Below are 144,179 nucleotides of genomic sequence, written 5' to 3' on the forward strand. Positions count from 1 at the left end.
TTCCTATCTCTTAGCATTGTATCACATCTACTAATCACTTGGTGGTCTAGGTATGACGGCGTTCATGGGTCACGTGGGCATTATTTTTTTTAAATTTATTATTAAATGACCTATGGTGACTGACCACAGTGTGTTATTATTTTTTGAGAACAATGCAACAATAGTAGCAAATTTATCACGGGGTGTAGTACTACCTTAAGGGGTGGGGTATGAGCGTTTGGACAGTATTTATTGTGGGACATTAGAGTACCTCAGACATGTCGAATTGCATTTTGAATACGAAGAATGTTCTTCTGGTATCAAATAATTTTGATTTTTTGAAATTCGATTCGAAATGATTAAAAATTGATATTTTTGATATTTAACAGTACTCGAAGTAAACTTTATAAATCTGATGATATGTACTTAAAGTGTATGTAGGTGGGATGAAAAGCCGGCGATCAATTGAAAATTTTGACCTTTCGTATTGAAGATATGGATTTTTTCCCAAAACACCCAAAAAATAAGGTCTTTTGGGGGAAACAAATCCATATCTTCAATATGAAAGGTCAAAATTTTCAATTGATCGTCGGCTTCTCCTCGATCCCAGCTACATACACTTTAAGAATATATCATTAGATTTATAAAATTTACTTCGAGGATTGTTAAATATCAAATTTAATGATTTGTCATAAAATTTGTATTACATCGTGAATTTCAAAAAATGAAAATTATTTGATATCAGAAAGACATTCTTCGTATTCAGAATGCAATTCGATATATCTGATGTGCTCTCATGTCCCACAAAAAATACTGTCGAAACGCTCAAAACGCTCATTCCAGATCCCTTAAAGCCTTTACAAATCAAATATCGTACTGTAACACTAAAAGACACAATTTCATGCCTAATTTTAACACCAGGATTTTAACAAATGTATATCCAAGGACTATGTTTTAACTGACATTACTGAAGAAAACATTGCTTTATATTTGACCGAAAAAGGTGTTTCTCTGAGTTGTGATGAGTTTAGCAGGTATCGATCGTTTATCCAAGCGACCCGTTGCTATAGATCTTTGCAACTGTTCCGTGTCAGTGCATTTTGCTGTTGTGTCAGTTAAACAACTGCTTTGTTACTGACATGTGTTTAGAGTAGAGCCCCAAAATTTCCAAATGGCTCGCCAAAATCGTTTGCCCCCTCTCGGCCCGACAAAGCCCCCCCCCTCTTGGCCCGCCAAAAATATTTTTCCCTCCCCGGACAAATTTGCAAACCTTAAATGGTCTAAACACATGTTGCGAGCGCACCCAGCATGAACATTTGCATATTTAAGCGTTTGGGTATGGTTTTCCTAAGCCTTTTCAGAGCGTTTAAATATTTAAAAGGCGCCCCAAGAATGTGTGCCAAAAATCCCCCCCCCTCTCGACTTGCCAAAAATTGCTTGCCCCCGCCCCCTTTCGGCTCGCCAAAAGATTCTTGCCCCCCGGCCCCCGATGTTGCCCTCCCCAGGGCTCATAATTATTGCACAGCCCCTTAGCCTACACTGGCTATCAAGGCTTGTGTATTTTCCGGCACTTTTATAGTATGAGCTTTGAACGGTCCATGGATTTCACATGGATTAGCATGTGTCCCTCACGAACCAACCTGGGTAAACAATTAATTCTAACTCCTATCGTGATTTTAGCATTTTTGAAAAATGGCTGAATAAAAACTTTAAAGAAAACCCCATTCATGCATATCAATGAATTATTTTTTAACACTTTATATATTTAATTTTTATATTTTAAATGAAATGAAACACAATTTAATTTACGAAGAATGTAAAGATAATACCAGACTTTTTAACATTATTGCCAACAGCAATTTTGGGCTGCCCCGGGCCCGCAAAGAGATGATTAATTTTATAATGTGATTGATGTGCCAAACGCGCATATCAATTTATAGCGATTATTAGCGGTTAATTTAGACGTAAATGACTTATTTCCATTTTGTATTTATAAAGAAATCGGTATTAAGCATATGACCAAATACGATTATTTTGGTTTGATTTATTATGGATTACAAATATAATATATCACTGTCACTTTTTTCCCGAATAAAGCAACATACTTGAAAATAAATATATTACGCGCTAGATTGACCAGCTTACATGTGTGTTACTTCAATAATTAGTACATAAGTACAAGTACGAAACAAGCGAAGTGGATTCTCTACTAAACTGCAAAAGTAAATTCATAAAATTTTTTGATTGTGTTTGTGTAAAATAAACTCACACTTGATTGTTGTGGAAAGCACATTGTTCTCCAGACAGATTCGGTTGGTGCCTTGATTTGGACGACTCCTTCGGTTTCATCATGTGTTCCCCATAACCGTACCTCACTAATTGACAAATCAATTCGCTGTGAATCTGTTACATAATAATAATAATAATAATAATAAAAATAAAAATAAAAATAAAAATAAAAATAAAAATAAAAATAAAAATAAAAATAAAAATAATAATAATAACGATAACAATAATTTCTTTAGTAATAAATCTGTGTGTAGAACAGTAATAATAAATTACTATATAGTAAATACAGTATACACTGGCTTGTCAGTGCATGTGTGCAAGTGACATGCCTCTCTCTGCTATGTTGTATTGGACAGAAGAGGTAATATGAAGATATTTTGTCTCGGAACGATAGTTAACACAAATAATGACTCCAAATAATGTGAACGTATCATACAGGGTGTGTCAATAAAAATAGGCCCTATGGAAAGTGCTGCATAATTTAAAATATCGGCAGTAAAACACATATTTTCTGAAAGATTCACAAACCATGAAGTGTCTGCTTAAGGGCTGGGGTATGAACGTTTGGACAGTATTTATTTTGGGACATCAGAGCACATCAGACATATCGAATTGCATTCTGAATACGAAGAATGTCATTCTGATATCAAATAATTTTGATTTTTGAAATTCGCAATTTAATACACATTTTATGGCAAATCATTAAAATTGATATTTTTGATATTTAACAGTACTTGAAGTAAACTTTATAAATCTGATGATTTATACTTAAAGTGTATGTAGGTGGGATGAAAAGCCGACGATCAATTGAAAATTTTGACCTTTCGTATTGAAGATATGGATTTTTTCCCAAAACACCAAAAAAATTAGGTCTTTTTGGGAAAAAATCCATATCTTCAATTTGAAAGGTCAAAATTTTCAATTGACCGTCGGCTTTTCCTCCCTGCTACATACACTTTAAGAATATATCATTAGATTTATATAATTTACTTCGAGGACTGTTATATATCAAAATTTGAAAAATATCAAATTTTTATAATTTGTCATAAAATTTGTATTATATTGTGATTTTCAAAAATGAAAATTATTTGATATCAAAAAGACATGCTTCGTATTCAGAATGCAATTCGATAGGTCCGAGGTGCTTTCATGTCCCACAAAAAATACTGTCGAAACGCAATAAACGCTCATTTTAGATCCCTTAACAATGGTGCAAAAATTATCCAAATCGGTTCACGCGTGACTCAGATAATTAAATTTGTACAAATAGACACATTTTTGGACCATTCCAATGGGGTAATACACATTAACAATAATGTGTAGTTTATTATAAAAGAAATAAAAGGAAACGACAAGTGATGCTGAGTAGGAGTTCAAAATCAATCAATCAATCTCCCAAAGAATGTTTTTCACACGTTTCTCTTTGAGTTAAGGGCTCGGATAGCAACGTTCGCACAGTACTTTTTGTGGGACCTGAGTGCACATCAGACATATCGAATTCCATTCTGAATACCATTTAATATGAGGAATGTCCTTCTGATATCAATTTTTTTAATTAGCGATATAACATACATTTTATGCAAATTATTAAACTTTTTTGATATTTAACCATCCTCGAAGTAAACTTCATAAATCTAATGATATGCACTTAGTGTATGTAGCTGGGATGAAAAGCCGACCATCAATGGAAAATGTTAACCTTTCATGTTAAAGATATCGATTTTTTTTCCCAAAAGACCCAATTTTTTGTGTGTTTTGTGTTTAGGGGAAAAAATCTTTATCTTCAATATGAAAGGTCAAAATGTTCATATGATAGACGGCTTTTTGTTCCAGTTACATACACTTTAAGTACGTAAATTATCATTAAATTTATACAATTTACTTCGAGCACTGTTAAATTTCAAAAATATCAATTTTCAATCATTTGCCATAAAATGGCATTATATCGCGAATTCGATATGTCTGATGTGCTTTCAGGTCCCACAAAAAATACGTGAAAATGTCACTGTTCATAAATTTGTCAATCAACAGTCGGGCTAAACTTTATAAGTGGCTGAAAATTGATTCAAAAGAAATTGGTTCCCTCAAAATGAAATTTGCAGGTGATAGTATTGATGTGAAATAAACAAAATTTATAAACAACATCAGTAACAGAAAAGAGGCATAGTTGCTGATCAGGCAAGTTATCTCCTACCAAGCAACACTAGGAGTTAAGGTTTGACACTATTTCAAACTATTGCGATTTGGTAGTTCATATCATATTGCAAATGATAGTGAGCTTTGGCAAACATTGCATTGATATTACAGATATACTTTTGTAGGTCCTGTGGTTCTAGAGTTATGTTGTAACGAGGGATGAAACAACATCCCTTTTGTAAAACGTACATAACTCATTAACAACAATAAATCAAGCAAGTTTTCAAAGTATGAAGTTTTGCAAAACATCAAGGTCAGTGTTATTATTCAATAATATATTGATTTAGATAATGGAAATCGATCTTTTTGGCTGTTTCGACCAAAAATACTTAGTCAACCCTAATGTCTTCAATTCTAAACTACAATGCAGCACATTTATTTGTTAATGTGTATTGTCCCATTGGAAAGGTCCAAAAATGAGTCTATTTTTAGTTTTCCAAAATTATAAGAATTACGGGCCCTTGAAGAAACCTGCCTCCAGTCCAAAATCAAAACCATAAAGGGGTAAATTATAAAAGAAAATATCCAAAATATGTCTCACCTTGTGAAACTAATTTAAACGAATCTTGATAAAAAACAAAAACACTACTTTCTTCAACATGTCTAAGGAAAGTATACGTGTTTCACAAAATATACCACTTATATATTCTGAATTAGAATAGTAGTATAGCTATATATGGTCATGTTGAACACTTTAGTTTGATTCCGTGAAATCAAACCGCACGAATATCCTCTCGGATCTCTCATGCAAGTGTGCATACATTATTATGCAACATAGAATCCGAACTTGGATCCATGTCTCGGTTATCCAAATTAAGAAACCGAATACTACTCATATCTCTCAAAACTTAGTAGTATTACTTCAGACATGCATATAAAATTGTCTTTATTAAAATAAACCATCCAAATATTTAAGGCTCTAAATTAAGCCTATTATGTTTCGAAATCCTTCAAAACTTTCAAATTCTTTCCAAATTTCCAAAATAATCTTCTACTCAACCAATTGAAAACTTCACTGTCTTTTAGTAAAAATGTCTGCGTCAGCAGACTAAAAATTGTACATTAACACTAAAAACAGCAAGGCCGCAGGGCCGGCAGGCCCGAGGCCGGCGAATCCCATACGTCGACTAAACACTCCAAGTGAGTTTGTTTTATATAGGCCCCGCAGGGCTAGAAAGATCGGTAAACCGCTAAAGCCCTAATACAATCCCTTGTCTCTAGAGCTTTTTCAAAGTTCCCACTCATAACGGTAATCAACTTGATTCTATCCAATTTAGGACAGGCTAAAAACCGTTGCTAGAAAGCATACAGCTAGCAAGACATGTTTTGCCAGCTGTATGCAGGCTGTTAAGCAATGAACACGTTTCTGGAATCTTTTCCTTCGTCAGTTGCACTGTATATGTAGGTCTAGATTTTCCTTATGACCCATGCTTAGAATTTAACATCAATAAATTCGACATGTCGAATCTATGTACCTTTTCTGTACATTAATAAAAGACCAAGTATAACAGTACAAATATCCATCTCGGATCTCTCGTACGTGCGAAAGCTATTGTAAGCTCATAATATTTATATACGACTACCATCTCTGGTCTTTCGTACCATATTAATAAAAAGCCTACATGCATAAAACGTGGCCTATAAACACTTTAGTTTGATTCCGTAAAATCAAACCGCACGAATATCCTCTCGGATCTCTCATGCAAGTGTGCATACATTAATATACAACATAGAATCCGAACTTGGATCCATGTCTCGGTTATCTAAATTAAGATAACCGGTGGGCTCTTATTGAGTACAAAAACCATTTCTGGACTTTTGTACGATTTTGATGGATGACAACATCCAATCTTGTTGAATTCATTTTAACTGAAGCTCGAATTAAAGCTTTCTTTATTTCAAAAAATCACATTCCAACTGAAACTAAAATCAAGCCCATGTTCCTTCAATGAAGTCAGAATGTGATGTGCAACTCTCTCATGTGTAGTGCGACCATGGCCTATGTGTAAACACTTCAGCCAATCAAAATATCGACCACACCATGCACGCAAAAGTCACGTGCAAAGCACAATATCCATTACGGATCTCTCATGCTATTCAGACTATTGTATTGTTACTATAACAATAGTATAATAAATGGAAATAAACAACCGCCATCTTAATTAGGCATATTGTTTGGCGTTTTTTATGACTTGATAGAAAGACAGCCACCGCCTTAAATATCGTGGGAATGATAAACTTTTTGAGAAAATTCAAAATTTCATGACTTTCAAGTTCACAAAGTATCTTTTTGTTCTTCGAAACTATGTGTTTGGTTGGTAAAAGATCCGCATTGAATAGACGGCAGAAGATCTAAAGAAACTGCCAATCATGTATTTCAATGTTAAACACCCACGCTATCGTGGTCGGCAGAAATAGTCAATCTCATATCGATTGAACTTATCAATGGCGACTTAATATGCAAATTAGGTACGCCTTCTTACCGAGGATGGTTCATAAAAAGATACAAGGATTCGTTTTTAAGAAATATTTTTGCAAAATTAAAAGTTATTAAATAAAATAATAATTTCAAATACAAATTTATACATGTCTAAAAAGACATATCCAGGTCTCATATGAACCTACAAATCACAAAATATCTAAAATATCTAAACAATACCCTTTATGGAAAATCATTCGAAACTTTCAACGAGGGATAGACTATCCACAGACCTATCAAGGTCCGTGTGCCTATACTAAACGTCCCTCCCGTAGTACCCTCAAGAATGGCTGCATACCACAGAGAGGTGCCGCTACAAACCGGGGTAAAAAACAAACAAAATTATAAGAATTACGGGCCCTGGAAGAAACCTGCCTCCAGTCCAAAATCAAAACCATAAAGGGGTAAATTATAAAAGAAAATATCCAAAATATGTCTCACCTTGTGAAACTAATTTAAACGAATCTTGATAAAAAAACAAAAACACTACTTTCTTCAACATGTCTAAGAAAAGTATACGTGTTTCACAAAATATTCCACTTATATATTCTGAATTAGAATAGTAGTATAGCTATATATGGTCATGTTGGACACTTTAGTTTGATTCCGTGAAATCAAACCGCACGAATATCCTCTCGGATCTCTCATGCAAGTGTGCATACATTATTATGCAACATAGAATCCGAACTTGGATCCATGTCTCGGTTATCCAAATTAAGAAACCGAATACTACTCATATCTCTCAAAACTTAGTAGTATTACTTCAGACATGCATATAAAATTGTCTTTATTAAAATAAACCATCCAAATATTTAAGGTTCTAAATTAAGCCTATTATGTTTCGAAATCCTTCAAAACTTTCAAATTCTTTCCAAATTTCCAAAATAATCTTCTACTCAACCAATTGAACACTTCACTGTCTTTTAGTAAAAATGTCTGCGTCAGCAGACTAAAAATTGTACATTAACACTAAAAACAGCAAGGCCGCAGGGCCGGCAGGCCCGAGGCCGGCGACTCCCATACGTCGACTAAACACTCCAAGTGAGTTTGTTTTATATAGGCCCCGCAGGGCTAGAAAGATCGGTAAACCGCTAAAGCCCTAATACAATCCCTTGTCTCTAGAGCTTTTTCAAAGTTCCCACTCATAACGGTAATCAACTTGATTCTATCCAATTTAGGACAGGCTAAAACCGTTGCTAGAAAGCATACAGCTAGCAAGACGTGTTTTGCCAGCTGTATGCAGGCTGTTAAGCAATGAACACGTTTCTGGAATCTTTTCCTTCGTCAGTTGCACTGTATATGTAGGTCTAGATTTTCCTTATGACCCATGCTTAGAATTTAACATCAATAAATTCGACATGTCGAATCTATGTACCTTTTCTATACATTAATAAAAGACCAAGTATAACAGTACAAATATCCATCTCGGATCTCTCGTACGTGCGAAAGCTATTGTAAGCTCATAATATTTATATACGACTACCATCTCTGGTCTTTCGTACCATATTAATAAAAAGTCTACATGCATAAAACGTGGCCTATAAATACTTTAGTTTGATTCCGTAAAATCAAACCGCACGAATATCCTCTCGGATCTCTCATGCAAGTGTGCATACATTAATATACAACATAGAATCCGAACTTGGATCCATGTTATAAGAGTTACGGGCCCTGGAAGAAACCTGCCTCCAGTCCAAAATCAAAACCATAAAGGGGTAAATTATAAAAGAAAATATCCAAAATATGTCTCACCTTGTGAAACTAATTTAAACGAATCTTGATACAAAACAAAAACACTACTTTCTTCAACATGTCTAAGGAAAGTACACGTGTTTCACAAAATATACCACTTATATATTCTGAATTAGAATAGTAGTATAGCTATATATGGTCATGTTGAACACTTTAGTTTGATTCCGTGAAATCAAATCGCATAAATATCCTCTCGGATCTCTCATGCAAGTGTGCATACATTATTATGCAACATAGAATCCGAACTTGGATCCATGTCTCGGTTTTCCAAATTAAGAAACCGAATACTACTCATATCTCTCAAAACTTAGTAGTATTACTTCAGACATGCATATAAAATTGTCTTTATTAAAATAAACCATCCAAATATTTAAGGCTCTAAATTAAGCCTATTTTAGAGCCGTAACTCTTATAATTTTAAATGAGAGATCCGTAATGGATATTGTGCTTTGCACGTGACTTTTGCGTGCATGGTGTGGTCGATATTTTGATTGGCTGAAGTGTTTACACATAGGCCATGGTCGCACTACACATGAGAGAGTTGCACATCACATTCTGACTTCATTGAAGGAACATGGGCTTGATTTGAGTTGGAATGTGATTTTTTGAAATAAAGAAAGCTTTAATTCGAGCTTCAGTTAAAATGAATTCAACAAGATTGGATGTTGTCATCCATCAAAATCGTACAAAAGTCCAGAAATGGTTTTTGTACTCAATAAGAGCCCACTGGTTATCTTAATTTAGATAACGGAGACATGGATCCAAGTTCGGATTCTATGTTGTATATTAATGTATGCACACTTGCATGAGAGATCCGAGAGGATATTCGTGCGGTTTGATTTTACGGAATCAAACTAAAGTGTTTATAGGCCACGTTTTATGCATGTAGGCTTTTTATTAATATGGTACGAAAGACCAGAGATGGTAGTCGTATATAAATATTATGAGCTTACAATAGCTTTCGCACGTACGAGAGATCCGAGATGGATATTTGTACTGTTATACTTGGTCTTTTATTAATGTACAGAAAAGGTACATAGATTCGACATGTCGAATTTATTGATGTTGAATTCTAAGCATGGGTCATAAGGAAAATCTAGACCTACATATACAGTGCAACTGACGAAGGAAAAGATTCCAGAAACGTGTTCATTGCTTAACAGCCTGCATACAGCTGGCAAAACACGTCTTGCTAGCTGTATGCTTTCTAGCAACGGTTTTAGCCTGTCCTAAATTGGATAGAATCAAGTTGATTACCGTTATGAGTGGGAACTTTGAAAAAGCTCTAGAGACAAGGGATTGTATTAGGGCTTTAGCGGTTTACCGATCTTTCTAGATTTGCGGGGCCTATATAAAACAAACTCACTTGGAGTGTTTAGTCGACGTATGGAGTCGCCGGCCTCAGGCCTGCCGGCCCTGCGGCCTTGCTGTTTTTAGTGTTAATGTACAATTTTTATTTTTCTGACGCAGACATTTTTACTAAAAGACAGTGAAGTGTTCAATTGGTTGAGTAGAAGATTATTTTGGAAATTTGGAAAGAATTTGAAAGTTTTGAAGGATTTCGAAACATAATAGGCTTAATTTAGAGCCTTAAATATTTGGATGGTTTATTTTAATAAAGACAATTTTATATGCATGTCTGAAGTAATACTACTAAGTTTTGAGAGATATGAGTAGTATTCGGTTTCTTAATTTGGATAACCGAGACATGGATCCAAGTTCGGATTCTATGTTGCATAATAATGTATGCACACTTGCATGAGAGATCCGAGAGGATATTCGTGCGGTTTGATTTCACGGAATCAAACTAAAGTGTTCAACATGACCATATATAGCTATACTACTATTCTAATTCAGAATATATAAGTGGTATATTTTTGAAACACGTATACTTTCCTTAGACATGTTGAAGAAAGTAGTGTTTTTGTTTTTTATCAAGATTCGTTTAAATTAGTTTCACAAGGTGAGACATATTTTGATATTTTCTTTTTATAATTTACCCTTTATGGTTTTGATTTTGGACTGGAGGCAGGTTTCTTCCAGGGCCCGTAATTCTTATAATCTCAGTGACGAGTGAACGGATTTTGATGATTTATTCACCAATCTATAGAAGACACTTCATGGATTTTGAATCTGCAAAAAAGTTTTAAGTTTACTGCTAATATTAAGTTATGTCCCCCGATCCACAGGGCCTATTTTTATTGAGACACCCTGTAGACACTGCCTAATGAATATTATGTGCAAGTGGCAAAAATGATGCTGAATTTACGCATACCAATGCATACAAAAAGTCAATGTAGAAATGTGTTTTAGGTGAAAGAGATCTCAAACAATGTAAGTGATGGTCACGTTACCCTTACGAAAAGAAAGAAAGAAAGAAAGAAAGAAAGAAAGAAAGAAAGAAAGAAAGAAAGAAAGAAAGAAAGAAAGAAAGAAAGAAAGAAAGAAAGAAAGAAAGAAAGAAAGAAAGAAAGAGGGTGCGATTTTGAACCACCGACTCATCGGGTGCCTACGTTGCCTCGGGGTCTAGCTTTCCGTGACCCAATGACTGTTCGCATGTGACGAAATCGCGCATCATGCGGGATACCTTCCCGTGTATATGCTCTGTGAGGTTCTTTGATGTTTAGTACGGTTTGGGTTAATGAGATGGGAACACCACATATACACCGGATAATGATGCATGTGTGCAAATGGTGTCACTCCACGGTTATTTGTGACAGACGAGGCAATTTAAAGTCATTTACTGCTCGGAACGGAACTGACCACTTAATGACATTTGACCTCAAATCAGTGCACCCCTGTTTGTCCTATAGTAAAAGTGTGTTTTGTATATAAAATAAATAATAATGATAAAGCTGTTTATTTTTAGCCTAATCTGCATATTGGCAGTTGGAAAAGACTTGTAAACTGGCTATTTTCTAACTAAACAAATTATAAATGAGATGAGGCACATGAACAAATAATGGCTAAATCATCAGCACTTAATAAAAATAAATATATAGTACCCTCAATTTCAACAAAATCAAAAATCGGTGATTTATAAGTTGTTTGGTTATCAAAAACTTCCTAAAATCAAATGAGTATAACTTTAGTTTGCTGTGAGCAATTGCAACAATTCCTATTTTTATTTAGACGTGTAGAATTTGTTCTTTTCAGTGGTATTTTTATTTTTAGCAGATTCCTTGCAGATCTCGAGTTACAGCCCCTCAAACATGAGTTTACTTCTTTTTGACTCAGCCTGTATACATTATTCCTTACCTGAACACACAACTCCTGCCACTCTGTTTAGGACACATGTTTGGTAGCCATCAACCCAGGGGTAGAAAGTACACTGGTTTAAAGAAGTATATTCTTCGTAACCCATACCGCATTTAATATCACCTAAGAAAGCGACATAACCCGGTAGAGCGGTTCTGATTAAGCTAGATTGCGCCGACGAATAACCTAGTTGTCGACACGCTACGTCGGCTGAATTAAAGTCCCAATGGATTCCACAAACGCTGCCCCAATTAGATGTTCCATCAAACACTTCCAAAAGACCTGTGTAGTTGTTTGTGGTTGGTACTAACCGTAGAGTCAGAGTTTGGTTAACTGTCAAGAGACATAGTATTTATTTCATTACTGAACTCACGTATAAATCACATCGAGAAATCAATAGAATGTGGAATGTAGATAATGGCCTTTATAATTGCAGAACATTTCTGTTTTATATATTACCGAATTTATTAATTCGTTTTACACAATTCATTGATGCCAGCACTGGTGGCATCCATTACTGCCTGTAGACAGAATGTCTGGAAAGGTGACCTCAACGCTGTGGGTGGCCTTTCTGTGCTTTTGAATGGGACAGCAGTAACCTTGGTCAATTTTTAGACCAACATTTTGGTTTTTTGAATTTTGTTTTCTAAGTTTGTGAGAGCATAACAAGAGTTTCCGTCGATTGATTGTTATTTCCGTCGGTAAATATTTTCTAAGAGACCCCTGCTGTATAATAAACTACATTGGTAAGTTTTGAGTAACCTTGATGAAAATTATCAAAAAAATGCCTATTCATTTGTTTGTGTATGATCCATCACCTGTCACTTGAAGTCGTGTAAGATGTCTAATGGCGCTACCCATGGCCACTCGATGAATTAATCAATTCGACGGCATATAGGTTATAGACGGCAAGGTTTTATACTGTAATCTAGGCAACTACTGCTAATAATCACATTCATTATATACCGTGATTTGAAAAAGTAGATAATATTAAACCTGAATTCATTCATCATGATTGATAGCATAATTTTGTTTCTCAAAATTCGACCATTATAGTATGATAGTATAGTCTATTTATAAAAAAAAAATCAAAGGAAACGAACTAAATTGCCGCCGGCCTCTGGTAGCCTATACAATACATAAGCCTATGTAATAACGATTATGCTACCAGACTTTTAGTTTCGAAGTTCAAAAGTTTAAGGCATTTCTGTATAAATGCAAACATTTTAACGAGTTAAAGCCTTATTTGAATTAGCAGTACAGAAAATCATAGATTGTTTGAGAATGGTAAACTGAAATTGTTTAAATGTTACTATTTTGGTTTCATGAAAAAAGATATGAAATAATAACAATAATATCGTTATTTTTTGTTGCATCCCGTATATGAGATTTTTGCTCAAATCGAGTACCTCTATGCGTCAGTTTCGTGGTTTAATTAGTCGACCAAAACCAGCATCGATTATGCACCCCCTCCAGGCAGGGCCGGATTGCCATTGGGCCTGATGGACCAGGGACCCCAAAATGCTTGTGCTGTGTAGAGCCATAGAAATGTTTTAATACTTATTATAATAATGAAAATAATGATAATAATAATAATAATAATAATAATAATAATAATAATAATAATAATAATAATAATAATAATAATAATAATTAATAATAATAATAATAATAATAATAATAATAATAATAATAATAATAAGCTCCTGGACCCCACCAATCGGGCCCAGCCTAGACTCCACGCCAAAAGGATCGTGCTGCGTGCTTCACAACTCTTCCTACGGCCTTCAACATTGCCTCACAGTGAGCTTGGGCCGCAATAGTTTGTTCTTGCCCATCTTCCCCCACCCCCCGGGAAATCCGGGTCTGATTTCAAGCGGAAAATCAAAATTTTAGCCCGTTTCGCCTGCATTTTAACATAATTAGTCATTTGAAAGACTGTTTTAAGACCAATGTTAAACTTGATTATAACTAAATTAGTGGAAGGTGTACACATGCCATTTAATTAATCGAGTGCCATGTGCCAATTATTATGCAAAAATTATGTGTATTTTTAAACAGTATTGTTATTATTACCTGGCAAACAATGCAACCCAACGTCATCACGATGGTCATAGTTGTTTCCCCATCCAAAATGCCTACAATCTAACAATGACACTTCACTACCGTGGCAATTATTAACTATAAGGTGAACTGGCCCATCACCAACTCCAAAATGATTGGTCATATCGCTTGACAGCACCGTGGATGAAAATCCCAACGATCTGCAGGCAACCGAAGCATGGCGAGACGAAAAATAGCCTCTAACGGTCCCCCATGTTCCATTGTTGCGTCGTATTTCCAATCTGCCCTGGTATTGCGTACTTCCCCGACCAGTCGCAACTCGTAGGTGTCATTACCATGGACTGTAGTAATATACAAATCATAGGCTAACGTAAACAACAACAATTAGAGCAGCTGTGCTTCGAGATAGAAGCACGAATATCAGGGGGCAGCTTTGTATGATATGTATGATAATGTTTGATGATATTTAATGTAGGCAAGTGCTAGAAATGGCAGGGTGTTTTGACTTTTCCATGCTCCTTTCGTATCAAGGATGATTTGCATCAAGTTGAAACCCATGCAGGACCATTTGACCTTTGACCTTGGTTAACCTCCGGTTGATCTTTTCATGTTCACCTCATATTAAGGATTCTCTGTATCAAGTTTAAGTCCATTTTAACCTTTGATCTCGGGTGACCTGACGTTGACCATTTCATGTTCCCCTCACAACAAGAATGCTTTGCACCAAGTTTAAGCCCAATCAGGCAAATTGTAACGTGAGACCTCTTGAGATATATTTCGTTATTTTTTTCATTTAAACAAGGCTTTGAAACAATCTGATAAACTTTACTCTGCGTATTGAATTTCTTGCTTGCGTCTTGAAAACATTAACTGGCAAAAAAAATTGCTTGAGTTAGAAATGTGAAAACGGTAATGAGCATATGCAGATCGCAGCAGAGCATGCGTGTATATGCGTAGTGGAAAAGAAAAGTGATACAGGTACAGGTGGTGTGCTATACTTTGCCTGGAGTGCTCGGCCTTTTATCTTGAAACTATATATTCAACCACGGCGCAACAAAATCGCCATACCGTGCTGTTGAATAAACTAGTGGTTCGCCCTACTATCTTGACAATTTATGACACGAAGGTATAGGGATGGTGACGCTGTGAGTCGCACAGTGGTTGGACTCTGCTTCCAGAGTAAACCGGATCCGCTTATAGAGTCGCCCATTGAGTCGAACATAATGGTGCAAACAATTCATCACAGTTACACAAATTTAAGTTTATTATTATTAGAATTAGCCTACAGCATGAAAATATGACATCACACTGTCCAAACTCTCATACATGATACACCACGGGGCATACTGCAGTTACTGTCCGTTTTCCTATACACAATACACAGTGCTCTCACCATTGACGCGTGACCTTTACAAATGATCTACGTTGGAAGAATGGGCACTTGCCTAGTTAACATCACTGTGTGAAAAATAACCAGCCAATATGTTAGCTATTCTCCAAACTTCTAGCAAATATATTTCTCTAACATGTCCTAAAATTACAGCTAGGTTAGATGTTCAGAAATAGTCGCACTTTTGTAAAATATGAGTGAGGGCAAGGCATAGCTAGCCAACTCCCCGTGTTAATTGAATGGAGATTTGACCGAAAATATTGGTATCGGACCGCTCACTTCTGAAGGATGCCACAAAAAACGGTACAAGCTACATTTTAACTATTCTCTGGCAATCATCATGATGAGTTTCTTATATAGTATGCCGAAATTGGGTACTGTAGGTGATTGACAAATGGTCGCACTTTTCTGATAAATAAGTGACAGTGAACATGAAATATCAGCGCCCATAAACCCAAGTTAGTAGCTAGTTAGTGGAGGCCGTCACGGGACTGATTATTGATTATTGAAGTGCCTTATTAATAGATACGCACGATTTAGGGCAAGAAAAACAAACCGGGACACTTTTGGACATCATCATCATCATCATCATCATCATCATCATCATCATCATCATCATCATCATCATCATCATCATCATCGACATCATCATCATCATCACTTTCTACATTTTTTCTAAACAACATAGGGCCTACCGTTTTCATAAGATTTTTTTCTTGAAATGCATGTAACTATAATTATTGTTTAGAGCGTGATGAAATAAAACATCACGATTTTCATCACAAAACAAATATAATGCATAAGAAATCGTTTGTTTTAGAGCGTGATGATGAAATAAAACATCACGATTTTCATCCCGAAACAAAGTAATACATAAGAAATCAATTTTTCGTGAGTGATGAAATAAAACATCAAAATTGTCATCACGAAACAAAGTAATACATGAGAAATCGTTTGTTTTAAAGCGTGATGAAATAAAACATCACGATTTTCATCACAAAACAAAGTAATAGGCCTACAAAAGAAATACATTTTTCAAGAGTGATTGAATAAAACATCACGATTTTCATCACGGAACAAAGTAATACATAAGACATCGTTTGTTTGATTGCAATCACACACATAACAATACACTGCGATCAAATAGGTTGATGACAACATTTGATTGAATGGACTGCACTGCGCCATGATTACGTGCACCGGTTCAAATCCTTTCTTTGGAGCCAATCAATAATTTCACGTACAGCCTCTATGCAAATTAGAGTTTATACACGCTGCAGCTGGGGTAATCGACCGAAGCTTGTTGCCGTTAGTGATCGAATGCATGAGCTTATTTGCTTTACTGAATCGATTTACTGGATTAATTTCCTGTTAACTGGGTTTAATGCCACAAAGGTCGAATCGCCTTTGCCATGGACCATGACTGCATCATGGAATGCCCAGCATGGTGAACAGCGGCAAACAGCAGCCAAAATGCGTCGATGACCATGAATGTAGAGTCAATTGACTCCACGGGAAGAGTTAACTGTCTCTCTTGTGACAGTCAGGCGACTCCTTTTGAGAGTCTGTGTTAGTTAACTCCACTTTGTGAGTCACTTGACTCCATTCTGGATATCGGTGCATCGTACAACCATACTAAAATGCAGCCACCATACAATAAATAATAAAAATGAGTAATAATTAAGCTTAAGACCGACATGGATCATTAATGCTCTGCCTGCTAGAAATAAACTTCAACATGAAATGTCCCGGTTTTGAGATATTTTCTCAAAATATCAAGAAGTAACTCAAGAACCACTGTGTCAAAGTATTGGTAAAAATAATACAAATCATATAAATTTGTAAGCGCTCTTTAGCAAAGTCATAGTTCTTTGAATTTACAACCGTATGACAAAACAGGCGAAAATAATAACTTTTTGCACAAGATTTACAATTTAAAGAGCATTGACCATTGCTCATTCTAATGACGCCAGTATATGGACAATATAAGTGTGCTTTTTCATTTAATGACATAAAATTTGAAAAAATATTGTAAGGAACACTTGAGGTTTTGACTTTTAAAACCTACATTTTGATCAAAAAATGTCCTTAGATACACTAGGAGACATTTTTCTGTAAAAATTCCGCCATCAGAAAAATCTGTGAAAAATCTGTGTTGGATCACAAATTTTTCACAGATTTTACATGCGATCACGGATTTTTGTATCCTAGTGATAGGTAGTTCTCAACAGATTTTCCACATTCGCCTTGCTATAACAATGAATTGCGTTATCTGTTGATTTAGTGTCGAAAAGTGTTTTTAAGGTTTTAAAGCTAGTGTTAGCTTTCGTTTGATATTTTAAAAATTCTGATTGGATGAAGGGAACACTTGAGGTTTCGGCAAAAGACAATCAAAGAGGTCCATTTTTCAGCTAGAAGCTCCACAGCTCTTACATTGCTATGTACTCAACAATTCACTGCTTGCTTGAGAGCTCTTGGACGAAAATGTGTGCTCAGGTGTATCGAGGTGGAAACTGTGCGCATGATGGTTTATAAGAGAATCGTTTTTGTATAGAAACCTTTCCATATGGTACTCTATCAACAAGTGCAAGCATTCTACTGAGATATTTTCCTGGAATTACGCAAAAATATAAAAGTGAAAGAATCGTGCATTAAATATGATACTTACAAAATACTCCTTGAGCCTCAGATATCACGACAAAGTGAAGCATGAAAACAATAATATAAACACTCGACGCCATCTGTTTTTCTTTTAACAGATAATGTTAGAAATAGCTTTCTTCTAGACAGATTAATTCATAACGCAATAAGTCCTGCAGCCTAATGCGCTCTAAGTCCCGCAGCCTAATTACGCTGTCTTTTAATATTGGATTAAATTCTCAGAAAAGAGCTTAATTTATTGCTGATTGGTTGTTACGGCTTGGCCGTCACAAATAACTTTCAAACCAGCATATAGCGAAAATAGGATGTGCACGATATAGCTAATTAATTATAGCTAGTTAATACTCGCGTTTCATAATACGATGCGCCTCCAGCGGTCGCTGTGTCGAGGCCAAAATACTCAGTGCATCATGGGAAAATGTCGACATCCAAAGCCCGCGTAATACGAAAACAATATAGGAACATACAGGAACATACATAATTGTGGATTTAAATGTCATTATAATGATGTTACATGCAAATGGCCCTGACTCGGCCATCGTCTCCATCGTCTCCATGAAGTGTTCAGCAACCTCGTCTGAAGTCGCGGTACCCATTTACATCGGAGGCACATGCTTTGATCCGAGGCATCGGCTCACTGGACTGGCAATGAATGGCAGCAGAGATAGCAGTTGTAATTTTCGCCCCTGAAGAGCTATATACCAGACACGTCGAAATCCAGCCCTGGCTCGGATTTGCCACTCCAGGCATGGGTGACACTCAACCACCTGCGAACAAGAGTAGGTCGCTTCAGGGCCAGTACTATGCATAGATGGGGCCTCACCCAAAGCCCACTTTGTGAGTGCGAAAAAGAAGAGCAGACGGCAGACCACATCATCAAAGCTTGTCACCTTCATCGACCCCAAATGGAGCCAAGGGACTCTCTGAAGTTGATGTTTCCACACGAGACTGGCTGCTCAACAGCAATCTTAGGAATTCATACATGACTCACCATATATTATACATGTTGTATTGCATAATTATGGAAACGCGCTATGACTAAAATAGGGTGAATGTGTCAGCATGAGATTTACAGTTTTACTACTTCGGTATAAAAGGGAGAAGCAATAGATTCTCGTGCAGATTTGATCAAGAAAGTTGTTTTAGGCTTTCTAATGTTCTTATAGTATTATGTTCATTCACAGAAATGTACATGTAATGTAAACTAGTAGATTTGCATAGCCAATGATGTGCTGTAAATCCATCAATATAGTGCTCAATACATCAGTCGTCCAAAACATTAAGGGCAACAGAACATTGTAAACAACAAGAAGAAGAAGACTGCCGGATAAATAAATTATAAAATATTCATTGTGATTCATAAAGTGTATGCTTTATATTTATGTGCAGGATTAAATAGTGTGACCGTTGCCATGGAAACGGAATAGAAGGTCGGGTTACAAATTTGACAACATAGCAGAAAAGATTCTCCAGACTCTTCTGAAAATGTTGCTATGTGACTTCCCCATCTGTAAGATCTGTCCTACGAAATCAATAAATAGAGCAAATTTATGGCTTCTCTACTGTCCGAGTCATTTGGCATTTGGGACTTGAGTCGAATCACTAGTCCTAAAATGCCGAGTCAAGACCTAACCAGGTCGAGTCGTTACTAGTCTCATACTTGTTATAACTGGTACAACCTTCCCGCAACAATTTCTTCCTCTCGCTTTACTTTAATATTTGGTGCGTGACAAATTGATGATGGATTATGAATTAAAAATGAGACAAATGAGTCATTTAATTTGTCATGCACTAAATATATTTGTCATAGTACATTTTTGTCATTGATTAATTTGTAATTTTACAAATTATAATTTTATTCGTGTTTATTTATAAGTCGTGAGAATAGTTGTAATGATGAAATTTAATTTGAAATGCTATTGTCTCCTCAACAATTTTTTTTTCTCGAATGATAAATATTTCATTTGTAACGACTAATTCTAATTTGTCAAATATAATTGATTTTGGAATACCAAATTGTATACATGGTAAAATAGCGCGCGCTCTCAAGGGAAGATCCTCATTAAAATGACTTTTTCTTTAATAAAGGTGCTATGATTACCAAATTAGGTCTGCCGGACCTTTGGTTCATTAAAAGGGAAAAAATTGTTTTCACCTAATTTGCATATTTAAGTGGCGGCGATCTTGGATTTGAAGGTGTCAAATTTCAAAATAGTCTATGGACCCAGGGAAATGAGCTAGGAACTTGGTTTTAATTTTAGATGAAAAGAGAAAAAAGTCATTAAAAAAAGTAAGAATATTTTTTAAAACTTTTATTTTGGTCAAAAACATCAACAACAAAAAAACACTAAAAAGCACTTTTTGAACAAAAACAGGCCTAAGATAAAATAATAAATGACCTGACGTACATGCTGTGCAAATTTCATAGAAATCCGTTAAAAAATTAAATTAGGTCCACTGATTTTCTTTTTAGGTTAAAAATCATCATATTGGGAAAAATGCGTTTATATCTAGAAACACCTTTTAAATTTTGTTATGCAAATTAGATGAAAATGTATTACATGTAAAAAAGTAGGCACTTGATTTATTAATATTTGTTGTGAAGATAACATGATAAAAGCTTATTTGCTTTTTGAGATTGTATAAATATTATATATTGCCACTTGAAAAACAATAAAAATACATAATATCACCGCTTGAAAAACAATAAAATACATAAATAATACATTTGATCGCACAAGATGCTTCATTTCAAGTTGCAATTTCTTGGGAACCGTAAGTGCGATTTTTATGGAATAAAAAAGTATGTGAAAGAAAAAAGTCCGGGAATGACAATGAAATATGACTATAAATGGGTGTTTTTGATGAGGGTCTTCCCTTAATTGCACTTAATTGTTCATTAGAGAAGATAGTCAAAACAATATATTAGAATATGAAGATCATTTTAAATAAAATTGCGGATAAAAGGGCTAATCAAAAACATATGAGGTACATTAAAAACAAGACAGGCTAGACAGCCCAATTAGTAATTATTTCTATCGAATTGTTATTAACAAGGTCAAAGTAATCTTAATACCTATTTATCGTTGGTGGGCGGAAAAAAACACGTAAATCCAAGAATCATACGGCATTATCTAACTGCGATTTTTTTATTTCTCGTGGGATGCAAAAAAATCTTCAAAATAACAGGATCTATAATAGAAAATGGTGTTGGTTATTTGGTCTTTTATAGACCCTTACATAGTTTACATTTAAAGCAGAAGTATCAGAAGGGTTTACTTAATTGGAAAATCATTCACAACCTCTATCCATGTTATTATGTTAAATGGGCAAAGAAGACACTATATAATTTGTACAATTCTAGCAATTTTGTTTATCAGGGTTGTTTTTAGGGCCATTGCTCTTTATAATTGTTGTAAATTGTTTACCATCCACTGTAGACTGCAAAATTGTCATATGCGCTGATGACACAACCTTGATTTAGAGCTAAGAATGAAGTAAATCTTCAAGCACAATTGCAATCAAACATGTGTAACGTAGCATACTAAATTAATGATCCTGGGTAACAATCATATCAAGATAAATTTAGTAATGTAATTCTTACATAAAACAATTGTATTATTGAAAAGGTTGATGAGTTCAAATATTTAGGTGTTAAGTTTGATTATAATATGTCATGGTCCTCTCACATTGATTATTTATCTTAAAATGTATCAAAAAGAATTGGTATTATCAGGCGTTGTAGACATTTTCTTCCACATCGCACTCTTGTTATGTTATCAAATGCTCTTGTAACCACTAATTTTGATTATACTAGTTCAGTGTGGTGTAATTGTTATCTTGAATATCAAAGAAGGCTTCAGGTTTTACAAAATGGTTTAGCTAGAACGATTCTATGTGCTGATATTAGGACGCCAGTAATAGACATGTTAAACACACTAGGGTGGATCCAACTAAGTGACAGATGGAAAAATTATATGCTTATTCTTACATTTAAATGTTTAAGAAATCTTAGTCCTTCATCATCTCAGTTTGAATTTGTTCATAATACTCATTCTCATGTAACCAGAAATCATTCGTCTAATACATTGATTGTTCCAAAATACAACACTAATTCTGGATTGCGTACATTTCACGTCAGAGCTGCTCATATTTGGAACAGTTTATCACCAATGATTCGAACTGATATGGAAAATATGTCTTTGAGACAATTCAAAACAAATGTTCTCATTTCATGTTAAAATGTATAGTTCATAAATTCCTAATTGGGATTGCATTTTTTTTTGTATATCTTGTATCACTTTTGTGTAATATTATACTTAATATTATTATTATGTTTTGTGTTGACTTAGGGCCTGCTTGGTCGTGCTAGTCACTGAAGTTGTTACAGTTGTTACCCTCAATAAAGAAAGAATAAACTAAACTAAACAGGCGAATCTGCTTCTTCTTCCATTTCATTCGTCAAACCATCTTTTAAAATGCTACTAGTGCCAGATGCTTGCGCCAATCTCGACCAAACTTGGCTACAAGAAACACTGACCTAAGCTCCTTCTAAGTTATACACAGGGGTGAAAGGTCATGTGGGGTTATTAGAAGTCATTATGTGTAAATCTTTAAAATGCTACTAGCTAGTACCAGGCGCTTGACGGGATTTAAACCATTATTATGTTTTTATGGATCCAAGTGTGTGAAAATATTGGATCCAACACATAATAAGTAGGGCCCGGTATATTTACTGTGACGGTTAATGACGTTGGAGAAACTGCTATCAATCGAAGGAAAATCAAACAAGCAATACTTAGCCCCAGCATCATTTCAATGCTTTATTATTACTGTAAGAACAACGGTATGTTGCCCGAGCCGGCCCAGTGCCATGTTATTCATGAGAAATTTATGAAAACGTCTCCAGTTTCACAAGCTATCTTTTGCGGTGAAACTCTTAAAAGTGTCAAAAAGGGAAAAACAAAAATGGGTATTATTAATTTAAACTTTGCGCCATTTTCAACCAGGTAAAAATGTTCGTTAGCATGTTGGCTATGACTATTGTTTTCTATATATAGTTTTTCTTTTTTGGTGCTAAAAGGAAATTACACTGGAAATCCCTTAGCTTTCCCAAACTAAAACACAATTCAGTCTACCGTATCCAATGTGTTGCTGTGCCGGGTCAGTACTTCTGTTTTTATTGTTCAGTAAAAAATACTACAGTTACAGAAATAACCCCCCCCCCATGCAATATATAATTTAAAAATAGAATGTGCTGGTGACATTTATTTCAGTAAAAGGCAGCTTTATTTTAAATATTCATCAATTAGATGGCACATCTTTAATACATCACAACTAAAGCAATCGCTAAGGATCGTTACCATACAATTGTATTACGTCATGACAATGGGGAGTGTGGATAAAAGATAGAATATCACAATTGCTACAAGTTGGCCCATTTTGCACAACTTAATAACCCTGACCTTGTAAATGTAACAGAACAGTTTAGTTTCAACATTTCCTACTACATATTTGGAGCAGGTTCCTTTAACTCTCTACATCATAAATCTATATTGCGTTTAAGGACTAAGTCAGGATGAAGACCATCCTAGTCTTTGTTTTCATCTCATCACTGGCGATACTGAGTAAACAACAAGACAGCACAGGTAAGCACTATAACAAGGTTTCTCAATCAAGTTAGGTCACTCGGTAAGGCAGAAGACTCTGGTACGAAATGGAACAAGGAACATATACTGCTAATTGTCCGGTCTATCCGTATGAAACTCCTGTACGGAAAAATCTTGGCAGCGAAGGTTTATTGGGGCTGATTAAGGTTCTGTGTCTGTGTAAATAAATGGTTTATAATTTGTGTCCTAGGCCGCATCGTTCAGCAAATTCTTGTAAAGTGTGTTGTAGCTTGTGGGTTAATGTGGGTTAATGCCTCTGCGTAGCGCATTGACAGTGCACGATCTAATGTTACTGTTCCGAACTCAGGCTACTTTTTGTACATTACAATGCATACAGCCCGTTGTATCGCCCTCTATAACAATACGCTTATAATAGGATCCAAAATTTCACTTCCGTGACCATTCTCTGGCTAGTAAGGTGTGACGATCGATTTGACTTCTATGCTCCTTTTAGAAAAAAAATTAGCCCCCATGTCCCTCGCAAAAATCTCGGTATTTTTCGGGTTAGTTGAGCACAAGGAATCCGATTTTGACATTATTTTGACATTACGGCGTTATTTTCACCCAGAAATCTAAGATATCCGCCGGCACCATCTTGAAAAATATAGTTTTGAACCAGAGCACCTAAAATCGTATACAAAGACACTTTTTCGGATAGGTCGACCACAAGGATTTCAAATCTGTACAGTGTTCCAAAGTGTTTCCCTGGTCAGTAAGTTTGTTGTCACGGAAATTGAGCCCCGTACCCCTTACAGATATCCAGACAATTTAATTATAAGATTTGACCCCAGTTAATCGTTGACCTGACCCCTGCATGCAAAGTGTTCCAAAATGTTCCTCTGATCATTAAGTTTGTTGTCACCAAGTTTGAGCCCCGTTCCCCTTACAGTTGTCGAGGAAATGCATTTCTAAAATGTTACCTCTGCAAAGGTATTCGGTTATATACCGGAAATGCCCCCTTAATGACCTTTGACCCCAATTCTGTTTGCACCCTATGGATGCCCTGGATATATCCGACACATAAACGGTTCCAAAAAAGTAAGTCCCCCTAAGACATTTTGGTATAATCCAAAAACGGCTCGATCAATTCTCTTGTTTTAAAGTTTGGAACATATAGACTGAATAGTTATGCATCACGGGTTTTTGTTGCTACTTTTTATCATCTTCATAGCAAAATGCAGCCATTTATGAAATTTTCGGCCAAAAAAAAGTTGCATTTTTCTACATATTTTCCCTTTAAATGAGAAATTTAATCAAAAAGAAGCACATTTAATTAAATTAAATTGAAGCTTTTCCTGATTTAGGTGTCACACATTCAAAAACAGTTTTTATGGTTCAGTGAATAAATTAAAATGAACGCTGCAGCTTATTAATTTTCAATAATGAATTTATAGGTCTTATTCCTTCATGTGAGATGGCTTCAAATCATCATTCTTCTCTGCTGTTGGTCAAGCTGGCTCCCCGTATCTGCAGGATTTGCTGCAAAGTCCTTTAAGGTGATGTTGTCCCTCACTTGTCTGCTTGTAACAAGTTGAGTCTTGATAACGGCCACCCATGTAAATGTTTTTTGAGCCAATCAAGGAATGACCAATGAAACAAGTGTATTGGGATCAGCATAAAAGATTTAACCAAGAATCTGTTGGTCCATTGGTTAAATTAATCAATGAACACAAGATTTATCATTGAAGTTGCAGTTGTTCCTTCCTAATAAATTCTTTTTCATGTATAAAATTTCATAAATGGCTACATGATTGCTCACTGAACCATAAAACATGTTTGAAATATGTAAAAATTAATTCAGGAACATCTTAACTTAAGTTATTTTGATAAAAAGCAAAAAAAAGAAATTTATAGAAACATTCTTTTTCGATTTATTTGCTTTAAGTGAAAGAGGTCTGAAACCAAAAGTGATGCATAAAAAGCCTATGTAGAAAAGTGACACTTTTTTTTGGCCAAAATTTTTATAAGTGGCTGTATTTCTCAGTGAAGATGATAAAAGATAACTAATCAATCTATGTTCCAAACTTTAAAACAAGAGAATTGATCAAGCCGTTTTTGGATTATACCAAAATGTTGTTTGTTGTTTTGTGTTTTTTTTGGGGGGGCTTACTTTTTTTGAACCGTTTATGTGCAAGTTATGTAATTGTAGGGTGTAACATGTATGAGGAGAAGTATTTTAAAGTTTGTTGCCAGAAGAAGAAGAAAGCAGAATTGGATAGAAAAACAGGATCTAGCGTGGGGTGTACCCCCCAGCTAGGTAAGTAAGCCTACAGTTACGATGAAAGCTCAAAGCCAAATTATTATTGAAAGAGGAACTAAAATATAATAAAATCTCGACCCTGCTGAGAATAACAATAGTTTTTTGCAATGGGTTTCATCAAGGTTTTCAAAGGGGAAGTTTAATGTACAGTTACGAAAAAACATTCAATCAGTTTCATCAGGTTTAGAATTGAACTTTACAGACGTAAAATGTGTCAAAGAAAAAATCAAGATATCTTCAAAATAATTTACAACAAAACATTCAACAGGAAGTGTAAATGTTTGTTTGTAAGCTCATAGTTAGTGCTCAGTTCGTTACAAACAAATGATGAAGTTCTGATAAATCCAAAGGAATAAATTGGCAGAAACAAATGCTATCACCTTGCACTTAAATAAAGTGATTGAGACTGATGTACACTGCTTAATTGCTTTATCAACAAAACTTAAGGGCAGTAGAATGTACCCATCCGCCGGTAGATTCCAGAGGGAGGGTTGTCTTTAAACAGAATAGCCACAGGAGAGTATGAACTAAAAGTGAGCGCAAAATAGGCTAATAAATAATCACACATCTTGATTTACAATATAATTTTCCTTTTCGTAATTGAAAAAAGATGAAAATTCATTATTTTCAATAAGCCGCTGGTGGGAATCGAACCCGGAACTCCTGCATCAACATGCAAGCGATCAAACCACTACACTGTACACCGGCACGCTGAATTGACAGCGATTTAATTATACAATAATCTTAGCAAAAGTGATCAATACTGTTGGATCGAAAATCCAGCATTCAACAACTCTTCCTATACCTTTGTACAGGAGCCAACCGTTGTTAAACCGTGATGAACCCACACTTTTACTGTAGCGTATACGCGAACGCGAGCGAGACTACGCGTTACGCGAGAGCGCGTATTGTTGAAGTTGAATTCAGTATTTTTCAGGTAGCGGCTAAACATTGCCGTTTTATTCTGTAGTTTTATTGCTGATATCAAAAGAGAAATCATCGAAGTTTTTGTAAGGCTGAGTGGCAATGATTAACTGACATTCCTCGAAAAATAATCGTGAATTATACGATATTTAGCTTCTTTTCGTTGTTGAAAGGATTCAATCATGTTTCACCGTTGTTCATCACCGTTTAACAACTCGCGTCCGGCGCGTCTGCGTGGTTTACTTCGCTCGGGCAGCTTTTAGCTGCCCTCGCGAAGTAAACCACGCAGACGACGCGGCCGCATCGTTGTTAAACGGTGATGAACAACGGTGAAACATGATTGAATCCCTAAATTTACGATGCCAAATCAAATAGAAGTACCGTATTATATCAGTAAATAATATATTAACTATCTATAAAGTGCATATAGTGTTTCCAAGTATAAAATAAATAAATAAATCCAAGTTTTTCGACGTGACCCCGTGAACTCACTTTGCACTGTACGCTCTATTTTTGGTAACTCGTAATTACACCGTGCAGTCTATGCGGACCTTCGCACCAATGCGCACCTTCGCAATTTCACTCCCATTCAATTACACACTCCTGTGCACTTTTCACCCCTTTTTATATTGCGGGTAGCGGCATGATCGATTGCTTGAAGCCCGGCCCAGGTGTGTACTAATAAACAAGTGGGCAAGTGTCAGACCTATTATAATGCTGATGGTGCTCTCCCGTTTGATTATATGCCCGATAGGCCTACATGTATAATGTGCTCCGGGACGATGTGCTTCGAATGAAGAGAATTGATATTCATAAACATAGTAGGCCCCCGGAGTAGGCCTAATGCACGATGTGCACGGACTAACTGCGGTATGCGGATATAATGACACGATGCACATAACGTCAGTTTATTTAATACACACTCATTGCATAGACCATTGATCACATTGCATTTTCATGAAAAATAATTCATGTCTGAAATTAAAGCATTAGTGATATAATTTCTAATTCTAAATAATAATGTGGAAATTAAATCTGTTTCAGTTCCATAGCATTATAATTATATTTATTTATGTTAAAATCTTTCTGCACTTAATTTCAAATTGCAGGTATGTTTTTATGAATGAAGATTTTAAATTATAAATTAGTGCTGTTTCCCCGGAAATATATTTTAAATTAGTTCAATATAGGTTCCTACTAATTCTACAGTCCCATAGCCTAATATACATATAGCTCCATATAGCGAAATGTGCACTTGAACGAGGTATAGAGTGAAAGTGCAAAATATGCCTACATTACTTTCAACACAATTTTTGTATGGAGCCTATAGTGTTCTACGGGAGACCATCACTGAGCCAACTATGATAATTGTTTTGGGTTATTTTTTGCACGGCTTGGTGCCTTTCAGCTGTGGGGCCTCGGTAGATTATGAGTTCTGAATCTGATTTCTTATTTACAATGTTATTGATAATCCTATAAACATACTTACGAGTATTATATCAGAGAAGATACTCTGTTACAGAAATATTGTCACAAATTTAAATCAATTGTTATCAGGTAGGCATAGGCCTATTTATAGTTCCAACAAAATTCTTTTAACATCCCATCTTTTACCAATATTTTTGTAGGCCTAAAGAAAAAAACAATAATTAGCCAATTTCTTAAAGACAAATGTGCACACCAGCAAAACAAACGTGAGATATTTTTGGCCCCGTGCTGTGCATTCCACTCCCAGCGGTGTTTGCTGCCGTAAAGCGCCGGGTGTGACAGGATGTGTAAATGGTTGGGTGTGAAAGTGGCGGGGTGCAAACTTCTCAGCATTCAGCTGTTATATTTACAAATCATATTCTCGCTGTATTCGGCCCCGAGTGTCATGTCAAAAATGCCCATTTTCACCAAAACTAGGTAAGTCTTCATAAATCTAATGCTATGTACTTAAAGTGTATGAAATATAGACGAAATTGTGACGATTATATGAAAATTTTGACCTTCCGTATTGAAGATATAAATAAAGTTTCCTAAAAGCCATAAAAATTGTAAGCTCCTCGGAAAAAAATATTCATATTTACTGCCGGCAGTAGTGATTTTTAGCAAAAACGGTTGGAAATTTTTCCTAATCATGTGTGTTACCTGTCTGCAAAAGGAGTTTAATTTTCGGACTTCGAGGACTGTGAAATGTTAAAAATACCAATTTTTAATAATTTGCCATAAAATTTGTATTATAGCGACAATTTCATAAAATCAATATTATTTGATATCAGAAGGACATTCTTCATATTAAGAATGCAATTTGATGTGTCTGATGTGCTCTCAGGTCCCAAAATACTGTGTCAACGTTGCTACCCCAGCCCTTAAGGCTACAGGATATGCATGGACTTGGAAAGCTTACTATACACGGGATTTCATTTGGATACACATTTGAATACACATTGGATACACTTCCTCAGTGTTAAAAAATATCTCTATAGAGCCATAATTCATTTGGGCATTTATACTGGCGACCGTCGCCCCAAACTGGTGTTGTGACTGCCCAATCGGGTGGATAAAAGCCGCTTAATATCGATCTTATATTGTGTTGTGTTCAGGATTCTTTTGTCTATATGTAAAACATGAGTGATGGAATGCAGTTTTAAATCCCCTCCAAACCTGCATTTGTTCACATTTCAGTAAAATACCGAGGGTTGACTGTGTTTTGTTATAAAAGTTTGGGGAGCACTGGCCCCCTGCTTCAGCCGAAGTTGGCTCAAATTCATGAGCAATCGGCAATGGGTGGAGTGTAGCAGGACACTATGAAGACTCGTAGTTCCGTACCTGCTAAGTTCAAAAGCATTTTGCACATCCAACATATCCAAAAATCAACATAAATTCAAGCAAAAGTTAAGGAAGAAACATGAAATCTGGTGTCCAGATTTTAAGACAACTCTCTCGATTCTACAAAACAACCTGTGCTTGTGACTTTATAACGTACCAAAGTGTGTGGGTGACATTTGATAATGTGTCCCCCTCACTTTGAAAGGTGTGGGCCGTATCCCCCACCCAATTTACGACCTTGTTCACACCCATAAGGGCATTGTCTTCGACTACTGGAATCAAATTAATGTTTTCTATCGGTACAATGTGTTTCCATGAACCAGATGGTGAGACCAAGATACCGCTGTATATAGGTGGCCTACTTTCATTCAGTGGAGGGTGGGATGCAAGCGGGCTGGTTCCAGGGATAGATTATGCCTTAGAACAGATCAACGCCAGAGAAGATTTGCTTTCTGAATATGACCTCAGGATTGTATGGAATGATACTCAGGTAAGTTCAATATGGGACACAAGATTTAGATTGATCACTTATCATGCTTATATTAATAATAATTAATTACTTAAAGGAAGTGTTCGGCAAACACAATATTATGTCTTATATGTTAGAAAAATAATTATCAAGCATTAATCACATGGTTTTATTTCAAACAAACTCATATTAACCATAAAAACCAATAAAAACAGCCATCTCTCAACACGCGATATTCAAAATTCCCGCGCCGAAATTGTCTAGAGCAATGACGTCCCAATAATTCAATGAAGCCTGACGACAAATGAGCACAAATAACCATGACGTCATTGCTCTAGAAATTTCGGCCCGGGAATTTTGAATATCGCCTGTTGAGAGATTGCTGTTTTTATTCGATTTTATGGTTAATATGAGTTTGTTTAAAATAAAACCATGTGATTCGTGCTTGATAATTATTTTTCTAACATAAAAGACTTAATGTTGTGATTGGCGGACACTTACTTTAAAGCGAGTCGGAGGTAAGCATGACCTGCAGTAGTGTTAGCACCCAAATATTTAAAAATAACAAACGGACACACCCTCACACAAGAGGAATGGTATGGGTCAAATAAAGGAAATCTCATGTGTATGAATTTTCTCAGGAGAGCAAACGCCCAACACTTTTCGTTTTGATATATTATTGGGCGTAATTCAAGAACCACAAGACCTCTTTAAATATAATGCGATTATTGGCTTCCTTGACTCATTTCCCAATGTAGGTTTCTTATTTAAATGGCTAGATCTGGAAATATAACCTGTATCCTGTCAATGGACACATGCATCCATAAGTACTGTAGAGAAAACGTCTGGTGCATCACAAACTCTTGCAAGTGATCCGCATGCGTGTGTAATTAATTCGGAAAATCCTAACTCGTCTCAAAAGTCTCTTGGGCGTGTCGTTTGTAAAATTACAGCGGAAATCTTGACGCGCCTCATAAACATGTACCGTGTGTCGTTTGACCACGAGCGCGTCAATTCATCTCGAGAAATCTCGACGTGCCTCAAGGCGTACGTCTTTTGACTAAAAAACCTTGACCCACGATATTTGATCCTGACGCGACTCAAAACTTCTAAACTTCTAAACATAATTGAGGTTTTGACTTTCCTTTTACCTTCACCTAAATAACTTTTAAAGTTGGATGTGTGTTAGCCCTATAATGCACCCAGGCCTGATATGTTTGCAGGTTTGTGGTTCTGCGTACGTTTCGTGTACACCTGTGTTCATATCTTTTACATTTTTATTGAATTAATTTTTATGGTATCTCAGTGTAGTCCAGGTTTGAGCAGCCGAGTGTTCTTCGATCAGATATACCGTGAACCACAGAAAATAATGATTTTAGGCGGAGCCTGTTCTGTTGGCTCAGAGGCTATCGCTGGTACTGCACACTATTGGAATCTGATATCAGTAAGTTATTAGTCAGAGTAGAATTGGTCAGAGTAGAGAATAAAACACGACACCTTTACCATTGTTTAGTATTAAAAAAAACCCATCAAGGCCGCAGGGCCGGCGACTCTCATACGACAATTAAACATTCCAAGTGGGATCCCAATATAAGGGCCCACTGGGCAAGAATTTTCAAGAAAGCAAGAGTAGCCTTATGTAAAACGGTAACCTTAATGTAATTTGACACCACAAAGTATATATATTCTACTTTTAATATATCGACATCCATTTTTACTAAATCGACTTGGCATGTTAATTTATCTTACAATGTCAACTCCATTTTGCTAAGTTGATTTGGCTTGATAATGAATCTTGATATGTTACCATAATGCTGATAATATTTATAAGTCATCATGGCAAGATAATCATATTAATTGGAAGCTGTATGAATTGCTTTATTTATAATTTATCAAACTTTCCTTCTATCCTCTTTTTACATATTAATACGTTTGGAATAAAAAATATTATGTCAAACTTTCTAGTTATATTATCAAGGTCAAAAATGATACTTTTAGTATAAAAAAAAGAAACATCAAGGCCGCATGGCCGGCTACCCCATATGACGACTAAACATTCCAAGTGGGATCCTAATATGATGGCCCCGCAGGGCAAGAAACCAAGAGTAACCTTAATGTAAAACAGTAACCTTAATGTAATTTGAAACCGCAACATATACATATAATAATCTGCTTTTAATATGTCGACATCCATTTTACTAAGTCGACTTGGCATGTTAATTATCTTCAACATGTCAACATCCATTTTTGTTAAGTTGATTTAACGTGGTATTTATCTTGACATGTTAACATAATGCTGATAATAAGTTATGGCAAGATAATTATCTGACCAAGTTGTAAATAAACATATTTATTGGAACTGTAATTGAATAATTGAAACTTTCCTTCTATCCTTTTTACATATTAGTACTTTTATAATACAAATACTATGTCAAACATAGTTACATTATCAAGGCCAAAAATGCTTGCAGTCAATTATGAGCTATCTTTGTCCAGTGGCGTAGCGTCATAGGGGCACGGGGGGCCAACCCCCAATCGATCTGAAATTTGAAAATCCCATAGGAAAATTGCCAAAAATGGCTTGTGTGCCCGCCCCCCCCCCTACTTGGTATGTGCCCCCCCCCCCCCACCCCCCAAATGTGATGACCCATGCTACGCCACTGGCCTTTGTGGTGAATGTCATTAGTCTAAAAGCTGGTTTGACATAAATTATGACATTGCTGTTAGTGTTTTTTTACCAATTCGCAATTGATGATTTAATCAAACGATAATGCGTTGTTTGCAGGTATCTCCTACATCAAGCTCCCCGGGGCTGTCCAATCGTGTTACGTATCCACTATTCTACAGAACTCGGCCCGCAGAACAGTCTTTCAATCCAGCACGTGTAGCAATTATGAAGAAATTTGGCTGGACAAGGGTAGCCACAATACATGAAAATTACGAATTATTTTCATTAGTAAGTCAATGTATTAATTGCACAATAAATGCGTTATTGCTGTTAACATTGTTCGTTTTATGCAAATCCAAGAAAAATGAAGATGTTAAACTTACATTTTAGTGACGTTTCACCCCTACACTAGTGGTTTCATCAGACTGGCAACTCATCACATCTGACTGCTTCCTTTTATAGGCAACAGGAACTTCTATAGAGGGCATGATGAGTTGGTCAAAGATGTTGTTGAGTGAGTAAGCCCCCTCGTCCTTGTTTAGAGTGTCTTTTCCTTTTCGGTGTATCCAGCCACCTAGTGGTCTTGTCAGCTTCTAGTTCTCTATCGATGACTTTTGAGTCCTCCCAATTGATGGAATGATTAGTAGAGGCAACATGATCAGTGATAGCTGACTTGTGAATGTCTGTGATAGATGACGTGCGGCTGTCTCTTGTGTAGGGAATCGTTTCAAATTTCTCCGAAGGGACGAGGGGGCCTACTCACTCAACAACATCTTTGACCAACTCATCACGCCCTCTGTAGCTGTTCCTGTTGCCTATAAAAAGAAGCAGTCAGATGTGATGAGTTGCCAATCTGATGAAACCACTAGTGTAGTAGTGAAACGTCACTAAAATGTGAGTTTAACATCTTCATTTTTCTTGGATTTGCATAAAACAAACAATGTTAACAGATAAATCTAACAATCCAAATGAACTTGTTCAAAGAAATACGTTATTGGTAACACGGTATGTTTTCAAATCAGTGCATTATATCATCCCATTCTAGAATGTATTAATTGGTACCACACAGGCATGAAAAGAGATCGCATTCGGTATACTTTTGAGAGTTAGAATGGACCAAAATGAAACATTAATCTCTGCATCTTTTCTTACATGAGCCCTTGTGGCCAAATGCAACGATGTACGTGTGACATCGCTATAAGGATAACATTTTTTATTATACTTTTTAACTCTATATTATGCACATGGGTCAACATTATTTCACATTTTGAATGTTGTTAATTTCAGACGGTGGATGATATGGTAAGCAGACTAAAAGAAGCAAATATTACTTTGATTACTTCCGAAAGTTTCGTCGACAATCCCAAAAATCAAGTGGAGAGTCTCAAGGTATGCTTAATTGGGCTATTCCAGTTGAAATCCACACACCCCTTTGGAAGACACGAATCATACTGCAGTTGCTGTTCATTTTCCTATACACAATACACAGTTCTCTCACCATTGAGATGTGACCTCTACAAACAGTGTATGTTAGAGGTATAGGGCATTTCCTAGTTATCGTCACTGTGTGAAAAATAACCGGCCAATATTTATTGTACTCTCTGAAATTCTAGGAAATACAGTTTTGTAACATGTCCTACATTTTTAGCTAATTTAGATATTTGGAAATATGCGCATGTTTTAGTAAGTAGGGCACGGCATGGCCTGCCAAATTCCCTGTGTAAATTGAATGCAACTTTTAGTGACTATCACTCACTTGTAGACCGCTCTCTTCCGAAGGGCATTAAAGCTAAACCACTTGACGGATATTTTTTGTACTTGCTGTCAATCAAGAATAATGTATACATTACATGTAGGCTACCAACTGTGTGAGGCATCTGCAAATGTTCGTACCACCCTAATGTAAATGACAGGTAACAGCAAAAACAGCTCCCATATCTGTCCATAACTTTGGTCATTGCAGCGAGTCAGGGATTTCAAGTGGGTGATTATTGATCAGCAAGTGCCATATTAGTGCAGTCCACCATTCAATGTGGAGGATAGACTAGACTTTATCGATTGATTTTGACGGAATAGTTTTCTGTTAACCAGGTTTAAGTACTGCAAAGGTCGAATCATGTTTGCTGTGCAGTATAACTGCACTATGTGCGTGAATCCATTTGAAATCTACACCACATGTGTGGGAGATTAAGGTCAATTCTTCCACAGGGTGTATGGATTTCATTTTGAATAGCCCAATACATTTTTATCGTTAACATGTTCAACGTAGTTCCATATATACACGTACGTTCCCTTTTTTAGTTTAACACTATACCATATTGGTGAAAATGAATATTTGTTATTTTCATCTCCTTTGTAATTGCAGAAACACGATGCAAAGATAATAGTTGCATTGATGTATACTGACCAGGCTCAGAAAGTCTTCTGTGAGGTGCGTTGATTCTCCCATGAAGGACCTACTTGCAGGGTCCTGTACTTTTGTCTATTCGAATAAGTAATCGCTTCCTAACACGTATAGACGAATCCAACGAGCCAAGTCATGGTCAGGATTTGGCCGGCCATTACTGGGACCCCGCAGCACCAAACTGGTGTTGTGACTGCCCAATTGGGTGCATTAAAGCTGCTTAAAATTCGATGTTAGATTCTTTTGTGTTGTAAACAGTCATCATTCTTTTGTCTACGTGTAACATGGGTGATAGAATGCAGTTTAAAATACCCTCCAAGGCCGCATCATTTCAGATAGAAGTGAATGTTTCTAAAAAAACATAACATTTATGTACAATAGAGTTACAATCCTGTCTGTAGAACGAACTTAGTCCAAGCAAGCGTAAAATAATGTTGGCTGGGATACAGTCTTGCCAATGCATTTTAATATTAAACAGTACATGTCTCAGTTAAAACACGGGTTAAACAATAAAGAAAATAATAAGATATTCTTCCTTTTCAATACCAAAACAAAACTATTGGAATTACAGGGGAATTTAGAGTGATGTCGTATTATTATTTTATCCAATCGTATCCTTGTTTACCAACAACATTTGTTTCGCTTTTTATGTAAAATCGTTCAATTTCTAGGCCTATAAGTTAAATATGACTGGTGATGGTTATGTGTGGATGATTGACGGTTGGTACCAGAACAAATGGTGGGAATTAGACCTTGGACAAGTGGACTGTACACAAGAAGAGCTTACGGCAGCCGTTGGGGGCTCATATTACATCGGGATTCGTAGCCAATCATTGTCAAGTACCAATGACATGACTGTTGGAAATGTGGTAAGTTATGCTTGTGGTTTTATTCCTACAGCTTCAAGCCGGCTTCAAGTGGGTTGCCCTTCTTTAGAATGTGTTAAATGGGTCTCATGTAGCAATTGTATGGGACTGAATTTTGGGCCAATTTTTCGACAAATTTGGTTAGTTTTTCGGAGTCCCAGTCGCCAGGGTCGGATTTACATGGGGGGGCCTGGGCTGGGCCCGGGTTCATCTGGCGCAATGGTATATCCGGCCCTGCCAATCGCACATCCCTACCCAAACCAAAGTTTAGTACAGCCAAACGGGAAATATTAACTTCGGTAGTATCCTAATAAAATGTACACGTGCATCAAGTAAGAAACTATACAAACTAAACTGGGGTTTTTTTCTACAGACTCCCAGCGAATATGACGAGTATGTAAAAGATCAACTGGCTAACAACCCAAATTATAGTCATCTAACGTTCAACGCTGACCACCCGTATGGGTACGACACAGCTTGGGCTATTGCATTGGCACTTAATGCAAGTGTAAACACATTCAAAGCTACCACCTTTCCAGATGGACGTGTCCGCAGATTAGAAGATTTTACTTACGATGATAAGGAGATGACGATGGTATTCCTCGAAAGCTTGGCACAGGTGTTTTTCCTTGGAATGACAGTGAAAAGAATTATTATTAAAATAGCGATATATGTTAAGTATGAAGTAGAGAAAAATTACAATTTTCCTTCCTAAGCAGAATTCAATTGAGTATATTTCCAGTTACTTCTGAACATACCCAGCATATCGTCGGCCTTATCACATACTAACGTATTAATTTTGCAAATACGCATTTCGAGTAAATGGAACTTGAAAATCTAGCGATTTTCATTTGCTGCATAATCTTGATTAAAATATTATTGTCGATTAAAACCAGGTTAACAGTAATGCAAATATACCATATTTTCAATATAATTCACTTATCACTATCAGAGCATAACTTATGCAAAAAATCAATATTAAATAAAATACGTCACTATGTGAAAAGGACTAATGTCAATTTCGCCGTTCAAATGACAATACGTCACACAAATACGTCAGTATGTGAAAAGGACAAAATAGCAATTTTGCCGTGCAATGACAGAGTCGCGCCAATACGTCAGTATGTGAAACGGCAAATTCTTCAAATTGCAGATATGATATACTGGGCTTGGGCAGTATAGGTGATCGGCAAATACGTCGTTATGTGATGCAGACATTTCAAGGTTTTGTAAATACGACATAATTAAATTAATTAATATCTTACTAGTTTTTGGCGAATATATAGAGTAGAACATAACAAACTAGCATACCAATTTTCAAAAAAATGTTTAAAATGTCGAATACGTCAGTATGTGATACGGCCGACGATATATACACATGAGGCCTGAGTATCATTTATATAGCTGCATTAACAAAATCCATACATGTTAAAGCACTACAAGCGAGTTCAAGTATAATGTCCGTTTGTATTTTCTCAACCTTCTTATAAAAATCATATGAATCATTCTGCAACTGGAATTAAAATAATCATATGAAGCATTTTAGTGCAGTGATAGCGCCATCTTTGTTTTTCAGTTTTTTTACGGTTACGCAAGGTTTTTAAATTTAAAAGAAAAAATATTAACGTAACGCAATATTTTGTAAATTAAAAAAACGTTTCCGGGGCTTAAAACATGAAGGCCGCAAGCTTGGCAGGGCTGAGGCCGCAGACTTCTGCGGTAACGACTCTAATATAGTAAATGCCCTGATTACCGATGTTCGGTTGCACGAGAGCAAGGTGACTGAAATGGGCGACTGGCTGTCTCTAGGTAAGGAATGGGTCTAGGGCGCACACCACTAAATAATTGCCCCATTGAAATACGTGTAAAACACCAGTTTTATTTGCTCGTTTTGAGGCCTTTTCGGCGCTTTCTGAGAAATTTAAGGATAACCAGTCGATTGCAAATCGATGAAAGTTTAACATATGTTTCAATGTATGGGTAGTCTTCCGTCTCGTTTTCCCGGTAGGAGCCGCTAAACAGCGCCCTTACTGTTTTTGACATGCTCTCATGACTGTAAACCCGTTTCTGCCCATTTTTTAATACGCGGACCTATTTTCTCGATAATTATAAAAATGCGACTTGTTTAGTGATTCAAATTCATGCACAGGCTTTACACTTTTATTTAAGCTATAATTCGCTACTCTTTCTGATTATTAGTCCAAAGAGCAGCCCATTATACCTCAAAAACTTTCTGTATTTTACCGGAACTCAGTAGGGTTGCACAAATGGCGCATTGATTTAGTGGTGTGCTCCCTTCAAGGGTTTCTGATGTTCATAAAATTTAATTCTTTTATCTTTTTCTTGAAATATAAAATGTTTTGAGTAAAACGCTCGAAACAGAATTGCTCTGTGACATTCACTTTAAGAGAAATTCCCTTTCAAAGTTACATGGTGGATTCCGAAAATAGGCAAATTTTCAACATTTTGACCATTCATGCTTACTCTTCTATATTTGCATTAAATTCCAATTCTCTAGATAGTTTTTGACCTTCCATCTGATGAAATTCGGTTTTAAATGAGAGTAAATCACGTTTCACAATTGCATGGGTCTACTGTTAATGATTTATAACAATCACCCCCCCGCCCATATAAAACCAAGATTTGGCAGCTTTAAAAGGCACGCACCGATTTGTCACCTTAAGCCCAAATTGCGTTAAATCCAAGAAATCTTGTTTTCACACAATTTGTGGCAATTTCTTGAACTTTGAAGGCCTCTGGGGGAATAATCTTAGCGCGACTTGCATCTAAAACGCATTAAATATATTCACTAACATATAAACTATCTATTTAAATCGAAAAAACTGCAATTTAATCAAAAGCCATTTCAATTTTGGCTGAATCTCTGAAAAGCACGGTTTTACTCCTAGGCCCTTCGAAGGGCGCACACCACTAAATAATTGCCCCATTGAAATACGTGTAAAAACACCAGTTTTATTTGCTCGTTTTGAGGCCTTTTCGGCGCTTTCTGAGAAATTTAAGGATAACCAGTCGATTGCAAATCGATGAAAGTTTAACATATGTTTCAATGTATGGGTAGTCTTCCGTCTCGTTTTCCCGGTAGGAGCCGCTAAACAGCGCCCTCACTGTTTTTGACATGCTCTCATGACTGTAAACCCGTTTCTGCCCATTTTTTAATACGTGGACCTATTTTCTCGATAATTATAAAAATGCGACTTTTTTAGTGATTCAAATTCATGCACAGGCTTTACACTTTTATTTAAGCTATAATTCGCTACTCTTTCTGATTATTAGTCCAAAGAGCAGCCCATTATACCTCAAAAACTTTCTGTATTTTACCGGAACTCAGTAGGGTTGCACAAATGGCGCATTGATTTAGTGGTGTGCTCCCTCTATTGGTGGTGTGCCGACGACCGTCACGGGATTTCGTTGCGAACGAGCCCGTCCTACATTTCATACTTAAAGACAGCCCATCGCCCATTTCATTTTTTTTTATAATTTCCCTCATTCTTCAGGCATGGCCCTCTATCGGGGGCTAATTTATAGTTTAAGTTTGATCGTTATTGTTTCTTTGCTGTACAGCAACTTTGATGGCTATTGTTTTTTGTAGCCCTGCCGGACAACCCTAATGGTTATTGACATTTTGTAGTTTGTCGTCTTTTATCAACCTCCCCCTTCTTCACCACACCCCCGGGATACTTTAACTTTACAATTTATTTATTTATTTTGTTTCGTCAAGGGTCCTGTAAAGTTTGAAAAGGGGGACCGTGTTGGAATTTCCATCATACATCAACTTCGTGAAGGTAAGATAACTACTTTAAACATGGTATTATAGCCATGTAATAATGCGCTATCGATCCCCCTTTGATCCATCATGTATGCCGGCTGAATAAATAGCCTGCCATTATCATGAGGCCCAGCTTTACAGAGGATCATAAGTACCACAACAGAAATGCAGTCATTCTTATCAACATGTGTCTCAAACTAAAAATTGAATATGCATATTATCAATCTACCATGTATGACTATAGTATCTCTATTCCCGTTGCCTCGCAATACCCACATAGTTTCTTGTTTTATAATTCAACACACACAATATGCTAGTTTTATCAACATACAAACCTTTAAATAATTAAATGTATAAGTTCAATTCCACTGAATACGGGATTTTTACAATAATTATGGCTTCTTATGACCCTTCAAATGGTATAAATGATTACAGTAAGTTGATTTCGACTTAAATTTGAACTAGAATTACATTACACTAGTAATGACGTCAGTTAAGAGCTTAGGCAGGATAATAGGAAACCACGTGATTAAAACCAAAACAAACCCTGAAACTCAATACTTAAAACGACCGAGTTTTCAATAGATTTGTAGTAGTGCAAAATCCATTAATACAAAACCTTTCACATTTAAGCTTCTTTACACGTGTGACTTTAGGCGAGTGGGAAAGCAAGGGCCATATTTTTCCTGCTTTAGTCATTTAAGGGATCCAAAATGAGCGTTTATTGCGTTTCGACAGTATTTTTTTGTGGGACATGAGAGCACCTCAGACCTATCGAATTGCATTCTGAATACGAAGCATGTCTTTCTGATATCAAATAATTTTCATTTTTAAAAAATCACAATATAATACAAATTTGATGACAAATTATAAAAATTTGATATTTTTCAAATTTTTGATATATAACAGTCCTCGAAGTAAATTATATAAATCTAATGATATATTCTTAAAGTGTATGTAGCAGGGAGGAAAAAGCCGACGGTCAATTGAAAATTTTGACCTTTCATATTGAAGATATGGATTTTTTCCCAAAAAGACCTAATTTTTTTTGGTGTTTTGGGAAAAAATCCATATCTTCAATACGAAAGGTCAAAATTTTCAATTGATCGTCGGCTTTTCATCCCACCTACATACACTTTAAGTATAAATCATCAGATTTATAAAGTTTACTTCAAGTACTGTTAAATATCAAAAATATCAATTTTAATGATTTGCCATAAAATGTGTATTAAATTGCGAATTTCAAAAATCAAAATTATTTGATATCAGAATGACATTTTTCATATTCAGAATGCAATTCGATATGTCTGATGTGCTCTAATGTCCCAAAATAAATACTGTCCAAACGTTCATACCCCAGCCCTTAACTGCAGCGTATGTTTTAATATCAATGCATTGATCTTATACATGTAAGAAATGAGTCAAGGAAGCCAATTATCGCATTTATATTTTAATAGGTCTTTCGGTTCTTGAGTCAAGACCAATAAAATATCAAAACAAACGTTTGGGGCGTTTTCCTTCTACCGAGAACAATCACGCACATTGGGGCGGAAATGACACCCCTATATATCAAACCTTGGTATGTTCCTTATATAACCCATACCATTCCATGTTGGTCAGCTTTATTTGTCTCAATATTTGAGTCCAAAAATCGGTCATGCTCCCCTCCGCCTCGCCTTATTGTTAAGAAATATTCAATGTGATTTCCGTTGATCCTTTCTTAAGATCTTTTAGACCATCAGATTGGTGACTTTAATCCACTGAATATGCAAGATCCGTTGCAATGGACAAGTGACCTAGTGTTTCCAGGTAATGATACCTACATGTAAACAAGCTAACAGGTTTTTATTGACATAAATCTATTCAGATTTATAAGCAGGTAATTCGTCTTTGTTATATTCCAAAGGGGTGGGGTGGTAAAATTACCAAAAAGTATACATTTTGAAAAGAATGAACTCAGATTATGTGCCAAATAAGGCACCCGACAAAGGATATCAAAATTGGCTTTACTAAACCTGCTGATTTTATGTTATAAAGAAGTAAATTTGCAAAAGAAATCCATTTTGTGCGTTGATTTGTGCTTCATTAAGAATATAATTGTCGTGTTGTTTTGATGTTTAGGTGGGCAGGTACCGCTCGATCACACCCCAGAAGTTGAGATTACCATTGTTATTCGCCAGGAAACCGTTGGAGCAGCCATATTCATATCGATGTGCACTTTGGCGTGTCTGGGGATTCTACTGGCTATAGGATTTCTCGTATTTAATATCAAATTCCGAGAGCAACGGTAAGATGAAAGTGTGTGGGTATGTTGCTTCGTTACATTGACAAATGAATAAATATTGTCATCTGAGGTTGCGTTCCATATTTGGAATGGACTGCCAGACTGTGTAGTTGGAGAGATCACTGGTTATGGTGCTCAGTCCTTTAATAGGTTTTTTATCTGTTAATGAGATTTTAAAAAACAGTTTCTTATCTCCCGAGCCAAGGGCTAAGAGTACGATTTTTATATTAATTGTTTTGAGTGGTCCTTTTACTTATTTAGTATTTTAGCCTATGAGTAAAGATTTTACCATGTTTATGGGTGGGTCCCTATCCCAAACACACTTCGTCCACCCTATCCTCCCACTTGCTACGCCCCTGACTACGACGAATCATTGTTATTGAATCAAAAGTTTGTGAATTATTTAGAAATATTGCCTTCCACAGGATCAATGTAGTTCTATATTGAATTTAACCATACAAATATGACATCGCAAATGAAACAATAAACCATTGTAATGGCTATAATTTTTTTAATCATTTTTTAAATGCTTTTAACAGATACGTCAAGCTTTCAAGTCCAAACCTCAACAACTTAATCATTACTGGAGGAATGATTGTATACACAGGTATATTCTTCAGTGGTGTCGATACGCAATCGATCAGTTATAATTCCAAGACGGTTTGTTGTCAGGTAAGAAAATGATGACATGCATATAATTTCACTACAGTTAAATCTTGAAAAGAAGTAATATTACGCATGCAATTTTTCAAACGTTTACTTGAATGTTACATATAAAATTATATCTTCATAATTATTAAACCTACCATATTCCTTTTCTTTTCTAAAAAATCAGCTGAATGTGTGGGCGTTGTCTGTTGGGTTTGTATTGTCTTTTGGTTCCATGTTTAGTAAGACGTGGCGAGTATATCAGATAGCAGCTTTCAAAAGTCCGAAAAGAAAGGTATGCATTTTCATTTTGTTTAATTAATCTTTGGAGGAGCTATATTATGCAACGTTTAAAGTAATACTGATCTGAAATATCCGTGGAATGAGAAATTACCATATCGTAATTTTTGCAGTTTTGAGAAAATGGCAAAATACTGAAAATGACCTGGGCGGGCTACTAGTGGTGGTTCTGATAAATAGCAACATTATTTCTGTGATCGGTTTGTAGCATTATACCAAAAATAAAAGGATAAAGCAATTACTAGGCGTGGTTTTATAGGGGCACACAGTGGAAAAAAGACCATGATACGTGTTTTTGAATCCTTTTTGACGTACTGAAACTAAATTTAAAATAGATATAAAAGGTTTATTTTTTGATGGACCACAAAAAAAAGTATTGTTTACAATTACGTCAGTCATTCATTACACTACAATTTTTACTCCAATATGATCTCTTTCAATACTTTTTTATTATGATAAAGTAAATCTTCCAGACCATCTATACTGTACGCAAAAACAAATAAGTAGCCTTAATGATGCAAGTTGAGGGTTTCGTCGGGTATGCCGTCGGACAAGTATAAAACTGCCAAGTTCTCTCCAGCATTAGCATGATTAGGAAGTGTCAAAAATACTCTGATGGGGTTTGCCAGATATGGGTATGAAGGGAGATCAAGTGAGAGAGTTGGTGCAGCGGTAGTTCCCTCGCCTTGCACCACTGACGTCCCAGGTTCAAGCCCCGACCGTGTCCAATGACTGTATGTGCATTTGATTTATCCCGTTTCCATGCTCGCTCTCGCAGGTTTTCTCCGGGGTCTCCGGTTTCCTCCTGCTTCAAAAAATCAGTAAAAATTTAGACCATAAAAGTGGGATCAAAAAATTTTGATGTCCGAGGTTCCATCTTTTTCAACCCCCTTCACACCTTTACCTCTGACTTCTTCAGGACCAAATGATTTGGAGCTCTGTATGAGCTCTGCCCCAATATTGTTGAAGAAGTCAGAGTTAATCTGACGAAAGCTTGACAATTTTATACACGTCCGACGGCGTACCCGACCATCAGTTCGTATTGTGTGATTGTTCACTCGATACTTTACTACTTTTAAATACTCACCCTTCGGTTTCCGGTAAGATACTACCCATATCATGCAGTACGTCAAGAAAGATAATTTTGCCAAATAATATTGCTCATTTTGTTCTTGAAGAGGGTTAAGGTTGACTTTTAAATGGCCGCTTCATTATGATCATATATTTCTTAATTAGGTGATTACTGATCAACTGTTGTTTAAGATGGTGGCGGTGTTATTGCTAATTGATGTTGTCATCCTCATCGCATGGCAAGTAGTTGATCCAATGAAGATAGCCGTGAGGCAATTGCACACAAGGGTAAGCTAGAATATTTTCTTATGACAAAACATATTAAAACAGTGTGTATCAAAATAAAGCAAACAGTTTGAAAAATGCCATTTGATGAAAAAGCATGAGGTATTTGGTCAAAAGACTCTAGTTAATAGCTGCACAATATGTTGTCCTGACTCCTGCCACAACTGTAAAATCACGGATGTGTTACCATTAATAAGGACAGTTGGCTATATTTAAGAGCCGAGTAAAAATCAAAACAACATGAAAATCACATGTTTAACCATTTTCTTTACAGTAATTATTGACAGAACACCTTGCAGAATTGTTTGGCATTCGTGTGGTTGCTTTCGCCGGGGCTTTCGCCCACCCCCCCCCCCCCCCCCATCCCTACAAATGTGCACTTTGCGAGTGTAGCGATTAAAAAAAAAATTGTGTTTTTATGATTTATCGGGCAACAGAGGCAAAACTTGCCCATTTGACTCATTAGGTGTGACTGCCATCTTAAGGAGAGCAGCGGACATGTGGAAGACTATTGTTAGTATACTGTAAAGGAAGTGGTGAAACACGTGATTTTCATGTTGTTTTGATTTTAATTGACTTTGAGCAACTGCATTTTTACTGAGTCCGTATTAGTAGTAATTAATAGTAATGGTTTCATCAACATCATTTTGTCAGGTACCCGAATGCACAGCTCATAGTGCATGCATCATAGCATTATGAACGTTAATATAATGGGGAGAGATAAATTATTCTATAACTTCAGTAATTATCTGAAATAAGTTCAAGTCAAACGGTGAAAGAAACACAAAGTACTTTTTCAGAGAAATAGTTATTAAGCTATACTTTTCTCTGTTTTATCGTCAGGACGATCCTGCAACTCCGAATCAGCTTATATCCCCATACATTGAACTATGCGAAAGTGACTACATTATTTACTGGTTACTAGCCCTCTATATCTACAAAGGAATTCTTCTGATATTTGGTGCTTTTCTAGCATGGGAAACGCGAAAGGTAGGCATAGTAAAATATTCCATGAATTATGTAGCACTAGTGAGATGCCCGTGCTTCGCGTGTGCCTCCACTAGCTGAGTAGACGGGAGCAAAAAAGGAAGGAATCACAGGTAGTATGTGAAATACAGAATAATTTGAAACGCATGAATTGTTATAATGCTTTGCTGCTGTACACGCGGGTATGGTGCGATCGATAATAACTAGCGGTCATTTCGGGCTATGTCATGTCGCACTCTGCCATTTACCTCTGCGTGCTCCTTTGTAATTTGCAACTTTTATAAATACACCAAATTTAATTTACTGGTAAAAATCTAGAGCTTTTGGTAACAAATGTGATATCAAATTGGATATGCATACAAGAAAAGTATCTGTGCACCTCCGTTGCATTCATATTGTCATAACATGAGCTGATTTAGATTTATGACTGGGTACATAAGTGACTTTCTTTTTGTGTCGTGTTGTTTGAGATTTTTGTTGTTGTTTTTTATCTTAACCATTATACCTTTCAGGTAGCTATTGCCGCCCTCAACGACAGCAAGTTTATAGGCATCAGTGTTTATAATGTGATCATCCTGTGTACAATTGGAGTGACCGTCAGCTTTCTTATTGGTGATGACCCGAAAGCATTGTACCTATTTATCTCTGGAATCATCATCTTCTGTAACACAGTAACACTGCTTGTGATCTTTATTCCGAAGGTGAGAGCTATACTCTTCGATATACGATAAGTGCTTTAAACGATATTGATTGGCCAATTTTGAAGTAAAACCAACTTTGAAAGGACATAATTCCTATTCTTTTGTGTAATAGCCGAAAATGGCTTTTCCTAAATTCAAAACAAAACCATGTCCCCCTCCTATATCACGTATTGTAAAATAACGAAAGCGAGGACGCGAAGGGCGTGGTACATAATGTTAACCCCATCAGCGGCAGGAAATAGCCAATTGTAGGAAAGGTCTGTTATTGATGCAATCATGGTAATTATATGGGACCATATCGTCTTTATATTTCGACTGATTTCTAAGACAAATGAGATGATATATACATGGGCGTAGATCCCGGGGGATGGGGGATAAATCCCCCCCCCCCCCATATATTGCCAGGGGGATGGTCCATACAATCATCACCCCCAATGTTGACGCCTGTATGTGGGTTTCTGACCAAATTGAACTCATATTTGGCCATTTTAGCCCCAAAAGTGCGAATTTTTGCCGGCTTCGCGCGAATTTATTCCACTTTTGCACCATATTTCATTATTTAGCTTCAATATGGCAAATATTTTCACGCGCTTCGCGAACATTTGTACCATTAAAATATGCTGTCGCTAAAAGGTGCTTGATTCACTATACTTCAAGAAATTGTTTCCAACCCCATCCCCCGCCCCCAATGTCAAAAAGAAATCTACGTCACTGGAAATAAACCAATAGCGGATCGCACACGTGGCTCCACTCTCAAATAATACAACTTTCCTGGTGACAATCTCTATCGCGTTATGTTGCAGATTCTGTCTGTATGGAAACATCCTGAAGGTAAAAGCATCTCATCAATGATGACATCAAGACGCCAAAACAAACCTTCTTCTGCACGAAATGAATCAGTGCCCATTCATAACTTAACTGAAGAAAATGATATCTTGAAGGCCAAGGTATCAGAGGTACGTTGTAACATGCAAGAAAATAGTAAACACTATCGATCGATACGTTAAAACAACCAAACACATTTAAAAGAATCTAAATAGTTACAGTTTGTCCACTTTGAAGTACGATGTAAGGTACGCACATTTTGCGTAAGCCTATTGTGCGTCGCGTAATAAGACGCTCATACATTTGTGTGCGCCTAGATATGTGTTAATTCCTTTTGACATTACGGCGCGCTGAAACTGTGTAATACAATGCGTACTTTACTTTGTATATACTTCAATGTGGACAAACTGTAGTCTATTTTGAATGGTCAGTTGCTGTTATACAATTCTTAAACACTTAAAAACGTTCCTGCAATCTTATTGGTTCTTACCCAGCTTTACCCGTGTGATATGACACGATATCACACCGGTCAGCGCGTATGCGTCAACGCGATACGCGTACTCGCTATTTGGACCAATCGGAGGTGCACAGCAACAACAAGACTGATCGATTTTAAGCTCTAGGTAATTCCTTGCAAAATGTAGGTTTAATTTGATTAAAATTTGTATGATATTTTTATTTGAATTGAAGTGTTTAAGAATACGCGTACTCGCTATTTGGACCAATCGGAGGCGCACAGCAACAACGAGACTGATCGATTTGAAGCTCTAGGTAATTCCTTGCAAAATGTAGGTTTAATTTGATTAAAATTTGTATGATATATTTATTTGAATTGAAGTGTTTAAGAATGAGAATAAAGGTATTGTTTTTAGCCGCTGTCGTGCATCTATCGTCTCATATAACACGGACGACATCGTTATTTTTGATGTCGCCCGTGTTATATGAGACGATAGATGCACTCCAGGGGCTAAAAACAATACCTTTACTCTCTAATATTACATGCCTATGAATGTGCTAGTACAAATTTTGACTTCTCTATTTCACGAGGCGTAGCCGAGTGAAATAGATCAGTCAAAATTTGACCAAATGATATATTTTTACTATTACACGAATATTGGCATGTAATATTTGTTTTATATCATGATATCACATGGTTTCTTTTCATGCCATGTGATAGTAAAAACTATCACACGGCTAAAGACACTGTAATCATGATATAATTATTATTATATACCGCATCTAAAGATTCCCGTCATCTGATTGGTTAAAAGAGCGGGCATAGTTTTGACTATGCCCGCAAAAGTAACTATTCCCCGGGCATAGTTCTGCGTGTGCGTTGTTCCCAGCGTAAAATGATATTACGCACGCGTTAATGTTTTCGCGCGCTAAAATTACGCGGATAACGCAGATTGTAATGATCTGTGCCGTTCGCCTTGAAATTATTAATTTCTCTTCCCAAAATCGATGCTTTTAACCAAACAGATGACAAGAATCTTAAGATTTGGTATATAAAACAAATATTGACTGCTTAATATTCGGGGCACAGTTAAAATTATAGGCCCTCGTTGATGTCAAAACCATGACTATGCCCTCAGCTTCGCTTCGGGCATAGTCATGGTTTTGACATCACCTCGGGCCTATAATTTTAACTGTGCCCCTCATAGCAGTCAATATTTGTATACTGTTAGCCATCTATTTATCATAATTGTTTTGTTTCCGTTACAGTTAAACCAAGAGCTCGAAGAGAAAAGACAAGAAAGTTGTTGTGAGATGGGATGTTTGTCTTTAAGATTGGCTTGCTTTACTTCTGCTAAAGATCATGACCACAATAATGACAATGACAACAATAACGAAAGAAATAAGAATACTGACAGTAATATATAAGCATTCATATATAGTTGTTAACTTATAAGTTTCAAAGATTACCATTGGTTTCTTTGATTTGTCGAACCTTTGCACATTAATTATTGCAAATGTTCAGTAGATTCTAAGGTGTAAATTATAGGCAAGGTGACATGTGTTTACATTTTTTGCGCCCTCTGTTGGTCTGACTGAGATAATTACTCCAGGGCAAAAGCCACTATGAAAAAGTTGATTACATGGTTATAGATCAAAAATGGCATGTTAGCTTCGTTCCCGGAACGCGACGTCATACCGTAAAATTCCGTCTACAAGCATATGCCTCTAAACGAGGTTTTTTGACATAAGAGACAAGAGGCAGACACTCTCAACAAAAACGTTATTTGGAGTTTGAACAGCTATATTACTTATAAAGGCGGCTGTACAAACATATATATTTGTAAGACCAATCTATTGCGATGTTTTTGAGAAGGGTATTGGTATTTCATATCTTTCGTTAAAAAAATCCTCTTTTAGAGGCATATATGCTTCTAGACGGAATTCTACGGTATGTGGTTTCAGTGTCATATAATTGGTTTTGCTGATATTTACTGATAATATGTTTGCACTGACCAATTACTGATTTCATTTCGTTCATTGATAATTAAGCAAACAAATGTGCTAATATGAGAAGAGTATAATTGTAATGTCGTCCATAAATAGATTAAAGCTTAATACGTGAAAAATATGTGGAAACAACATCATTTATATAAAGTATAGGCTAAACAGTAGAGGTCCCAATATATAACCTTGGGGGACACCGCATATAATATCGATTCACACAAGTTATAATATACATATTGTTTCCTGTTACTTAGGGGTTACTACACCCATTGCATATTTTTGGTTTTTTTTTGGCATTTGTGAAGCAATGAGAAAACAATTGAACAAAATGCAAAATGCAGGGGCAAATCTTCTCGTTCTATTGGTGGCATCGGTATCAATGTAGCTTACATGCTTTTAGAGGTAGAAGCCAAAAAGTGGTACATCAGGCATGTACCACTTTCTACCTTTAAAAGCATGTAAGCTATATACATTGATACCGATGCCACCAATAGAACGAGAAGATTTGCCCCTTCATTTTGCATACCGCTTTGTCCAATTTTTTTCTCATTTATTCGCAAAATGCAAAAAAAACCCGCAAAAACAATGCAATGGGCGTAGTACCCCCTTAATCTAAGTAATCCCTACACTAGTTCATGCCGCGGAAACTGTAGTGTTCTAATATATGAGTTATGTATATAGCATCAAAAGCTTTTGAAAGTTTTGACAATACTAATACTAGTAGTTTCATCTTGTTCTGTCGCATTGTTAATTTATCCCTAAATGTATAACGTATAATGGCCATAGGTAGAATGATTGCAGCGGAAGCCAAATTGATTATCATTAAAGGAAGGTGACCTGATATATTTGGAAAATCAAATTCTTTAAAACTTACGTATAACATAAAATGTAATCCCTTTCATGCACTCATGCAAAATTAACATGAAAATGTTTTTTGTAAATGTAACTAATTCCTAATGGAATTAGCGACATTTATACAGCGTGATATTGGTAGTCTACAGTGTTTTTATTAATGATAATCATCATGATCATGTAATATATTGATTTCCAGTGAAAGGCCCTATTTTTCTCATAAACATATTGAAATTAGAAGTTCCAACTCAGTGTATTTCCGAAGATATCATCAAAAAAACTGCCTAATTAGTCTTAAATGTGGTATACCATATTTGAGACTAATTCGGCAGTTTTTTGATGATTTCTTCGGAAATATACCGATTTCGAACGCGAAATTTCAATGTTTATGAGAAAAATATGAGCTTTCATCTGATACCAAAATCAGCATTTTGATGAGGTAAAGTGGGGGATGAGATTGTCAATCAGGTTACCCACCTTTAAGTATTTTGTGACTGTCAATATAACCAACACATCTGTTAAAACCAATCTTTCAAGTATCTTCGAAAACCAAAGTAGTATCGACACTGGGCGATAATTTGAAAACACTTCAGCATCTTCTTTTTTCCATATTTTTGTATATTGGTATTATTGTGGGGTTTTTTGTTGCTGTTTGTTTTGTTTTTTTGTTTTTTGAACAATACCTGTTGTGATAGTTATAACCTGTTATTTTGAGTACTTATTGTTATATGCTTTTATTGCTCAATTATAGTTGTTTAAATTTTCTGCTATTTTAAGTGGGGGTTGTAAATGGTTTTTTGATGGTATCTATTTTGTTCCATTGATTATTGATTGCAAATATTGTTAAATATTGTAAAGATTTGATTATGTTCATTTCATGTTTGCTGTAATTATAATGGAATCAAGGAAGAACAACTTTTTTATTGTTGAATGAAATCCGTGATTAAGTAAATATACTATATTTAAGAAATAGAGCTTATATTATGCATTGATTTGAGCTGTTAAATATTCATATACTAACGGCTGGAAAAGAATTTGTTTAGTAGTGTTATATAAAGACTGCACAAAAGGTAACGCAGCTGTTATAAATATGTCTATAGCGTCAGAACTATTTCAACATAGAAAGAAGGATGATTTATTTACGCGTATCTTGGTAGCCCATTTGTCCAATTTCTTTCAATATTAACAACACAGCAGTGTTTTTAAAGACAAATACCCGAATTTAAACGTTGCAGCGATATATTTGTATTGATTTGAAGTCAGCGTGGAGATGAATGGAGGGTTTTACGTGCCACAATGCTTGCGTAATAACCATTGATTGCTGTAAACTGCAACTTTCATATTTTGGTATTTTTTTCTTTAAATGCACTATTGTTACCTTTTGTGCAGACTTTATATAAAACATATATTGCCTGCATATGTGTGTGCATTATTTTGTATACATATATCACTCTGTTAAGTTTGGATTATCCCATTCAGTTGGCTTCGCCTAGTGAAATGGAATAATACAAATATGGCATTATATATACTATACTATACTTATAATATAGTACACTTAAAGGAGGATTTCGTGATCCTATCATCCTCTTTTTGTGACATTTTTCAGTAGATATCCACAAAAAAAGCTTATTCCCAAAATTTGAGTTGATTCCGATTTTGCGTTTGCGAGTTATGCATGATTATGTGTATTACACTGCTCCATAGGCCACTGTCGTAATTTCGTTCTGGTATACCAGAACGAAATTCAAGTGTGACGATATTTTTACTAAACGAATTAATCTGCAAGAATTTTGGTACATAAACATTATGTAGCCAGAGGTTTCCAGTGGTATAAAAATCTCAACTTTTTTTGAAAAAAGTGGGGGGATGAGGCTGTGGATCACGAAATGCCCTTTTAAACTTAATTTAAGAAATATAATACTATACCGTATACTGTGATATGTACTATGTATAATGTACTGCACTATATACCACGTGTAACAATAATTCCTCTATAAATGATAACTTCTACACATGTATGCAGAATTGATAAGGGCGTGCATGTATATTAAAGCCATATTATAACATTTGCTGAGGAGGACGCCCTCGCTGGTTTTTTAAAATTCATTTTTTACATGATTATATTGTACTTTATTAAACCAATATACCCTGCAAAAATCAAGACTCTAGGTGCTGTAGGTTTGTCAAAATTCGAGATTTTGAATAAAACGATGGAATCGTCGTTTTATTATTACGATGGAATTATCAGTCGAACGCATACACGATGTTCATAACACACAGTACGTACACGGCATGCGGGACGGTGATCTACACAACAAAGGGTCGTACTATAACATGACCGAAGGAGTGTACGTATTGGCGATATAATTATGCGCTGGTAGTAAATTCCAATTTTCTTTGCTTTGCCGTAGTTGTTCGGCTCAAAAATAAAAGGGGATATATCTGACAGTAGAAACTAACATTTTATGGCAAAGAAATGCTAATCTATTTTGTATGTAAATGTTATAATATGGCTTTAAATGAGGTGTGTCTGTGCGGCAGCTGCGCCCAATATAATGCTCGCTGACGTCACTGCCACGGTAAAAAATGGTATAATAACTTTTATAATTTGTTAGTAATGTAAAAACCTTTCAAGTTATTATTAAAAGTCAAGGGGAACTCAGAACTTGAGGACCCTTTATACTATAATTGGTTTTGAAATCTCCGGGAGGCGCGAGATGTGATAGTAGAGAGCTTGCGAAATGAAGTTACTTTAACTTTAACTTTAACGTCTAGAGGATTATAGAGGATTATGTATTCAAAACCACCTTGGTTTTGAATACATAATCCTCAATCCTCTAGACGTTAAAGTTAAAGTAACTTCATTTCGCAAGCTCTCTATTGTCGTCACGTACAAACCGTCTACAATTATAACGACACTAAACCCTACAAACAAGTTGGTATAAGATTAAAGAAACTTTGAACATGAACGTTAATGTTCAAATCCTCGATGAATGGCTGCTGATTCCTTATAAACAATAGGTTCGTTGAAATTGTTTCTTCATGATCTCACCCTGGCAAAAGAAAATCGGCAGTGTCAAAACAAGCAATTCTTAGCTTAGCATTATTACTGCAAGAACAACGGTATGTTGCCCGAGCCGGTCCAGTGCCATATGTTCTTCATGAGAATTTTATGAAAACGTGTCCAGTTTCTACAGCTATCTTTTGTGGTGAAACTCTTAAAACTAATATCAAGTGTAAAGAACGAGGAAAAACTTTGCGCCATTTTCAACCAGGTAAAAAAATGTTCGTTAGCATGTTAGTTGGCTATGGCTGTTCTACAATTCGAGGGTTGACAAACAGAAGGCCTTAACTCACTTTTGGCCATTTTGAGATTTGGTACCAAATAATCTGTAATACCACAGCGCCAATAAAAGGATTAGGGATTAATCTAATGGGATAATCACAACCAGGCACATGTAGCTTCCACGAGTGCAGAGACAGAGAGAGAGAGCCCATCCAGGCTCAGTGCACCTTAAGGGCACACAACTATGAATCAACTGGCGTAACTACCTCTTTTCTCTTTTTGTCTTTTAAAGAAAAAAAAGATCACTTTCCTCACAAGGAAGTGAGGATAACACTACTAAACAACTACTACTAACAACTGACTTGCAGAAACCAATCTAACAGCTTATGTGAATGAAGACACTGTTGGTTTAGAACACTCAAAATAGGCAATGTGCCAACAGTCAATAACATCAACAGTTCAAGAGTCTTTTTGTCTGCAATGACAAACTGACATTCAACATGAATGTAAAATGGTTCAAAGTTCAAAGAAATAAACGTCAGTTCCAGAGTTTTCTTTTAGAATTCCAAATGACATACGTAAATCAGTTCAAAGTTCAATGAAGTGACCATATAGGAGGACACCGATGATGGATTAATGTCATAGTACACAGTGACCTGTCCATTTAGTTTAACACAAAGTCTTTCAGGTGCTCAGGAAGTTTGTGAGGGCGCGCGGAACGCCTTTGTGTGAGCAATGGTGGCATGATCTCAGGGCCAACCATACTAGCTTGGGGGATACTTTCACTAACCTCACTGCTGTTACCGGTACATGGATTAGACTGTGCAACCAAACCGGAGGTATTGCTGGAGCTATGACCGCTATCGCGCAAGGGATTGCGAGGATCTGACTCAGAACTGGGGTGCGAGTGATTAGCATTCCTGGGCAGGGGGTCACAAGTAGCAGGTGTGGACAACTCGCCAGGTATGAAAGGAGGCTCTGGAGGAGTACATTCAGGGACCACTTCAACAAACTCGGAATCCTCGGTGGGTGGAGACGACTTGGGAAAGGGACGAGAATCCAGGTCAGGATAATACTGGACCTTAAAGCACTCAGATTTCTTGATACGATAAGAAGTATTCCGAAGCTGAGAACCCACAAATTTGCGGATGTTGCACCATGGGCCTTCGATAGTAGTGACTAAGTAGCGATCTCTAGCATGAGATTTCTTGCGATCTGAGTAGAGGTAGACAAGATCACCAACCTCCAACTCTGCTGCTGGGAAGGCAGAGGCTAATGGGGCCTTTGAATGAGCACTATGTGGGTGGTTGGCTTTTCGCAAGGCATGCTGGGCCTGAATCATTTGACAATCAGTGAAAGGAACCTGCTCATTGGTAAACTGGTCTCGCTGAAACCACATCTCACGGGCTGAAAGACCTCGGGATCTGATGCGAGTATTAAGGGCTGCAGTAGCAATGGCAAGTGATAATGCTGTAGCCGGACCACCTGTAGAATCTTGTCTGAGCAACTCATCTTCAAGCTCAAGAATGGCTTTCTCAGCAACAGGATTCTTGTTATTATTTTTAATACGACCGATCTCAACCGATAGATGGTAACGTGTGAGAAGTTTGTCATTGGTGAGTAGAACAAACCCTGGTGCTGGGTCAGTACGAATGACTGCAGGGGGGCCATCAAGTGGACGAAGTTCAATGCACAATTGAATCAGGGCATCACGCAACGTGCCATGTTGTTCATTCTCGACAATGCAAGAAGCTGTGTAGGACGTTGAGGTTTCGCGCAGCACAAGGACTAGCTGGCGGCTACGCTTCAGGATATCAGCTGCAAAAGAAATGCCAACTGCATCGGGAGGGTCACTTGAGGACTGATCGATCAATGTCTTAGGGGCATTGGACAGAGAAGCACACTGGTGACAAGTTGATGTCACTTGATCAATAGCCTTGTCCATATCAAGAGCATAAAAGTAACGCTGGGTCACCAAATTGAGCTGATGTTTGGAGGGATGGTCAAGTTGGATGTGCAGGGCAGTGAAAAGACCATTTAAGACCTGTCTGGGAACAACAATACAATCGCGAGTTGGGGACAATGGTTGATCACGACGAACAACAAGTAGGCCATCTCTAGCGATAGATGCAACCTGCAAATAGCGCTTCACATCTTTGACAGAAGTAGCTTTCTTTGAAGGGCGAGTGCCCTGAACTAGATGAGCATGTGTTCGTCGCAGATCCGGGCATTCCTGCTGAATAGCATGCCAGGCTGCTTTGCTGGCAAAGGGGAGCTTAGCTTTCCCGGACAGAATGTCATGTGCGGAAACACGAAGGACAGTTGCTTCCTCTTCACGTTTGATAAAGGAGCATATTTGACAAGTGGGCTCAGTGCAGTCAGGGGCATTACGACTAGCAAAGTCTGAGGGGGTGTTAGCTGATCCTGCAAGATGACGAACGGATGCTTGGAAACGACTGACAGTGGAGAGGAATGTGGACACGCGAGGACTGGCTGAAAACTCACCCCGGCAGAGCTTTTCATATGCCTGAACACAAGGTTTGCTGTCAGTGAGGATACATGTCTTGTGTTTGGACTGAATAACATAGGGACTGAAGTGCTTGGTGGAGGCAGAAATAGACAGCGCCTCAATTTCGCAGGGTAACCATGTTGGCTGTCGATCACGCAATTTAGCACTGAAGAACCCGGCGAGGAAGAGTTTGTCATTGCGGGAAATATACAATGTCGACCCAATGCTATGTTTCTTCACGGATCCATCAGTAATGATCCAAAGCTGATCATTGGGATGGGGAAGTGTGACTGCCCTAGCGGAAGACAGTGCTGCTTGAGCCTTGTGAAAAGCAGTATGCAGACTATCAGACCATGTAAGCTCTTCAGTTGATTGGTGCCCTGCAATAGCATCATCTAATGGGGCTACCAGACTGGCACAATTCTGAATGACACGGGCCAGAACCTTGTATGCACCGATGAAGGACCGCATGCCACCAACTTTGCTTGGAGGCGAGCAGCTGGAAAGTGTGGCGATGCTATGGGGGCTAGCACAAAGGGTTCCATTTGACCAAATCCAACCCAGAATTACTGTCTTTTGGGGGCAAATGACTGTTTTGGAAGCAGAAAGACGTAACCCAGACTTAGACAAAGCTTGCAAAACTTGACGCCAATTCTCAACAAGTTCATCCACAGTATTACCACCACAGTACAAGTCATCAGCGAGTTTTGCTACGACACCTTTCTCTAAGAGGTCACCAAGGACACGACACATCAGTTCCTCAAGGGCTGTTTCAGAACCTGGCATACCCATGGCACACCGTGTATACACACGCACCCCACGAAAGGGAGTTGCAACACCACAGTATTTCATGGACTCATGGGATAAAGGGATTTGGTAGAAAGCACTAGTCAAGTCAGTGGCAATCAAATACTTCCATTTGGCAATTGAACGCAATGTTGAGTCCACGTTGGGCATTAGAGAGGGTTGTGGCTTGCTATATCTACCGACATCAGCAAATGCAGTAACCAGACGAAAGCCTCCATTAGGCTTCTTGACAAGAAAGGACGGGTTAAGGTATTCGACACACACACCGACATCTTCAGGTCTAGCAAAGACGCCTGCTTTTTCAAGCTGATCAAACTTTGATTGCAACTCTTGGAGTTTATCCTGTGCATACAATGGGAGACGACCTTTGCGTTGCGGGGGTTGGACCGGTCCCATATTAACCACAGATTTGAAAGGGCCGACAGCACCATTGTAACCTGGGAAACTAGGGTCAAAAACCTCATCGTACTCATCGAGAAGACTGCGGAAGTTGGATTGCTCACAAGTGCCAAGTATACCATCTGGGTCAAGGGCAACAGCAGCTGAGTAGTTAACCGGTGAACTGGGCTTTGGGACATTGACTGATGCTGCTGCAGCAGTGTGTGATGGCTTAGAAGTTAGTGATGGTGAAAAAACAGTGTGTATCTGGCCAAGATGTTCATGCTTTCTGATGACAAGTGGCACACCAGTATTGTTGGGAATGCGAACCCTGCCTGCAATACTTGTGATTACATCAGGCTTGGGCCAGGCTTGTTTGGGCGGTAGGAACCTACCGAGCGGGGTATCAACACGGGGCTCAATGGCAAAAGTAGCATCTGATTCAACGATGTCTGCAGGGAGATTTACCTCAACGTATGAGCCTGGCCATATGGTAGTGTTTTGAGAAGGTCCACGAAGTATATGGGCACGACGAACAGTGTGCTGGGATTTGGGGCTCTTGTTGGCGCCATAAGTGATAATTGTACCATCTGTCAAGATGATTTGGTTCTTAGCAGGGCGAATAGCGACATCATTGCATTTCATGAAGGGAATACCTGCAAGGATTTCTTCGTCAAGGTCTCTAACAACTAGACCTTTAAAGACAAAGGAGTGTCTGTCACGAGTAAAGGTGAGGGTTGTTTCCCCAACTACCTTGAGAGGGGATGACCCATCAGCTTGACGGGCAGACTGCGAACTCTGATGAATGGGGCATCCTAATCGTTGGACAGTGTTTTCGCGAATGAGATTACCAGTGGATCCACTGTCAATGGTGATGCGGACCGCATGGTGCTTGTGGAATGCATCTACATAAGGAGACTGATCAACATGAATTCGCAGCGCTGTCTGAACATTGGGCTGCGCACTAAGGTCAGATTGGTCAACAAAGGCGCATGCTAAATCTGAGTCGCTGTCACAATCATCAAGGATGTTAAGCTGACGAGCGCGGGCCAGGTATTTTCTGTCCTTTTCAGGGAGGTACGAGCACTCGCTTAAGAAATGCGCATGGTCATGCCGACCAGCTTGCTCACACAGAGGGCAGGATTTACCAAATGATTTCTTAGCTTTCAATTTAGGCATCGGTCTACGCTGACTACTAGTGCGCATGCTGCGAGCAGCATCGTTTGAGCTCAGCTCATCCAGGAGCGAATCCAGAGCTTGAGAAATTTCGGCTTTGATAGAAGCCAAGGTGCGGGATCTTAGCTCTGTACCGTACCGCTGCTTTACTAATCGGGGTAGATCAGGGTTTATAAGACGCAACCACGTTAACACTACAAAGTTTTCGAGTGTAGGCGTAATCTCCTCATCTTCATCGATGACTTGGTCGTGGTGACTGATGCCGCCTCCTTCACGCATGAGGTTGTCTTCGGTGAATGCTACTAGACGCTGGTACAAGTCCTCTGGCCGTTCATCAGGGCCAAGGGTAATATTGTTGAACTCTAGGAAGTGGCCACCTGTTGTTTGGAAGCCAAAATGGAGACGGATGGCTTGCCATATCTTTTCAGGCTGGTGCAGTTTTTGAGTATTGTATTTCGTGAGATAATTGGACAATAGTTGGCTATTTGTCCAAGCATAAGCTCCAATGCAGCATTTTTCTGGACTGCTGTTTTCCTTTGGGCTTCCTGTATGTCCTCACCGTCGTTAGTGAGACCTCGAAGAGGGAAGTTTTGACTTTTTGCCCCATACCGCTCCTTCAACCAAGTAGGGAGAAAAGCTTGGGTCTAAATGACAGTGTATACTGGAGGTTATGTTTCCAGCTTTCAAATGAGTTTATTGTTTCGTTCTTTGTTAGAGGCCATTGCTTCGGCGCACGATGTGTTGTGGCCATTGCTGATTGTTTTTACACTCGTGTATGTGAACCAGAATAAAAGCTAATATGCAGCCTTGCAGGCTTAAGCTTACTGTTTTAAGCTTACTGGTCGCTCACAGTCTTGTGAAAGATCACACAATTAGGGTTCAAGATGACCACCAATTTCGTCAGGAAGGTCAGCTGAGAGACTTCAGAGATGACTGGTTTCGAATCCAAGCTGTCACCACGCCAATAAAAGGATTAGGGATTAATCTAATGTGATAATCACAACCAGGCACATGTAGCTTCCACGAGTGCAGAGACAGAGAGAGAGAGAGCCCATCCAGGCTCAGTGCACCTTAAGGGCACACAACTATGAATCAACTGGCGCAGATTCTTAAAATCATAAAGCCTTAACTCAATTCAACTTCCTATTGCATCTATAGGACAATAATACTTGGTCACATCTCAATGCAAAATATTATTTTACTCGTTTTTCTCAAAAAGGCACTTTTTGAGTTAAGGTCTTCTGTTTGTCAACCCTCCAATTGTGATATACGGCACGATTTAGGATTAGAATTTCTTGCTCTGTTTTAAAACAGAGCGAAAAACAGAGCAGAATATAAACCGAGTGAAAACAGAGGAGAATATTCGAGAGCTCACTCGTCTTACTACAATGGCCTGCTGTAGGTGATGATAATCAATTACATCCAACACTCCGAAAATATTGACTGATGTCTGTTATTTTAAGTTTGTTACTAGTAGTTTTACTAACAATTTTATGCCTTAAAATATGTGGCTATATTTTAAATACAGAGCGAAAAACAGAGAAGAATATGAAATATGTGGCTATATTTCAAAAGGGCAGCATCCTCTCTGCTTACCGCTCCGTTTAAAATCAGAGCAGATGGAAATGTATGGATATATTTCAAAAACAAAGCGAAAAACAGAGCAAGATATGAAATATGTGGCTATATTTCAAAAAACAAAGCGAAAAACAGAGCCACTTATGTTCATCCTCCACTTATGTTCATCCTCCGCACCCTGCCTACAACATCATGGACTGTGCGTCAGTGTTTGCGTCACCAGTTCCGTCTTCCATCTGCGCCTGTCGTGTGTTAAACCATGCGCGACTTGAGCGCCGTACGCCTACTACTTGGAATGCCTCTACCATCTGGCAGCTCTGCAGTAAACAACATCATCAACCGCAGAAGTGGCTCGTCTGCTCGGGTTAGATATACACGTTTGTGCTAATGTTTTCTAATCAGAAACGAGTCTCCGAGTATTTCTAATATTTACTGGGGCCCGAGCACTGATGAAGACCTCAGCATCGCTGGATTAAGATGTTTTTGCCGACTTCGAACTTTTGCCATGTTCAAAGACTTTTGTCTGACACGGCGTTTATTTTATAGGCCTATTGGTCTAACTGCTCGCATCCAAACACTTTACTTGGAAAACCACTTTTATAAAATCTGTGGCTATATTTCAATAACAAAGCGAAAAATAGAGTGGGATATAAAATGTGTGGCTATATTTCAAAAAACAAAGCGAAAAATAAAGTGGGATATAAAATCTATGGCTATATTTCAAAAACAAAGCGAAAAACAGAGCGGGATATTAAATCTGTGGCTATATTTCAAAAACAAAGCAAAAACAGAGCGGAATATGAAACCTATGGCTATATTCTGTTTTAAAGCGAAAAACAGAGCGGGATATAAAATCTTTGGCTATATTTCAAAAACAAAGCGAAAAATAGAGCAAGATATTAAATGTGTGGCTATATTTCAATAACAAAGCGAAAAATAGAGCGGAATATGAAATCTATGGCTATATTTCAGGGGCAGCATCCTCTCTGTTTACCGCTCTGTTTAAAAACAGCAGATTTTTCTTATCCTAAATCGTGCCATAGATGCGAATTGTTGTCTATATAAAATTATAGTTGTTCCTTTGTTGTTGCTAAAAGAGAATTTACACTGGGAAACCCCTTAGCTTTTCCAAACTAAAACACAACTTGAATTCAGTCTACCGTATCCAACGTGCTACTGTGCCGGGTCAGTGCTTCTGTTTTGATTGTAGTGTCAAAAATACTACAGTTATTAAAACTACCCCCCTCCCCCGGCCAATCGCCAATGCAATATATTATTAACAGAAATAAGATGTGCTGGTGACACTTATTTCAGTAAAAGGCAGCTTTGTTTTAAATATTCATCAATGAGATGGCACATCTTTAATACATCACAAACTAAGAATTTTTAATACCATACAATTGTATTACGTCATGACACAGGGGAGTGTGGATAAAAGATAGAATATCACAATTAAGTGTACACCACTCTTCGCCATACATACATTCTCCCAGCCACATTTCCCTAACATGTTATGAAATTTAAAAAAAAAAGGAAATTCAGTTCGGCAGAGGTGGGGCTCGAGCCCACGCTGCACTGCGCCACTATCATATACAGTATCGACATATCACCAGCGCCTTAGACCACTCGGCCACAAGGACTTGTTGGTGTCATCGTGAAAACTTCATTACTTCAACATACCACGTGACAAGCAAAGACAGAAAACGTACCATATTTTGGAATTTTATCTGCTTAAAACATTAATGTGTATTATAATAGAGCTTCCATTATTAATATTGTCGAATTCTCAAGCGCATACAGACAAGTAATACGAGGGTCCTATGATATATACACAATACATAAATCGATTTTGATTACGGCCACGTGCTCTGCAGGACATCGCGTTGGTTGCGAGGTATGTAGACCAGTCTGCCTATCATTTTTCTTGTAAGACGGTCTGAATTTTTGCAATTTATAGAAAAATTCCACGTAGGTCCCAAAAGTTTCTTCCAGATTTTAAAAGATTCGATTCCCATAAAGACGAAACAGTAATCGTTAGTCGGGACCTATGTAAAATTTACATGAAATTTTCACCATCAATTGAGTGTTAATTTTGACTAAATTCAGAAAATATTTTGGCGTATATGAAATTGAAATAAATTCTCTGCCGCCTAAACCACATAAATTTTAGCACGATTGGGTATCACGAATCGTAATATATGATGTGCAGTTAATATTCATATATTCTTTTTACATAGGATGCTTCAGTTTTAACACAAAAAATATATTAGCATTAAAAATTTTCTTATTTTAGCAGCATTCTAGAAACTCTGGCGTATGGCGAGGACTGCCGTAAATTAATTGCTACAAGTTGACCTATTTTGCACAGCTTAATAACCCGGACCTTGTAACTGTAACAGAACTGTTCAGTTTTAAAATTTCATATTATAAATACATTTTGAGTAGGTTCCTTTAGCTCTCTACCTCATAAATCTACATTGCGTTTAAAGACTGATTTTCAAGTCAGGATGAAGACCGTCCTAGTCTTTGTTTCCATCTCATCACTGGTGCTACTGAGTAAACAACAAGACAACACAGGTAAGTACTTTGTTTTCTCAATCACGTTAGGTCACACGGTAAGGCGGAAGACTCTGGTATGAAATTGAACGAGGAACATACTGCTAATTGTCCGGTCTACCCATATGAAACTCCTGTACGCAAAAACATCTTGGCTGCGATGGCTGATTAGGGCTGATTAAGGTTCTGCCTCTGTGTATATAAATGGTTTATAATATGTGTCCTGGGCCGCAGTGTTCAACGAATTCCTGTAAAGTGTGTTGTAGCTTGTGGGTTAATGCCTCTGCATAGTGCATTGGCTTATAATTGACTGATCTGTCTAGATGGGTTAAGTAAAAACGTGATGGAAGTATATAAGAGATTGAAATAGACAGTGCACGATCTAAGGTTACTGTTCCGAACCCAGGCTACTTTTTGTAGATTACAATACATACAGCCCGTTGTATGACCATGTATAACAAATCGCTTACAGCACGAAATCAACACGTCCGTCAATAGCTTTAGATTGAGCAATTTAAGGTTTAAAAGCGCAATCAATGGGTGGACCCGGGACCTCCGGTTGCAGGTAATTTACTTCATTAAATTAAATATGATACCTTTTGTGTTAGATCTTTTACTTTCCTATTGTTTACGACAACGTGGTTATATCTTAAATGAATAAATGTTTCTTGTAAATTGGTGTAGGTATATATTATTATAATAATTTGCTCGCTGACCCACGGGACTGGTCACGTGATAGACGGCTAGGCTAGACAATGATGAAGTTGTTATACTGGATCATGAGTAACAATGGCATAGGAGAGGCATTAAAGAAGCCATATGGGAGCGTATTGAGCAACCATCTCTAAACAAGAAAGGGGGACTCCGCTTTAACTTGCCTTGTTTGTGCATGGGACCGGGCCATCAAGACGATTCGCTGTCGTAGTGCACGTTAGTAACCATTGGTTACTGCTCCAAGCCTGGGCTCATACACCTGCTGTTGTGATCATTTCGATCAGTGGTTCGTATCAAAGAAAGCGTGATCCAGTTGACCTAGCAACGGTCATATTTTAACGTGCACTACGACAGCGAATATCTAGCGGTCTATCACGTGATCAGATCAGCGGGTCAGTTGCCTGATGAAGTCTAGTGTTTAGTGTTTCCAGACGCATCATAGCAAAGTTGCATATCATTTCATGTACATATCCTTAAAACTTTTGAATCCATGCTTTCTTCCAATGTTTTCAGCTTTGACAGCCAGTTGCCATGGCAATTGCCATGAGCATGAAAGTTGGTCTTAAACACACAGTGGTCAATCTGTCATCCTAACCAGCTGGACTTCACTTGGGTCACCATACTATATGCCCTCTGGCAATTCCAGCCCTGAAACTCACTCCCCTGTCCAGCTGACCTCCAGAGCACCAGGAATATGTTGACATACAAAAGGTCAAACATCAGCAGGTGTCGAGGTATATGAGATCAAATTATGAAATCCAATATCAGAAAATGAAACCAGTGAAACAAAATTAATTACCCTCGCTTTTCTCTAATCGAGGGTAATTTTGCTAAAGTTCTTTAAGGACTCGTAGACGAAATGTAGTAAAAAAGGGCTCAAACACAGGACCTCCAAATTGGATTATGAGGCCAATCTGTGGCCCGGTTGCTTATCTATATTCGGATAATTACAGAGTGTACCGTTATATATTATATCTAATTCATACAATAAATAATTATTAAGCATCAAACTTGTGTAGAGTGTAAAAATAATTGCACCACTTCAGAATTTTACATCCATCTGGGCGTTGACTCCGGTCGGTGTACCTGACACATGGTGGTAGTGGCTTTTTCTACCACTCCGTGTATACCTGCACCTTACCTATATCTTTTTTTTCTTTCATTAGCTGACCTACTACATAGGCCTATCTATTGTGCACAAATCCATGTACGTAGTCTCCCACGATGTACATGTACCTCGATCTGCATGGTTTGGAAACAAACTGCACAGTTCACAAACAAACAATAATAATCACCTCGCCAAGAGAAAAGCCTCACTTGTTTGAGAGGTCATAAAATTATTTTAGCAAATGAATTTAATAACCAAAAAAAGGTATGATTAATCTTAATGGAGCTTGATGTTCATGGCAAAGGGATCTTGGAACTAAACTAGCCCTACCAGAAAAACAGCACCCGATCTTACCGCACTGTTCTCCAGCAGTTTAAGGACAAAGTCCGGCCGGAACATAACTCACAAGCAGGCTTCCAGATAAGCGGGCGCTCGGGCGCTTTTTACCCCATGGTTCTGATGTTATAGCGCCTGGTTGAGCTATAAAAACAAGCCCCCAGGCGCTGAAGAAATTCAGTATTGAGCGCCTGGTGTGAGTGGAAAACGCAACAAAAATTCCCCACATGTTGTTTTCTAAATCAAGGTTTCATAAAACTAGGCTCAAAACTTGCATTATGCACATCATTTTCGAAGCAACTGAACCCTGAAATACCAAATTATGGCCCAATTTACTTCAATAATTAATAAAGTGCACAGTAATACTGCTTTGAGAGTGAAGTTTTGACAGCAAAACAGCCGTGATATCGAGAAAATTCGGCGAGATCCCTGGCTGCCATATTGTTTGTTTTGGTTGGCAACACCAGACAATAGAGGGCAGTATTTAAAATTATTATTTGCCAGCAGGGGCAGGCGGTAAATATTAGGTAATTATACTACTAATTTGATTGAAATAAAAAAAAAATTGAAAAAATAGAAAAAGAAAGAAAAGAAAGAAAAGAAAGAAAAGAAAAAAAAAAAAAAAAAGAAAAGAAAGAAAAAAGAATGGAAAAACACTGAGTAATTACCATAAATGATATCAGTATCAATGTATCAAGTTTGTACTTTTGTAGTCTAGTAATGTAGTAGTAGTAAGGGACTCAGGGTGGGTGGGATTTGGGGGGGTGTAGCAGTACTTACATTACATGTAACATATTATAGTGTAGTTAACACTTAACAAGTAATAAAGCTGTTTAATATTGAATTTTAAGAGTAGCTCCTGGTTGTGTCAAAGTAGCTCCTGGTTCCTTGATAAAATTGAATGACCAGGAGCTACTTTTTTTATAAAGTAGCTCCTGGTTTGCGCCCGCTTATCTGGAAGCCTGCTCACAAGTGCTCTTGAAAGACCTGGTATTCAACCTAACCTAACAAATGCCATGAACACCAAGATACCCAGCAAACACAAAAACGTTTTAAAAACGTTTTAAATAAGTTATATTTTGACTTTTGGTTTAGGTAAAAACGTTTTAATAACATTAAAATGTCGGGTTATATAAAGGTCATAATAACGTTTTAAAACGTTTTGTATGAAAACACACTACAACAATATTTTTTTAATGTTTTCAAAAAATGTTATTTTAAACTATTTTTGCAAACATTGTTGCCAAATATTTTGTCAATACTTAAATAACATTATGTTAAAATATTTGAAACCAGCAAACACAGAAATGTTCTTAAATTGTTTTTTTCAAAACCTTTTAATAACATTTAAATGTCAGGTTATATAAAGGTCATGAAAACGTTTTTAAAACGTAATTGCAAATATTTTGGGCAAACATTTTTCGCAAAATATTTTTTCAACTCCCAAAATAACATTCTGTTTAGAATGTTTTGTATCAAGTTTTCAAGAATGTTTTTGGAATGTTATTAAAACGTTTTTATACCCTTTATATAACCCGACATTTAAACGTTTTCTGTAAAACATTTTTGTTTGCTGAGCAGTAGATTATCAAAAATGTTTTGTAAGGTTATAAAAACGTTTTATACTCTTAATATACCCTTTATATAACCCGACATTAAAACGTTTTCTGACAACCTTCTATAACCGTTTGCGAATGATGTCGAAAACGTTTTGTGTTTGCTGGGTATGAGTAACTAGAAGGAGAAACAACGGAGCAATATCTCATCATGATTGTGTCGCTGGCTGTACTGTCTACATCGTTACAGTAGCAAAAACAAATGGCCAAGACATTAGAACATACTGGCCGTTGAACCTGATGGTTTCCTCCGCCCAAAAGCTGGCATGTTCAGCAACTGAGCTAGGGAGGCAGAGGCTTGACGTTTGGCTTGTCGTTGAAAAGTGATGATTGTTTTACATGCATGAAAGAAATACAATCGATTTTAACCCCCATTTACTCGAATTTCACTCCTGTTATTGAGCAACAATTAGCATAAACATTACACAATTACAAAGGTTTTATCTGGCGTAATTTTCGAATTTTAAATAGGTCTTCGTGTATTTTGTGACTGCGTGGCTTATTTCTAAATAGGTTTGCAAGGTGTAAAGATAAGGCAATTCACAACACAAGAGATGACTTTTATGGCAGAGGTACGGTATACTTAATTAAGAACAGAAAGCTTTTTGGTAGTGCAGCGTCAATTTCGGATTCGTTTCCAGAACGTAATTAAGATCCCACCGAAACCTACCATAACTCTGATAGATGCAAAGCAGGGAGCGGACGTCCAAGAACTGGTCGTTCAGCTACAAATATTGCAGCGGTTCAAAGGGAACTTGCAGCTAACCCCAGAGTCGGTTGTCGACGCAACAATTTGCCGAACATACCACGCAGGGGCGGACTGGCCACTGTGGCGTTGTGGCGATCGCCACATGGGCCGCTTGGTTCTGGGCCGCTCAGGGCCGGTTGCTCAAAAAGAAGAGAAAAAGGAAGAAAAAGGAAAAGAAAAGGAAAAAAGAGAAAGAGAGAAAAGGAAAAAGAGGAGAAAGAAAGGGAAAATAGAAGAAAAGGGGAGAGAATGGGGAAGGAGTATTTATAGGCCCTAGGGCCTGAGGCATAGGTCCGAGAGCCGAAGGCGTAAGGCCCAAGACATAGGCCCTAGGGCTTAAGGTATAGGCCCTATTACTAAGCTATTATAGGCCGGCCACTACACCGTCGCGGCATCACCTACAAATGGCCTTTTGAATCAATTCTCTAGACCGTAAACACAGCAAAAGGCCAATACTCTAGATGCAATACAGTAAAAAATTTAAATTTTAAGCCAACAGCAAAATATTGGGCTGGCTGTTAATGGAATATTGGTATTTCATTGTGGCTGCGGAATGAGGCTAGGGCCGGTATGGGCATTTGGTATAAAGGCAGACATAGGAGAAAAGAAAGGAAAAGAAGAAAGGAGGGATCATTGAGGAGGATGAGTAATATAAGGGCCTACACAGTGTGCCCGCTGTTTGTCTGCATAGTGATAGGGCCTGAGGCCTGTAGAAATAGGGGCTGATAGGCCTACAGGCACTCGACTTTCGAAGTGACGGGGATGTGCAGACATGGGACACCAGTTTGAAACTATACAATAATGCTATAGGGGTCTTTTGGTGAGAGCTTCGACGCCATATAACCAAGGGGGCATTCAGTAAGGAGGCCTCAAAAGGAGGTTCTTTCAGTGAGACTGGGACAAAACTTGGGTCTAAATATAAAAGTTTACAAATTTTTGATAATTGTTTTTCAAAAGTCATCAAAATATGATTTTTTTTGAGAAACAACGATGAAAGACTACCAGAAATTTGTCAAAAATTCTTTACAAAGGGAGGTCTTATTGTGACAGGAAAAGAAAAAATAGCCTGGGTCATTGAGTGAGGAGTTCAGTAAATCAGTAAGAAAAAAAAAGGTGGTCATTGAGTGACAGGGAGTTGAAAAATGGGGGTTAATGTGGGTTGTGGCCGCACTGCACGCACATCGCTTCACTCATTTTTAGTGAGTGCCCCCCCCCCCCCTCCCGGCCTTTGGCCCTTTGGACCACCATCAGCTGTCAAAACTAGCACGGCTAGACCATCATTCGAAAACCTCTGGGCTGGGGTGCTCCTTGTAATGCAGGGATTACATTACATAATACTTATAGCCACATTACTCAGTTCAATACTCAAACCAATTTCTTTCCCTTTTGATGTTTCAACTCATAGGCGTAGATCCCGGGGATGGGGGATAAATCCCCCCCCCCAATATTTTAAATGGGATGGTCCATACAAGCCCCCCATGGTGACACCTGTAGGTCTATGTGAGTTTCTGACCAAATCAATCTCATATTTGGCCATTTTAGCCTAAAAAGTGTCAATTTTTTCGCGCTTCGCGCGAATTTATTCCACTGCATCATCACCAGTTTAGCTTCAATATGCCAAAAATGTCTGTGCGCTTCGCGCGCATTTGTACAATAAACTTAATGTCGCCAAAGGTGCCATTTCAAGAATATTTTTCCAACCCCAATGTCAAAAATATCACGCTCGCTATGAAATGATCAATGCAATTTTTGCCAAAGCTCACTACCATTCGCTAGATGCTGTGAACTACCAAATCGCAATAGTTTAAAAAGTTGCTATTAACCTTTACCCAGTAGGCCTGAACAATTTTTAGCATTTGTCTTTTAATGATTGAATATATACTCACGATATGATAACACAGTTCTGCAAAGATGTAATTCTATATGTGTGCAAATGAGTCAAAACATACTTATAAATTGAATAACTGTTGGTTTGATCTTGATTATTGCAAGTGAGTGACAATGGATAAAGAATATTTCAAGTCTGTACAAATGGAATTTGGCTTCAGAAATCATTGTCAAATCCGGGCTTCCTGACCCCTAGAATAGCTAAAACCCTTAGTTGTCCGGGGCTTCGCCCTTGGACCCCCACCAGGGCTTTGCCCTGGACCCTAGGGGCCCTTGCGCGGGCCCCTGGACCCCTATCGCTAGTCGCTACGCTCGCTTCGCTCGCTGCGCTCTATTTGAGTAATAGGGCCGGTCTTAATAAATTTGCCACGGCCGCCTAAAACCACCAGTCCGCCCCTGATACCACGAACGCAATAAGTTCAAAAACTTTCTTGTACATTTCGTAATGACAAAAAATCAGGTCTGAGGTTACAATTGCTTTGCGCATATTTGAAGAGAATTGTGTTTATCTTTGCAGCGTGAAAGCTGCATATCATGACAAAATATCATAGCTTGACATTTAAATTGTTCATGTTTGATTTATTTGATTGTGTTATATAAAATTGCTGAACAAATTTGTGCGTATACTGAGTGGTTCTCATTCTTGATCGAACTTGGCATTGCAAGTGATGCGACGCGACAGCTAGTAGGTCTTCGCGTGGACAAAGTTAATTTTGACTCTTTGATTTAAAACTAGCGTAACGTTTTTAATTTTATACATTTTTGGATATTTTTTTTTACCAAATACTCTAAAGAAGATGTTCTTTACGAATGTGTGAAAACAATTTGCAGCAGACTTTTTTAAATTGGGTAAAGTTGTTTTTGGCCCACACTGTATGAATTGTAATATCACAATTTACTAATATATATAAAAGAAGCGGCTGCTTTTATCCATATGTTTAAAAACCATTAAATTTGTAACACTTGATTAGACTTTTTTTCTGAGAACAACAACAGTATACGTTCTGTGCATTGAGAGCGTTTACAGTCCCTTCTCTTAAAGCAGGCACATCTCATTTCATGACGTCAACATTTTTCTAGGTCAAATCTGTCTCGTTCAAAGGAACTCACCGTTTAAGTTGGTTTTTGCGGAATATCAATTTTAAACGTCTTATTTTCTCAAAAAAGGATTCATTTGCATTGTCTTCATAATAAACACAGCCAAAAAAGAAAGACTCCAGTAGTTCCATCCCCATTTAATCAGAGTCTGATGAGTTTATGGCAAAATAATTCATATAATAATTTTCTATACACTTTCCCTCAAACGTTGATACCAAATTTGATATCAAAAGTTTAATCATCATGAGCAAAGGAGCCGTTGTTTGGAAATTCGTGCAATTTTAAAAATGACAAATTACAAATTGACCACGCAAAATCCAATGCATGGTATCAGCTTATTATGTGGCCTGAAGCAACCCGTACAGGAATCATTGCACACTTGCCTGCGCACAATTGAAAGAGCGGGGTATTTGATTTGCATTTTGACATGCATGGGTAAACCTTTAACCTGCCGGCCTATTCAAGCGAAGTAATTCTTTGCACCCACGCTAGCTCTGCTACGTGATACAATTCCTTATGTCATTTTTAAAATTGCGCGAATTTCCAAACAACGGTTTCTATGCTCACGATGATTAAACTTTTGATATCAAATTTGGTATCAACCTTTGAAGGAAAGTGTATAGAAAACTATTATATAAATTATTTTGCCATGAACTTGAAAATCAACAGGGCCCTTTGAGTTCCCTTTGGAGATTGTGTCTTGCGTAAGACTACATTGTTATTTATTTCACAACGCTATTAAAATTATACAATCTATATTGATATAAGCCCGGTACAATCTATATTGATTGTGATATTGTTAAACTTGTAGGTCGATGTATCCAGATATCTGGTTACAAGGAGCTTAAAGGGATGGTATCCATAGTAAAGGGGCGGCAAAGGGGGTCCATTATTTCATAATTGCTAACTTTGGTGTCGACTACTTTAAAGGGGAGGTATTAAAAGGAAAGACCATTAAAATGCAATCGATGAACTTAATTTCCACATCAGCAAACCTTTTAGGTCAGCAATTCAACGGAGATAACGGGGAGTCTAAAAGGGAAGGTTTAAAAATTTTAAAGGGTAATAGGGAAAACTATAATGAAAGACAAAGAAAAAACAATTTATCGCGTCTGACGTCATCTGTCAATCAAATTCGAGCACGGTTTGTTTACAAGTGTCGTGATGATGACTTGCTGAACGCGGATTTATAACCGGGCGCCTTATTGTTAATTTTGCACCTTTCGACATGCAAACCATCTCAAAAGTTGGGTCTTTATAGTAGGAAACTTTCTTTGGCGAAGGCACCATGTCCACAATGCCTAGAAAAGCTGCTTTTTGCCTTGTAAAAGTACGTAATTTTTCGCCATTTGCTGCTATTCCTTTTCTCCGATCAGCACCAGATAGATCGGTCTTCCTTTTACGCACTGATTAACCTGTGTAAACCAATCAAGGATCGTAATTGACAGTGACATCAGACGCGATAAATTGTTTTTATCTTTGTCTTTCATTATACTATGCTGAGATTGAAAATAACGATTTGTCAAGATACGTTTAATGGTGGAGAGCGGAAGTATAAAATAAGCCTACCGTTACAATGAAAGCTTAAAGCCACAATATTATTGAAAGAGGAACTAAAATATAATAAAATTTTGACCCTGCTGAGAATAACAATAGTTTTTGCAATGGGTTTCATCAAGGTTTTAAAATGGGGAAGTTTAATGTACAGTTACGTAAAAGCGATCCATACCAACTTACAGACAGATGACATCTGTCAAAGAAAAAATCACGATATCTTCACAATAATTTACAACAAAACATTCAAAAGGAGGTGTAAATGTTGGTTTTTATTAATACTCATTGGCCATCTAGACTTCAATTAATGTTGAAATGGTTTCAAGCAAATGATGAAGTTATGATAAATCTAAAGGAATAAAATGCAAAAAAAAGCTACCACTTTACACTTAAATAAAGTGATTGAGACTGATGTACCACATAACTTTAAGGCTACAGGATCTTTTGTCAAAATCTGTCCTCAAATTCGATTAATAGCCACCTCCATTTTTTTTTCTCTAATGTGTTTCTTTAAACCAGATGGTGAGACCAAGATACCGTTGTACATAGGTGGTCTACTTTCATTCAGTGGAGGATGGGATGCGAGCGGGTTGGTTCCAGGGATAGATTATGCCTTGGAACAGATCAACGCCAGAGAAGATTTGCTTTCTGAATATGACCTCAGGATTGTATGGAATGATACGCAGGTAAGTTCAATATGGGACACGAGACTTTGATACTTCACTTATTCTAACTCAGGCCTTCTCAACTGGGTGTGAAAATACACCGTCTAAGCCTTTAAATGAATAAATAAATGTAGATATTTATATAGCGCTTTATGCCGTAAACAGCCTCAAAGCGCTTTACATTTATTCCGCCGTTATTAGAATATGTCGGAACCACGTTTGCAGCCTACAATTGGCGCAGGGTTCATCAGTACAACGACTGTGACTACCCCTAACAGCTTCCCATTACACCTGGGTGGGGTGAGGCAAGCGAGGCAAAGCGCCTTGCCCAAGGGCGCAACACGGTGGTGGGAGGGGGATTCGAACCAACGTAGGCCTACGTCGAGCAAGCTCTCAGATTATGAGTCCAAGGCCGTAACCACTGAGCCACCGTGTCCATCAAACAACTACACTGCACACCGCCATGCTGAATGATGAGTGATTTTATTATAATCTTAGCAAAAGTGATCAATACTGTTGGATCGAAAATCCAGCAACGATGCCAAATCAAATAGAAGTACCGTATTATATCAGTAAATAATATATTAACTATCAATAAAGTGCATATAGTGTTTCAAAGTACAAAATAAATTAATAAATCCAAGTTTTTTGATGTGACCCCGTGAACCCGTTGGACTACACGCTCTATTTTAGCTACTAAAAGTAACTCGTAGATTGCACCGTATGTGGACACTTCGCACCTTCGCAATTTCACTCCCTTTCAATTACACACTCCTGTGCACTTTTCACCCCTTTTTATACCGCGGGTAGTGCCCGGGGTAGTGGCATGATCGATTGCTTGAAACCCGTCCCAGGTGTGTACTAATAAACAAGTGGCAGGCCTATTATGCTGATGGTGCTCTCCGGTTATGTCCGGTAGGCCTATAATGTGCTCCGGGAATGTGTTTCGACTGAATTGATATTCATAAACCAAAGGCCTAATGCACGATGTGCACGGACTAACTGCGGTCTGTGGATATAATGATACGATGCACATAGTTCAGTTTATTTAATTCCAGGGGTGTGAGAGGCCACAGACCAAAAACAAAGAAAATCACTAAAAACAGCGTACAATCAGGGTAAAAACGCCAAATATGGGCTGTAAATAAAAGAAAAACACGTAAATTTTGGCAACAAAAAAGAGGAAATCAGCTGAAAAGAGGAACTCTCACATCCCTGTAATACACACGCATTGCATATAGACCATTAATGTCACATTGCATTTTCATGAAACATAATTAATATGTCTGAAATTAAAGCGTTAGTGATATCATTTATAATTCTAAATAATATTAAATGTGGAAATTAAATCTGTTTCAGTTCCGCATATCATTATAATTATATTTATTTATGTTAAAATCTTTCTGCACTTAATTTCAAATTGCAGGTATGTTTTCATGAATAAAGATTTTAAATGATAAATTAGGGCTCTTTCCCCAGAAATATATTTTAAAATAGGCCTAGTTCAATATAGGCCCCTACTAAGTCTAGAGTCCAATAGCCTAATATCCATTTGAATATATAGCGAAATGTGTAGGCCCTACTTGAAAGAGTGTTCACTACCTAGGTAGAGCTAGAGTGAAAATATGCCTACATTAGTTTCAACACAATTTTAGTCTGGGGCCTATGGGTGTTCTACGGGAGAACATCACTGAGCCAACTATAATAATTGTTGTTTCCTTTTTTCACGGCTTGGTGCCTTTCAGCTGTGGCGCCTGGGTCGATCGATTATGAGTTCTGAATCTGATTTCTTATTTACAATGTTATTGATAGTCCTATAAACATAATTACGAGTACGGTATTATATCAGAGAAGATACTCTGTTACAGAAATATTGTCACAAATTTAATTAAATTGTTATCACGTAGGCATAGGCATATTTATCGTTCCAACAAATTTCTTTTAACATCATATCTTTACCAATATTTTGGTAGGCCTAAAGAAAACAAAAACAATAATTAGCCAATTTCTTAATGTAGGCCTACACAGCAAAACAAACGCGAGCAGCAGCTATGATATATTTTTGGCCCAGTGCTGTGCATTCCACCTGGTCCCGGCACCTGGTGCATTCCATTCCCAGCGGCGCGGTGTTTGCTGTCGTAATGAGTTGGGTGTGACCGTGTTACAGGGTGTGTAAAATAAAACAAAGGATGTGTAAATGGTTGGGTGTGAAAGTGACGGGGAACAAACGTCTAGCGTCTCAGCAATCAGCTGTTATATTTACAACTCGTGTACCGGCTCTATTCGTAGCTATTCGTCCCCGAGTGTCATGTCAAAAATGCATATTTTCATCAAAACTAGGTAAGTCTTCATAAATATAATGCTATGTACTTAAAGTGTATGAATCATTGATGAATATGCGACGATTATATGAAAATTTTGACCTGTTGTATTGAAGATATAAATAAAGTTTCCCAAAAGGCATAAAAATTGTAAGCTGCTCGGAAAAAAATATTCATATTTACTGCTGGCAGTGGTGAGTTTTAGCAAACCCGGTTGGAAATTCTTCCTAATCATGTGTGTTACCTGTTTGCAAAAGGATTTTAATTTTCGGACTTCGAGGACTGTGAAATGTTAAAAATATCCATTTTAATAATTTGCCATAAAATTTGTATTATATCGCCAATTTCAAAAAAACAAAATTATTTGATATCAGAAGGACATTCTTCATAATAGAATGCAATTTGATGTGTCTGATGTGCTCCCAGGTCCCACAATAAATACTGTGTTAACGTCGTTACCCCAGCCCTTAAAGCAGACAATATTTGGTCAACACCTGTATTCATAAGCGCTGTAGGGAAATCATCTGGCGCGCGCGTCAATCCTGGCGCATCACGAACTCTTGCGAGTGTCACTTGATTCGCATGCATGTCAAATTAACTCGGAAAATCCCAACTCGCCTCAAAAGCCTCTTGGGCGCGTCGTTTGTAGAATTACATCGGAAAAATTTGACGCGCCTCATAAACCTTATGTCGTTTGATATGACCACGAGCGCATCAAATGATCCCGGAAAATCTCGACGTGCCTCAAGGCGTACGTCTTTTGGCCAAAAAACCTTGACCCACGATATTTGATCTGTTGTTGTTAGAAATCCTGACGTGACTCAAAACTTTAAAAATTGGGGGATATTTTCTTAACATAATTGCGCTTTTCCTTTTCCTTTTACCTTCACCAAAATAACTTTTTAAGTTGGTTGTTTGTTGCAGGTTTGTGGTTCTGGATACGTTTGGTGTACACCTGTGTTAATGACTGTTTACATTTCTATTGCATTCATTTTTATGGTATCCACAGTGTAGCCCAGGTTTGAGCAGCCGAGTGTTCTTCGATCAGATATACCGTGAACCACCGAAGATTATGATTTTAGGCGGAGCCTGCTCTGTTGGTTCAGAGGCTATCGCTGGTACTGCGCACTACTGGAATCTGATATCAGTAAGTTATTGGTCAGAGCGAGAATCTGTGGTCAGAGTAGAATTGGTCCGAGTAGAGAATAAAACACGATACTTTTAGTATCAAAAAAGAAACGTCAAGGCCCCAGGGCCGGCGACTCCCATACGACGACTAAACATTCCAAGTGGGATCCCAATATAAGGGCTCCTTAAGGGATCTGGAATGAGCGTTTTGAGCGTTTCGACAATATTTTTTGTGGGACATGAGAGCACATCAGACATATCGAATTGCATTCTGAATACGAAGAATGTCTTTCTGATATCAAATAATTTTCATTTTTTGAAATTTTTGAGCTTTTTTAAATTTTATGACAAATTATTAAAATTTGATATTTTTCACATTATTGATATATAACAGTCCTCGAAGTAAATTTTATAAATCTAATGATATATCCTTAAAGTGTATGTAGCTGGGAGGAAAAGCCGACGATCAATTGAAAATTTTGACCTTCCATATTGAAGATATCGATTTTTTTCCCCAAAAAGACCTAATTTTTGTTGGTGTTTTGGTATTACATTGCGAATTTCAAAAAATCAAAATAATTTGATATCAGAAGGACATTCTTCGTATTCAGAATGCAATTCGATATGTCTGATGTGCTCTATTGTCCCACAATAAATACTGTCCAAAGGTTCATACCCCACCCCTTAATGTAAAACAGTAACCTTAATGTAATTTGACACCAGAAAATATATATATTCTACTTTTAATATTTCGACATCGATTTTTACTAAGTCGACTTGGCATGTTAACTTATCATACAATGTCAATATCCATTTTTTTGCTAAGTTGATTTGGCGTGATAATTTATCTTGACATGTTAACATAATACTGATAATAAGTCATCATGGCAAATTTTACTAGTTATATTATCAAGACACAAAAATGCTTGCAGTCATTATAAGCTGCCTTTGTGGTGAATGTTATTAGTTTAAAAGGTGGTCTAAAATAATTACATTGCTGTCATTGGTGTTTTTTTTCACCAATTCGCAATGATTTAATAAAACGATAATGTTTTGTTTGTAGGTTTCTCCTACATCGAGCTCCCCGGGGCTGTCCAATCGTGTCAAGTATCCGCTATTCTACAGAACTCGGCCTGCAGAACAGTCTTTCAATCCAGCACGTGTAGCAATAATGAAGAAATTTGGATGGACAAGGGTAGCGACAATACATGAAAACTATGAATTATTTTCATTAGTAAGTCAATGAATTCGTTGGACTTATTGTTATTGTTTGCTTAGTGCATTATTGATAACAAAGGATGTTTTCAAATCAGTGCATAATATCAGACCCGGAAGCACTCCTTCTATTCGCTGTCGTAGTGCAAGGTCAACTGGATCACGCTTTCTTTGTTACGAACCACTGATCGAAATGATCACAACGCAAATCCTATGGCATATCAAAATTCGGAACAGGTGTATGAGCCCAGGCTTGGAGCAGTAACCAATGGTTACTAACGTGCACTGCGACAGCGAATTAACATGATTAAGGATCTTATTTATTTCCTGATAAATGTACCCCACAGGACATGTACTTCGTAAGAGTTGAATGAACCAAAGTGCAACTTTTAACAAAAATGCACCTTTTCTTACATGAGCCATTGTGGTTACATGCAACGATGTGTGACATTGTATAACAAATAGGATTACATTTTTTTTTTTTTTTAAACATTTATACTAAAAGTGCTTGAGGAAAACATAGAACTTGTGGACCCTATATTACCATGATTACGCACATTAGTCAACATTATTTTACATTTTGAATGTTGTTAATTTCAGACGGTGGATGATATGGTGAGCAGGCTGAAAGAAGCAAACATTACTTTGATTACTTCAGAAAGTTTCGTCGACAATCCCAAAAACCAAGTGGAGAGTCTCAAGGTATGCTTAATTGGGATATTCTAGTTGAATTTTATACACTCCCTTTGGAAGACATGAATGCGTGACTCCTTTTGAAATCTACACCACCTGCTCATGGGAGATTAAGGTTATGTCTTCCATAGGGGTGCCGGGTGTAAAGCCTGCAATACATTTTTATCGTTTAAACATGTTCACAATAGTTCCAATTGTATACGCAACTCTCCCTTTTCTTGTATTACAATATATTGGTGAAAATGTATATTAGAGGGCACGGTGGCTCAGTGGTTACGGCCTTGGACTCATAATCTGAGAGCTTGCTCGACGTGCGTGGGTTCGATTCCCCGTCCCACCACCGTGTTGCGCTCTTGGGCAAGGCGCTTTGCCTCGCTTGCCTCACCCCACCAGGTGCAATGGGAATTAAGCTGTTATGGGGTAGTCACAGTCGTTGTACTGATGGACCCTGCGCCACTTGTAGGCTGCAAACGTGGTTCCGACATATTCTAATGACGGCGGAATAAATGTAAAAGGGCTTTGAGGCTGTTTACGGCATAAAGCGCTGTATAAATATCAACATTTTATTTTATTTCTTGTTTCCCTTCTCTTTGTTATTGCAGAAACATGATGCAAAGATAATAGTTGCATTGTAGTTGGGTGATCTAGAGCAATTCCGTGACCGTGGAGAGCGAAGGTTCGTTTCTCAGTGGATTTGTCTTCTATGAAGGTTAATAAAAAAATTTAGCGTGGGTGCCCCTCGCGAAAGTGTGGGCGGAATCCGTGAGAGCCCGAAATCCAAAATGGCCGCCGTCGGCCATTTCAAAATTATTTTTCAATGGTTTGGCCTACAATGCTGTTCAGTATATGTTTTCTGAGTTTTTTTGGGTCGAGGAATTCATATCTGATGTTGATTTTATGATATGACCAACTTTTGACCTTCAAATCCAAGATGGCCGCCGATTTACAGCTAAGAAAGGTTAAATTGTCACATTTGTCCTATAGCCTTCATAATAGGATCTAATTAAAGTTCTCATCGTGCCAACTTGAGTGATTGTCTCTAAAACTACCAGTGATAATGATTTGACCTACTTTTTGACCTTCAAATCCAAGATGGCCGCCGATTTTCAGCTCAGAAAGGTCAAATTTTCACATTGTCGTAGAGCCTTCATAATAGGCTCTAATTCAAGCTCTCAACATGCCGAGTTGAGTGATGGACACTCAAAACTACAAGTAATAATGATTTGACCTGTTTTTTACCTTAAAATCCAAGATGGCCGCCGATTTTCAGCTGAGAAAGGTAAAAATTTCAAATTCGTCGTATAGCCTTCATAATATACTCTAATTAGAGCTCTTAGTAGTCGTAGAGTCTTCATAATAGCCTCTAATGAATATTCCATTCTGGCACACACACACCCCCGCACATACATACATGTATATATTCACATTATTTAAATGAGTTTAGTCTATATTGGTTTCCGGTCTATGTGTGTTTTGCTCTGCACCCTATCAATAATGAATGAATGCAGCATCAAAGATATTTATTAACATTTAGAAAGAAACATATTCCATGGGACTTGTGCATAGATCACCTACAACACTGCTTGCTTGTTACCTACAGCAAAATCATCCCCTAACAATGTCAACTGAAATCTGGCAAGCCGTGTAGGGCCTAAGTCGTCTGATACTATCGTCCAAGGTAAACATGGTAAATGGGAGAGTTTACAAACAAAAACGAAAAACTTGTCAGAACTTGACACATATGGTGATTTTTACAACAGCTCGTCAAGGTAATATGGGTCTAGAAGTCATTACATGCATCACATGTTACATTATATCTCAATATCATCTTCAGACAAGCTTGTAAAGGCTCAGTGTTCAAGTAAACCACCAAGTTCTGAAAGTGATGATGAGACAGGGACCATTGGCCCCGCCATTGGCACCCAAGCGCCCGCATCTGTGCGTGGAACTCTCCACGAAAAAACTAAATGTGTATGGTGCATGCAGGGTGTGGATCTGAAGCACCCGAATAGACCATGGGCAAGCTGTTCATAATCAACACACACACTCAGCATGGCGCTCCTATAAGAGCCACACAGTCCTCGTAAAAGATGGGGAGCTGAGGAATCGTTTCGCAGAGGTAAAGAATTTGTTCTTTCAACACGTGGATTCGATCATCTTCACTGAGCACAGGATCCATTCACTGCAGCCCCTCTTTATACCAGACTACAAACGCATGACTATGCTATGCATAGTGACTATGGCTATGCAGTGGGTGCTGTAAAATCGTCCAATCTCAAGGACCTACTCAATGCTTATTAATGAGTATCAAGAGACAAGAGAAGAACAAGAGTGAGTGGGTCTATGATATTGGGGAAGAGGTGATGACACTGAGGCTGCCATTTCATCACTTGGTATCAGTAATGAGCAGCTGTCACGGCGGCTGTCTCAGAAGATCAAAGACAGATCTACTGTCTTCTGGCCACTTCATATCGATCATCTTGAAGAAGACGAAGAGGTCTGTGAGTTGTGAGTAAAGCTGTCAACTTGGCTAAAACAGCCTAAGAGAAAACTGCCGATCTCAACCATTCCATATTCAGTCGGGCCTCCATGATCACAGCACTGAATAGATCACCACCACTGTTATCAACCTGGGCATCAATGTCACTTGTATGACGAGGAGTAACGATCTGGTGGGACTCTACACAACAGTCGTTTCTGCATCAACTATGCTGACTTCAAGATCACTGGACTCTAATGATCTTTGAAGCATCAGCAACCTGCCCGCAGGAGATTGCAGACAACAAGCCAGCCACTGTTATCGTTACTCTACACTGACGACATCAAGATCGATACTATGACAGGCAATGTAACAGGAGTAACAGAGGGAATAAGAGGGCCTCGTGAACGGATCTCGTGCTCGGTGAAGGATCGAATTCATCCACATATCTAAAGAACAAATTTCTTGGCTCTGCGAGACACACATTCTGAAGATGCATGACACCGTATAATTGTACGGAGTTAACACAAACAAAAACCTAATACTAGTCAGGACTTAACAATGTTGGTTATGTTTACAACACTACTTCATGGAAATGTGAGACTAGAAGTCATTGCATGCTTATCAGACATGTTATATCTTCAGACAAGCTTGAAGAGACCTGACAGTGCACGCAAAATCAAAGAAAGTGATATTGCTCAGTGTCCAAGTCAACCACCAGGGGACAGAGGGACCATTGGCAACCAAGCACCTGCGTTCATCTGTGTGTGGGCCTCTACACGACAAAACGAAATGTGTATGGCACATTCAGGTCATGATGTGGACGCGAAGCAGGCATGGTAGTACATGATATCAAGTTGCGAAAGCATCTGACATGCAGTGCTGACGTGGACTCAACAAGCTGTATGAGACGATCCTTCAGCTCCCCATCTTTTACGAGGACTGTGTGGCTCTTAAAAGAGCGTTATGCTGAGTGTGTGTTGATTATGAACAGCTTACTCCGTGGTCCACACCCTGCATGCGCCATACACATTTAGTTTTTTTTTTGTGGAGAGGTCCACGCACAGATGAACGCGGGCGTTTGGGTGCCAATGGCCCCTCTGTCTCATCATCACTTTCAGACTTGGTGGTTTACTTGAACATTGAGCCTTTTCAAGCTTGTCTGAAGATGAGATTGAGATATAATGTAACATGCGATGCATGTAATGACTTCTAGACCCATATTACCTTGAAGAAATGTTGTAAAAATCACCATATTTATCAAGTCCTGACCAGTTTTTCGTTTTTGTTTGTAAACTTTCCTATTTACCATGTTTACCTTGGACGATAGTATCAGGCGACTTAGGCCCTGTAGATACGGCTTGCCCCACATATCAGTAGACTTTGTTAGGGGATAATTTTGCTGTAAGTAACAAGCAACTAGTGTTATAGGTGATCTATGCACTAGTCTCATAGAATGTTTCTTTCTAATATATATAAATATCTTTGATGCTGTATTCATTCATTCAAACACACGTAGACCTGAAACCAATATAGACTAAACTCATTCAAATGTGAATATATATGTATATGTAGGTGTTCGGGCACCAAGTCATTCAAAGCGAGGACAAGAGTGAGTTTCACACATTCAAAGTGAGGACATTTTGGCATAGCGAGGACAAAATCCCAGTCCTCACTTTGTGAACAGGTGCACAGGATGACACTCTTTCTGTAGGGGGTATAGAGGAGGTATGGGTGAATTCCTCTCTTTGTATGTGCTATTCGGAGATGTCCTCGCTGTGAAAAATGTCCTCACTTTGAATGTGTGAAACTCACTCTTGTCCTCGCTTTGAATGCTGGGACAGACACACTTTTATACCTATACACACGCTTTTACACACACGTCCTCTCTTTGAATGCCCGCGTACGTAGGGGTGGGTTTATGTGTGTGCCAGAATGGGTATTCATTAGAGGCTATTATGAAGACTCTACGACTACTCAGAGCTCTAATTAGAGTATAATTATTATGAAGGCTATACGACGAATTTGAAATTTGTACCTTTCTCAGCTGAAAATCGGCGGCCATCTTGGATTTTAAGGTAAAAAACAGGTCAAATCATTATTACTTGTAGTTTTTAGTGTCCATCACTCAACTCGGCATGTTGAGAGCTTGAATTAGAGCCTATTATGAAAGCTCTACGACAAATGTGAAAATTTGACCTTTCTGAGCTGAAAATCGGCAGCCATCTTGGATTTTAAGGTCAAAAATAGGTCAAATCATTATTACTGAGAGTTTTTAGAGTCAATCACTCAACTTGGCATGATGAGAACTTTAATTAGAGCCTATTATAAAGGCTATACGATAAATGTTACAATTTAACCTTTCTGAACTGTAAATCGGCGGCCATCTTGGATTTGACGATCAAAAGTTCGTCATATCATAAAATCTACATCAGATATGGATTCCTCGACCCAAAAAACCCCAGAAAACATATACTGAACAGCATTTTGGGCCAAACCATTGAAAAAATAATTCTTTAAATGGCTGACGGCGGCCATTTTGGATTTCAGGCTCTCACGGATTCCGCCCACACTTTCGCGAGGGCACCCACGCTAAATTTTTTATTAACCTTCATAGAAGACAAATCCACTGAGAAACGAACCTTCGCTCTCCACGGTCACGGAATTGCTCTAGATCACCCAACTATTGATGTATACTGACCAGGCTCAGAAAGTCTTCTGTGAGGTGCGTTGATTCTCCCATAAAGAACCTACTTACAGGGTGCACGCCACTGATTCAAGGTCCTATTCTTTCATCTATCCGAATGTAGGGAGGCAATTGCTTGTGTTGTTAGATAGCATGACTTTATGAAGTCAAGTAAATAAGCGTTAGTCTATAGGCTTACGTGATATTTTTCAAACTTGTCATTTTTTTGGGTAGATTCTTGGCAACCATGTTTAAACACATCTAGAAACATCACTGATTAAGAAACAAATGGGTGCCAGTTTTTCCATTAACATTTAGAGCATCCATTTTGAATTTCAAAATGGCCGCCAATATTTTTGGACAAATTACCAATTAACCATAACTATTCATCCAAATGTCATTCAATATTTATTATTTTTTACATAAACTCACATAAAGGGGTCAATGATTCATTGAAAACAAACTAAGCACACTAAAAATACTCTAAATAGCAAAAATCCAAGATGGCCGCCATATTTCAAGCTTTTGACGTAAAATGCCATAACTCTTGAACCAATGGACATAGGAAAATACTTTTGATGACTAACCATATGTTTTGGCATATGAGGATTCCAAAAATAACAACGTATTTATGATTGGAACACTTTTAGTATATAGGTTCCAAGTAGAGTTTCTTCAACTGATTCGGAGACGTGCCGCAAAATAAGGCCATGAAATATAATGATAAGGTCTTGAAATATAATGCTGTGTCAGACATAATCCTAGAACATGGCAAAAGTTCATAGTCAGCAAAAACATATGCATCCAGCGATGCTGAGGTATTCATCAGTGCTCGGGCCCCAGTTCTTTAAAGTAGAAATACTCGGAGACTCGTTTCTGACTAGAGCAGACGAGTCACTTCTGCGTTGTGATGTTTACTGCAGAGCTGTCTTCGTGATGATGTACAGGAGAGGTGCGGTGGGTGAACATGAACATAACTGGAGACGGATAATAATGCTGACCAAAGTTCAGTAAAAACCTGGTGAAGCTTGACTGGTAGTACATAGCAAATAATAGCTTAAAAGTAAGGAAAGTAGTGGCGGCTACGTCGGCATGAAAGGTTATATGAGTAAGGTTCCAAGTAGAGTTTCTTCCACTGATATGGAGACATAATCCTTGTCCTTGAACACGGCAAAAGTTCCAAGTCAGCAAAAACATCTTCATCCAGCGATGCTGAAGTCTTCAACAAACACAAATATGATAAAACGATTAGCATCACTAAACTCATTAAGGTCTGAAACTGGGACACGCTTCAAGACAGAAGAACCACAAATAGACTATGTTACTCCACAAAACCATACAGGGCTACCTGGCCCTGCCGGTGGAACACCTACTCAAACCAAGCCTACGTCAATCTCGGCATTCTCACTCTGATTCATACCAGATAATTATATTTCCCCATATACTGGAATCAAATACCCCAATGAATCATTTAAATACAAGACTCAACCAGCTTCAAAGCAGCTGCGCAAGAATACCTAAGCAAAACTGAAGGAAAACAACAAGCATCCTTTCATGCGCATACCCATTCCTGCACGTCTTGTTCCACCTAGAGCGTTGTGTCGAAAAGTACTGGAGCCCAGTTCTTTAAAGCAGAAATACTCGGAGACTCGTTTCTGACTAGAAAACATTTGCGCGAACATGTTTTCTAACACGAGTACTAAGCTTGGCGTCCAATCTCACCATAAAACTTCACAGTGGAATGATCTACCTCTTGCCGTTAGAATGTCCATCCACCCCGCTTCCAATTTTTAACAAGTATGTTAAAACTCATCTCTTTGTTTAATTGTTTGCTTTCCATTATTATCTTGTTCTTTGAATTGTTTTTTCTTTTTCAAGTTTTGTACGCACTTTGAGCGTCCTGGAAAAAGTGTATTCTTTAAATCCTATGTAATGTATGAATCAGGGGCGTCAACGTTACTGATTAATTGTTCCTAATTGTCATTCTAACAATGATATTGTAGATCTTCACCAATCAACTGTGGTGTAATGTTCATACAGCTGTCGCCTTCCCCACCACATTTGCAAAGTTTGACAAACAGTACAGACTATATTGTTTCCTCTGCATGAGCACCTTCTCGAGCACTTCAATTTCTCTTTGTTACACCTGACGAGCTGCAGCACTGAGACCGGAACTGGAGAAACCTGAGAAAGAACCATCAGCAGCTTGTTGTCTAGGTTTCGCCACCCCAAGGTCAGGGTTCAATACCATATCCTGGTGCCAGATATAAGCCTGGACATGGGCACGGCGTATATGTTCAACCCATGCTCCCTGGGTCGGTGGCAATTTGTCAACTCCTTGTTCATCTTTGAGTTGCTCGAACAAAAACAATCTGAGCATCTTTGCCTGCCCAATGTTGGACAGAAAAGAGAGCAAAGAAACTCTTCACATCCGCATAGAACTTTATCGGATGGTTCTTCTCCTTTGCCAAGACCAGCTAGTGCTCTCAGAATTGCGGGGCTGCATGGCCTTCAGGGAAGTTGTAAAGCATCCCTTCCTCCCCTTCTCTTGGATATGTCCTGTCGTATCATAGTTTGTGAGAGCATGCCAGTTGATCAAAGCTGCTGATCTCTCTGGGCCAAGCTTGTCATAACAGGCTGCAGGAAGACTTTGCGTCGTCTTTCGTCTGTTCCCATGATTAGCACCAAATGGTTGCCAAGTAGTGGTGTTCTTCGTAGGGCCAAAAGTAGCACACCGGTGTCTTGTGAATAAATGTGGACATTCATCCCATTGCTTGCAGCTTCTATAGCATAATAAATCGTAAGAGTGTCCGCCTCTTCCTGAGTGCTGACACTGGTCATTGTTTCACATTCATAATTCGTCATGACTCCCTTCCGTGTTGCAGTCATAACCTTGACGTAACTGTAGTGGATGAGCTGACGGGAAAGGTAGAGAGTTAGCGAATCCTTTGTGCTGCTGCTGGCGAGAAACATCTTTTTGTCCACGCCATTCTCCTCTGTTGCTAGGATACTCTGTTGAACTTCGTCAGGGATGATCTCCTTTGACATGAGTTTGAACATGCAGCCTTTATATTCTGAGTTCTCGCTACCAGCCTCCGTTTGGAATAAGTTGCAGGGCACTATCACTGCCTTCAGCTGTGCAATGGAGCGTTCTTGGTGATCAATTTTTGACTGAGAGAGATGCTGCTGCTGTGGTGATGCAGTTATGTTAGTAGTAGCTACAAGTTGGTCTGTCTCATTAGAAAGCCGTGCCAGCTCCGGAGCAGTGAGATAAAACTTCAAGAGCGTTGCTGGAGACGTTGTTATTCCAGAGATCCCTCTTTGGCCTTTTGTTGATTTGTTGAGGTGCTCCATCGCTTGATCAACACCAATTCGTGTGAATGGAATTATGGTTGCTAGTATTTACTGCAAACTCGCCGTCGGTGAAGCTCTGCCATAGTTCTGGATCAGATGTTTTTATGGCAGCCATGCGTGCGATGAACTCTGGAATGCTTTGAGCATAATCTAGCCTAGAATAGGCAAAGAAGTTCTTGCAAAGATGCTCCAGTGATGCCAAGTAGAGGTGCCACTTACCTTCCCGTATAGCCCTTTGGAACTATAACAGTATCATTACCTGTCCTAGCCCATTTATATATTGGGTCTGTCTTACGATTAGCGTCGAACTCTCGTAGCTGTTTTTCAAGATTCAAGGATTCTATCTCCATTAAGAATGCCTGGTGTGCTTCTGCAACGCCTGTCCTATCTCTGCATGCTTCAGTCAGCTGCTTAACGTTGGCTTCCAGGGTGTCACGTACAACGGGGTGATCCTCAAGGAATTCCTCCAACCAGAGATTGAAGAGAACCTGATCGCTCTGTTGTAATGATTGCCATTTAAAATCTGTGATACAGTCACGCTACTGTACAGACCTGCTTCTTGCCATGCATCGTCAAGACCGCTACCTTCAATTGTCCTTCCCAAGCAGCTAAGTGCACAGATCACTATGTGGAATGCTCCTGGGCTGAACACCCACTTGTTCTTGAACTCTGGATATAGATACTTGAGTTTCACAACTCTCTTGTATAAATCCATGTCTAAAGTCACAACGATATTACTGCTTGCTCTAGACACAACTGCGTTCAATTTAGTCAGCTGATCCAAGGCAGCAACTAACGTGGGCCATTCGGTAGTAGTCCACAGTATGCCAGCTACAAGATGGGCGTATGTGATGAGATGAACGATGCTTCACAAGTCAATGACCTTGCTTGGAGGATATCTCGTTACTGTAACAAAGGAAACTCGTCAGCAAACATCAACTTGCCTGGCGTTGAATCTGAAGTTCCAGATTTGTTCGATTCAAGCACAGATGAATTTGCAGAAACCACCCAAGAACCTGAAGGATTGGTAGCCAATCAACGCATTGAAATGCAACAAGTGCATTTGTGGTCAGCTTATAACTCGCTCCTACACACCCCAGATGATGCGGATGCCTTGCCAGTAATCCCCATATGCCAAAACATATGGTTAGTCATTAAAATCATTTTCATATGTCCGTTGGTTCAAAAGTTATGACGTTCTACGTAAAAAAGCCTAAAACATGGCGGCCATCTTGGATTTTTGCTAATGTAGAGTATTTCGAGGGGTCTTGTTTTGTTTCCAATGAACCGTTGACCCATTTATATGAATTTAGATTGAATATAGTCAATATTGTATGACATTTGAATGAATAGTTATGGTTAATTTGTAATTTTTCCAAAAAAATTGGCGGCCATTTTGAAATTCAAAATGGCGGCTCTAAATGTTAATGGAAAAACTGGCACCCACTTTTTTCTTAATCAGTGATGTTTCTAGATGTGTTTAAACATGGTTGCCAAGAATCTACCCAAAAATTTGCTTTCTTTGCACAAGCCAACAGACTAGTAAACGAAATTTTCAAGAAGTGAATGCTCTCGACAGCTCAATATTTTTTACATAATATACGCTCTTACAATAGAGTTATATATACAATTAACTTCGATCGGGTGAGCACTTGTTGGTTCAAGTCGTATTAATTGGTTCATAATCAAATACGCGGTATGCACAGTTTTTGTATTTTGTAAGTATATACAAGGTTATTAACAAAATGTTCATATTTTTTCAACGTCAAGATGCATCTATTGTTTAAAATGAGGACGTTATTACGAATTGCCCTAAAAACGTGGTCTAGTCAAAATCTGGCAAACTTCACTAGCATTTGTGTGTCTGTTGAACACTTCGATGTTTTCATGTAAAAACATATTTTGTTTTGTTTTGTTTTGAAGTCCCAAGGCCTGTCAGGGAGCTCAAATAAGAACACGATATTAATCCTGAGTAAGGAGTTGGACAAAAGCATCTTAAAAATATTGTTTTGGAGAGTATCCAAAGCTACATTATTTCGGCCTCAGTTTTTAACCATTTTCGACGTACTGAAAGCGAATCTGTATTCCCTTTAATTAACATATCTAAACAACCAAAAATCACATTTTCATCAAATAATATTAACTTTGTAGCCAAGATTTATGAGTATATTCATGGGTAATTTTAATGTATGTGTGTATTTGGCATGTAAGACAAGAGAGACGTGATAATGGAGGTAGAACTTTTTGAATGACCCTCGTATTTGATATTATCATTCCATTTCTAGGCCTATAAGTTAAATATGACTGGTGAGGGTTATGTGTGGATGATTGCCGGATGGTACCAGAACAAATGGTGGGAATTAGACCACGGACAATTGGACTGTACAAAAGAAGAGCTTACGGCAGCCGTTGGGGGCTCACATTACATCGGGATTCGTAGCCAGAGATTGTCAAGTACGGATGATATTACTATTGGAAATGTGGTAAGTTTATGTATGTATGTATTCGTACAACTTCAAGTGGGTTGCCCCTTAAATAAGTCTCATAGCAACCTGTTCAGGTTCGTTGCTTTGTTTTAAATGATCTTCCCGTGGGACCTCGAGCTCTAGCCTTTGGTGTAACGAGAAAGGACTAAGTGCCGGGACTAAGTGATTCCGGAACTGATTCCATCTCTAACAATCAATGTCCAATTTTATCAATATACCAATTTTTCAAGAAATTTGAACCCATCAATATACCAAAAAAATCAAAATTTGGGGGAAAATTTCAAAAACATTTGGCTACAGTGAGGAAATTGGGCTATTTTTTTTTAATGCGAAAATTTTGAAAAAATGACTAATCCATAAACCCAAATTGACCTAGAAAAAGAGGTCATTGATATACCAAAAAACTGAAAATGATACCCATGTCGGAATCCCAGCCGCACATCCCTACCCAAACCAAAGTTTATTACAACGGGAAATGTTAACGTTGGTAGTACCCCCCCCCCCAATAAAAAGTACACGTGCATTAAGTTAGAAACTATATACACTGTTTTGGTCATATTACAGACTCCCAGCGAATATGAAGAGTATGTAAAAGATCAACTGGCCAACAACCCAAATTACAGTCATCTAACGTTCAACGCTGACCACCCGTATGGGTACGACACAGCATGGGCTATTGCATTGGCCCTTAATCAAAGTGTAGACGCACTCAAAGCTACAACCTTTCCAGATGGACGCATGCGCAGATTAGAAGATTTTACTTACGATGATAAGGAGATGACAATGGTATTTCTCGAAAGCTTAGCACAAGTGTTTTTCCTTGGAATGACGGTAAAAAGAATTTTGAAAATTTTTGAGTATCATTTATATAGCTGCATTATCAAAATCCATACATGTTAAAGCACTACAAGCGAGTTCAAGTAAAATGTCCGTTTGTACTTTCTCAACCTTCTTATAAGAATCATGTGAATCATTCTACAACTTAAGATTTAGGGATTCAATCATGTTTCACCGTTGTTCATCACCGATTAACAACGATGCATCCGCGTCGTCTGAGTGGTTTACTTCGCGAGGGCAGCTTTAGCTGCCCGAGCGAAGTAAACCACGCAGACGCGCCGGACGCGAGTTGTTAATCGGTGGTGAACAACGTTGAAACATGACTGAATCCCTTTCAACAACGAAACAAGCTTAAGATGTCTAATTCACATGATTCTTTTATTCGGAATGTCCGTTTGCCATTACCACTCAACCTTACAAAAAGATCGCGGTATTTTTCTGTTAATATCAGCAATAAAACTAAAGAATAAAGCGGTAATATTTAGCTGCTACCGTCAACATAAGAAAAGTTCATGTTTAAGCATATGTTCCAGGCATGACGAATTTTACGCGCTTATGCGTAACGCGTACGCGTAACCTTGCGTTCGCGTATACGCTACTGAACTGTGGATTCATCACGGATTAACAACGATTGGCTCCTGTACAAAGGTATAGGAAGAGTTGTTGAATACCATATGAAGCATTTTAGTGCAGTGATAGCGCCATCTGTTGTTTTTCAGTTTAAATTTAAATGAAAAAATATTAAGGTTACGCAAGGTTTTGTAAATTAAAAAAAAAACGTTTCGGGGGCTTAAAAACATGAAGGCCGCAAGCTTGGCAGGGCTGTGACCGCTGACTGCTGCAGTAACGACTCTAGTTAAACCCTGATTACCGATGTTCGGTTGCATGAGAACAAGGTGACTGAAATGAGTGACTGGTTGTCTATAGGTATGGAATGGGTCTTGGTGGTGTGTGCCCGTCACGCACGGCTGTTTGATGTATATAGAATTGGCTTCATTATTAACTAAATGCAGACAATAGATGGCGCTATTTATCCTAAATCATATTTCTTTATTTGCAAGGGTTAGGTGAATAATTCTGCCATTAAAACAGCTGGAATAAGTGAAACAAGCAACAAGAAAATTTTATAAACATATTTTATCAAACAATAAAAGGAATTATTTGTATTAAAAGCTTGAAAGGGTAATGTCCAGTAACTAAATAGCGCCACCAATTTTGGCAGTAATACATACATTTTATATCCAAAAAAGCTTTAAAAAATACTATAAAAGTGAATAATTTTGTAAAAGAGCGGAAATTAAAGTTGAGAACGTCTCAAAAGCATCTGTATACATTAGCACGATATCAATTTTAGCTGTTTAAGCCTAAAATTTGGTTATACATGATGTTTTGTTTGAAAAACTAATAAATGATCCCATCAAACAACCGTGCACGGGATTTCGTTCCCACATTTCATACTTAGAGACAGCCCATCGCCCATTTCGTACTTTTTTACAATTTCCCTCATTCTTCAGGCATTGCAAGTTTGATCGTTATTGTTTCTTTGTAGACCTGCACAGCAACTTTGATGGCTATTGTTTTTGTAGCCCTGCCGGACAACCCTGATGGTTATTGACTTTTTGTAGTTTGCCATATTTTACCAGCCTCCCCTTCACCACACACCGGAATACTTTAACTTAACAATTTATTTATATATTTTATTTTATTCCAATATAATTTTCAAACGTTTTATAAAAAATATAGAATATAAAATAATAACGGATGGCGCTATAACTGCATTAAAATGATTCGTATAATAATTTAAGACCAGCTGTAGAATTCGGATCAATTTACTAGGGAGACTGTGTTGTATTTCCTACTTGATATATACGCAAATATGTATTACGTACCTGTTAGAAGCAGATTGTCCGTTTACGTCGCCGTAGTAGAGAGGTTGCGCTTTCCATACGCTCTGTGATCGTTTTTATTATATGGACAGTTTAATGTTTACAACAAATTTTCTCCATTTAAAGCTTAAACATTTCCCATCGTTGTTCAAATAAACAAAATTCAGATTCCCCTTCAAAACCGTAAAAAGTTTCTGGATTCCCTCCTCAAATCTCGCATTCCCTAGCGTAAATATTGATCTGCTCCTTCTTGTGAGGTTATTCTTTATGTCCCCTTAATTGTTTCTTTTATGTCTTTTGTTTCGACAAGGGCCATGTAAAGTTTGAAAAGGGAGACCGTGTTGGAATTTCTATCATACATCAACTTCGTGAAGGTAAGGTAACCACTTAAAACAAGTACTATTATAGTATTTCTATTCACGTTGCCTCGCAATACCCACGTAGTTTCTTGTTTGAAATTTCAACACATACAATATGCTAATTTTATCAATATACAAACCTTTAAATAATTAAATGTATAAATTCAAGTTCACTGAATATGGGATTTTTACAATAATTCTGGCTTCTTATGAACCTTCAAATGATATAAATTATTACAAAAAGTTGATGTTTGACTTGAATTTGAACTAGAATTACCAAAACTGATTTCTACCAATTTCAAGTTTGTAACAAAGAGTACAGACAAAGGTATTGGTAATGACGTCAGTTAAGAGCTTCTTTACACGTGTGACTTTAGGCGAGTGGAATATCAAGAGCCATATTATTTTAGTCATTTAACTGCAGTATATTTTTTACTATTAATGCATTGATTTTATACATGTATATAAGAAATGAGTCAAGGAAGCCAATTATCGCATTTATTTACATGGTTCTTGAGTCAAAGACAGTGGCGTAGCCAGCTTTTTTCGGGGACACAGACGAATAAAATTACAGTTGCATCATACAATACAATTTGTGTGTTGGTGTCCTTTGGACACAGGGTGTTGTGATGCGTCTAGTGCATTAGCGAGGTAGATTAGTAGTAGCATGTAGTTTAGTGCTTGCAAATTTCTGCTTTCAGCTTCTGCCGCTGGCTAGCCGTAAGGCGAAAAGGGAAGCAAAGTACGTAAGCCTTCTCCTGCCAGTACATAGCCTCTCCTACATCAAGACTCTTACAGTGCCTCCCAGCGACAACACACGGTAACTGGGTACCCCACGGCCCCAGGCGAAACTGTAAGGGATCTCGGAGCAGCTTTGGGCCCCAGAGATGCGGCGTGCAGGCCCACCGGCGTGTGGACATGCCCTGGCGCCCATCAACCAAGCCCCAGCTATGGGTCAAATAGCTGAGGTAGTTCACTACCTCAGGCGGTTTTGAGATGCAATCTCTTGTCTCCGGCAGAAGGGCGTTTCATAATAGTTAATACTCTATGAATACGGTCAGTGAACACAAGCAGGGAGTCCTGAGTCCTGTACAACTTACCACATCTGGTTGGATACGGAAGTGGTAAGAGTGAAGGGCGTTGATAAAATGATTTCTCATTATTATACAGCGGCCACAAGACAACTGTGAGAAGGCAAACTCCTATGTTAAACCATTCTGTAGGAGTTGCGACCGCAGAATTAAGCAGCAAAAGAAAAACTATGACAGCAAACCTAAACTACACTAGGGTTAGAGTCCCTACAAAAACACCATCTCCTGGAGCTGACACGGATTCTGAGAAATCAAATGATGGCTTGTCCTCACAGCCGCAAGGAAGGGACAAGGCTGACATATGTGGAAGCAAAAGGAGTAACCTTATGAACTGCAAGAAAATTGTCACAATCTCCACCATAAATGTGAGGACCATCAGAGAACAAAGATGCAGCGAGGAACTAGTGTGCAGCTTAATGGCATACAACATAGACATCCTGGGGATACAGGAACATCGTATAGTCCACAAGGAACCAGTCAGATATGAGAACATCCTTGGCCAGACGCTAATTACAACTTCAGCTGTCAGAAATAGAGCAGGTGCAGCAACTGGCGGAGTTGGCATCGTTCTCAGTTCTAGTACAAAAAGCTCACTAGCTAGCGTGACACAACACACAGACCGTATCCTGGCTGCCAACTTTCAGGGTAACCCAGCAACAGCAGTAATAGTTACCTATTGTCCAACTAACGTGGACAATGAAGACAACAATGAAGCACACTATGACAACTTAAGAAGAGCCATTGATTCCATCCCAGCTCACAATGTCCTTGTTATAGTAGGAGACTTCAATGGTAGAGTTGGAACTGGAGATGCAAATTATACCTATCATGACACAACCAACAGAAATGGAAAGTATATGGTAGATTTGGCAATTGAGAAAAACCTCATAATTGCTAATACCTACTTCAGAAAGAGGAATGGAAAGCTGTGGACGTACATGAGCCCAACGGGAAGCAAATATCAACTGGACTATGTTCTGATTCGGAAAAAGTGGAAGAACAGCTTGCTGAACGCTGAAGCTTATAGCACCTTTTCCAGCGTAGGATCTGATCATAGGATTGTATCAGCAAGGATCAGACTAAGTCTAAGAAAGAGCAAGGCTTTGTCAAGAAAGAAACACTACGACTGGAAGGTACTGTGTTCAAACAACAAGTTACAGCAGCAATACACAATTGAGGTACGTAACAGATTCCAGCCTCTAGAAGACATCAATGAAAATGCAACCGAGCGATATGAGAGATTCATAAGCGCCACTGCTTATGAGACATATCAAGAATGCACAACCGAAGACAACAGGCTCAGTTATAACCAGGCAAAGTCTGAACTAGCAGGAGCCTATAATCAGGCAATAGAGGATGATCTCAACATCAAGCTGAGAGAAGTTGAAATGGCTCATGACAACTGTAAACACAGTCAGAGTTGGAGACTGATCAATGACATTACAGGAAGAAAATCGTCAATGAGGGGCCAGCTGAAAGGAGACACTCAGATGGAAAGGGTTAACAACTGGTATCATCATATCAAAGACCTACTAGGAAGTTCCCCAGATATAGAGGGAGAAGATGATACGATAGAGCCCATCACAGATGATCTCTCGATTGAGGTTGGTCCTTTTAGCCATGAAGAATACACAAAGGCAAAGACAGCAATAGCAGAGGGAAAGAGTAGTGGAGAAGACGGCATCCCACCAGAAGTCTTAAAGAGATGTGACCTGGATGACCTGGTGCTAGGATTTTGCAACGATGCATTGCTGAAAGAAAGAATGCCTGATCAGTGGTCTATTCTTAACATAATCCCAATACCAAAGTCAGGAGACCTAAGTCAAGGAGGTAATTACCGTGGCATCAGCCTATCCTCAATAGTAGCCAAAACCTTCAATAGGTTGATACTCAACAGGATAAGACCCAAAGTTGATGGACTTCTGAAAAAAAACCCAGAATGGCTTCAGAGTGGGAAGAACTACTGTCAGCCACATACTGGCTCTTAGAAGGATAATAGAAGGAGTGAAGGCGAAAAATCTACCAGCCATTATCACATTCATTGACTTCCGAAAAGCCTTCGACACTATTCACCGAGGCAAGATGCTACAAATCCTCAGAGCCTATGGGATACCAAAACAACTTGTGGATGCCATTGGAAGGACATACAAGAAAACGAAAGCCAAAGTGATCTCCCCTGATGGAGAAACTGAGCTGTTTGACACCGTAGCCGGCGTTCTACAAGGAGATACACTTGCCCCGTATCTGTTTGTGATAGTGCTTGACTATGCCTTGAGAGTGGCTATAGATGGCAAGGAAGGAGCACTAGGATTCCAGCTTGAAAGGAGAAAGAGCAGACGAGTTGGGCCAGAAGTGGTAACCGACCTGGACTTCGCTGATGACATCGCCCTATTGTCAGAAGAAATAAATCAAGCTCAGGAACTGCTGCAAAGGGTAGAAACATCAGTTGGAAGAGTCGGATTAAAGATGAATGCCACCAAGACAAAGTTCATGTCCTTTAACCAAGATCAGCAAGTTAACATCAGCACGAATAGCTAGACGAGGTGAAAGACTTCAAATACCTCGGAGCATGGATGGCTAGCACAGAGCATGATGTCAAAACACGCAAGGCAGCAGCTTGGAGTGCATGCAACAGCCTAAGTAAGATCTGGAAGTCTGCTCTACCAAAGAATTTAAAACAGAGGGTCTTCAGTGCAACAGTGGAGTCTGTGTTAATGTACGGATGTGAAGCCTGGACCATAACTCCCAAACTATCTAAAGAGCTGGACGGCTGTTACACCCGTATGCTTAGGGCAGTGTACAACATCCATTGGAAACAGCACATAAGCAACAAAGAGTTGTATGGAGACCTCCCAAGGCTCTCAGAGAAGATCAGAGAAAGGAGAACACGCTTCGCTGGCCACTGCTTCAGAAGCAAGTGTGAACCTGTCGCCAACCTGATAAACTGGGCACCCAAACATGGAACAAGAAACCCTGGTAGACCACCCCTTACATATGTAGATGTACTCAAGCAAGACACCGGACTGGAAGCATCTGACCTGGGAACGGCGATGCAGGACAGGAGGATATGGAGAGCTGTCGTGGTTCGGGAAAACCACCCGAAATAAGCAGTAAGTAAGCAAGCATACAATACAAAGAGACTGTATGTCTTCGCGCTTCCCAAAAGGCTTTATTGGGACGATGTGCGCGAGTAGCGAGCACAAATTTGATATTTTACACTATTTTGGCCCATGATCGGGTTGAATTTTGGTAAAAAATGTGCTCCTTGCCCCTTTTCTTTTCATTTGCCCTCCTGATTTTCTCTCTCATATTTGTCAGGGTGGGCACTCGTTTTCCTCCTACCTAAAACAATGACATACGTGGGGTGGAAATGACACCCCTTATATCAAACCTTGGTATATTCTTTATATAACTCATACCATTCCATGTTGGTCAGCTTTATTTGTCTCTATATTATTGTCTCAACAAATCGCTCATACTCCCCTCCGACCCGCCGTATTGTTAAGAAATATTCAATGTGATTTCCGTTGATCATTTCTTAAGATCTTATAGACCATCAGATTGGTGACTTTAATCCACTGAATATGCAAGATCCGTTGCAATGGACAAGTGACCTAGTGTTTCCAGGTAAGGATACCTACATGTAGTAGGCTAATGTATACCGTTCAGTACAAAAGCTAACAGGTTTTTATTGACATAAATCAATTCAGATTTATAATCCGGTAATCTACGTCTGTGTTTGATTCCAAAGGGGTGAAAAGTATGTATTTTGAAAAGAATGAACTTAGATCACGTGCCAAATAAGTCACTAGACAAAGGATATCAAAATGGGTTTTACTAAACCTGCTGATTTTATGTTATAAAGAAGTAAATTTGCGAAAGAAATACATTTTGTGCGTCGATTTGTGCTTCATACTAAGAATATTGTCTTGTTGTTTAGGTGGGCAGGTACCGCTCGATCACACCCCAGAAGTTGAGATTACCATTGTTATTCGCCAGGAAACCGTTGGATCAGCCATATTCATATCGATGTGTACTTTGGCGTGTCTGGGGATTCTACTGGCTGTAGGATTTCTCGTTTTTAATATCAAATTCCGAGAGCAACGGTAAGATGAAAATGTGTGGTTTTGTTTCTTCGTTACATTTACAAATGAACTGTCATCCAAGGTTGCGTTCCATATTATTTGGAATGGACTGCCAGACTTTGTAGTTGGAGAGATCACTGGTCATGGTACTCAGTCCTTTAACAGGCTTTGTATCGGTAAATGAGATTTAAAAAATCCAGTTTCTTATCTCTCGACCCAAGGCCTAAGAGCACATTTTATATTGATTATTTTGAGTGGTCTTTTTGCTTCATCACTATTTTAGCCCATTAGTAAAGGTGACATTTTACGTTTAACAGCCAATGTTGAATTTTACCATGCTTATGGGTGCGTCCCTATCCCAAACACACTTTATTTCGCTTTTGCCTTGGGCCACTGAACCCTCGGGCAGATGGACTACGTCCACCCTGTCCACCCACTTGCTACGCACCTGACTACGACGGATCATTGTTATTGAATCACAAGTTTGTGAGTTATTTGGAAATACTGCCTTCCACAGGATCAATGTAGTTCTACATGGTGTCCCTGAAAGAACTGTATCGTCGGAAACTGATTTTTTTTCTCACATACTTTTTGAATGTTGACAATTGACCGCTCCATTTTTGAAATAAAAGAATTTTACGAAACTCCCTCATTTTCAAGCCTTTCCATGGAGTCATTATCTATCAATGACAGCAGACGCATCATGCGCTGATGATGCGCAGTGATTAGGACATCTTAATTTGTAATCTTAATAGTTCCTCTCAAATCCCTTCCCAAGTTAAAAACCTAGTACGGAATGTGGTTTTAGTTAATTAATTTATTTCTATTTTTTACTTTAATTTCGTGTATCTCTGGCACGGTTGTTTGATGTGATCATTTATTAGTTTTTCAAACAAAACATCACGTACAACCTAATTTTAGGCTTAAACAACTTAAAGCGGTATCATGCTAATGTATACAGATGCTTTTGGGTCATTTTCAACTTTAATTTCCCCATATTTACAACGTTATTCACTTCCACAGCATTTTTAAAAGCTTTTTCGGATATAAAATGTACCTATTTATGACAAGTTTGGTGGCGCTATTTAGATACGGGAAATTTGTTTATAAAATTTCTTTGTTGCTTGTTTCACCTATTCCACCTGTTTTAATGGCAGTATTGTGTACCTACCCCTTGCAAATTAAGAAATATGATTTATGATAAAGAGCGCCACCTATATTTTGCAATTACTTTATAATGAAGCCAATTCTATATACATCAAACAACCGTGGTGGCAAGAATAGACCACCTTTTCATCTCTCAGGGAGGTTGCAATATGGTCAAGATAAATTACTTTTTACTGAGATTCACGCTTGGGCTATGTTGACGTCTGACGATGTCAGACGTGAGATATTTGTGTGGTGGATCGGGGAAAAACAGCGGAAAAAACTGAAATAACTCAATTCAGCGGGAATAACGCGAAAAAACGGAAAATTTTACTAATGCGCGCAGGTGCTTTGAGACGCGAATTAAATCAAGATGGCCTTAGCAATCTGACTATACTATATAGATTATCGATTGATATTTGAATCCGTGGAAAGGCCTGAGAATGAGGGAGTTTCGTGAAATTCTTATATTTCAAGAACAGAATGGTCAATTGTCAAAATTCACAAAAGTATGTGATAGCTGATTTTCCCCTACCACGCCAACTCTTTAATTATTTTTAGTTGTGGCGTTAAAATACCCAAACGGTTACGTTTCCGACGATACAGTTCTTTCAGGGACACCCTGTATATTGAATTTAACCATACAAATATGACAGCGCAAATGAAAAAAATAAAATATTGTAATGTTTATATTTTTTGCAATTATTTTTCAATGCTTTAAACAGATACGTCAAGCTTTCAAGTCCAAACCTCAACAACTTAATCATTGCTGGAGGAATGATTGTATATACGGGTATATTCTTTAGTGGTGTCGATACGCAATTGGTCAGTTATAATTCCAAGACGGTTTGTTGTCAGGTAAGAAAATGATGACGCATATTAAAAAAAACATAGATAGGGCTATCTTTTAGAATATTCACTTACAGAGAATTAATATTACGCGTGCCATTTTTCAAACGTTTACTTGAATGTTATATAAAAACCTACCATATTTCTTTTCTTTTCTTAAAAATCAGCTGAATGTTTGGGCGTTGTCTGTTGGGTTTGTATTGTCTTTTGGTTCCATGTTTAGTAAGACATGGCGAGTATATCAGATAGCAGCTTTCAAAAGTCCGAAAAGAAAGGTATGCATTTTCATTTTGTTTAATTAATCTTTGGAAGAGACTATGCAATGATTAAACAAATATAAATCTGAAATATCTGTGGAATAAGAAATTATCAGATCCCAGCAAACACAAAACGTTTTCGACATCATTCGCAAAAGGTTATAAAAGGTTGTCAGAAAACGTTTAAATGTCGGGTTAAATAAAGGGTATAATAGTATAAAACGTTTTCATAACCTTAAAAAACATGTTTTGATAATCTACTGCCCAGCAAACAAAAATGTTTTATAGAAAACGTTTAAATGTCGGGTTATATAAAGGAGTAGTATAGATGACTTAGGGACGTTTATGAATATTCATGAGCTCATGAATATTAATGAGGTAGGTGTGGCTAATTAGCATATATGAATATTAATGAGGTAGGCGTGGCTAATTAGCATATATGAATATTAATGAGGGGAGTGGCTTATCAGCATATATGAATATTAATGAGGCGGGCGTGGCTTATCGTTCAAAAAATTTCCCCAAAAAATTTTCAAAAAAAAAAATTTCAAAAAATTTCAAAAACAATTTCAAAAAAAAAAATTTCATAAAAAAAATCATGAGGACGCGGTTAATTACTACAGATGAATATGAATGAGCGAATGTGAATAAAATACCGCCATTTTGAATCGAGAAGATTTTTTACCATCGTTAATATTTACGGACGTTAATATTTAGGGACGTTAATATTAAATTTAGCGACGGTGAAATGAGCGAATGAGCAGTAAAATGAGCAGTGAAATGAGCGAATGAGTAGTGAAATGAGCAAATGAGCAGTGAATTGAGCGAATGAGCATGGGAATGAGCCGGGAATGAGTCAATGAGCATGTAAAATGAAATAAACAAACGTAAGATTCTATCTTTTTTAAAAACTTTTATTAGCAACTTCCAGAAAAGCGTGGTCGATTAACGGGCTTTAGTCGTCGCTTTCCATCTCGTCATCCTCTTCGTCCTGTTGGAAAAGCCCGGCGAATTGAGATCAGTGTTTAGCCAACGTTATTTTCACCGCTTTGCTTACATCCATGCCTTTATCCGTCTTCTCTTCGAGGTCGCTCACGATATCCTGATGAGTTTCGTCATATTTCAAATGGACGTTACGTGCCAAAAATGTCCCGTAACTGTCGAAAAAAATCGCGTTTAACGGCCCATACGGTCTTCATATTGGCCTTTTCTTCGGCCAGGTCTTCAGCCTTACCTTCGTTGACGTACTTTTCGTATTTTTGGCCCTCATCTCGCGAGTAGCTACTCTGGCCCGTTTAACCGTTTAAGCCATTCTCGATACGTGACATTATCCTCCAACTCCACGTCGCTATCTTCTCCGGATGCCGCGCTTCCCCGCTCGGAATCATCCGTCCCCGAATTTTCGGGTTCAGAACCGTCCGAAGTTGAATGATCGATCAAAATGCTTGTCGCACGCGTTACAATGGAGGTTTTTGAAGGCTGAAATAGAAGCCATGCGTCGACTCCTCGAGAGTTGATCTCCAAATGACAAGAACGGGATGCTCATTTGCTCATTTCGCTGCTCATTTCGATGCTCATTTGCTCATTTCGCTGCTCATTTGCTCATATCACTGCTCATTTACTAATTTTACGTGCTCATTGACTCATTTCCCTGCTCATTTCCCTGCTCATTGACTCATTTCCCTGCTCATTCGCTCATTTCCCTGCTCATTCGCTCATTTCCCTGCTCATTCGCTCATTTCACTGCTCACTTGCTCATCAAAGGTCACGAGGTCTTGTCCGGGTCAACGGTCAACCGGAAATAGCGCCATTTTGAAAAGGTCAACCGGAAATGTCCCCTCATTAATATTCAGATATGCTAATTAACCACATGCATGAGCTCATGCATATGTGAGTATTAATGAGGGGGGGTGGTTAATTAGCATATCTGAATAGCTAGCTCGCGAATATACATGAGCTCATGCATATGTGAGTATTAATGAGGGGGCGTGGGCGTGACTTTTGATGAGCAAGTGAGCAGTGAAATGAGCGAACGAGCAGCGAAATGAGCGAATGAGCAGGGAAATGAGCGAATGAGCAGGGAAATGAGTCAATGAGCAGGCAAATGAGCAGGGAAATGAGTCAATGAGCACGTAAAATGAGTAAATGAGCAGTGAAAGGAGCAAATGAGCAGCGAAATGATCAAATGAGCAGCGAAATGAGCAAATGAGCAGCGAAATGAGCAAATGAGCAGCGAAATGAGCAAATGAGCAGCGAAATGAGCAAATGAGCAGCGAAATGAGCAAATGAGCAGCGAAATGAGCAAATGAGCAGCGAAATGAGCAAATAAGCAGCGAAATGAGCAAATGAGCAGCGAAATGAGTCAATGAGCATCCCGTTCTTGTCAGTTTGTCAGTTTGGGTCACCCTAAAAGAACTACTCTGACGGGGCTTCCTTTTTAATGACCTCCTCTTCCAGAACAAAATGAGCAATATTATTTGGCAAACTTATCTTTCACGACGTACTGCGGTTTGGGTTTGGTTCACCCCAGAAGAACTGCTCTGACGGGGCCTCCTCTTTAAGGTTGACTTTTAAATGGCCGCTTCATTATGATAATATATTTCTTAATTAGGTGATTACTGATCAACTGTTGTTTAACATGGTGGCGGTGTTATTGCTAATTGATGTCGTCATCCTCACTGCATGGCAAGTAGTTGATCCAATGAAGATAGCCGTGAGGCAATTGCACACAAGGGTAAGATATAATATTTTCTATTAACTAATACAGTGTGTATAAAAAAAGCAAACAGTTTGCAAAATGCCATTAGCATGATTAGATGAAAAAGCATGAGGTATTTGGATAAAAGGCTCTAGTTAATAGCTGCACAATATGTTGCCCTGCCAAACTGTAGCATCACTTATGTTTTACCATTACTAAGGACTCTGTTGGCTATATTTGTGAGCCGAGTAAAAATCAAAACAACATGAAAATCACATGTTTAACTACTTTAGTTACCGTAATTGACCAGCGGCGTAGCAACTGGTCGGGGGGGGACCAATTGAGCATCAATTCTGTGCCCCCTCCAAGCGATGAAAGTCAATTTTCGCCGAAATACTCATTCAATACTCATTTCAACAGAAACACTCATTTTAATTACCAATTTAAGACTGAAATTCACTGAACTTTATTATAACCAGAATAACTTAGTGGTATTTGTATAAATTTTCGGTGGGGTGGCATTCCTCTACCCCTCCCCCCCCCCCCTCCCAACCATCACCAAAAAATTCAGTAATTATCTGGAATAGTTAAAGTCAAATGTAGGGAGACACAAAGTACTTTTTCATAAATTGTTATTAAGTTATACTTTTAATATCTCTGTTTTATCGTCAGGACGATCCTACAACTCCGAATCAGCTTATATCACCATACATTGAATTGTGCGAATGTGACTACATTATTTACTGGTTACTCGCCCTCTATATCTACAAAGGAATTCTTCTGATATTTGGTGCTTTTCTAGCATGGGAAACGCGAAAGGTAGGTGTAATATTTTCTCGGAATATTTTCTTTTGCGTTTGTCAGAATGTCGTACACGATTCCCTGAATTATGTTGCACTAGTGGGATGCCCGCGCTCCACTAGACTATGCCATAGTCGATTTTTGATAAATAAAAATGTTATTAATCATGATGAACGCATTCAGTTGAACTCGAAATTATACTGATATTTAGTACATCAAAATACTAGTATAAAATGGTTATGAAAAAGTTTAGGCTATATAATTATATTTGTGACATTCAAAGTAAAGTATAGGCCCTACGTAGGCTTATATTATTGAATGCAACATATCATAATGGCATAATTATAATGACACTTCAATACTGAACAATTCTAATTTTAGAATCTGCCAGTTTGTTATCCGAAAAACCTTGGGAAGCTAACAAACAGAGGGCGTACGGTGACTGAAAAGATCAGTTGTGAAAATCTATCAATTGTGCACTCATTAATTAAATCAGAGTTTTAAGCTTTTAAGCTTAAAACTCTAGTGCAAGTGGACTACGGAGAAGTCTAGCGCTCCACGAGTGCCTCACCTAGCTGAGTAGACGGGCGATTGCTAAAAAGTCTCAGGACTATGGCGATTGACAATCATGACAATACGCGGATTCAGGGTTTCTCTAGCGGAAGTCAATTTGTGCCGAAATTCCTCCCCACAATGCAATAAGGGGCTGTGCAATAATTATAAGCCCCCCCCGGGGTAAAATTTCCAAACGGCCAATTTTACCGTCCCCAGGGCTCATAATTGTTGCACAGCCCCTAAGCGTATTGCATAACATTATTAGATACAGTTCGGAGGTTAATCCATCTCCTTTGTTATCCAATACGCCTATTGAATTGTGGGAAGGAATTTCAGCACAAATTGACTGCCGGTAGAGAAACTCTAAATCCACGTACAGTAAGCCAAACAATTATGGTACCAGTTGTGTTTACCCTGTATATCCTAAATAAAGACAAATATGTCAAAATTAAAACAAGCAGCTAATACCTGAACTCTTTAGCTCCGATTCAAGACCTTATTTGTTGAAATTGGTTGAGAATTAAAGAGACGGTGATCTAAAACCTACTGAAGAGGCGAAATCAAAAGTTGCACTTTTGTGTTCTAATCAATGAAAGCATGACGCTAGTTTTAACGTGCTTATCAACGGAAGCACAGCGCTAGTTCACTTGTTCTCGAACGCTTTGTGTACAAATCAATAGCGCATGCAATGGAAGAAACTGCAACTTTTAAATTGGCACCTTCCTTGGGTTTTTGGATCGTCGTGTCTTTATTTCTTGAACAATTTCAATGAATGTCATTGGCTGCTGGTTCCAATTATGACATATCTGTCTTTGTTTAGGATATACAGGGGGTAAACATAACTGGTACCTTAATTTTTTGGCTAACTGTATTGCGCTTGTACACCAGTGTATAGACCTTTTAGATAGAAGTGTCCAGTCAGTCGGTATTCGGATCTGATTCAAGTCAAAGCGCTGTTTAAGGGGGTACTACACCCCTGCACAATTTTGGGCCTATTTTTGCATTTTTCTCAAAAATTATAGGACATTGGTGACAAATAAGATATGTATATTATAGGGGCAAGTACTACAACTACTGTACTGAAAATTAAGAAACTCAAAGCAAGTAGTTATTGATTTATTGATCAAATGTTGGTTTTCCCTCATTTTTGACTGTAACTCCATAACTGTTGTCCGTGCTGAAATTAAATTTCCAGTGCAGTAGTTGTAGTCCTTGCCCTATATAATACATATCTTACTTTTCCCCAATATGCTATAATATTTAAGAAAAATGCAAAAATAGGTTAATTTGAAACGCATGAAACGTTATAATGCTTTGCGTGCGATCGATATTAACTAGCGATCGTTTTGGATGTCATGGTCACGGTCACACTATGCCATTTATCTTTGCGTGCTCCTTTTTTAATTTGCAACTTTTATAAATGCACTAAATTTAATTTACTGGTAAGAATATCGAGCTTGTGGTAGCAAATGTGATATCAAATTGGATCTAACAAGTTTCTGCACACCTCCGTTGCATTCAGATTATCATAACATGCGCTCATTTAGATTCATGACGGGTTACATAAATTACTTTCTTCTTGTGTTGTGTTGTTTGTGTGTTTTTTGGTTTTTTGGTTTTTTTTTTTTTTAACTAAATCATCATACCTTTCAGGTAACTATTGACGCCCTTAACGACAGCAAGTTTATAGGCATCAGTGTTTATAATGTGATCATCCTGTGTACAATTGGAGTCACTGTTAGCTTCCTTATTGGTGATGACCCGAAAGCATTATACCTTTTTATCTCTGGAATCATCATCTTCTGTAATACAGTAACACTGCTTGTGATCTTTATTCCGAAGGTGAGAGCAATATTCTTTCTCAGATCAAAATTCTGTTGATATTCAATGAGTACTTTAAAATATATCGATTGGCCAATTTTGACGTAAAACCGACTTTGAAATGATATTCAGGGTGTCCCAGATAAAATTACGGGGCGAATGAACTAGGACGTAAGTCGAGAAATAGACATCACAATCCAAATATCTAAAAATCACAGTGTTATTCTGCATCCTATACGCTACATTTACTTGAATCGGTTTACTGATTACGAAGAAATAAGCGATTGCATAACGCATGCCTCAATTCACTTCATTCCAAGTTTGAAAGAAAGATCATTCAACACAATGCGTACTGGTGTTTCTTTTAAAACATCTAATTATGTTTTGTTCAAATTTGAAAACCTGCACGATATTGAACATGAAAGCTTGAATGTAAGATGATGCTCGGTACTTGTAAATATCTTTTTTCGTTAATGTTGATATAAATGTTGCATAAAGAATTATTGCGTAAAGAATTCCAGCTGGTTTAAAAAATTTCTCACACACATTAATGTTTTTGGAATATTTTCAAGAAATTGTAATGCAAAACATTAATTTTGCATGGTGTCAAAAATCACATGTTATACTGTGATCATTGTCATTCTTGGCTCAAATGTTCTTTGTAAAGTTAACATACAGGGTGTCCCAGAAAAAATTACCGAGTGAATAAAATTGAACGTAAGTCGAGAAATAGACATCAGAATCAAAAAATTCAAAATGTAGCGCATAGCTTATTTTGTTGTGCATCACATACGAAACTTTTATTTGATTCGGTTGACTGGTTTCGAAGAAATGAACGATTGCCTAATGCATGCATCAATGCAGTTCATTCCAAGTTTGATCAACAGGCGCTTTTTTCACACTCGCTCACCGCTTCCTAAAGTTTGTGTATCTCATTAAATTTAGTCCACATTATATATTAAAATCCGACGGTGTTATGCCATTCATGCTTTCACTGAAGATGAATAACCGTTTGTCCGAGAAAACGTTGATTTCTACAATTGGAAGCTCTCCAACTTTAATTCTTTAGGCTGTGCAAATATACTTTACAAAGAACATTTGAGCCAAGAATGACAATGATCAAGTGCTTACAGCTTTACGTGTGATTTTTGATAGCACGCAACATTAATGTTGAAGTTTTAAAAGATTTCAACTTTGCAATACAATTTCTTGGAAATATTCCGAAAACATTAATGTGTGTGAGAATTTTTTAAGCCAGCTGGAATTCTTTATGTAGTATTCTTCATACAACATTTATATCAACATTAACGAAAAAAGATATTTACAAATACCGCGCATCATCTCACATGCAAGCTTTCATTTTCAATATCGTGGAGGTTTTCAAATTTGAACAAAACCTAATTAAATGTTTTACAAGAAACAGGTTGTTTAAAAAGAACGAAAAGGATTTCAAATATGAAGCCCATTGACAGTTTAACTACTCGTGCGCATTGTGTTGAATGATCTTTCTTTCAAACTTGGAATGAAGTGAATTGACACATGCGTTATGTAATCGCTCATTTCTTCGCGATCAGTCAACCGATTCCAGTAAAATTAACGTATAAGATGCAGAACAAGATGGGCTACACGCTAATGTTTAGATTTTTGGATTCTGATGTCTATTTTTCGACTTACGTCAAATTTCATTTGCCCGGTAATTTTTTCTGGGACACCCTGTATAACATATTTGCACAACCTAAAGAGTTAAAGTTTGAAAGCTTCCAATTGCAGAATTTCAAAATTTTCTCTGACAAACTGTTATTTATCTTCAGTGAAAGCATGGAAAACATAACACCGTCGGATTATAAAAAAGATAATGTGGACTAAATTTAATGAGATACACAAACTTTAGGAAGCGGTGAGCGAGTATGAAAAAGCGCCTGTTGGTCAAACTTGGAATGAACTTCATTGATGCGCGCATTATGTAATCGTTAATTTCTTCGCAACCAGTCAACCGAATCAAATAATATTTTCGTATGTAATGCATAATGAAATAGGCTATGCGCTACATTTTAATTTCTTTGATTTTGTTGTTTATTTCTCGACTTACGTTCAATTTTGTTCACTCGGTATTTTTTTCTGGGACACCCTGTATTCCTATTCTTTTGTGTAATAGCCGAAAATGGCTTTTCCTAAATTCAAAACAAAACCATGCCCCCTCCCATATCACGTACTATAAAATAACGAAAGCGAGGATACGAAGGGCGTGGTATCGATGTTTACCCCATCAGCGGCAGGAAATGGCCAATTGTAGGAAAGGTCTGTTATTGACGCAATCATGGTAATTATATAGGACCATATTGTCCAATAGTGGATCGCACACGTAGCTCCACTCTCCAATAATGCAACTTTGGCAACTTTCCTGGTGACAATCTCTATCGTGTTATATCGGTATATTACAGATTATTTCCGTTTGGAAATGTCCTGAAGGTGAGAGCATCTCATCAATGAACACATCAAGACGCCACAGCATTCCTTCTTCTGCACGAAATGAATCAGTGCCCATTGATAACTTAGCCGACGAAAATGACACCTTGAAGGCCAAGGTATCAGAGGTACGTTGAAACTTTGTGTAACATGCAAGAAATAAACAAACACATCAGCAGAGACATCGATCGATACACTATTTATTTATTTATTTATTTATTTATTTATTTATTTATTTATTTATTTATTTATTTATTTATTTATTTATTTATTTATTTATTTATTTATTAAGGTATAAAACAATCCAGAAAACAGGTCACAGACCTGATACGCCTGGGTAACAATTAAAAACATGTATAAAAACAACATACAAAGCAACAACAAAATGCATACAATAGCATAACATTCAAAGGCAAAAATCACTGATTATTAAGACGCTGAACAATTTGAGGAATGGTAGATTGCAAGTACATGGTACACTGGTACAGCGAGTACAGCGAGGAGGATCAATCTGCTGGGCATACCTAAGATTCCTACCGTACCGATCACCTTTGGATTTAGGCAGCATTTGAGAATGCTTAGCAGACGCTTGCAAACCTTGGCCAAATCGCACCAACAGCTGATCTCTCCTCTCACATAAGGAAACCAAACCTAGTTTCTCCAAAGCAGCCCGATAAGATATGTAACTCTGGCCCAGGATGATACGACACGCCCGCTTCTGGACGAGCTCCATCTGCTCAGACTGTGCTCTGGAGATACTAGTATGCCATAAAGGGCTGGCATATTCCATGATAGGCCGAATGTACATTTGATAAACGGAAGATAAGTCATCCCACGAAGCATTGAAGCGTCTCAAAACATAAAGCATATACATTCGTCTAGAGGCGCGAGATATCATTGAATTGACTTGAGTAGTCCAACTAAGATCACTTTCTAAGGTGATACCAAGAAGTTTCATATTCTGAGTGACATCTAAAACAGATCCATTGAGAGTCAATGGATTGAAGGAATGCTCCCTTTTCAAAAAAAATTATGTGCATAATATGACATTTGGAAGGTTTTGGTAGCATGTCATTTTTGTTGCACCACTCACCTAAACCATCAAGATCTTTTTGCAGTTGTGAACAACCACCTGTCTTAGCATTTACAACTTCACCAAACGTCAGGTCATCAACATATTTCCATTTCAGGGGGACTTCGGACGCAGCATCATTAGCTATGGCGGAAAAAATAATCGGACCAAATTTAGTGCCCTGAGGCACCCCCCCCCCCTCGAAATATATAGATTGACATGCTGATGACCTGCCTTTGATTCTGACAGATTGGGTGCGATTACACAAAAAGCTACTAATGACTGGAATAATACTTGGGCGAATACCTACATCAATTAACTTCTGAACAGCAATATTGTGATTAATCCTGTCTTAGTAAAGTCAACAGCACATAAGGTTGCATAATGGCCAGCCTCATCAATACCTTTAAGGACAGTGTCTACAACATCCACTACATAGTGAGAAGTAGAGCTGTCCTTCACATTACCGTACTGCTGTTTATCAATGTAAGGGTAAAAGTCGACCATAGTCCACTCAGCCAGAAAGCTCTCAAAGATCTTACCGTTGAGGCGGGTAAGGCTGATAGGCCTTAGTTGATCAAGGCTTTTAGCATTAGGTGTTTTAGGTATCGGAGTTATTGATGACGTTTTCCATACTGCTGGGAACACACCTTGGTTTAAACAACAATTAAATATGTGAGTTAATGGCTCAGTTAGTTCAAAAGCAAACTCCTTTGTGACTCGCGGTGGAATGTCAGCCGGATGCGTGGACTTGTTAGACTTAATGTTACGTAATTTTTTGTTAACTTCACCAGGTGATATGCGCGGCGGAGGTAGAGTAGGGCAATAAGCGGACAGGTTCCTAAGATCAAGCGGGGTTAACTGGTTACAAATATCAGCAAAATGATTGTTGATTGCTTCAGCGAGAGTAGGAGGATCCTTTGAGATTCCATCGATCTCTATGGTCTTTGCAGTGGATTTTCCTCCAGCTATGTTTTTAACATATTTGTGCCATTTACCTGGTTGGTTACAACGCAACCCATCGATGTTCTTATTGTAAAAGCTGGTTTTTGCGTTGACTATCTCGCGTTGCACTTTATTACGTAACTGTTTACAGGTGTCCATATTCCCACACATATAGGCTTTCTGACGCTGGTTTATTAACCGCTTTATGGATTCAGTCAGCCAGGGTTTGTCATCCTCCCTGTGTTTGACACATTTCTCAGGAAAATGAGTATGGAATTTTTCCAACAAGAGTTCTTCCAAAACAGATGCTTTCTCATCAGCGCTTTCAACAGCGTAAATCGCTTCCCATTTTTCAAGAGTTATTAAAACAACCAAACACATTTAAACCAAACACATTTAAAAGAATGTAAATAGCTAGTCTGAATGGTCAGTTGCTGCTTATGAGCCATCTATATATTTATTATAATTGTTTTGTTTCTGTTACAGTTAAACCAAGAACTCGAAGCGAAAAGACAAGAAAGTTGTTGTGAGATGGGATGTCTGTCTTTAAGATTGGCTTGCTTTACTTCTGCTAAGGATCATGACGGCAGTAACGACAATGACAACAATAACGACAAAGACGACAATAACGACAATGACGACAATAACGACAATGATGACAATAACGACAATGACGACAATAACGACAATGACGACAATGACGAAAGAAATAAGAATACTGACAGTAATATATAAGCATTCATATTTGCTAAAGATTACCATTGGTTTCTTTGATTTCTCGAACCTTGAAAACTAATTATTGCAAAATAATGACATGAGCGCAAGAAGACCGTAAGTCCACTTGGCCCCTCAACATGTATACACTAAAGTTGCGTCTAGTTCCAAAAAAATCTTTCACAACCTTTCATAATGTTTTCACCCTGGAACATGTATTAAATATTATAAAACCCTAAGAAAATAATACGTAACTTTAGTGTATACATGTTGAGGGGCCAAGTGGACGTACGGTCTTCTTGCGCTCATGTCTTCAAATGTTCTCTAGATTCTAACGTGTACATTATAGACAAGGTGTCATGTGTTTACAATAGTTACACTCTCTGTTGATGTGACTGTGGTAATAACGCCAGTGCAAAAGACCCTATGAAAAACTTGATTGATTACATTGTTTTAGATAAAAAATGTCATGTTAGATTTGTTCCAATTCTTTCACGTCATTATGTGTTGTTCCCAGTGTCATGTAATTGGTTGAGGCAGTTTTGTTCCAATTCTTTGACGTCATTATGTGTTGTTCCCAGTGTCATGTATGGTTGAGGCAGTTTTTTTCTAATTCTTGGACGTCATAATGTGGTGTCAGTGTCATATAATTGGTTTTACTGATATTTACTGATAATATGGTTGCGCTGACCAATTACTTATTTCTTTTAGTTCATTGTTATTTAAACAAAAAAAATCTAATATCTTTATATAAGTAGAATATGATTGTACTAGCCCATGCCACTAGTATTCTAATTTATGAAAAAATAAATTACGGTATATAGTATAAATAGCCTTTGTAAGGTTTGAAAATACTAATAGCAGTTTCGTAATTTCTACTATATTGTTAATTTCATCCACAAAATGTGTACCGTATAATGTTTTCAATATAAGTAATACATCTGTTAAACCTAATTTTTCAAAAGTTTCCTCGAAAATCAAGGTGGTATCGATACTGGGGATGATTTGAAAACACTTATGCCATCTTAATTAAATCCTGTGTCTCAAAGCTTGTAAGAAATTGAAAACCTAATGCGGAATGCGGTTTTTTTATTGTATTTTATTTTTATGTATATTTTTTATTTGTCAGTTCAGGATTTCGGATAAGAATTTTGGGCAAAAATTATCCAATGTTGCAAATGTTGGAATAGTAGATAAATAAAGTCACTGCTACAAACTATTATTCTTCCCTTTTATTGTTTTCGTGTCCAAAATTTTGGGGTGGTTTTTTTTGCCTTTTTGTTATAAATAAATAAAAAGACATAAAAAATGAATTTCTTGGTTTTCAAAGAGGACTACACGCACGATTTTACTAACGCCCGCGGCAGCTTTGAGACACAGGATTTAATTATGATGGCCTTTAAGGCATCTATTTTTTTCCATATTTTTGTATATTGGTATTATTGGTATTTTTCATTTTTATTGAACAATACCGGATGTGAAAGTTATGACCTGTTATTTTGAGAACTTATTGTTATGCTTTTATTGTACAATTGTAGTTTTAATTGTCTGCTATTTTAAACGGGGATTTTAAATATTTTTTATTTGTTTGTTTTTGGGGTGTTTATTTCTTTTGTTGTTGTTGGTTGTTGTTATTTTTAAATTATTTATTTATTTATTTATTTATTTATTTATCTAATTTTTGATGATATCTTTAAAATTTTGTTCCAAAATTGATTGTTGATTGTAAATATTGTTAAATATCGTAAAGATTGTAAATATTTTCATGTCTACTGTTATTATCATGGACTCATGGAAGGACAACTCTTTTTATTGTTGAATGAGTTTCCATGATTAAGTAAAGATACTATATTTAAGAAAATAAAGGGTATTATATTATGCAAGGGGGAAAGCGCAGTGATTTATGGTTGGCTACACACAGGTACAACGCCTAGACATTGATCCACAAGCCTAATGTGATTGCCGGAGACATCATTTAAACAACAACACGAGTACTTGCAGCTAAGAAGCGCATACCCTAGACATTCCACAATAGACCTTCGCAGCCAGGATCAGCTAACTGAGTTTCGTATGGGTGACAACGAGACAATTAGCAGTAAGTTCTTTGTCCAGGGGAAGTTAACTCAATCTTTGACACGAGAGCGTACTAACCACCGCCGGGGTTCGAACCCGCAACCTCTCGCACTTTAGTCGAACGCCTTTCCATGTTATCGATTGAACTAACTTGTCTGCATCTCTAACTTGACTGCATTGAGCCGTTGAATATTCGTATGCTTTTCAACGGCTGGAATAGAATATGTTTCGTATAATTACATAAAACAAATATTGCCTACATATGTTTGAACAATACCACTCTGTTAAATTTGGACTATTTCATTTGCAAAATCAAAATTTGACATCGTGCTTTATTTGTGACCCGCACACTCATACTATACAATACTTATACTATAATACTAAATTTAAGAGTTTTTAAAATATACTTTACTATATATTATGTACTGTAGGCCTACGTACGACGTGTAACAATAATTCCTCTATAAACTTTTGCACATGTATGCAGATAATTGTCTATAATACATGTATTATGTGATGTGCCACAGTTGTTTCTAGCGCGCATTTATGCGTCAGCTGCGCCCAATGAAATGCGCACTGACGTCACTGCCACATCAGGGTGAAAAAATGGTATAATAATTGTATAATTTATTAATAATGTAAAAACTCTAAAGTTATTTTTAATTAAGGGGAACTCAAAACTTGTGACCCTTTATAATATAAAGGTTTTGAAAGCATCTCCGGGAGGCTCGGGATGTGATAGTGACGTCATACACAAAACTGTCCACAGTTATAACGATACTGTACTCGATATCTGCAAACAAGTTGGATAAAGATTAAAGAAACTTTGAACATGAATGTTAATGTTCGAGTCCGCGATGAATGGCTGCTGATTCCTTATAAAATAAAATAAAAAGTTCGTTCATGTGACATCACTTCTCACGTCTCCCGATGATTTGCGCTACCTCTTAATTAGCTCGGTTGACTTAATTATCGTGCTATCAAATTCCACAACCATATGTTATGTACACAGATCATCTTTGTCAATATGCAAATACCAACATTGTTGTAATGGAGACTTTGTTTGCGGCAGAGAATATGCTTTGAGCAGAGACATCGCTCTATAATCTGAAACATTACAATCTCTGTGACACAGTTCCTTAACCCCAATATGGTTGTACACTCAGAGAATGAACTTTGGGATGTATTGGGTATAAAAACTCAAGTTCCACAAAATGAGGTCAAAACTTGAGTTTCGCTTGTTTAATGGGAGTCATGAACTATGTCATCGGGAATGAGTTCATTATACATACTGCATGTATAAATTTAGATGATTTCAAGAAAACTACTTCCTTCTAAAACAGCTTTATGTGAACAGATGGAGCAAAATGAGAAAATCGTGAAAGGTAAATTTTCAGATGTTTGCATCATAGAACTCGTAACCCTAAGCCAGATTTAATTTGATATCAAAAATATCTGCCACATGCGTTCGTTTTGCGCCGCGCTTTATTGTCTCGGTGAATTTTTTTCTTAAAAATTATCGGTCAAAATATGCGATAAAAAGTATTGAAAGAAATGTGTGATTAAATCAGTGAAAATATTTTATCATGTCTATAAGGCACCATTAATCTAAGTATTTATTTCAAGGCCCCTCTGTGTTCACATTCTAGTGCGGAATGCATTTTTGTTTAAATATTTGTTATTTAATTTCATTTTCGGATAGCGACGTTTTCACGTATTTTTGTGGGACCTGAGAGCACATCAGAAATATCGAATTGCATTTTTAAAACGAGGAATGTCCTTTTGATGTCAAATAATTTTGACTTTTTGAAATTCGCGATAAATAAACATTTTATGATAATGATTAAAAGATGATTAAACAACTTTATAAATCTAACTTGATATGTACTTTAAGTGTATAGCTGGGATGAAAAGCCGACGATCAATTGTAAATTATTTTGACCTTTCAAATTGAAGATATAGATTTGGTTCCCAAAAACCGGATAAAATTTAGTTCTCTTTATGTGCTCTCGGTCACGTGCCAAGAAGCTGGTAACCAACGTAGACAAGGTAAGAACAAGTGTCTTGTAATAAACATCTTCACCCCTCATTAACCTCAAAATACATGGAATTGTTGTAATGGACCCTATACAAGTATCAAGTTTGGACTTTGATATCTTGCGGCAGTGTTAATTAGCATGATTAATTATCTTTAATGCTCTGCATGCTAGCCATGCGCTTCAACGGAAAAAGTCCAAGTTTTGAAATATTTTCTCAAAATATCAAGAGCTATCTTAAGAACCACTGAACCAATACTAGGCTTGTTTGTACTCATTTTAATGCATTTTTCATGCTGATTCCAAATATGGTCATGAAAATTTACATTTATGAAATTTTTGAGTTTTTAAAAAAATTTTGAAACATGTCGTCTGCAGTCGACGCCCGCGTGAAGAGAGTTAACAAGAGAAACATTGTTGGAAGAGCACTTGAGTTTTCAATCGTCATTGTTTTAATCTTATAGTTAGTGAGTTGTACCTACTTTGATGAATGGAATTTGGTCCCGGGAATTTGGTACTGACATTTTGTTGTCATTATTTCATTTTTTGCAACATATCAGATGTTAAAAACTGACATTTTTTCAAGAATAACTACGACACGATGCTGATATGAGTGGCAGCTTATACAAAAGTTCGAAAGATATTTGAACCTTTCTGCATGCCTTTGACAAAGTTTTTAGTTGGGCATACTTACCATGCATACTGTGAAAACTATTGCTACACAATAGTGGGAACTTGAGGAGAAAGCATATTCACTGCTTCAAAGAAACGTTTTTACTTCGGGTAAGTTTTTGGGGTGTTTGCGCATGGGGGGGACGTGTGCGTTGAAATTATGTGGAGGTGTGAGTGTACGCGGGGTGGGTACGGGTAGGGCGTAGTGATGTTGAGATGTGTAAATGAATGTCAAGATTGCGCTTTGCCATAGGGGGTGCGTTTGCATGCGTACTATTACATGGGGGGGGCGGTACTCAAGTATATAAAGTATACGGGGAAAAGAAAACATGGGTCCCGATTTGAAAAAAAAAATGGTCAAAAACTGTCAAGTCAGCCTTTTTTAGGTTAAAAGATCCTAAACATGGGTGCCGAACTGCCAATCCCGGGGGGGCACTCCAATTTGAAATGGAAATAGGGTTAAGGCTGGAACTTTCGCACTAAGGGTCATTCGGTGAGAGCAAAATGTAAAAAATAAGGGGTCAATGGGTGAGAGCATGATTTTTGGCATTCGGTGAGAGCATAATGTAAAACATATGGGGTCATTGGGTGAGAACATGACCTTTTTTAAATGAATATTTTGGGTGAGATCCGAAACAGCGCCACAGAAACCTCGAAAATCGAATTTCTAGTCCTAAATGGCTTCAAAACTCTTTATTTCTTAAAAATAAGTAACAAAATCAGTGATAAATGAAAGTTGCTGTTCAAATTGAACTTGTAAGGGTCTTTGGGTGACAGATCAAATGGAAAAATATGGGGTCTTCGGGTGACAGAGCATGTGTTCGTAAAAAATATGGGGTCTTTGGGTGACAGCAATGCTGAAAAAGGGGGTCTTAACAGCTCTACATACGCGTCACCTGCAAAGTCGCATTGCCCCTCCCCCCCCGGGTGCCGATATGAAAACAATCGTCAAAAATTGTTAAGTTTGCCGTTTTTAGATAAAAAATGCTGACTGACTTCAAAAGTCCACCCTTCCCATATAGAACAGTTTTTTTTACATCGCCTAACTGTAAAATTTACAGTTTCTTGTCAAGAAAATACAGTTGAAACCTGTAAAATTCATCATTTTTACAGGATACTGTAAATTTTACAGGTTTTGGTTGGCAGATTGGCTGCACAAACTTTTACTGTAAAATTTAGTCACGTGATATTTAGTACTTAATCGTATAAGTGACCATTCTTACAGTGTAGTGATGATATTGATATTGCTTAAACGTTGAATTATAACTCCAATTTTAATTTCAGCTTTGATAGGCCTAGATAATTTAAACTAAAAAATACAGTATTTGCCTGTTTTTATCAATTACAGCCAAATACTGCCAGCCAAATAATTAGCCTTTTTACAGCATTTTACTGTAAATTTCACTGTTATTTTTTACAGTGTAGGATTTTCAGAGTTCCAAATGTAATTGAGTACACCCCCCACAATCATGCTTTTACATGGTCAAGATACAGAATGTTCAACAAAAAAGTGATATATCGAATGAAAACGTTTTTGAGAATAGCTTGGACGGACGTAAAGAATAAGTCGAAATAAATGCCACCGTGTACTTTTTCATGTGAAATGAAAAATTGGTAATAACATGAAGAAGGAAGAAAACAGCAGTACTTTACCTTAATTTCCGGATAATTTTTCAATAATATTTTAGAATGACCTTTTTGCCCTGCTATTACAACTATATTCACATAAAATACGGACATCTTAAAAAACACTTCTTGTTAATATTACTTGCCTTGTCAAGTAATAAACACTTAAATATGAAAATAGGTCATGAAACTGTTAAACCCACCCAACAAAGATAACGTTTTCTGTTGACTCGGCCTGACACGATTATAGTCAAATAAATTCCTTCTTTTTTCTTTTGTTGAAATACTTAGATCCTAAGGCAGTTGTTGCAAACAAATGCGCTTAACCTCTTTTGAATTTCAAAAGTTGACCACTGCCCCACAAAATGTGTATTAATAATTTGTATTTTCGTAATCAGCACAAAACCTTCATATAGACCTACAGGCTGTATAAAAATGGTTGGAACCCGTGCAGTTTCCAGTGATTATGGACAAGACAACATCTAAATGCAACATAGGAGCTACCTTATAGATAAATGTTATAAAAGACGTATAAGAACTACAAATCATGGTCATCCCGTATGGTCCACGTTGAAGACGCAGGCTTGTCAATTAATACCAAAAATTGATGGGTACCAATCATTTTGATACGCCTTGTAAGAACTTCTCAGTTTTGTGTGAACTTATAGACTATATTTATCTATGAGTGATTAGAATGATTTCGATCTTTCACTTGTTGGGTATGTGTAAATTCCCTAAGCTTATAAAGATTAAGAAATAAAATTATGTGAAATCTTTATGTCATTTTATTTCCAGACGAAACAAGTTCACAGGAAAACTGGGAATGGAAGAAGAGATAATTACAATTGTGGTAACTGAATACGAGACAACTGAATTACAAACAGAACCAAATGAGACGACAACAATCCAACCTGATGACTCCATATTCAGTAAGTAATGTTGATGATGATGATTACGGTGGTGACGGTGATGGTGATGATGATGTGGATGATGGTAATGATGATGATGATGATGATAATGATGATGACGATGATTAATCGCCTGGTTAATAATTACATTGTACAGCAAAATCACTAAAATCAATACCCGGGATCGATACACGTGAATGTGCTATGCACGATTTGATATTCAGACGATAAATCTTTGGATACCGGGGTAGAAAATGATGAATATCTCCCGTATTTTTTTTATTCTAAAGAAGCCATATTTTGTTTGCTTGCACTTGAATATATGTGTTGAAAGGATATGATAGTCGTTAGCTTGCGTATTGAGAAAGAACCGTGCGTATCAGTATTGAGCTCAAAAACTGACAACAATTTTGATTTTATATGTGCCGAACTATAGCGCAGCGTAGGCCACTCGTGGAGGTAGTCTAAAAGCAGATGACCTCATGGCGTATACCATGCTCACTCACACATACAGAGGTCAGTCACCAGCCTTAGTCGGATGTCCCTCGGTCCATTACGCGTCTCAAAACTATTAAACAGTTCGGAACAAAATGACCATGCGTGGCTGTGGATTCAACCTACCATGGCGATTTCTGCCATGAAGATATCGGTGCGATGACACTGTGTGACGACGACGATGATGATGATCATGATCACGATGATAATGATAATGGTGTTCATGACGTTGTTTATGATGATGATGATCATGATGATAACAATTATCTTGATCGTGATCAATAATGATCATGACGACAACGACGGCGATGCTGATCATGATCACCATGATGGTCATGATTACGATCATAATAAAGATAATTTTAATACAAATGCTGATAATACAGTTGGTGATCATGATGATATCGGTGACGAGGATGATGATGATGACGATAATAATTATTATAGTGAATACACATTTCGAAATAATTGGCTTTGCTTTCACTTTTTTTTCTAAATAATATTTTTCCATGACTTTAGCTCCTCGAGTTATTATGGGCATTGCCATTGCTTCTGCCGCGGGACTCATCCTACTCATAGCTATTCTTATATTCATCATGTCGATTCGAAAAAGAAAAAAGGCAAAATCAAACAGAGACGATGGGCCCGTCAATCTAAGCACTAATGATGAAATGTCAGAGTATAATGGTGCGCCCAAGCCTGAAGAGCATGCCTGGGCATATTCGAACAATGCGATGGACGCTATGGGAGACGAAGGCATAGAAGCTGATTTAGATCCGAGGACGGAGAACCGTATGAAACATCTTGCAGCGACGTTCGAAGTTGGACCATCATTGGGACCTTATAAAGTAAGGATGTACATTTAACGACTTTGCTACACTGTAAAAACAGTATTTAAATTCTAAGGGAGGGAAGCATGACATATATAACAGTGTTTACACTCAAATATTGAGACAAAACAGAGGAATGGTATGAATTCTATAAAAGAGACCCCAAAGCATGATAGACTTATAGAGATGTCATTTCCGCCCCATTTACATGGTTTGTTTATTTTGCTTTTTTTTTGAGAGGAACGCCCAAAACGTTTGTTTTGATATATTATTGGTCTTAACTCAAGAACCGCAAGACCAATGGAAATATGATTATAAATCGCGGCGATTATTTGCATCCTTAACTTATGTCCCATAACATGCATAAGGTCGATGCATTTATAATAAGAAGCAAAATAGAGGTTTTTAGTTAAATAACTGAAACTGGAGAGATTATATGGCTTAAGCTTAATTCATATTTGCATCAACTCTTTTGCATGATACACTAGAATATGTGTGATTTTGCGTATTTATCATCCTTTGTCGAAATATTCGCGCGTTCCATGGCAGGTAAGGGTAAAAAACCCATAAGTTCGATGAAGCCCTATAAACGAAAGTCATTTCGTTAGAAGGCTAACCCCCTCCCTCTTCCCTTCTAACGTAAGTGTCAAATATCGAAAATTCCAACCAGGGCCGTGGCTATGGTGGATGGGGTTGTGGAGAAGGTGCGACAATAGGATATTGATCACGTTTATGGAAGAAACAGATATTCTTATTTATTATAAAATACTTTCCTTTATACCTTTTTTGGCACGAAAAAAAATCGGACTTGCTGGATTTTTTAATAAAAAAAGAATCAAGAGTGCGGTACAGCTGCTTTAAAAATGAACTTATAAGTTGTAGGTTGCGAGTACTGCACTCTATATTGATTTGAAGCAACGACTGTAAAATGTCAATATCGTACTTCGGAAAATATTAAAATTTTAAATTATATATTAAATCTTTAAAACAGATCAACTATATAGACTATGACCGATGTTTTAACTACTTTTTTACAAACATAATCATAATTTTTGACCCCCCCCCTCCCTACCCAACGAAAGGACTTTCGTTTATAGGGCTTCAACGAACTTTTGGGTTGTTCCCTAAGTGCAACCGAAGGATGACATCAGGACAACCTTCACCATGATGCCTACTTGAACTGGCATTTCAGTGTCCTGAAGATGTCGGGGTCCTCATGCAACTTTCTCTTCACCCGGTTCACCTTCGCTTCTTTTAATTGCTTACTTATATTTTGATGGCGACTCTCGTAGTCTGACTCCCGAATGACTCTCTAAACTGCTTTATCCGGCACACAATAACTCTGAACCTATTATCCTAACCTTAATCCTAAATCCTAACCGTAATCAAAACTAAATAGTAAAATTCCTCCAAATATATATGCCTTGCGGAATAATTAATTACTTTCTTTTACAATTTTCTCTTTATTTCTCCAGCCCGGAGAGAAACGCGCCAATTTTGATCGCCAAAGTTTCTATTCTGAGAAGGAGACGGATAGTAATGACACACCCATATATGGTAATATCAACGTGGGACCTTCTGATGAGGTAGGTAAAATGGGTTGTAACCCGACTATGATGTATGTTCGTTATGTCGAATCTATGTCAAAAATAAGGTTTGCTATGCGGCTCTTTTAGATGGAAAAACGACCAAAAACTTTTTGAGATTAATCCACATTTTGGGTAATTCGGGGCACTCTTTGTATTGGTAGTATTCTCAAATCTTCGCCGTGCTTTGTTTTTAAGATCAATAATTGTTTTAAACAAACGATTACATTTCAGCACATCACATCAAAGCTCCCATTGGGGGCCCGTTCCCTTTTAAAAGGAATTTTTATTTTAGATAGCAGAAGCTATCTTGTCAAGGTCCATCTCTGAAATAGAGCACTGCCGGCTGACGTGTTTTGAGGTAAAATGTTGGACTGTTTAACCAATATCTGTGGTTTAGCTTGTAACTTTTATCAGGTAAAACGGTGATCTTCAGTTAGACTTTTACAGAATAACAATCTTATAGATCATTAATATCAAAAACAATAATTGCATAATTCTTTCACCGAAAAAGAACCTTAAAACAATCTTTAAAAGATCTTTTTATAGACAAATCTTCACAGACAGTCTTTCACCGAAAAACAATCAATCTTATATATAGATCATAAGCACCAAAATTAGTCTTGCTATGATTATTTTTGTTATGAAGTGAAACAAGATATCTTACAAAACAGGCTTGTTATTTCAAAATTACCCAAATCACCAATACTGTCAAATAATAAGATGTTTAAAATGTTCCAAGATATTAAAGGTGTTTAAGCATTCATTTGAATTGATTAAAACAGGAGAACGGCCATTGTTCAAACTTTAAAACTCTTTTTCTCGAAACAGCGGTTTTTTAGTTAGATCATTTTATCATAAGGGCCGCATGTAGAATATAAAAAGAGGTTCGCTATTATCGACTAACCCTGACCCATTACATGGCGCTATTCCTTGCCCTATATATCATGTATACTGCGCCAAATAAGTATCCTTACACTTGGAAAAATTTCAAAATTGAACAATATTGGGGAAAAATTGTTTTTTTAATAGATCCGCAAAATGTTGACACCCCATTCAATCCAATGTGAACTCAAGAAGTAAAGTTGCAAGCCATTGAATAGACAAAGGTCCAGTTTTAAAAGTGACAAACTGTCCTATGCAAAATTCCAACAAGCGCAACAAAGAGATAACACAGTTTCTTCAATGAAGCGTTATTTAAAGCAGTTTTTATTTCAGTTTTTACTTCTCTGTACTTTTCATAACTTTCATTTTATTTGTCAGCTCTTTTGTCTCAGTTTTCTTTTGTTACTTTTGTTTTAAATGAAAGGCATACACAAATTAGCCATTCACAACTCTCAAACCAGATGTCTATAGTCCGTGGAGTTTTGAAACCGGACCTTCGTCTAATCAAATGCTGGTAACTTTGCTTCTTGAAGTCGCACTGGATTCAATGGGGTGTCATAATGTTCCGGATTAGATAGTGCATCTATTAAAAAACAAATTGACCCCAATATGGTTCAGTTTTGAAATTGTGATTATTTTTTCAATTGTAAGGATACTTTTCTAGCGCAGTATTTATTTATTTATTTATTTATTTATTTATTTATTTATTTATTTATTTATTTATTTATTTATTTATTTATTTATTTATTTATTTATTTATTTATTTATTTATTTATTTATTTATTTATTTATTTATTTATTTATTATTTAACCTGGGGTGACCAATCGATGCACTGGCACTGTTCTCCCTTGGTTCCCAGGTACATATCATGTACATGTATATTGAACTTTATTTCATAATCAACACATCGAACCTTATTTCACATTCCACACAGCGAACCTTCGACAAAACGGACATGCACTTATGAACGTTTGTTTGTTTGTCCAACAAAATGTCCTGTAAAATTCGCGCGCTTTTTTCTTGTCACTGATTTGTCGCAAATAAGTTTTATTTTTGTACATTTTTACCTCCAACTTCATCAGCTGTGATTTCAAACATAATCTCTCACCGAAACACGCCGTTTTTTATCTCAAATTTTCAAAATGCCAGTATAGTTCTTTTTTTTTTCAAAAATGTCAAGTTTAATGACATTTTAAAATTCTTGTTGTTGGTAGTGATGATGTTATTTTGATAACAACAAATTTTTCTTTCTTTTTTTTTCAGAGGCGACCCAGTACTTACACGTTTTTCAGTGGAGATCTACCTACCACACCACTATAACGATAAATGGATAACGTCAGATCTACCAATTATGAACTGTTTGTTTTTGTCAACTCTTATGATGTGAATACATTAACTGTTAAATTTGGTGATACGGCCAATTTTTAGAACACGATATCTGAATCCAGAGATTTACTAATGTTTGGGATTGATTGATTGATTGATTGATTGATTGATTGATTGATTGATTGATTGATTGATTGATTGATTGAAAAGAAAACATTGTGTTGTTTGACTTAATCGTATCAGGGATATGATCGTATCAAGTCGAGCCAACAAAGAACGGGCAATGCGGAAGTGCCTGTGAACCTTTTGTATAGAGCGAATTAGTGAACATGGTGAACAGGTGAATGGAGTTCAAGTTCAAGTGAATCAGAAGTATATCGAGGTTTGAGAGCCAGAAAGCCTTACTTTGTGAGTTTTAACTCACAAAGTAAGGCTTTCTGGCTCTCAAAGTCTTAAAAGGCTTTCTGGCTCTCAAAGTCTTAAAAGACTTTGTGGTTCTCAACCCTCGATATATGGCAACACGTACAGTTGCGTTTACAAAATTAATCTTATACTTTGGCATGCTTTGACCTATTTTGACCATACTTGTTAACAACAATGACTAACCATGACCACACACGACACGTGACCCTCATTTGGTTAGGTGTCACGTACCTCAAAAAGTAACATAGCACAGTAACGCTACTTGCACATAAGCATTTACAATAGACCTTAAATAAAACATAATGGAACCTGTTTCTCTCTTCCACAGATTTTCTCAGTTTTGGCAAAATATTTGATTGAAAAAAAAACCGGATTTATAGATTTGTCTAAGATGCCAGCGCTCACAACTTTCAGAATTTGAAATTTGTTTGAAGATTGTGTGTTTAATATATATTTATTTCTATTCTAACCTCTCGTCCTATACGAAGTAAAAAAAACGCGTGTTTACGTCCAAACGACTTAAGCTAATCGTAGATCCATCCTTTGCGCTCATTTTAGTGATAGGACCGACCATCATAAGTAACCATAGACGGGGTGGATTGGCGATCGAGACCCACCAATGGTTTAAACAATAAAACCCATGCTTTTTATTTTAGAAAAACCGGTGAAAATTGCATGTTCATACAAATTACAATTTTTCCCCTACTTATGTACACAGAACGAATTTCAAAATTTTATGAGGTTGCGTTCATATTATGACGTCATAGCGATATTGTGTGGGGAATGTTTGTACTTATTTTAGTGTCATTGGATAGAAGACCAAATATAACAGTATGACGTATATACGAGGGTAGCATTTTTGCCCCCTTTTTTGACCGCTTTGCAATGTTCAGACAATGGTTCAAAAGCGATCAAAAAAGGGGCCGGACAAACTAAAAATGATTCCTTTGCGAGTTAAGGCTTTAAATGAAATAAAAAGCACATTTCGCAATTTTAACAAGAAAAACCCGCATATACCACTTTTCTGTTTTTCAATTTTATTCGGAGACAATATTTACTTAGCCGAAATGAAATGTTCTCATTTTCAAAATATTAACAAATTAAGGGTGTCTCAAATAATAAGTGCCCATTGATTACTGACCATCAACGTGTATACCTTACCTTGCACTTCGCAACATCCTAATAAGGGTAAAGTTTAAGGATCGCCACACCTCCTCCACAGATACCTTTCCAGCATTTAAGAATGCCAGTACCCAATTATACTCCTGAGTGGAGAGGAGAAATCGAGATAAACAGCCTTATAGAACAAGATGGCGTCGTCGGAGCTCGAACCCACAACCTTCCGATTTTGAGTCGGATCCCGTCTGCTCGCCCTCCATGCTCCAGTGAGTCTCGTCTACCTTCTAAATACAAGGTAATCAGGTAAAGGTGTGCTGTTTTTCAAGTTTTTGCTTAATGTCCGAACAGCTGTCAACAAGTTCAACATTGTACTGAAAACTTTTAGGCCTATATCTTTGAAGATATGTTGGTGTTAATAAGTTTGCAGTATATAGCTGAAGTGTATCTGCACTTGGATAAAAATAACATTTTGATCAAAGTTATGTACTTTGAAAAAGTTAAATCGATTATTTTAGAACGTGTATTTTATTTAGCGATGTAAAAACTTATGTATATACGTGTATTTTACGTTTATTTCAATGGGTTTTTTTTATATAGAGTGCCCTTCAACAATCAGAGCTCTGAATCAGAGCTCAAACATTGACCTCAACTTGTCAGGAATTGGAGGTTCTTTTACTCAACTTAATTTTATTAAAAAGGTTAAAGAACTATAGCGTAACCCTGACAGTATGATGAGTATATTAAGTATAACATGTAATGTATACCTCGCTAGCTCACTCAGTATAAAAACCTTCAATTACTTATCCAAGGGCAATTGGTTTTAAGTGGTCATTTTATTTGTAGAATTCAAAGAATTTAACATTTACCCAAATAAATAAATCTAATTTGAATTAGAATTTTAGTTCAGTTATTTTAAGTCTATAGCTGCCATGTGAAGGATTTCAAGTAATCAGTTTATGAAAATATCTTAAACTGTGCTATAAGAATGAAGGTTAAAAATCACTATGGACCACAATAGCCTCATCCCAATGCCACAGTTCAATAACCTCAATTAAACAATCATAGAGCAAAATTTGACCTCGAGTTGTGGGAGTATGAGTTTGTGTACCCAAATTTGCAAAGGTCATTCAATGAATGTGCAACTGTATGGGGGTTAAAGAAATGTGCCCTGATAGATGAGCATGTTGTGGATCCAAGTGAATCAAGTTAAAAAGTTAACTCTCTACGCGGGTGACATCTGCAGACGACAAGTTACATTTCTTTTTAATTCAAAAATTTCAGATTTGCGTGATTCTGTCTGGAATCAGCATGTTCGACGTCAATTATCTCAACATGCTCAATATCTTATAAACTAATTTCAACATGAAATCGCAAGTCAATGTTTCAAGTTGTTTTTATTTTATACAAAAGTTTAATTTTGACGAAACAAATATTGGCCATGATATTTGCTGTATAAATTCGTCGAGAACATGAACATGATCAAGACTTTTAAAACATTGAATAGCAAATATTTGTTAAAAGTATTCATTCTCGAATATAATTTTAAAACCAAGTCTAAACCGTTACACCGATCTTATGGCTATGCCTATGGAAAATTACCATTCCCCGCCCCCCCAATAATTTTGGCCAGGCACCATTGCCCCCCCCCCAATATTTAACATCTTCCGGAGCCTCTGATATGGGGGGTGTCTGTGTAGCATTTTGTTGCATGCATGCATTCATTGCAAAAACGGATGACAATAATTTTAGGCTTGTTTCCAATGCACCTCTATCGTTAACATTTTGTTTTTATGATGGAATTTATGGAAATAATATAAACGTGTGGAAATCTGTATGGATTTTAGCTTTGGGGTTTTAACTCATGAAACATGAACCTCCTGAAATCGAGATGATACGGACTGGGATTGCAATACGTGTATTTAAACTCCTTAGCGACTTGTCTGTAAGATAGCCCAACGACATAATGCTTAATGTTCTGCTGACGATAGCATTCTATGTATTTCACACCATCAGCTCGCGTGCGCAAAAACAATCCCCATAAATCGGACCGACCATATAAATAGCTCAAGCGAAATAATTGATGGTCAGGTGAGCTGCAACGACTGCATGCTGCACGTAAAAGATTGTCCAATACAGATTGTGCACAATACCGTAGAATTCCGTCCAGAAGCATATATGCCTCTAAACGAGGGGGTTTTTTTTAACGAGAGATATGAAAGGCCAATACCCTTCTCAAAAACATTGCAATAGATTGGTCTTACAAATATACATGTTTGTACAGCCGCCTTTATCAGTAATATAGTTGTTCAAACTCCAAATAACGTTTTTGTTGAGCGTGTCTGCCTCTTGTCTCTTGTGTCAAAAAAACCTCGTTTAGAGGCATATATATGCTTGTAGACGGAATTTTACGGTATGTGTCCAAAAGGTTTGGTCACGTTATAACCGAAATTTCGAGTTCTAGTCCAATAAAACGTTTAGAAGTGACTTATGTTGATATTGTGACGACCATTTGTGTTACACAGACGACGATGGTTCCTGAGTGTCATTTGTGTTTTTCTTCAGGATGTCGTTAAATACGTACCTGGGATTGCATTGCCCCTCGTCTCTGTTAATGGTGGTCTCTTTACGGATTTTACTGCCTCTTTTATCCAGCGTCACAACATCAACAGTGTTGAAAAAGAAATCTGTCATGACTCATGACAGACTTCACACAGTGAGTACTGTTTATTAAATTGGACCAGCCTGATCTCAGTTATAATTTTTTAATAACAACCCTGCTGACGAACATGATCAGTAAAGTGTGATCACAGTTTCTCCATAGAAAATATCTCAATGTTTCCGATATATATACCTGGCTTGTGCATGAAAACATCTAGAATCGTTTTACGCTGCCAACTGATGGACCTGGCGCGCATGGCGGTGTGCTTAGACAGTAGGAGGCAATTAATTACTTAGGGCAGCCTTTACATCCTGTAGCGATGGACCATTCTTACAAATGTATGACGATTGTAGCAAAGAGGTGATTAACGTACTCCACTTAACAATACATTAATTACTTCCTTGTGGATTAATTACTTTCACCAGGTACGCCTTATCCGGGTACCTAAAGACGCGGTTCAGTATCGCACAGTTGTAGTGTTGAGTGGCAAACTTTGCAATAGCACTTTGGGTGTTAAGGGTTGTTCTCATAATTGTAATTTGATTTATAAAGTACGTAAAGTGTAATAGATGAGATGAACTTTGACGTGAGTGTGATGTTTCTTGACTTAATTCAAACACACCATCAGTGTCTCGCCGGATATAGATTGAATGGTTTCCCAGAATCCACCACAAGTTCGGGCCTATTATTCAATTATACAGCTGCCTAGTGACAGACACTGTGTCCCGGGACTGTATCGACACATTTGACATCTGTACTTTTGATGACTCTTGGTCTAATTTGGTGACTAGAGATGTTACAGATCTGCATAACCTTACATCTTTAGATTAAAAGAAATATTGGGAAAGGAAACTCGCGTAGACTGGACGTTAAAAGGCAAAGGCAATTATTATGGGTTATTATGTTAAGAATAGAAAATGATCCTGTGCACAAACATAGAAACGTAGCTGATATTTAATAAGTATAGGCCTACTGCACATTTATTAAAGACTTGGCAACGCAAACATGTGATATCCATCGTACACCAACCTTAAGTAAGTGGTCAAAGTAGCGCTCTCCTTAAATTTAAATAAGCTTTAAATGACAAATTTCTAGAGAATGGTACCATCAAAATAAACTCACATATGCATCTGCAGCACACTCGGTCAGACTCGTATATATTTCTGTAATTGCTTGTAAATTTTTCAGTCACTTCTTTTAATATGTCACTTCTTTTTCACATTTTAAAATCATTTAATAATAGAAAAAAAATCTGAGCAAAGTGCAAAACAACTGCAAAAGCTTATACTTGTTTTTATTTTTAGAAAATGACATACAGGATCAGCTGTTAATACTGTACTATATTTGAACCTTCTATGTATATACAATTTTTGTATGTTTACAATGCATTTCGGGATACTTCTTAAACTTGACACTGATATCTCGCTGTTAAACCATGGCAGGTAAATACAAACCCACAGCCTCTCAGTATGTTTAAACTAAACACAGGCATGACCTGACTTTAACACCAGTAATTATTAGTTGATTAAAGTTACCTTTTCATTGACTTATCTCGTCCTTCTAAAAGATGACATAAAGTTCAATTGTGTTTGATAGGTTCGGTCGTATATGTAAAGGAATATAGAAACGTGTTGCTAGTCATGGTTTCCTAATTAGTACAGTCTTAGTCTTTTGGACGCTAATCATGTTAGTGTGGTTTATGGAGTGTCTCATATCACTCCGTGCGTGATGATTGGTTTAAGTGTAAACTGAGTCTTTGCTATTGCCTAAGAACATGAGGATAGGTCAAACAGCGAATATGAATAATGGAGCGCATTTGTGGAACAAATCTTATGCTATTATTGCTTTTCTGTACTAATCTGTGTATACTTGTTGCAGATGCAAGTAATAATGAGGCTAGGAGACCCAGATATAGACGGATTTTGAAAAAGCGTCGACATCAAGTGCAATCAGCAAATATTTATTCATGGCCAAAAGTTGCATTACGATCTTTGTCCAGAAAATCACCAGTATTCGACAAAGACAAATCTTCAAAACCGCATATTATTTATATTATTGCCGATGATTTGGGATATAACGATGTAGGATATCATGGAAAACGTATGGGATCTATTGCAGATACACCAGCCATAGACGCCCTGGCATATTCAGGAGTTCGTCTAGAGAATTATTATGTGCAACCGAGTTGTACTCCAACTCGAGCTTCCCTGCTCACGGGAAGATACCCGGTAAGATGGTACTTAAAATATCTGTTTCTTTCCGCCCAGTTCTCTTTATTTCTAAATTCTTACTGTTACACTAATCTGATTTTTGGAAAAATGATAAAACTATAAACAATTATTGTCTTCACATCTTAATGCATTTGAATGTACGATAACTCTAAAATAGCCTAAGGAACAGTTACTAGCCTTTACAAAAAGTAACGTAGTCGTTAATAAAATACTAGTACGCCTATACAGGGGAAAGAAGAATTACGCATCGCATACCAGCACAATTAAAAGATATTAAATATGAATTTACAAATGGAAACAAGACATGCATAGGCAGATATACCAGAGTAAAAACTCCGGACATACCTGCCTAGCCTGTGCGGGGACTTGAACCCCGGACCTCTCGCGTGTCGATCGAGCGCTCTAACCACTGAACTACACACTGTCCATGATATTAAACAGGACTCAAGTCTGGTACTTATGGATATGAGCAGTCAGGGTAAACAGTACAGACAACACATTACATACCAGTGTACGATTAATGATGCTTACCCGCCAGCCTAATATAATCATACAAACAAGGGAAGAGGCTTGCGCATCATACACTGGAACATGGAAACATTCAAACACTACAAACTAGCGCACGAGATCAAATTAATGATGCTTAAAATCTTAATATATCAATATACAGGGCTAAATAAAAATTCGCATCGCACATTAGCATAATTAAACATGAATTCACAAAATAATGTAAATATGACATGAGAGGTCTGGGGTTCCAGTCCCCGCACAGGCAGGTATGTCCGGGGTTTTTACTCTGGTATATGCATGTCATGTTTTCATTTGTAAATTCATGTTTATTTGTGCTAGTGTGCCATGCGTAATTCTTCTTTCCCCTGTATATTGATATATTAAGAATAACAATCAGCATCATTAATTGCCTCGTGCGCTATAGTTTGTAATGTTTAAATGTTTCCATGTTCCAGTGTATGATGCGTAAGATTCTTCCCTTGTTTGTACGCCTATATACTCTATAGAAAGTTTGATGGTTTGCTTACGCGAATAAAGTGGTTAACCATCGGTAATTTCAATATCATGACATGTAAGATAAAAGTGACGTGACGATATCGGAGGTAGAACTTTTTGAATGACCCTCGTATAACCCAAGAAGATAGTATACTTACCCATTATTATAAAGGCTAAACAAAATTCTTCGTTTATTGATATTTTTTATTTCGAAAGATTCGTTTAGGTTTACAAGTAGGCAACATCGAAGCACCTGATCCAACATGTTTGCCATTACGAGAGACTACACTCCCCGATAAACTACGAGACTTAGGCTACGGCACTCACGCTGTAGGAAAATGGCATCTAGGCTTTTCAAGGCCTGCGTGTTTACCAACACGCCGTGGATTCGATTCATATTTTGGTGAGTCATCAAGCATCTAAGGCACCAGAACCAAATGTGTTCGATCTTTGGATCGACTGTCGATGCTCAGTGCTCCAATGCTTGTAATTAACTAATTATCAACTAATTAACCAGAATTAGTGGTAAATCTGTATTGGTGAATACCATTGCATACAGAGATTCATATATGTAATCACAATTAACACCATGCAATTAATTGCTTTTATAAATAATAAGGATCGACCAATAATCGACCAAAGATCGAACTAAGTTGGTTCTATTGCCTTACCTTTATCAAACTAATTCATGATAAACCAGCACGACCAAGATCAGATCCCAAGCTTCGTTCGGATAAATCAAATCAGCAACTGACTGAACCGCAGAAATCATATTGATATACATGAAAACAAAAGTATCGTGAAATTGATTGAATGTTTGTTTATTTGTTTCTTTACTAGGTATCATCACTGGTTTTGCATCTCACTATGACCGGAACCGCAATGGCATTAATTCTTTATACACCAATGATACGGTCGAATGGGGCTACGATGGCATCTATTCATCGGAACTCTACACACAGCGTACAGTAGATATCATCAAAAACCATAACTCTAAAAAGGTATTCCGCAAGGTTCAGTCTTAGGGCTCATTGTATTAATTCTTAGTATTCCTCACGTTATTATATAGGGATTGTTTTGGTGTCATTGCATTTTGTGATCATTAGAATGGTAAAATATCGCATTGTCACACAAGGTAACTTAACCATAGATTATCAAAAAAACATAATAATGATAATCTATGACTTAACAGTGTTTCCTACAGAGTTCAATAGTTGGTCCAACTCCATTGTAACCATATCAATTACGAATTGACACGCTTGGAATCTTCACTGTGAATTCAGTATAAACTTAAATACAGTTTTAAGTAACGTTCTCATAATTAATATAACTTATACAATGCATCAGACTATTAACAGCAGCATTTTTTACGGAGATATAGTTGTTGACTAGAAGTATATGTTTGTAATTCGTGTACTAGCAATATTCCTGGTATTTTCTGTATCATTCATTGTTTTATAGGGTTTAAATCCCCTTCCACAAGACTTTTTGAAATACATACGAAATTAAATACTACAAAAGTTATTGGTCGCCAATTTTGTTTAACACATCTGGTCCAATTCGGTGCTAATTACATACGAAAAGATGCAGTTTTCAAAGTTACAGTTTGGTCCATTCAACTTACTCTGACAAGGCATGCAGAATATAATGCAGTAGGTCAGGCCTATTGCATATTTGAGAGTTGAATGGACCAAAGTGCAATTTCAAAACTTCATCATTTTCTTACATATTAATCCATTGTGACCAATGATTTTTTACATTGTAAATTGGACCAATTGTATCAAAAATAATTTGCTACCAATAACTTTTTGATTTATTCTAAAAAGTCTTAGGGTAACTTGGAACCCTATATTTTAATATAAAACTTGCACCACAAATCTTACTTTTCAGCCATTATTTTTATACCTCTCTCATCAAGCTGCACATACTCCGATGGAGGCTCCGGAGCGTTACGAACGAGACTATCAGTTAAATTACCCTCATGTATGGAATAGGATTTATGACAATAAATTCGGGACAAAACGCAAGAAGTATCTTGGCATGGTGAAATCGCTCGATGTCAGTGTACATGTTGTGACAGAAACTTTGAAAGAAACTGGAATGTGGAATAACACAGTACTAATTTTTACCTCAGGTATGTGTAGTGTTGTGCGCCCGTAAATCATATTAGGCGATTAAGGGCGCACACCACCAATAGCGCGTCCCATTGAAATACACGTGAAAACACGTCTCTTCTTTGCCCGATTTTAGACCTTTTCGGCAACAAATTGAACATAAATATACCACCAATCGATTGCAAATCGATGATAATTTAATATATGTCTCAATGTACGGGTAGTCTTCCGATTAGATTTCATGATATGGGCGTTTAAACAGCACCATGACCATTTTCGACCCGTTTTTACCCTGAAACCCCGTTTCTGGTCATTTTCTCAATCCGAGGGCCTACTTTTTTCAAAAATTGGATTATGCAACTTTTATGGGATCCAAGTTCGTTTATAGGTCTCAAACTTTTATTTAAGCTATAACATGCTTCTCTTTTTCCTTACAAGTCCACAGAAAGGCCCAAAATACCTCAAAAAAGATTTCGTTTTTACCGGAACTCATCCACATTACATCGTGCGCGGAGTGATTTAGAGGTGTGCGCCCTTATAATGTACATTTGTAAAGTCGGTTCTTTTCATTATAGATTTGCAAACTTAATTACATTTTGGATTAAATTGTCAAATTTTATTGCTCTAGGATAAATAGATTTGGAAAAAAATACGTTTGAAGTTATGTGTCCAATGCAGAAAATATACAGTTTTTATGATTTTGACCATTCTAGCAGTCTTGGTCATTTTCTTCAAAAATGTTACTCGCATCAGCGTATTTTGAATGGTATATTTGCATTTTTATTTCTTTAAACGTAATAAAAGTAAGTTTATACATTTTCTACACATTCATATTTTTATATTAAGCATCATTTTGCCCCCGAAAAAAACTGAAATTTGAGTCGTTTTAAGGACACGTGCTAAAATTTAAACATGATATTAAATTAATGAAAACTCTCAGAACGCCGAAAGGGCTGGCGTGTTCATCAGTTTAATGAACTTTAACAATATTAATTAAGAAATTTAAATTACATTTTCACTATAAAACACTTTAAAATCTTTAAGTGGCTTGTAAAGTTTTAATTCAGATCGCAAAATCGGAATTTTACACATATCCGTCCTGTTTTTGACGTGATTCCTGTAAAAAGCCTACTTCGGGCCAATTAAGTCTATCATGCCAGGGCGCACACCACCAATAACGCGTCCCATTGAAATACACGTGAAAACACGTCTCTTCTTTGCCCGATTTTAGACCTTTTCGGCAACAAATTGAACATAAATATACCACCAATCGATTGCAAATCGATGATAATTTAATATTATGTTTCAATGTACGGGTAGTCTTCCGATTAGATTTCATGATATGGGCGTTTAAACAGCACCATGACCATTTTCGACCCGTTTTTACCCTGAAAACCCGTTTCTGGTCATTTTCTCAATCCGAGGGCCTACTTTTTCAAAAATTGGATTATGCAACTTTTATGGGATCCAAGTTCGTTTATAGGTCTCAAACTTTTATTTAAGCTATAACATGCTTCTCTTTTTCCTTACAAGTCCACAGAAAGGCCCAAAATACCTCAAAAAAGATTTCGTTTTTACGGAACTTATCCACATTACATCGTGCGCGGAGTGATTTAGAGGTGTGCGCCCTTATAATGCACATTTGTAAAGTCGGTTCTTTTCATTATAGATTTGCAAACTTTATTACATTTTGGATTAAATTGTCAAATTTTATTGCTCTAGGATAAATAGATTTGGAAAAAAATACGTTTGAAGTTATGTGTCCAATGCAGAAAATATACAGTTTTTATGATTTTGACCATTCTAGCAGTCTTGGTCATTTTCTTCAAAAATGTTACTCGCATCAGCGTCTTTTGAATGGTATATTTGCATTTTTATTTCTTTAAACGTAATAAAAGTAAGTTTATACATTTTCTACACATTCATATTTTTATATTAAGCATCATTTTGCCCCCCCCCCCCCGAAAAAAACTGAAATTTGAGTCGTTTTAAGGACACGTGCTAAAATTTAAACATGATATTAAATTAATGAAAACTCTCAGAACGCCGAATTTGCTGACTTTTTCATCACTTTAATGAACTTTAACAATATTAATTAAGAAATTTAAATTACATTTTCACTATAAAACACTTTAAAATCTTTAAGTGGCTTGTAAAGTTTTAATTCAGATCGCAAAATCGGAATTTTACACATATCCGTCCTGTTTTTGACGTGATTCCTGTAAAAAGCCTACTTCGGGCCAATTAAGTCTATCATGCCTTATAAGGGCGCACACCACCAATAGCGCGTCCCATTGAAATACACGTGAAAACACGTCTCTTCTTTGCCCGATTTTAGACCTTTTCGGCAACAAATTGAACATAAATATACCACCAATCGATTGCAAATCGATGATAATTTAATATTATGTTTCAATGTACGGGTAGTCTTCCGATTAGATTTCATGATATGGGCGTTTAAACAGCACCATGACCATTTTCGACCCGTTTTTACCCTGAAAACCCGTTTCTGGTCATTTTCTCAATCCGAGGGCCTACTTTTTTCAAAAATTGGATTATGCAACTTTTATGGGATCCAAGTTCGTTTATAGGTCTCAAACTTTTATTTAAGCTATAACATGCTTCTCTTTTTCCTTACAAGTCCACAGAAAGTCCCAAAATACCTCAAAAAAGATTTCGTTTTTACCGGAACTCATCCACATTACATCGTGCGCGGAGTGATTTAGAGGTGTGCGCCCTTATAATGCACATTTGTAAAGTCGGTTCTTTTCATTATAGATTTGCAAACTTTATTACATTTTGGATTAAATTGTCAAATTTTATTGCTCTAGGATAAATAGATTTGGAAAAAAATACGTTTGAAGTTATGTGTCCAATGCAGAAAATATACAGTTTTTATGATTTTGACCATTCTAGCAGTCTTGGTCATTTTCTTCAAAAATGTTACTCGCATCAGCGTCTTTTGAATGGTATATTTGCATTTTTATTTCTTTAAACGTAATAAAAGTAAGTTTATACATTTTCTACACATTCATATTTTTATATTAAGCATCATTTTGCCCCCCCGAAAAAAACTGAAATTTGAGTCGTTTTAAGGACACGTGCTAAAATTTAAACATGATATTAAATTAATGAAAACTCTCAGAACGCCGAATTTGCTGACTTTTTCATCACTTTAATGAACTTTAACAATATTAATTAAGAAATTTAAATTACATTTTCACTATAAAACACTTTAAAATCTTTAAGTGGCTTGTAAAGTTTTAATTCAGATCGCAAAATCGGAATTTTACACATATCCGTCCTGTTTTTGACGTGATTCCTGTAAAAAGCCTACTTCGGGCCAATTAAGTCTATCATGCCTTATAATGCACATTTGTAAAGTCGGTTCTTTTCATTATAGATTTGCAAACTTTATTACATTTTGGATTAAATTGTCAAATTTTATTGCTCTAGGATAAATAGATTTGGAAAAAAATACGTTTGAAGTTATGTGTCCAATGCAGAAAATATACAGTTTTTATGATTTTGACCATTCTAGCAGTCTTGGTCATTTTCTTCAAAAATGTTACTCGCATCAGCGTCTTTTGAATGGTATATTTGCATTTTATTTCTTTAAACGTAATAAAAGTAAGTTTATACATTTTCTACACATTCATATTTTTATATTAAGCATCATTTTGCCCCCGAAAAAAACTGAAATTTGAGTCGTTTTAAGGACACGTGCTAAAATTTAAACATGATATTAAATTAATGAAAACTCTCAGAACGCCGAATTTGCTGACTTTTCATCACTTTAATGAACTTTAACAATATTAATTAAGAAATTTAAATTACATTTTCACTATAAAACACTTTAAAATCTTTAAGTGGCTTGTAAAGTTTTAATTCAGATCGCAAAATCGGAATTTTACACATATCCGTCCTGTTTTTGACGTGATTCCTGTAAAAAGCCTACTTCGGGCCAATTAAGTCTATCATGCCTTATAAGGGCGCACACCACCAATAGCGCGTCCCATTGAAATACACGTGAAAACACGTCTCTTCTTTGCCCGATTTTAGACCTTTTCGGCAACAAATTGAACATAAATATACCACCAATCGATTGCAAATCGATGATAATGTAATATATGTTTCAATGTACGGGTAGTCTTCCGATTAGATTTCATGATATGGGCGTTTAAACAGCACCATGACCATTTTCGACCCGTTTTTACCCTGAAAACCCGTTTCTGGTCATTTTCTCAATCCGAGGGCCTACTTTTTCAAACATTGGATTATGCAACTTTTATGGGATCCAAGTTCGTTTATAGGTCTCAAACTTTTATTTAAGCTATAACATGCTTCTCTTTTTCCTTACAAGTCCACAGAAAGGCCCAAAATACCTCAAAAAAGATTTCGTTTTTACCGGAACTCATCCACATTACATCGTGCGCGGAGTGATTTAGAGGTGTGCGCCCTTAACCAATCACGTATCAGTAGTTAAACACAGCTTGTATGAAATCGTAACCTTTGAACTCTTGACGCTTTGCATGCTAGCCATCATAGCCATATAGGCTCATCTTAATGCATTTTTCATGCTGATTCCAAATATGGGCATGCAAATCTGGTTTCTAATGCGCTCAAGTATTGATTGGCTGATCGAAAGATCGCATGATGAATTTCGCTCTATTGCCCGTAATATGATTGTATAGAGGTTATCCACTTTACTCATGTGTGACTTCTAACAAAAGGCCCTGATTCCCGTAGTATTCCTTATTCAAACCAATTCAATACATGACCTCGGAGATACCTGCATGACTCTCGGAGGGCTAATTTGAAACAGTCATGGTTGCACATGCAGGTACTTCTTTTGAAAGTCCTAAACAAGGTATAGCAGTCGTTGATAGGATATGCAGCTTATAGAACACGGATAACCTCTATTTCTGTTTTGATGTGTGCTCGTTTTGGTGCTCATTTGTTTGTTGTATTTTGTGTACAACCAAAATGTATTTTAGTTGCATTTAAGGTTATTAATTATTTTAAACTGTTGTGATTTGGTAGTTCACAGCATCTTACGAATGGTAGTGAGCTTTGGCAAAAACTGCATTGCTCAATTCATAGCGAGCGTGTAAAAGAATTAAAATATCACAAATATACTTTTATAGGTGCTGCGGTTCTTGAGTTACGTTGTGAAGAGGGCTGAAACAACAACACTTTTGTAAAACATACATAACTAATTAACTACAATAAATTAAGCAAGTTTACAGAACATACGATTTGTAGAATGAACTTTTGCAAAACATCAATGTGTTAATTTTCAATAATATATTGATGAAGATAATGAAAATCGATTTTCAGGTTGCTTCGACCAACAATACCTCGTCTACCCTTAATATGTAAGTATTAATATGTTTTGCATTTCATTTGTGATTTACAATCTGGTTTTATTTTATTTTTCCCATTTTGTTTAAATCAGACAATGGCGGAAGAGGAGGTGGTGGCGGTAACAACTGGCCATTACGCGGGAAGAAAAATACTCTTTGGGAAGGCGGAATAAAAGGTGTTGGATTCGTCCATAGTCCACTGTTACCTATACATGTCAGTGGTACGGTCCACAAGGGTCTGATGCACGTCAGTGATTGGTTCCCTACGTTAGTTGAAGGGGTGGCAGGTGGCGTTGCCAAGGGGCCTTTAGTTTTGGACGGTCGTAACATGTGGCCATCCATTTCGTAAGTTCAGCCATTATTTTATCCTGTTTTATTATGTTTATCTTTTAAGTATGTGTGTATGAGTGTGCCTTACTCAATGAAATGTGTCTAAATTAGTTTGGTACTATGGCGGAACTTATCGGAACTGACAACAATGTGTTTGTCATACATTATGTTGGCCTATAACTGCAATCCCAAGATCTCATGTCAATTTATTCAGTAACGAAAGTGTCATTTATAGTATTTGTTCATGCAAGTATTTTTTTTTTGGGTGGGGGGCCTTTGGGGCGCCAGCCCCGGGGTCAAAGTAGGGGCGCCCAAAACGAAGGGCGGCGGAAGAAGAAGGGCGGCAAAAAGAAGGGCGGCGGAAGAAGAAGGGTGCGGCAAAAAGAATTAGTAAAGTTTTGACAAAGTACAAAAAACTGGTACTATACATTGCTTTTAGGGCGCTAGCGCCTAAAATGCTTTTTTTTTTTACTCTTCACTTTTTCAAACCACCGAAAAAAAAATTGGGTCAACCTTTTCGGGCTGTTGAGGTAGGGGCGGCAAAAATTGAATTTTCCTCAGCCCCCCCCTGGTAGGAGCGGCCACGGTACGCCACTGTTGTTTAGAACAATGTGATGCAACCGAATACAGACTAGAAACAGAGACCAATACGCGCATTAGAGTTGAGATACTCATTGTGTGAAAATCTTTGCATTCTTTCGTACAGTCAGGGACAATCTTCTCCACGTAGAGAAATTCTCCATAACATCGCAACGCCAATCAGAAGTAAGGATACACTGGACAAACAGGGTGTCATGGGTTGGAGAGAACGTTTAATATGGGGAGAACCAAGCAACCTGTCGTTTAACCCTACCATCAAGGCTGCAATCAGACATGGTGCATTCAAACTGGTTACAGGACCACGGGGTAAGTGACTCGCCGCTATATTTTGGTCAGCTCGTAATCGGCGGGCCTTATAACATCGCGGATTAATATCAATATAATTATTTTATATTGAGAATTTTCTTGTGACATCTCGCCAGAAGTATTGCAGATTGTTAACTGAAGTCATGTACTTTGTCTACTTTCTTTAACACGCACAATATATAGACCAGACAGATCAACTATATCACTCTTAACCTGGGTCTACTTTTCGGGGTAGTGATAAAAGTCTAATAATTCCCGCCGATTACGAGCTGATCAAAGTATAGTGTTGGGAATATGTGAAGAGTTGTAGGAAAGCTTGTCAGAATACTTTACTTTAAAAGTCTTGAAGTTTTCAGATATTTTCAGCAAATATCAAGAGGTATACTGAACCAATAAGGGCTTTGTATTCATTTTAATGCATTTTTCATCCTGATTCCGAAATAGTTATAAAAATGTATAATTCTGAAATTTATTAAACTGGTTTGGAGCAAGGTGGTAACAAGTCGTCAACCATTTGGCTTAATTGTTTACAGCTCACCTGAATCAAATTACTCGAGTCCCCATGATGCACTGAACAAGTTCAATTTACTCGAGTCAATCACTCCATTTTACCTCGAGTCACAAGTAAATGACTCGTTACCACTCTGGTAAAAAGCCATGACGTAATTGAAAATGAACCATAATGGTAGATTACCATGGTAACATCTCACATTTAATACATTTATATGTTCTGTACAGGAAGACAAGCAGGAGCGTGGGAGCCTCCGCCTGAAACGAGAAGATCATCGCTTCCGATGCTGGCCTTTGACCGCGAAGATATCTGTATAAGACTTTACAATATTGACCAAGATCCTCTGGAGAAGAACAATGTAGCCTATAAACATCCTCATGCTGTCCATAGGTTATTGAGACGGCTGGGGTTTTATGATAGGAAATCTAAGATGCCTAAGCGTGGGGTGGACCGTCAGGCTGTACCAAGGATAAAGAAAAGTGGAGACAGATTGGCTTGGAGACCGTGGCTTGCTTGAAAACATGCCTCGCATCCACTAAGGCACAGCGTGTGATTTACAGGGGCGTAGCAAGCGGGGAGACATGGTGGACGAAGTCCATGGGCCCCGAGGGTTCAGGGGCCCTAAGCAAAAGAGAAAATGAAATAAGCCCTGATTAAGGAGATGCTAAAACGCAGGGCCGAATTTACCTGGTTCAGTCCAAAGGAGACCCTAAACTCACCATGAGGAAGGCATGTGTACTCAAGAGGCCATGTTTGGTTTACAAAGTTGGGGCCTACTATAAGATCAACAGGGGTGGCAGAAGCATTGCAAATTAGAGGTTGATAAGCATATCTTGTTCCGATCTTACTAGGACATTTGCACGCGAAATAAATTGTCAATGCGCAAAGCGCGCAAAATTTTGCAATTTCACTATACATAATGGTCCAAAACATAGTGTTGTCGGGCTAAAAGGAACATGCATGCACAGGGCAATTTTGGGGGCCCTCTGGACCAAAGGTAAATACGGCCCTGCTCAAGAGGCCCCGCTCTGTTTGTTGTCCATGGGCCCCGAGGCTCTTGCTACGCCCCTGGTGGTTTGGTACTTTAGCGTTATAGCCGTTCCATGATATTTATACCGATGGCTTATTTCGTGCCCTGAACGTTTTGTTTAGCGCTATGCTATCGTTTGTAATCAAATGAACAACGATATTACATTTATGTTAATTGTTACGCTCGATATAATCGACTACATCTCCAGCAGGATACGATGGAAGGAACCATCGGTACCTATCAGGGCACCGATGGCGCTATTTGGTCAAATCAAATGTAATACACCAAACATACACCACCACATCACAGCATGACGCATTTTTGGGTATAGACGAATCCAACGAGCCAAGTGATGGTCAGAATTCAGTCGGCCATTACTGGGTCCCGTCTGCACCAAACTGGTGTTGTTACTGCCCAATCGGGTGGATTAAATCCGCTTAAAAATCGATTTCGAATTGTATTGTGTTGTAAACGTTCATCATTCTTTTGTCTATGTGTAACACGGGTGATGGAATGCAGTTTAATATCCCCGCCAAGGCCACATCATTTCACATTTTAGGTGGAATAGACCTAAGGGGGGGTCCAGCTACGGCTGCCATTGGGATGTAGGAATGCGTGAAAATGGATTCGTCTATAGAAGGTTGCAATGAATCGAGTCAAGTCACTTTACAAATTGAGGTGATACCAGGTTTGTAATTTGTCACCAAAGATTCAGATCGAGTCGTGCCATTTAGCCAAAAGTCGCCAATCCCAATTGAGGCAGCCGCCGAGGGATTGAGTGGCGGAGGGGTCTAAGGCGCTGCGCTATCTGCCGGGATAAGCGATCTGCGAGGGTTCGAGTCTTGGGTCTGACTTGGGGGTGAATTCTCTTCCTCTCCCAAAAATTCCTATAAGCATGATAAGGTCGGGAATCCTGCAATTATATGATGATCTACTTGCGAGAATAATTGTAGAATTTCTTCTCATCTCATACTTTGCTTAGCACGTGCAGGTATAGGTAGCGTATGTGCGACCTCTCATGGTTCGGAAGTCACGTAAAGCTGTTGGTAGGCCTACTGTGTACAGGAAAAAGTCAAACCTTATACACTCTGACGAGCCAATTGATGGTCAGAATTTATCCCGCCATTATCTTATCATTGTATTGCATTGTAAACTTTTAGCATCCTTTTTTCACACGGGTGATGGAACGCAGTTTAAAATTCCCACAAAGCCTGCATCATTTCACATTTCACCCTAGCCATCCCATCGATGGCTGCCATTGAGGTGTAGGAATGCGTGGAATCGGGTCTGTCGTTACAATCAAAAGGTTCTTATTTCTGATCCAATAAATTGCACTTACTGTGTACGTTTCGATAACCGCTCAGTCTTTGAAGAGAACTGGTCATCCAGTCACCTATCTTGGTGATTGATTGGTGTTGCCCATCTATGGCACGATTTAGGATAAGCATACTGCAGTTACTGTCCGTTTTACTACACACAATACACAGTGCTCTTCCCATTGACGCGTGACCTCTACAAATAGCCTACGTTAGAAGTATGGGGATTTGCCTAGTTAACGTCGCTGTGTGAAAAATAACCGGTCGATATTAAAAGTACTCTTCTAAAATTCTAGAAAATATAGTTTTGTAACATGTCCTAAATTTTTAGCTAATTTAGATGTTTGGAAATATGCGTACTTTGGTGTTTTAGTGTATGTTATAGGTAATAGTACATTGCCTAGTTGACGTCGCTGTGTGAAAAATAACCGGCCAATATTAAAAGTACTCTTCTAAAATTCTAGAAAATATAGTTTTGTAACATGTCCTAAATTTTTAGCTAATTTAGATGTTTGGAAATATTCGTACTTTGGTGTTTTAGGAAGGATATGTAAACGACAGATAACACCAAAAATATGAAGAAATTATTTCCAAACCGTGTTAAGTCAACAATCATTATGTTGCTCATTTTCAAGAATGCTGGTTAACAAAAAGCAGGCCATTGTCTCATTTCGTGAACAAAGGTCCACATACCATTGTTTCCTTGCGTTTCCTTTATAATCGGTTACCCAACTGAAGCTATAAATACCAGCTCATTGCGATACCGCACATATAAAACAGACACATGTGCACAACCAGCGAAGATCTGATTTAATCAGTTGAGCTGTTTTCAATGAGTGTTATCTTGGTTTAATAGCTTTTAATGGGGTTTAAGTCCTGGAAAGGTCGCGGTGAATTCTACTGTAGACATGACTGCATCATGGACAAATCTGCTCTGTTTATAAACAGAGCGGTAAACAGAGAGGATGCTGCCCTCTAACGGTGGAGCTACTGTGCGTACAAATGTGTGGTGGGGTGTGTTTGTAACGCATATAAACTCAACCCAGAAAGTATCGAAACGATTATAAATGGTCAGATATATCGGGAACTGAAGTATATAGCAAAAACTTAATGTATATAAAGCGCAGCTTTCTCCTGCGCATTTTGATACTCTTTTGTTGCTCTACGATATCATTTGGTCGAGTTATGGGCGCTTGAGTGGCTTCAAGTCAGATTTTTGAAAGTTGCATTTAGCTTCTATTCAAGCCAAATGCGTTTGTCGTGTACACACACACAATCAAGACAAAGGACACCGATGTGCTCTGATTACTTAACCATGAACTTTACTTTATTTTACTCCTTCGACTTCTAACTTCAATACTTGCTACCCTTTACTTATCTCTGACTTATCTTATGAACTCTTTCTGCTGACATCTCAATACTTGGTGTACACACTGTCTATCACTGCCTGGATTCGTCGTCGTCGTACACGACGAACGCATTTGGCTTAAATAGGAGCTAAGTGCAACTTTCAAAATCCGACTTGAAGCCACTCAAGCGCCCATAACTCGACCAAATGATATCATAGAGCAACAAAAGCGGTATCAAAATGCGGAGGAGAAAGCTGCGCTTTATATACATTAAATAAGTTTGTACTATATATTTCAGTTCCCGATATATCTGACCATCTATAATCGTTTCGAAGTTTTTGGGTTGAGTTTACGTTCATTCGGGTCTTGTCCGAGTGTTGTTGTCTCCACAATTTAGGCTTTCTGTTTTAGGCATGAAATTGTAGTAAGACTACTGGTGACAAACTAGACATAACAGGCGTCAGTCAGTTTGTTTTCAGAGTGTTGCATTGAATTCATTATTATTACCTACTACCGGTTTGAAATATAGTCACAGATTTCATATTTTGCAATGCCGCTCTGTTTTTCGCCCTGTTTTTGAAATATAATATTCATATTCTGCTCTGTTTTTCACTCTGTTTTTGAAATATAGCAACAGATTTCATATTCTGCAATTCCGCTCTGTTTTTCGCTCTGTTTTTGAAATATAGCCTCATATTTCTCATTCTCAGTGCTCTGTTTTTCGTTCTGGTTTGAAAATAAAGCAACAGATTTTAATATGCTTGTGTGTTTTAGGCATGGAATTGTAGTAAGACTACTAGTGACAAACTAGACATAAGTCCACATGCAACATTGGGTCATATAATCTCATATTGAAATTAAAGTATTTCTAGTTTATGTCCATTTAGAGCCACAGGAATCTTACATCAAATTGGGTGGATTTTGATGTATATAGTAGTCAATTGGGTTAACCCCCTGGACACTACTGGTCGTCTAACATCATATCTGATTGGTTAATAACTTGAAATGCTCATTTCAATTGCCAATTATAACTAAGCTTTAAACTATTTATGGTCAAAATTGCATCTTATTAATATCCTA

The 144,179-nt window shown here is 37.5% G+C and overlaps 3 protein-coding genes across 4 annotated transcripts; all 3 read left to right on the top strand.

Moving 5' to 3' along the window:
- The first annotated feature begins 23,559 nt into the window (after window positions 1–23,559).
- Window positions 23,560–111,005, top strand: LOC140167902 (gamma-aminobutyric acid type B receptor subunit 2-like). Of its 2 annotated transcripts, none has more exons than XM_072191190.1 (18): window positions 23,560–23,716; window positions 30,056–30,222; window positions 31,508–31,645; window positions 32,987–33,157; window positions 34,157–34,258; window positions 35,235–35,300; window positions 35,945–36,142; window positions 36,513–36,779; window positions 39,879–39,942; window positions 41,652–41,735; window positions 42,048–42,213; window positions 42,750–42,882; window positions 43,046–43,153; window positions 44,395–44,517; window positions 45,358–45,504; window positions 46,014–46,202; window positions 47,006–47,158; window positions 110,075–111,005. In XM_072191190.1, the coding sequence occupies exons 1-18, from the start codon at window positions 23,647–23,649 to the stop codon at window positions 110,321–110,323; spliced, it is 2,595 nt and encodes an 864-aa protein (XP_072047291.1). In that variant the 5' UTR covers window positions 23,560–23,646; the 3' UTR covers window positions 110,324–111,005. The 2 variants fall into 2 exon arrangements, with proteins under 2 accessions (XP_072047291.1, XP_072047292.1); XM_072191191.1 differs by lacking the exon at window positions 110,075–111,005 and adding an exon at window positions 48,753–49,695.
- A 7,634-nt stretch (window positions 111,006–118,639) lies between these two features.
- LOC140167167 (uncharacterized) lies at window positions 118,640–122,864 on the top strand. Its single transcript, XM_072190539.1, has 3 exons — window positions 118,640–118,960; window positions 120,418–120,528; window positions 122,678–122,864. The coding sequence occupies exons 1-3, from the start codon at window positions 118,646–118,648 to the stop codon at window positions 122,732–122,734; spliced, it is 483 nt and encodes a 160-aa protein (XP_072046640.1). The 5' UTR covers window positions 118,640–118,645; the 3' UTR covers window positions 122,735–122,864.
- Window positions 122,865–128,570: 5,706 nt separating this feature from the next.
- LOC140167903 (arylsulfatase B-like) lies at window positions 128,571–142,164 on the top strand. The gene is made up of 7 exons (XM_072191193.1): window positions 128,571–129,169; window positions 130,394–130,580; window positions 131,018–131,178; window positions 132,068–132,311; window positions 137,750–138,002; window positions 138,694–138,893; window positions 139,632–142,164. The coding sequence occupies exons 1-7, from the start codon at window positions 128,747–128,749 to the stop codon at window positions 139,919–139,921; spliced, it is 1,758 nt and encodes a 585-aa protein (XP_072047294.1). The 5' UTR covers window positions 128,571–128,746; the 3' UTR covers window positions 139,922–142,164.
- The last annotated feature ends 2,015 nt before the right edge of the window (window positions 142,165–144,179 follow it).

Source organism: Amphiura filiformis, chromosome 13 (genome assembly GCF_039555335.1).
Source record: "Amphiura filiformis chromosome 13, Afil_fr2py, whole genome shotgun sequence".
Classification (NCBI taxonomy): Eukaryota; Metazoa; Echinodermata; class Ophiuroidea; order Amphilepidida; family Amphiuridae; genus Amphiura; species Amphiura filiformis.

Excerpts from the sequence above, each read along its gene's own strand:
- LOC140167902 (XM_072191190.1), top strand. The coding sequence starts at position 23,647 with ATGAAGACCATCCTAGTCTTTGTTTTCATCTCATCACTGGCGATACTG. Across the intron at positions 34,259-35,234 it reads ATCAAGTGGAGAGTCTCAAG|AAACACGATGCAAAGATAAT; the intron begins GTATGCTTAATT and ends TTGTAATTGCAG. Across the intron at positions 42,214-42,749 it reads ATCAAATTCCGAGAGCAACG|ATACGTCAAGCTTTCAAGTC; the intron begins GTAAGATGAAAG and ends TGCTTTTAACAG.
- LOC140167903 (XM_072191193.1), top strand. The coding sequence starts at position 128,747 with ATGGAGCGCATTTGTGGAACAAATCTTATGCTATTATTGCTTTTCTGT. Across the intron at positions 130,581-131,017 it reads TGGATTCGATTCATATTTTG|GTATCATCACTGGTTTTGCA; the intron begins GTGAGTCATCAA and ends TTTCTTTACTAG. Across the intron at positions 132,312-137,749 it reads AGTACTAATTTTTACCTCAG|ACAATGGCGGAAGAGGAGGT; the intron begins GTATGTGTAGTG and ends TGTTTAAATCAG.
- LOC140167167 (XM_072190539.1), top strand. The coding sequence starts at position 118,646 with ATGGGCATTGCCATTGCTTCTGCCGCGGGACTCATCCTACTCATAGCT. Across the intron at positions 118,961-120,417 it reads CATCATTGGGACCTTATAAA|CCCGGAGAGAAACGCGCCAA; the intron begins GTAAGGATGTAC and ends TTATTTCTCCAG. Across the intron at positions 120,529-122,677 it reads ACGTGGGACCTTCTGATGAG|AGGCGACCCAGTACTTACAC; the intron begins GTAGGTAAAATG and ends TTTTTTTTTCAG.